Raw genomic sequence first — 139,297 nt, forward strand, 5'->3', positions numbered from 1 at the left:
CCAGAGAGCTGTGGGTTGCTGGAGAATGTTTAGACAGGGTGTGTGTGCCTCTTCAGCTGATAAGGGAGTGTGTGTGGGAGTGTTTGCATTTGTGTGTTGGATGTGTACTAACACTGTCTATTATCTGTTATCGCCACATTTTAATTGTCACTATCGGAAGGTGGCATATCGTTGTTAGCACTACACACATGGGAGCAGGTTTATGGGGGTTTATTTAAGGATTTAGAGTAGATATATTGTCGTTCTAAACAAAGTGTGATATTGCTGCAGCAGTGGGGAGAGACGCTGAGGTGGGACTGTCCTGTGTGGTGTCGATCCCCTCCTATCTAATAACTGGGCCTTCACTAGCTCTCTAATTACTGCTAGCAGGGCCTTTAGATGTGCCCTCGCAATTAGAGGAGAGCATGGTTACTGTCCAATTTACCCCCTTCCTCATCTCTGTCCCACAGTCCCCCCCCCCCCCCCACACACACACACACACACTTCCAGAGAGAAAAGGCCTTAGTCAGCTGCAGGCTTGCGTTATGAATTTCAAGCCGGCTAACCCTAACCCTCATATCCTGGGAAAGGAAGAAATTAGGAAGAGGGCCAAGATTGAAAACAGACATGGATGCATTTGCATGGTGTGCATGTGTGTGTGTGTGTGTATGTGTGTGTGTGTGTGTGAAAGAGAGACACAGAAAGACACGAGGGGGTACAGAGAGAGGGACAGAGATGTTGTGTTATTTTATGTGCGTCTAAGAGAGAAAGAGAGGGAATGAAAGAAGAAGGAAAAGGAGATATAAAGTGTGCGAAAAACAGATTTACTCAAGCTTTAAAAGCCTCCTATGTTTTTTTTTTTTTTTGTTTGTTTTTTTTTACGTCTTTCACACCTGATTTTTGGTAGAGTGATTATATAAGTGAGTTATTTTCCTGAGAAAGACACTTTCATGTTTGTGTCCAAAGCGGGCCGCCGTGAGCTCTGCCAAAACCTTTTCTCCCCCGGACCTCTCACTCGCTCTCTCCCTCACTCGCTCTCTCACTCTTTCTCTTTCCTTTTTTATTGTGCTTGTTGTTTTGTGGAGGGTTCGATGCGGTCCAGATTGCTGTTGCCAGTAGAGACTGTCTGAGCCGGTTCAGCTCAGCTACACCTCCTCTAGCTTGTCTAGCTGGCTCCATTCATAAACAAATCGCTCTGGCCCGGGACCCCTCCACTGCTACCTAAGAGCAACAAACACAACTTGATCTGTATTTTTTGAAGTTCTCTCCCCTCTGCCTCTTTCCCGGCTCGTTCCTTTGTTTTTTTCTTTTTTTGAAACTTCCCTCTCTTGCTTTTGCAACTCCCTCCCTCCTCCTCTCCCTCCTCACTCCTACTCTTCAGAGTTGCAGCAGAGCCGGACCACTGACACTCTCTTCTGTGTGAATCCGTCAGGACAGGAGTGTGTGTATGTGTGCGTGTGTATGTGTGTCTCCATTGGGAGCACTTTCACTTTTTTTTTTTAAACTTACAGAACTCTTTGGGAGCAGTGGGCAGGCTTTTTCAGAGTGTGTGTGTGTGTGAGAGAGAGAGAGAGAGAGAGAGAGAGAGAAAGAGAGAGAGGAGACCCCCATGGTGCTGTGATTTGACTAAACAAACAGCCGGGCTCGGAGCAGTTCCTCCTCCAGCGGACTCCCAGGACACCAGAGATTAACCTCCCAGCCCTCAGACCCCCGAACATCTGAGGGATCTATACATCTACACCAGCAGCCCTCCTGCAGAGAGAGCCGGCTGGAAAGCTCTCCTCTGATTTCAGAAGGAGACCGGCCAGCGAAAACTTATCAGACGAGAAGAGGGAAAGAGAGGGAAACACACACACAGACACACACTCATCCTGAGAGACGTGTCTGTGCTCCAGGATAACGCTGAAGGTAAGGGGCCTTTGCTTTCTCGCACTCTCTTTTTCTTTCACTTTCAAGGTTTTTCGTTTTTAGTCACAGCTGCCCGGCAGGTGCTGGCAGAAGTGAAGATGTACTGCACAAGGCAAGACGACGAAAATTCACTTAGTCTGCATGGGGAGCCTGCCGTGACTGATTCAATTTCATAGCTGTCTGTCTCAGGATGGATGCACCTCATCCCTACAGCGCTGGACTATTGGTCCATAGGTGTTGTTGATTTGAATTGATATGTTACTCAGATTTAAACATACTCACAAAAACACCCAAAGCTGAATGACAAATGGGTTTAACACAGATTTATGTCTGTTGCTGCCTTGTTTTTATTGTTGACATTGCTGCCAGTCAGCAGTGAGAATGCGTCTGCGTTTGTGGTATTTGTTGCCCACATACTTGAATGTGTACACATCAAGCATTACAATGTGAAAGGGTGTGAGCAACCTGTTCAAACATCAACATGGCGACGGCTTGAGTTGTCCTTTACAACGCACACAACATTGGACCGCCACACTGACAGGCATCTCTGTACACACACACACACACACACATCTTTTTGGAGTCTTTTCACAGCGCAACTCTAACAATGTTTATCTTCTCGCTAAGGAGAATACGTTTGACAAGGTGTCCCGGGGTCTGTCACTCACACACACACACACACACACACACACACACACACACACACACATAGAGCTTTATAACACAGGCTGTTTGTATGCTCTCCACTTTGTGCCTCACTGCTAAAGGGCTTGTTTGTACAGCCCTCTCCAGTCACCCTGAGTGAACCGTCGCTCCTCAGCACTGAACCATCCATCTCCTGCCTCCCTGGTGAATGACCCCAACAGAATCAATCTTCTCTGCATAGCTACATGGTGGACGCTCATACACAGGCCGCGGCTGCATAGCGTTATCAGACCCGGCATCAGTCACTGTCACCGGCAGCCTCTTTAGCCGTAGACGGATCTCTTTTTTAGTGATAACCACAGAGAGACACATACCAGCTCACGTAACCCGGAGTTATTGCTTCGCCTTGGGTCACCCTTTGTAAAACTCTCATAAACCCGTGAGCCGGTCTCGCCTGCGCGGTGCGGAGCAGACATAAACAACCGGCTGAATCATCCCGTCCCATTCATCACAAGAGAAGGTTTTAGTACCTGGAATGAGTTGCGTTATGACAATGCGAGCTATTTCATGACAGAGGCACATGTGGCATGCACGTCTTTTCACTCTAATCCGGCCATATGTTTTGCACCTGAAAGCCCTGTAGTTGACACAGGGCCTTGTGTGCTGCTGCTCTACTGTAGTGGTGCTGGGCATTAGGGTGGTTAGCTGCATGCAGAGATCATTCATTTACTGTATACAGATGACCTTTTTGATTTGAAAGCATTAGCATCTCCTGAACAGATGTCTTCTTGTAACGGAAACAATATTGGCATGTGTTTTGTCATTTGTCTCCTCCTCTTTGCCTGCAGTAAGTTGCCCCCTTTTGAAGTTTCTGATCTTCTGTGGCCATCTTGTTCGGAGATGGCTCTGTGGTTATTTTGGTCCGGGTCTGGCATTGTCTAGTAGCCTACTGTTGTTGCAAATGAGCCATTGGAAAATTGCATTCATATCATAGTTTTGCCGTCAGTGGGATAGCATCTCAACATTTCAAAGCACTGACTAGAAAAAACAGTATATGTTAGATATACTCTGACAAATTTATATGGTTGGGAGTTGCAAAACATAGAGATGTTCTAGTATTTTTCTGAGTGCTGGGGATTTTTCTCCTGTGCGTCAGGGTGCTGGTATGCACAGCAGCCCGGCTCTTTCCCCGGCCCCGACGCAGTCCTGCCCCGCCGGCTCCGTTCCCCCGGCCCAGACCTAATCCTTTGTCATCAGCTGTTTCCTGGCTGTCCTGGCTCTCTGCATGCCAGCCGCTCTGAGAAAATGTGCTTCACATTATGACCATGCAGAAAACATGCCGGGAGTCTGATTCGGCTCACATGTGCCACAGAGCGGCGATACGGCAACGCTCTCTGAGTTTTTAAACACATTGATCCCATTCTGTCCTCTTGTGATTTATCTTTTGAGAGCCAAACACACAGCTGTTGTCCAGTAACTATGTATTGAAGACTAGTATGGAGTTGTTTAGATCTGGATGGGCTACAGAGAGTTTAACAGCTGATTTTAAAGCACTCTTTGAATTCTTGTCATCAAATGGCCGACATAACATATATTGATGATGAGTGTATCTTCCATTTTATATTTTGAATATAGCAATCTCTGACTCATTTTCTGGTGGTTGTTTATCCAGTGATTCATAATTCATCACTCATACTTTCGCACTGAGCTGTAGCTTCTCTTGCTGGACCATCAGTCTTTTTACCCTCCTATAGGGCACCACTTCTTTATCGCTGTACTTAGACACTTATTCGAGCCGTATCGTAGCTTTTAAGTGGTGCTGAGATAGAGCATCTTGTATGGCTGCCCCTCCATCTGTCCTCTCTCCTCTCTCCTCCCCTCCTCCTCCCCTCGCTCCCTCCTTCCTTCACTCCCACCCACTCACACAGCGCTGACAGGCAGCTGCATCCCATCTTTGGAGAGTGGAGGAGAAATACGGCCACTCCTAGAGGACAACTCCTAGAGGAAGTTGGGGGGGAAAAAATAAGTTTTCTCTTTTATGATAACAAAGTTTAAGAGGGAAAACAGCATAAAACACGCAAAGAAAGGTGTCATTTTCAGTTGCACGCATGTAAGACAGAGACCTAAACAAGCTAATTTGAGTCTAGAATAATACCAGAAAGATATTATAATGTCCTGTCTGTGAATTAAATTCATTCAGGAAACAGTGTATTGATAGTAGGTGTTTTCTCATACTGCTTAAGGAAAAATCCAGATTTTCAGAAGGAAGTTTTGGTCTCCATCACATTCTTTTAACGCACTACTCTTTTCTCTGGGGTTTTCACTGTCCTGCGTCCAACTAAAACATGCCAGGACTGGTGATATAGTGGGACAGGACGACGAAGGAAAACACCCTGTTGCTTTTACAAGACGATAAGAATATTCCGCACAATGGAAAATGTGGGCTAATTCTAATTTCTTTCAGTCTGTCTTGCCTGAATTAGGCCCAAAGTTATGGGGCCATCTTCAAAGCTGATGGTAACATCTAACATAATGTTTCCTCTGATTTATGACAGTTAATAAGAAACCCACCTATATATTATGAGACGATGTGAGACCACTCTGAGATTTTCTTCTCCTCACCTCTACAAAGGTCAGAGTGAACATAATTCTGCACAGCAGCACACCAAAGCCCAAGAAATAGTGTAAATGATCACTTTTCTCTCTCACTCTTATCCTCCCCCCTCCCTTCCACACACTGTTGTGTTTTGGGAAGCCGCCATGGAAAACGAGTGGAATTTAAAGCCAGTCAGTCCTAATTGTATTCAGCTGTTTCTTTTTCTTTCTTTTTTTGGGGGGTGTGTGTATGTGTAGGTGGGGGGGTTACGCTATTTCTCACGGGGCAGGGTGGGGGGGGGCTGTTCCCTGAAGTGTTTGTGGGACGGTGTGCAGGAAGAAGGAGGGGAGTTGGGGTGTTGCTCTGTCCAGATGGGGAGGTCTTAGTTGAAAGCGGGGATGGGGTGCTGTCTAATCCTAGAGACTCTATATCTGTATAACAGTTTACCTGGGACTTCCACATGATTCTGCACTGCACTCTGCCTTTGCTTTTTAAGGCTTGTTTACTTTCACAGCATGCACGCTGTGTGGTGCGTAGAAAGGAAAACACATTACAGCCCAACTAGTAGCAACCCAAAGATTTACTGCTTGAGAAAAAGGGGGGAAATTTAACTCCAATGACATTAAAGTCACAGCTACTTTGGTATTAAAGGTCCTCTTTGATATCTTAATCCTTTTCCCCTCATTTAGGCTCCCAAATGAGTAGAAAATTAGATCATTAAACTGATATCAAACGTTAGCCACATCTGAGACTGTCACTCTACAACCGTCAGTTTTACCCAGAGGCCCCTTGCATCCTCTGCCCCCCCCCCCAACCCACCACCACAACCAGCATTTACAACTCTATTTGAAGGGGAGTAAACCAAAATCCACTGATTCCCGAACATGTGTTGCCTCAGCATGACTATAGAGGGACTTCGGTTGCTGAGGCGAGACCGCTCATAGTCACTCTCCTCATGCTGAAGCGAAACCAATGGGAGTTGTGTGACGGTAAAAAGACAAGGGGACTTTTTGTTAATGCATCAGAATCTGATGATGCAAACTTGAAATGGCTTTAGTGTGGGTTCAAGTTACAGAATAGGAGATCTTACCGTATACTGACAGTGAACAGCAGTGTTTGCAAGGCCCTGTGTGCCCACAGCAGTGTTCAGTGGTCTAATTGTGACTTCTAGTAGGAGGTCAATGTAAGTTATCAGAGGATGAGAGCCAACAAGACTTAAACTTGTTACTATAAGCTACTGGAGCTGTGATCTTTATAAAACAACAAGTCGTCTCTCCAGCCTCGACCTAAATCCTGTAAACAGTTACAGCACATTTGCCAAAAATACTACAACACTGTACTACAGACATGTTTCTGGAGTGGGAAAATATGTGGGATTTTTTTTGACCAGTGTTGTCAGACACTTTCTTCACAATAGCAGTGGAGGTCAAATGTGCCCATAGTATTACATGTGTCACAAGCTCAAATACATATTTCCACACCTTAGAGGAAGACGTCTAAAGCCTCACAAGCTAGAAGTGTAACTGTCCATTTCTTTCCTTTTACAATCTGGAAGATGGATCGTTATGAACCCAAAACAGACTCCATGAGCAGACCGCCACACTTAAGCATTTCCTGTTTATAATAGCTCAGACATGCAGACAGCATGTTGATGACATGTCTGCTATCTTAACTGAGATCACCTTTTACTCACAAGCCTGCAGTCTATCAATTATAATCACAGCTCTGGTACTGTATCCGTATTGGTGAAGTGCATCGTGGGTCTGCTGCCGAGGGACCAGAAGTTTTGTCTCGGGGAGGAGGGGGGGGGGGGGGTCGTCTGTCCAAGAGGAGTGATAAAGACGGTGGTTTATTTTAACAAAGACTCACTGGGTCATTTTTTTCCCACAGAGCATGCCAAAGTCCTGCAGCAGAGAGACACATTCTGAGACCCCAACTTCCGGCTAAAAAAGAGGGATCTGCAGAAAAACCCCCCCAAAAAAAACATGAACACTTATTCTGCGCTGCAGCTATTCTAGTGAGATGATTTGGAATATGTCCTAATAAAGTAAAGTGTCCAGTGTCAGCAGTTAATAATCTGCCTTTATCCTGGCTGTGGCTGTTTGTATTGGACAGAAGTGACCACCACATTGGAGATGTTTGTTTTGCGGATCACAACTTCCTGCACACATCAGTAGAGTAAACATTGTTGTCTCTGATCTGAGGCTGTGCTCGCGCTCCCTCTGCCGTCCCACTCTACGCTTTTATGTGGTGTGTGTCATAAATTGTATTCTTTATGTCTGCGTGCCCCCCAAGCTGTTTTGTCCACTGTCTGGTGTCGTGTGCAGTATATTCTTGCGGTGTGTACATGGTTTGTCATACTCATACTGTCATTGGTCTCACTCATGTGATCTTGCATGCTGTTTGTTTTTTTCCTATGTGTGGTTTTCTCTTTTTTTGCTCTTTCTTCTTTCCTCATCTGCTTTACACATTTCTAATTCTAAGTTTACATCTTTCCATTGCTGTGCAGTTCTGTATTTGTACCTCGCTCTCTCTTCACAGAAGTCTCTCTATGTGTGACTGGTCCTCTTCTCATTGCAGCGTCTGTCGTGTCTGGCTGGTGGTTGTGGTGGTCTGCTGCATCACTGATGGACCGCTGACTCACACCCACACAAGGCCAGCAAATTTCCCCATACAGGAAGTCAGAGCTCTCCAGCTGCACTTCAGGAGGGTTTTTGGATATCTTTCTTTCTTTTGTTATTTAGTGTGTTTTTTTTCTTCTTTTTCTCAAAGTGCAACCTTTCCCCCCTGGGACGCGCTCAGAAAGGCAAATGCTTGGCTGCAAATGTGGTTCGGAAAGTGGTTCCCACCTCATCATGGGCCGCTTCATCATTGCCAGATGTTTAAATGAAACATGCAGCTCCAGTATATATAGATAATCCCAGGAGTGGGATTACAGGCTGCTGAGGGAAGTGAGTTTATACACGCTGTAGCTGTGTCCCGGGGCTGTGCGTGGGCCGCGTGCGTCCTGCTGAGGCTGAGTGGAGCATTCTGCCTTGTTAGCTGGTGACACTTTGAGTGTGGTGGGGTTGTTTATGAGAAGCGGGAAGGGTCAATCAGCCACCAAATTCCCAGCATCTCTGGGAAAACTCATACGCCGGGATCACGGTTTATCCCTCGTGGTGATTATTGTGCCATTCCTAATGTAAACACTGGCTCTTCTTCGGACCTTCACGGTCAAGCTGGGAATGAGAACCTTTATGATTTACAACAAGCCTGAAAGCCCACTAATGTCATGCTCAGCAGTAAAACATAACAAAACGTCCATAATTGTGACATCTCAGTACAGAAAATTAGTCTTCAAAATACTGATTATTGTTGATTTTGGCATCCATTGGCCTTTTGTTGCCCCACAGCAACATAACTATGGATGATTGGTCCTGTGGTTAGTAGGGTGGATGTTACTGTACATTATCACATCATTATATTGCTTCACAGCACGTCTCTGTGGTTCAGACAGAGAATAGCTCTGTCCCTCAGGGATCAAACTGCTACCAAGTGTTTTTATTAAGTGGGCAGTACAGAGTTACTGACATGCTGCCAAACCTTCTTGGCAGATTCTCTGGGGGTTCATTGTTATCGAGTGTCCTGCCAGTGCTCTGACCCTCTTAACGCTTCATAAAATGGTCCGTTCCTTTCTTGCACAAAGACCTGACCAGGGCGTAGATTAGCAAATAAGAAGCTATGTTTTCAACAGCGTGTTCTTGAATTGTGAATTGTTAGTCTCCAGCAGTAGCGTCCACTCTCTTTTTGAAGTGGTCCAGTGGGTCCCTTTGGCCCTCTGATCCTAGACAGTCGATCCCATTTTGAGGGTCAGACTCCTTCTCAAAGGCCTCTGTTCAACGTCCCCCACTGCCCATTGGTCAACATAAAGCCTCATCATGTTGCAGTAGCCAAACATTATTTTTCCGTCCCTCCCCCCCTCTTCTCTGAGGTTTCAAAGCCTCAGAATAAGATTTGAACACACCTAGATTCTTGTTCAACATCGAAGGTTTCCTGTAGTTTGATCTCAGATGTAAATTCATATCCTGTACAGGGCAGTTAGTCCTAGCCTTGCTCTTTTACTTATTTTAATAAAAATAGCATCAGCAGCCAGCCACAATAAGATCATTTGGCCAAGTGCCACATGCCTTTGGCGTCAGAGTATTTGTCAGCTGTCATGCAAAGTCGTCGTCATTGACACCGAGGTTAGTAGCACTCATAAGACTTGATGTATGGCTTCCTCGGTCGATGGTCCCTCTGAGTGTGCTGTGGCCCTCGAGGGATGAGGTGACCCCCCCCACCCCCCCGACCCCGCCGCTCCCGCCGCCGTCACCAGCATGGTCCCAAGTGTATCAGTGATCCTGGGAAAGTTTCTGAGAAATACTGTGGGAACGTGAACTGTACACAGACACCAATGACGAACAAGGGGAAGAGGGGGAGGGTATGTTTGTGTGTGTATGTGTGTGTGTATGTGTGTGTGTGTGTGTGTGTGTGTGTGTGTGTGGAGGAGGTGGGTGAAGGAGGGAGGGTTGGGGTGTGGGGCAGAGTGTGCTTGTGCGTGCAATTGTTTGGCATTATGAATGTTTATGTGTATGTGTGTGTGTAGCAAGAGAAAAAGGACAATCCAATCAAAGTTGGATCAATCAAACCTCTAGTGTATCTCTTTCTCTCTCTCTCTCTCTCTCCCTCTCTTTCTCCCTCTCTCTCTCTCTCTCTCTCCCTCTCTCTCTCTGTCTCTCTCTCTCTCTCTCTCCCTCTCTCTCTCTCTCTCTCTCTCCTTCACCCCTTTTTATTAGAACCAGGAGGCGGGGGAGGAGGAAATGGACGAGTCATGTTTTTGGAGCAACTCAAGAGTTCTTCGTTTTGGGAGCGGAAGTGCCAAAGGCAGTTAATTTAGGGAGACAACGTGTATCTGGTTTGAGTAACTGGCTTGGGGTTAGTCATGGAACTTCTCCTTCTACCTCACTGCCGTTGCCACGCTGATAAGGCCATTCATCTTTTTTATATCTAGAAATACACTTACCCATTAATATTTGATAAGTTTATGCTCTTGGTATAAGTGGAGTTGACCATTTTATTAAAGATGACGTCATATGTGTTCAATCAATCAACTTTTAACGTCATGACATGGAACGTGTATGGAGAAATAGCTGGATAAAGTTCAAAACATGTTTTCAATCACAGTCTGCATACGATACTCCAAGCTCTTAAAATAGAAATTACACAATTGGAGTTGATCATCAAGTAAAAACATTTAAGGGGGCAAAACTGTCCTCAAGATGGATTTCGCAATTTTTCCACTGGCTCCCTCGAAAGATCCCTCCCTCTCTTCCTCCTCCACCCTCTTTCTTCCCAAGGCTCCCTCTTCCGCCCTCTCTCTCTTTCCCACCCTCTTGCATGCAGGCCTCTGATCTGTCCTTAACTGTTTCCAGACGCCTGTGTGCTGCACCCCCCTGCACAACAAACCACCCCTCCTCTGCTCATTCTGGATCTTTCCCGCTGCCCTTTAGCTTTATGTATACAGTGGAATTAGAAATATTTTGGAGCTCTCTTATTGGCTGACAGTGGTCAATGGGGGGAGATGAGCATTACTCACCTTTGACCCCAATAGCTGTTGACTTTATTCCCGAAAGTTGATATCACATTAGTGTAAAACATGACTTCCCATTGGTGTTACAAAGCCATAGCAACCTGTCAAAACTCCAAATATGTTCCCCTGTCACTGGCTTTGGTGAATGCCCTCATTTTCACTTTTGTTTACACCAAAACCAATTAATGGCTCAGCACGATGCTAGAATAGCTCGGGCGCAGCATTGTTGCCACTGAGCGTGTTGCAAAGCTGCACACAGTGACCCGTTTGTTAGTGGACAGAGCACTGGTGAAACAAGGACAAAAAGTGCCAGACATTGTTGCTCTGTCCGGGTGCAGCGAGGCATCAAATACCTCCAATGTGAACTGATTCTGCACCTAAGACTCTGTGAGCAGGCCAGAAACCATTACAGAAAGCAGCAAACCAAATACTTTCTTTTGTTAGTTTCTGTTCAGCATAGTTTTATGGCATTTTTCTATCATTGGGAGCAGATTGCACTGACATGAAATGTGATTTATTTTGGAAACTCCCACTTTGACCTGACCCATTGCGTCTTATAAGGGCAAGAGTCCATCCGTCATGATATGAAGCTTATCTCATATGGAAAGATATTAATGAGATGTTCAGAATCCTGAGGGTTCAGCACTCGCTCAGTTATCAATCAGCTATTTTATTTGTCTACAGCTTGTAAAGGGGGTCAATGCATTTACAAAGTAGATTTTTCTGATATATTTTATGCTTTCACTCACTTTCTTGACTTCCCATTACATTTTAATAGAAATAATAATACTTTGTGAAGACCTTTGCTTGCAAATAGTTTTAGTGTTAGTGGATAGAATTGTTTTTTTTAAATATTGACTGATGGATTACAGGGAGCAAAATATTTTCAAAATGGATATATGGGGTTTTGGGATAAAACTGGTCATATTACAGGATTGGAGAAGTCTAATCACAGTCTTGGATTCTTGGCCCGTAATTGAATTGCTATCCCTTCTGTCTGTTTGCAGATCAAAAGTGCCTTGAAGAAATCCACCATGAGAAGTGTGACAGCGTCCACGCTCCATCTGACAGTCATAGCCACAGGTGAGAAGTCAATCTCTGTCTCTCAACAAAAATGAAAATCCACATCTGTGACAGGATCACAGGTGGTTTTGCAGGGAAGCGAGGAGAGTGACGCCAAGCCTAGGTGAAGCGTTTCATGTTTAAATCATTTGCTGGAGCTGCAGTCATAAGAAACCAATAGATAGTGAAAGAGGTGACAGGTTATTTCAAAATGTTCTGCGTTCATTCAGTGGGCGTCTTATCGAAATTGAAAGTAATTATTTCACTGAGGTTTCAAAATACAGAATCTTAAAAAGACACAGAACTGCCCTTCAGGGTGATTCATTAGCTAACATGCCTGTGAGATAAACACAATACTTTGATGTGAACTGACCTCTGTCATTTTGAATACATCTGTCAATGGCAAGGCATCATTATCCTCCCCCTTACCCGCTCCAGGCAACTCATATCCCTCATCATTCGGAGATAGAACAGGATCTGGCTTGTATTGTTGCTTTAACCTTTGACCTCACGCTCCTGTCATTTTGACCTCCCAGTCTGACCTTTTCCTTGTTGTGTCAACTGCAGCTCTTCTGCATCTCTGCCCTGAGCTTTGTTGCGTGGAGATCACGCCCGGCGACGGAGAGCAGGTCCTGGCTACGGGCTCCTCCCTCACCCTGACCTGCTCCGGCTCGGGGGCTGTGAGCTGGGGCTTTAAGAGGGACGATGTGCCGTACTTCCAAGTGGAGCAGGTCCACAACGGAGACCCCTTCAGCGGTCAAAACGACCAAATTGTGACGGGCAGCGACACATCCAGTGTTTTGACGCTGAGGAGCGTGAGCTGGAAACACACAGGGGTTTATGAATGCAGTGACCCACACACTGGAGAAACTAAGGAGGTGGCTGTCTTTGTCCCAGGTCAGGCCTGATTTACCTTTAACTCAGTTTCCTATAGCTTGTTGCTGCCATACATCAAGTTCAAATAATTGGATTTAAATTTTAGCTAATCCATAATATAAACAATAAAACAAGCGGCGTCTCTGTCCTCAGACCCTGAAGTGTGGTTCATCGAGAGCTCCCATGGCATGGTAACTAAGACCAGTGAGGAAGGCACCATCCCCTGCGTGGTCACCAACCCCAGCATCAATGTCACCCTGTATGAGAAGGACAGCGACACGCCGCTCGGCGGACTCTATGTGCCCAGCGAGGGGTACAAGGCACTGCTGGAGGACAGGACCTATGTGTGTCGTGGGGAGCTGAACGGGGTTGTGAGAGAGTCCCAGTCCTTCTATGTCTTCAGCATTGTTGGTAGGTGCTTAGGTTGAAAGTGTTCACCCCAAAATGAAAATTCAGTCATGGTCTACTCACCCCCTTTTCAGTTGAAACTCCACTGAAGTTTGTAGGACCACCAAACACAGATCGAGCTAGCCCCGTAGTTCCATCTCAGCTTTCTCCCAAGCTATTGAAGTTAACAGAGTGATCTTTTTACAGCTCCAAAAAAAGCATAAAATGTGCATGAAATTTAACCAAACAGTTTGTGCAGCATAATAAAGTGTTTTGTAGCCAAATGATTGTACTGTGGGTCTAAAAATCCAATATTTTCCTCATTATCTCCTGTAATTTACTCCCTGAAAATAATTTGGTTGCATACACCCTACAGTGCTTTAGTGGAAGACTCTGCTTGCTACTGTAGGGTGCGCACACAACCAGAGCATTGTCAGTGAGGAAAATACAGGAGATAATGAGGTAAATATTGCAATCGCTTGGTTTCAAAACACTTGGATTATGCTGCACAAGAGAAATTGTTGGACATTTTATGCTTTTTTTGGTGCTGTAAAAAGATGATCAATCCAGTTTTGATTGAACAGATAATGACTGAATTTCCCTTTTGGGGTGAACTATAGTAGCAGCACCCCCTGCACAATTTAATGTTTGCTTAGCAGTGAGGGAGAATGCTACACTTTATCTGTTTTGGAGTTAGATCACTAACAATATCACCCCCCCTCACACACACACTCACTTCCCCCCCAACCCCACCCTCCTCACCCCCCTTCTCCTCCCCACACCTCTTCCTCCTCTCCTCCACACTCACTCTTCCCGTCCCAGCCCCAGAGGCCATCGACGCCTACATCAATGCGTCGAAGACGGTGCTAAAGCAGGGCGAACCGCTGACAGTCAACTGCACGATCCACGGAGTGGAGCTAGTGTTCTTCTCCTGGGACTATCCCAACAGAGAGGTGAGTAGGAGTGGAGCAGAACAAGCCCTTTTGTTTGACTTTCCCCTCCGCTGTCAGGCCTCATAGCCGAGCCCAAATTGCATCAAGATGTAGAGACACACCTCAATTTTATCCCCCCTGCCCGTGAAATTTTACTCAAGACACATGGTTTTGATATTGTAATAATCGTACGGAAAATTTGGAATTTTAAACTTGGATCCATTTTTGGATTAATATGAAGATGATCTCCAGAGCTGTGAGAATGTATTTGCATGTATAGAGGAGGATTTCAGCTTTATTGAGGAGCTTTCAGATTGGCTGGCAGCTTCATCCAATTTCATGGGTGAATCTCTGCTCGTTATCTGTCTTTCTCCCATCTTTCCCAACACTCCCCAGTGTGGTGTCTCATAGAGTAGAAATTTCCCCAAAAAAATCATCAATCAAACTCATCATTTCCCATAAGCTTTGTTGCGCAGAAGTTGCATCACTCTAATTTTAATCCTATTCCCCATTCACATTCAGCGACCCTTATCAACCCTCTCCTCCTTATCACCCCCCTCCTCCTTATCCTCCCCCTCTCTCCTCCCAGGACAGCGACGTTGAGCCGCTGACGGACGTCCTGTCTGCCATGAGTATGCGCTCCTGCCTCATCTTCCCTCGTGCCACGCTGGCCCACAGCGGCACCTATGTCTGCCATGTCCACGAGGGCGTCCAAGACCAGAGTGCCTCCGCCAACATCAACATCACTGTCCTCGGTTAGACTGACACACACACACACACAAAGTCAAAACAAACCGATGCTGGATAGATTATTATTGTGTTTTTTTTGACTGAGAGAGGACCACTTATTATATAAACCTTTGCAAGAAAAGGTGAGAGAGAGCGGCGCCTCTGCTAAGGGAAATGAAATTGTAATTGTATTTATTTCTGTTGAAAGTGACGTCACTAAGAATATAAACGTGTGTGTGTTTGGTGTGAAGCCGACCTTTGACATGGTATTGATGCCCTGAATGATACCTTCAAAAACAGAGCTTCAAGCCAAGGGGAAACTCTATCTTCAGATTTTTGTGAAATTGACGTAAGTTGAGTCACAGCAAACAAGAAATGTTTGTGTAACTGAGATTCATCACTTCAACCATTAACATAAGATAAACCACAGCTTCTAAGCAAATTGAGAGTCAGTAATACTAGGATTCATTGTACTATCTGAGCTTTTCTTCCTATTTCTGTCTCTTGACAGTCATTGAGTGTACGCGCATGGGTCTGTGAATGCTTATTCTATCTCCAGCGAGGTGTGGTATGTTTATGAAAGCCTCGAATAACTTAAACTGCCATGCTCCTTAGAGACAAGGTAGGGCAGCTTTCTGGACATCTCAGTGGAAAAGACAGATACTGTCTGGGACACACAAGTTCAACTGTGAATAGCAACAGTAGAGTAGTTTGATGTCAGATGAAGCAGCTTGAATACACCGATACCTAACCAGTAAGCAAGACTTAGTGTATGGATCAAAGGGAGAATTAAGTTAAGATTTTGTGGGAGACAGAATGAACTGTATATCAAATAGTACGGCATGTACATGATTTGGTTGATCATATGAACCTTCCTCCCTCAGAGCAAGGCTTCGTGGACCTGGGGCCGGTTCAGCAACGAAACGTTTCAGCGCAACTGCATCAGAACGTGGAGCTGAGAGTGGAGATCGAGGCCTACCCTCCCCCTCAGGTCCGCTGGAGCAAAGACAGTGCCACCATTAATGGAGACAAAACCCTCACCACCAGGCAGGAGCACGAGACCAGGTGGGTCATCAGACTGACCCAGGGTTCAAAATAACATGGTAGCTGTTTAGTGACACAGTTGAAAACCTTGCACACTTTGGTACTTTTAAGCATCAGAACAAATGTTTTGAAGCAATTAGGATGCGACTTAGGTTAGAGCGACAGCCCCCGGAGACATCTAGCTCCTGTCAGTCATCACCAGATAAGGACTTGGCAGAGAGAAACACAATACTCTCTGGAGGGCAAGACTCCATCATTCAACATCACACAGGAACCATAAACACAAGATATGTGTATGCATTCTCAAATGTCTTTCAGAAAAATGACAGAAAACAGTGTTGCAAATGCAAATGTTCGCAGGATTTTTATATGATGTTGCCTTTTTAAGTACATGTGTGTGTTTCTCTCTTAAATGCATACCTGCATCACCTTTTGTCCATATTTCTGCGGCCTCAGGTACATCAGTATTCTGACGCTGGTGAGGGTGAGGATGGAGCAGAAGGGCCTCTACACTGTCCTTGTCACCAATGGAGATGACACAAAGGAAGTGACCTTTGATCTGGAGGTCCAAGGTGAGAGATCGCTCTAATTAAATAATAAAAGCGTATAAGGTGTGTGTCATGAAGCAGAGTTGAAAATAAACTATTCATACGATGTTAGCCAGCAGTTTGCATGGGAAGAGTCAAGAGATAATCATGTAACAGATGATTGTTTTTACCCATGTCTGTAATGATTAATGACTGCTTCCCCCCCTTTGTGTAGTTCCCTCTCAGATTAAAGACCTGACTGACCACCACCTGCCTGGGAAGAGGCACTTGGTGACCTGTGTAGCTGAGGGGGTCCCATCCCCGACCGTACAGTGGTACAGCTGTGACAGCATGCTCAAGTGAGCCATATAGCACTTAGCCATTTATCACCGTCGCTGATCTGTCACACACTGAACACTAGGGGGCTGACCATACACACAAGTTTGTTTTACTTTGTAGTTCTGTGTCTGTCTTGATTCTGTCCACTCTGATGCACTGCTGCACATGTGGAACTCTGTATCTCTGCATCTATGTTATTTCACAGACAGGCTTGGATAGTGATTTTATAGGTAATCTACTATCAGGTCTAGTGGTTTGAAGTTTACCTTTTGGTTTTGTGTTCCGCTCCAGGTGTAGCAACCGGACGGCAGTTTGGCAGCCGCTGATGCCTGACACCGAGACGCTGAGCATCCAGACCAATGTCAGCTACAGTGAGAGTCGTAAGATCAGCCAGGTCCGCAGCCAGGTGACCTTCCACAAGCCCCAGCAGGTCACCGTTCGCTGCGAGACCAGCAATCAGGGAGGGCTCGACAGACGAGATGTCAAACTGGTGTCCAGCAGTAGGTGTCTCCAGAGGTCTTACATCAGAATTCTTGTTGCTGTCATGTGAAAACCTTGCAACTCCAGTTTTGTTGATTTTAATGTTTTAACATGATGCTTCTCTTTGGGCTGAGACAAATTCTACAAATTCACTTGGGCTTATGAAACCCTTTCAAAACCCTATTGGATAAACTCAAATATGCATGATGCTCAAGCTAAAAATAAGGCTGTGTTTTTTGGAGATATAAGGTTTTCACCTGACAGCAACAATATGTGTTTTCATTACAGAAAGAAATTCATGTATTTCTTCTTAAGCTATAAAAATCCATGTTTACTGTAGTATTTAATGCCCCTGTGCTGTATATATATTTTTGCTAACCATATCTTTGGAAATCATTGTCTTGACCCAGTACCCTACTCATGTTTATAATCTGCAGTTTTATGCCTGGTGAAAATACGTAGTATAACCAGGGTTAAATGTTCTGTTTGGATGTCACAACCAGTGGAGCAATACACAACCTGTGAATGTTATAGGGAATGGCAAATGCTCAGTTGGAAACATCCTGAGTAATGCTCTATTTCCTTTCCTCTGTTGCAGCTCTCTTCTCCCAGGTGGCAGTGTTGGCTGCTGTTCTCGCTCTAGTGGTCATCATTATCATCTCCATCATCATCCTCATTGCTGTATGGAGGAAGGTGAGACTGACAAACTCCAACATTAGCCTGTTCTTGATTTTTCAAATTGGAAATTGCAATGAATGGAATTACAAAAGAGCAGCCTAATATTGATGCATCAGTTTTTACTCAAGTGTCTGTTTTTCTGTGTGTTCCCAGAAGCCGCGGTATGAGATCAGGTGGAAGGTGATTGAGTCGGTGAGTCTGGACGGTCATGAGTACATCTATGTGGACCCCATCCACCTGCCCTACGACCTGGCCTGGGAAATGCCCCGGGACAACCTGGTGCTGGGTGAGGCATTTGGCAAAGAGGGGATGAATGATACTATAGTGATGGATGTGACTTAACAGGGTGATGCCACCCTTAGTGTACGCTTTTTACTCTTTACTTTATTCACACGATGATGATTTCTCAAATCAACTGACAAATAGATTACTTCTGTCATAAATGTAACTTGTAATATAAGTTAAAGCCTTACAGTAGTCAAGTCGAATTTATTTGTAGAGCACATTTAATAAAAGGATGGAACTCAAAGTGCTTTACAAACATGATTAAAAAATATCAAGGAGACATAAAAATGATGAAAGTATGAATATAAAATGGATGTACAAAGGGTTAGGGTCAGTACACTTATAATAATAATAATAATAATATAATAATGTACAGTTAAAAGAAGTTAAATCCAGAAGCTAAACACTCCAACCTCCACAGCTGTTTTGGTTCTCTCTGTAGGGTTGAAAGGCCACCACCAAATGATTTAAGACATTTGGCTCATATGGAACAAATATATCAGATAGGAACATAGGTGCCAGACCATTGGAGATTTACAAACCACTTTAATAATTTTAAAATCAATGGCTTTAAAACTGTTTTGCTCAGCCTTGTTAAAACCTGAGCTGTTGCATTTTGAGTAAGTTGCAGCCAACCAATAATTTAATTGTCAATATCAGACTCAATATTGCTCAGACTTGGGCGGTCAAAGAACTTAAGCTGCAGTCAATACCAGGTGATTTCAGTGCTGGGGGTGGTTTGGATTAACTCTGCATGGTTGATTCAAGAATGCTAAATAAGGTTTGTAAACTTGTCCTGTTCCCACCTTGTTTTTTAAAGCACTTTTTAGCTGTCTTTCTGATGATGTGTTGTTGAGAGTCAGCTGCTCCTTACAAACAGGAGGTTTCCCCAGGCCACCGAAGGCTGCCATGGTTAGGCCTCTGCAAAGAAAAGTAATCTGGAGTGATCTGTCATAAACAACTACAGGCCAAACTCTAATCTCCCCTTCCATGGGAAAAAGTACCAGAGGAATTTGTTTACAGTAATATTGTTTTAATTAAGAGAAATGTTCTTCCTCCTTATTTCAGTCTGCTGTGTGTTCCATTCAAAGTCTTTTCTATTGAACTCTGCTTTGTGTTCCAGGTCGCACTCTTGGATCAGGAGCGTTCGGCAGGGTGGTCGAGGCCACTGCGTACGGTCTCACTCACTCCCAGTCCAGCACAAAGGTGGCCGTGAAAATGCTGAAATGTAAGATGCAAAATGTAACAAAGCAGTAGAAAGACATGAGTGTACTCAGTGTGTACAATACAGAGAGCACAGTAGAGTCCCCTGCATAGCTGTCAAATATTGTGACACAAATGCCATATTCCTGTGAGCAAAGTGTGAGACCAGCACCCCGATGTGCTTTAGTTTGGTTGCCAGTCTGGCTCCAGTCTCAGCCAACTTGTCATTGTGCAGTTTGGCAAGGCAGCAATGTGTCCTGGTCTGGCTGCCATAGTGAACTTTATGCTTTGCTCTCCTCCTGTTCTATTACCTTCCTTGCACTGCCCCTCTTTCACACACATCTCTCTCTCTCTCTCTCTCTCTCTCTCTCTCTCTCTCCATCCAGCCACGGCCAGGAGGAGTGAGACTCAGGCTCTGATGTCAGAGTTGAAGATCATGAGTCACCTCGGTCCTCACCTCAACATTGTTAACTTGCTGGGAGCCTGCACCAAACAGGGTGAGCAGCACAGCCATTCATTTGGTCAATGGTTTATAGCAGTAACACACAACTGATTCATCACATGGAAAAAATAAAAGCAAAAAACACCCCAAAAACCAATTCAGAATGAATTTGATGATTACTTAATTTAATACTTTGTTTACTAATTAATAATAAATGAGATAGTAATGCATTATTTATGTTTTATAAACCATTTATTAACCATTCAATAACCATTGTAAACATCAGTTGCAAACTTAACATCATGTTTATTTATATTTCACAAATGATTTGTTAATCATTTACAAATATTTAACTAAGAATTTAAGTGTTTAAGATGGATAATAACAAATTACTAACAAATTGTTAATGAAGGCAATCAAGGCATTGTTACCTAACCATTAAATATTAATAAATGTAATTAATTAATTAAATAATGATTAATTAATCATTTACTAGTCATTATTATTAAGTGTTACCTATATGTTAACCCTAATTAATCCAACTTAATATATTATTTTTAAAAGTGTGTATTTGTGTTAAAGGGCAGTGTTATTAGTACATTTAAATTTGCTATAGGTGCTGTAGGTGAAATTAACTTTCAGTACTGGACAAGGTTTGATCCATGTTTGCTAAATCCCAAATCACTGATATGATATTTAGGCTGCTCATGTTTCTTCATAACTCCTGCTGCTCCACCAATCAGGCCCTCTGTACCTGGTGACGGAGTACTGTCGCTATGGCGACCTCGTGGACTATCTGCACAGGAACAAGCACACCTTCCTGCAATACTACGCTGAGAAGAATCAGGAGGACTCCGGCTGCCGCATCTCCGGAGGGAGCACTCCGCTCAGCCAGAGGAAAGGGTGAGCGAAACGGACATCCTGCACAAAATCACCATTCACAGCTGCACAAAGGACCGCTTGGTGTGTTTTTTTTTTTATTGAAATCTCTCTGCTGTCACATTTCTCTGTGCCGGAGAGATGGCCACAGACACCCTTTTTCACATAAGGTTTGATGTGGTCTGGGACCGTGAAGGAAGTATGGATTTGGGATGTTTCACTGAATCCCATTGTCTGAAACCCCGTTCCTCTCCACAGCTATGTGTCTTTCGGCAGCGAGTGTGATGGAGGCTACATGGACATGAGTAAAGACGAGCCCTTAGTCTACGTGCCCATGCAGGAGCAGATAGACTCCATCAAATATGCAGACATCCAGCCGTCTCCTTATGAGTCTCCCTACCAGCAGGACCTCTATCAGGAGCAAGGTTTGAGCTGTGTGTGTGTGTGTGTGTGTGTGTGTGTGTGAGAGAGAGAGAGAGAGTCTCTACAAGTATCTGTGCCTCTATCTGTGTGTTGATATAGCTGGGTGTGTATCCTGTAGACCATAATGAATTTTCCAGCTATGGCAATGAATATAGGGATGAAGATGTACACACTATAAGCAGAGGAAACACAGCTAAAGTACAATATACTGTAGGTCCGAACAGTGACTGTCTGTCTCTCAGTGAAAGCACATGAGGCCGGGACACGGACACAGGCCTTAAACTGGATGCACTGCTTTTAATCAGTGACTTTGAAATAGTATAATCCATAACAGGTCCAAATGTTTAAGCTCCATCAATCAGTGAATATAGTGCACTTTTTGTTTATCTGCCGGTACAGTGATCATAGGCAGGGAAGAGTGTATTTGTTACAGTATATGGGGCATGAGTTTCATTTCAGCCCATGCAGTCACAGGACACTGGGAGTTCCCCCAGCAAGTACGCTAAACGGCGGGGACGATTTCTTTATTCATAAATCCTCCCTTCACCTTCTCGTCTCTGTATTCTGTCGCCGTCTCACCTTGTCGTCGTCTGTTTAGGTGACAGCAGAGTGGACCTGGCCATGGTCATCAGCGACTCTCCCATCCTCACCAACGACGATCTTTTGGGCTTCAGCTACCAAGTGGCGAAGGGCATGGAGTTCCTCGCCTCCAAGAATGTAGGATATTAAAAAAAATTGTATTCTGTTAGTTGAATATAATGTATGTATATATATATATACTTTTATTATGGAGACACTCTGTACTCACATGCTGCCCCCTTCCATGTTACTGTAAAACCTCTTGATGCAGCGTACTACAGCGCCCTCTGATTTATTACTGGTGATACATTTCATACTCACCACCGTGTCCTGTATGAAAAAGTGGGATGATGTTCTTTGACAAAAAGAAGGGAAACACATTGTATTTTATTCATTTATAAGGCTCTGCTAGGGGAATTACCCCATTACCTCTCTTCTTTAATCACATTTAAATCCAGTATCTATGGAACCAAGTCTCAGGATTACCTAATCTTCGATATTCCATGTTTAAATACAGAGCTCGGCAAAGTATCGGTTTTCGATACTATGCACCTTACAAATGGAATGATTTGCAAAAGTCTTTGAAATTAGAATCCCTAGAAGTTCAAACTCTCAAACCAGGATTTTCTTAACGTTGACTGTAACTGTTTTCACTGATTTATCTTTGTTTGCTGATTGTTTGCTGTGTGTAAATGAACTTCTGTGTCTTTGTTTATATCTGTACTGTTGTTAGCAGGTCTCTCTTGAAAAACAGATCTTGATCTCAATGAGGCTTCCTACTTAAATAAAGGGGGAAAAAAATAAACTACACATTCTTTACTCTGCATTCTGTATAGTGTGAGTGAATCTGTTTACATGTATTTAAACATATTATTTCAATTCTGTCCACCCCAGTGTGTCCATCGCGACCTCGCTGCCAGGAACGTATTGATCTGTGAGGGCAAGCTGGTGAAGATCTGTGACTTCGGCCTGGCCAGAGACATCATGCACGACTCCAACTACATCTCCAAAGGCAGCGTGAGTTTCACTGCACTGCAAAAAGATAACTTTATTTATGGAAAGCAGTTCCAGCAAAAAAAATTAAATAAGACACTGCGAAATGGATCTGATGTGGCCACGTTGAAATGTGTCCTGTCCTATTTTCTCTGACACTGAATTTGTTTTCTCTCTCACTTAGACCTTTCTGCCCCTGAAGTGGATGGCACCAGAAAGTATCTTCCATAATCTGTACACCACCTTGAGTGATGTGTGGTCATTTGGCATCCTTCTTTGGGAGATTTTCACTCTGGGTCAGTCCACACACACACGCACACACACACACACATACACACACACACCCTCTCTCACACACACACACACACACACTCACAATATACAATATGCACAATGCTTATGTTGGAGCGTGACTGATTGCAGGAAGCTATGGAAGTCTTAATAAAAATATATACAAATATAGAGAACATTGCACTGGTTCAGTAGTCAAGCTCACGAGTCCTGAAGTCGTGCATCACTCTTCTTTTATGTAGTGCACATAATTACATATAGAGTCTTTCTCTATTCCATGCCTAAAATGACAGTAAATGAGTGTATTCAAGGCTACAGCAGCAAATTCCATGTCTGATTGTGAGTCCATGCCAGCTTTTTGAAGGCTCATATGAGGTCTAGATCTTATTAGCCACAGTCAAGGTTTGAAATCAGTTTTTCCTTGCTGATGGTTTTGTGAGCTGTTTCTTTTTTGTTTTTGTTTTCAAGCCCTCTTCTCAAGACTTTTGAAAATACCATGAAAACAAAGGAGACAGTTTGTTTCCCATTTAGTGCTAGCCTGTGCGGTGAACCTTCATAGTGGAAAACAAAATAATCCAAGTCACAATTCTGCCTCTGTAAGTCCTAACCAAAGCTTCTGGGAAGATTCTCTGTACTTCCTGGTGTGAATACGACCATCAATGGACTTTTCAGATCTATTTTCTTTTCAGATATGGGTCAGTCCCACCACTTGCTCACATAGCTGAAGGACAATTATGTTTAAAAAAAAAAAAAAAAATCAGTTGATGCTATTTATCTTGGTGAATAAGTGGAATTCATCAAACGTGACCAATGTCAAATGTCTTGTTGGTTTAGGAGAGAGACTGGTTATTCTTAGCTGACAAACCACTTTAAGAAATATTTAGGAGTAGGAGTATGCATGCTTTCAGATTCCCAGTCCAGTTTATCTTTTGATTTGATTTAAAAGATTTTAAATTGTTTCTGCAGGAGGAACCCCCTACCCCGACTTGCCCATGAATGAGCTCTTCTACAGCGCCTTGAAGAGAGGCTACCGCATGTCCAAACCTGCCCACGCCTCCGACGAAGTGTAAGTTTTTTAATTCACATGAAACGTTTCAGGCCAAAATGCAAAAATAAGAACTAAACCAGTAATTTTGTGTTGTGTATGTTGCAGTTATGACATCATGAGGAAGTGCTGGGACGAGAAGTTTGAGAAGAGACCGGAGTTCTCCTTTCTTGTCCACACTATGGGGAATATGCTGACAGACGGCTATAAAAAGGTACTTTATTTATACACACATCACCATGGCTGGCGGCCCGGTGCTAGATGTGTCAGTGTAGGCCTACTGTACCATCTGTGTCTGAGGCTACCCTAAAAATCTCCATCTCAACAAGTCATTTAGTCTATTGCTGAGTCCTAAAATGGTAATTTTCATAAAACAAGTGAAAAAATCTGCCAGTGGGGTTAGATAATTTCACTTGATTCCAATGCAAATCAACTTGTTTGAAGAATTTTGTAGAAGTGTCATTTTCTTGATAGCAGTGCAGTGATCTGCCTTATTAAGACTTGTTTCAAGATATTGACATTTCTAGAAAATTCCTGAAACAAGTGAAACTGCATTGGACACAAGTGGAGTCATCTCACCCCATTGGCAGAATTTTTCTCTTCTTATAAGAAAAATAAGATTTGAAGATTGAATATGAGACTAAAGGACGTTTTTGCAGTGTATAAGGTTCTATCTGACTTTGTCTTTATCAAAATGGAGTTATCCACATTTGAATGTTACTTTATGCATGTGGTGTCATCTTATAATTTCAAGCTCACAAAATAGTTATAAATAGGTTGCACATTGCCTAGAAAATCAATAATCTCTTCCCTCCTGACAACAGAGATACAGCCAGGTGAACGACAGCTTTCTGAAGAGTGACCACCCGGCGGTGGCCCGCACCAAGCCTAGACTGTCCTCGCCCTTCCCCATCGTCGGCCCGGCCTTCGCCCCACCCTCCCCCACCGCCTCCTCCACCCCCCCGGACCCCTACAACCCGAACCCGAGCCCCGGAGACTTCCGACAGGAGGCGGACACGGAGGAAGCTGTGACTTCGTACAACGAGTACATCATCCCCATCCCGGACCCCAAGCCCGAGGATGTTTTCACTGATACGGAAATGGCGTCGGAAAGCCCTGCAAGGTACATCATCCACGCTGGCTCACAAGACGCTGCGTGTGTGCCAAATGCTGGGGTTTGTAAGAGAGATCAGGCGTATTTGCTCAACAAAATTTTTTTCCGCCACACACCCACTCATCCAGATGTTGGACTGAGACAATAGCTGTATTATGTTACTGTGGAGGCTACATCAGCAGACATGAAGATTGTGTATACAGCACACTTTAACACAGCCAAGTCAAGCTGGCTTTAGCATCGCGGTTTTGGGTCTGAAAGGTCTTTGGGTGTTGCTTCAAACAGGATTCACAGTGCCACCTAGTGAGAGGAAACATGTGGCTTTCCAGGGTAATGCTGCTGATCCAGGAACACAGTGAGGGTCTCATACATCAGGCAGCATAATCATGAATGATGCAGGCACCCTTTACCAATAAAATGCCTTGCCAACCATACTAACCATGCATAAGTTTCTTCCAAATCAGAGTAGTGGTGCAACAGTTATGGCCTCCCACAGTTTGAAATATTGACCTTTAATTATAGTGCCTCCACCAGGCCAATCAGTGTCATTTTTGAAACAGCAGAACATAGTGACAAGACTCATCATCCCTCCAGGTTTCGTCAAAATTGGACCAGTTGTGTCTGATATGTATCTTGTTTGAGTTAAAAAAAAATTGAGCTTGGCCGATTTGGCCAATCGGTATAATTGTTTAAACACTGGAACACATTGCAAAGATGCATTTTCCCAGATCATGTTTGACAGGGCCAGTGATTTCATATCAGCATTACCACTCAGAGACATGTAATAAATACTTTCTGTGAGTCTCCAGTGACCAAATCCAGTGTTTTAAGTTGTGCTCTGCTCTGCTGCCCTCAGCTCTCTGGCTCTGGAGGAGGAGACGGACTCCATGTCCCAGGACACAGCTGACACCCTGCCAGAGGAAGACAGGCTGGAGGAGGCCAGCGAGAGAGACGCGCTGCTGGGCTCCTCCGGGACGCCCGAGGTAGAAGACAGTTTCCTGTAGCCTCATGTGGGAACCTTTGGGAACATAGATGCCTTTCCTTTCCCGGGAATGGCTCCATACGTACCTGAAGAGGGAATGTGACATGTGACTAAAATAGAGAATGTAGCAAACTTCACTGAGCAGGCGATCGTTATATCTTCATGAAGCACTCCTACGGTTTTGCCCTTCTTTGAGTTTTTGTATCAGAGTTAGTACCTCTGAACGTACAAAATGATTACAAATTATGAGCATGATGTTATTGCCCAGTTTGATATTGGAAGCTTGCCCTACTGTAAATACGGTACTCTGCTCACACTGCTCTAGAAATGAAACAGTCCTTTGGGTTTAGATGTCCAATACATCTTTGTTTTACATTTTAGCCAGGGATTTATAATTGTGCTGAGAGACCTAATGGGTTATTTTGTGTCTATCAGTGCTTTATTATGCACGTTTGACCGTATTACTTTTTTATCTCTCATTATTATTTCCCCCCCTCTTTTCTCTAGACAGATGTTAGTCTACAACCTTGCAATGTCAAACGGGCGATTGAATAAAGCTTTCAGTTTTATTTCTCCCTTTCCTAAACTGCAAGCCGTGGTATTGACCTTGGTGTGCTACTCCTTTGGGTGTTATTTTCAGGACATGCCAACGTAGACAGATTTTGAGTTTCTTTCGAGTTACGTATTATGCATAAGCAGTAGTTGCAGGTCAAATCAAGCAGTTCTCTTTCGTTCTATTCTTTTGTGAGAATAACATGAAATGTTTATGTCATGTGTGAATTTTGAATAGAATTTTGAATTTTGAATACATGTTTTATATAGAATAAATGACATAGTTCTGTACCAGTTTTTGCACTTTATTAGCTTTAGGAAAACATGCATTTTCACACTAAAGATATAAAGGTACGTTATGCAATATAATGATACAATTAAGAGTCATAAAGAACGTTTGTGGTTGCACAGTGAAGAGTAACACCAAGTTATTTCTTCTGTGGTGACAGTTATTGACTCTTTTTGCAGTAAAAATAATAATTTCAGCATATCACTGCCGTAGCACAAGATGGTACATGTAGATGTGCCTTTGCATTCATTGGGTATGACTGATTTTTCAGCTATCAGGTATTGTTGCTTGTTAATGGGAAATGAAGGGCTACTGTACTTATGAAACCTAGATAGCCATTTGTGTACATGTACATATGCTTTGTGTCGTCACTTTTTCCATAATATTCACTCACTGAGGTCCTACTTTCATTACTTTACACTACCATTTTAAGCAAAATGTTATGCTACCTTGTAGTATTTGTTTCACAATCTAAAATGCAGAACACAGACTGTATCACAAGCTATGGTACCAAAGCTTCTCTTAACGTTTACAAATGTATTTTTATATGTTGTATTTTATATGTTGCAAATGTGACAATAAACGTGTATTATCATCATATTATTGCAAACTTGTATCTTTTATTGCCTATATTCATGTGGACTATATTCTCTGTCTGCCTCTACTTTCCCACTGTCTAAATAACTAAAAAAATGGACCCAAAAAATAAATGTTTGGTAAAAAAAAACAACACAATTTTATAGATGGATTACTGTCCTGAAGGTCCAAACCTCTTACTGATTTCCAGCATAATCCATCTGTGAAACCATATATCCCACTACAACCTACTTTTCCCTCTCTCTCTCTCTCTACACGCTTCCATCTCTCCGTCCTCTTCTCTAATTCCTGGGGTCAGACTACTAAGAGCCCTTTCACTGGGAAGCGTGGAAGCTATGGCTCGGCAGCCAATGACGAGGTGATTAGTCTCACCTCCATGGCTGCTATAGGGGAAAATCGCCTCTTTCTGGGGCAAATTGGCACTGGCTCATTAGTTTGCTGAGCGTGATATCCCCACCCTCCTCCCCACGCGGTCCCCTCCACCCCACCCTCTACTTGTTGTCTCAAAGATTTCATGTCTTGCTGTGAGACTTCTGTGGCTGAGAGACTGTAAACAGCAGAAGGGAGAAGGACAGAGGGGAACAGAAAGGGAAGAAGGGACTTCGATGTCAGCGCTGGATGCTGGAAACATCCAACTCGGGGAGGTCGTCACACACCTCTAAACTCAAGATATCTGCAGGTTGGTGCATTTGATAGAACTGAATGATGCTTCCACAATGCCATCATTAAAAGGTATTTTGAGGTGTAGTCAATTAAATTATTAATATATTGACTGATTCTCCAAGGTATGAAAGTGTAAGACCTCCTCACAGTGTCTTAGAAGTCACTTTTTCCAGTTTGTGATGCTCACATGTTGTAACAAAACGCTTTTCAGCACAGATTAATCTCTACTGGGAAAAGCCGATCTGACCAGCCGGAGAAGGAAAAGAGAAGTAAACGAGGGGTGTGAGTGATAGCATAACTTCTGAGGCGTTCTTCTCATTTCTGTCTCCATAACCACAGATCATAAGAAGAGTGTTTCCAGCACACACAAACACACGCCGTCTACATTCGCAGTGCAGATTTGGAGTTGATCCAGGATGCAGTCCTACCTTGCTCTGCTGCTGGGGGTCCTGGCCTCTGCTGCTCAAGGTAAGGCCTGTCAAACATCCTCTACTGAAATGAGAGGATTTTGAAATATGTGTTGCCTTTTCACTGTGGTTTTGGACAGCTATTGTAGAGACCATCCCACTTTATCACAGCAGAAATCAAAGCAATAATCTGTAATAACAGTGTAAATGAAAGAGTAGCCCTCTGACAAATCAAAACATGAGGGATATTTTTTCATTCTCACATTGATTTGAAAGAGCGCATGATACAAGGACTGACAGTATTTGGGTTTAAAATGTGTTTAAATGTGTGAAGGGTTTGTTGGTCAATATTGCATTAAATGAGAAAAAGGTTTTCAAATTGTGAGATGAATTTTCAGTATATCCTACTCTCCAACAATTTTGCGTAATAACCCACAATTGAAATGCACAAAAATAACTTTATTTTAACCTAAATTGTTTTCTTTTCTTCATGATGCTCTACTGATATTCATTTTATCATGACACATTCCATGATATGAACTCATGGTATGCAGAGAGGGATGGAGCAGAAATGGTGCTGTTCTAAATCTGTGATTTTGTCTAATAAGCAGGACAACTGTCTGCGGCATCATGAGTTGTTTTTTGGGCTCGTTCTTGTGATTTTTTTGTGTGTCTGTTCTGTTACACCAGTTATATGGGTATCACCCGCATGGCATCAAATTGTGATTTCACGTCATTTGCATTGGAGAACATAAAGGCATCTATTATTTGATTTAATTATGGCTGAAAGAATTAGCTTTGCTTTCTGGTGCATTATGAGGCGCAATCCAAAATGGGGTCATTTTGAGATTTGATGAATAGTTCAGTTAGATGTTTGAAGAGTGACTTTAGGGAAATGTAAATGTTAACGTTTACTGTTTTGCTTAATCAGGATGTTCAGTAAGTAAAATGCTGATCGGCTTGAGACAAAGCTAGTTTCCAAGTCTCCAGGTCATTTTGTGTGCTGTGGTGGATAAAAAAAATGCTGAACATGGAATCTCAGTTCTGCTTCAAGATTCAAAACACACTTTCCAAGCTTCTCGACATTTTTCTAAGCACTGATATTAACAACACAACACAAGAAGATAAAAACACAAGCCTGTCTATTCACAGTCATAGATACAGTTTGTAGATACAAAGCTAAATGGGGGAACTTAAGGTTAAACACATAAGACACACTGAATCTCTCTACAGTGACAACAAGTTCCAAACAAATTAAAGTGGTCCTTCTCAAAGCAAACCGTACATCTAGTGAACTATCCAGCCTGATGTTCTACAAGCTTTCATGATCTATGCCTTTGAGTCGTTTGGAAATCTCAAAGGCAGCATTGTTCGTCATCCTCTTACACCATCGCCATGACTGTGCTTCATCAATCCCTGAGGGAGAAAATATCTTTATAGCAGTTACTCTCATAGTGTTACTCCTCATACAGCTGCCTTTTTGATGCCAGTTTTTCCTATAAAATGCCTACAAATTTAACTCTCTGTGTCATGCTTAATTCTCCAATGTGTATCTCCTCTCAGTTTTGGGTTGAAGAAGAAGAAGGCCTAAGTCAGAGCAAATACAGTAAGGGGTTTGGCGCTTTAGCTACAGTTTTTCCCATTCCCATCCCCAGTGCTGTGATTGTAAGATCAGAAAAAGCAGAAGTGAGAGGGATTGAGGGCTGCTATTCAGGTCCAAGTCTTCAATCTGTTTCCTGAGGCCATGAGATCACGTCCTACGAGTCCAAGATAACTCTGAATCCAGGAGTCGCCAAGATGGCTTTCAGTTCTCCTTAGTTATCATGAAATGACCATAAGAGAAAGAATGTCTCCATCTTTCCTCGGGAAAAGTAATTAACCAACCATTAACTGAATATTATGCCGCTTTTCCACCGCATGGTACCAGCTCAACTCGACTCGTTGTGGGGGGTGGGGCACATTGAGGGGGTACTATCTGCAGTGGAAAACCAAAGTGGTACTATCAAAAGCGAGTAGAGTCAAGTCGAGTCGAGGCGAGTTGAGGTACCATGCGGTGAAAAAGATATAGGGAGAACTCTTGGGAACTAAGTCATGTGATACATAGAAATTGACAACAGCTGACAAATCACTGCTGTTGGGTGAGAAACTTGTAACCTTGTAAATGGCAGCTTTTCAGGAACTAAGAAAAAGCCTTCTTTTTATCTTGACAGTTGAGCATTTTTGAGTTAATCCAAATGGCTTCATAAACCCAAGGGTTGTAGAAATTTCTTATCCTATACAGTACCATATGATCCTTCAACTGAAGTTAAAGTATGAAAATCCTCATGAATGGAGTTAAGAGTAGAGTAGAATAAAGTCCGAACTTAAATAAAATTTTCACGTGGCCCCAATCCTCTTCCATACGTTTTCACTCAACAGCGGCGAAATGCCATAATACTAGAGCAACAGCATAAAGTACTACAGCAGCAATATCCCCTAACTAAAAAAACAATCCGTTTTCTTTTATTTGTTCTCTTCACACCTTTCTGTCTTTCTTTACGCTCTTATGCCTGTTTGATGGTAGCGCATTTCTTAAAATTAATCACTCAATTCATTAATTCGTCCTTAGCGGAATGGAGGCGCCCTGTGATCAAGTTCAACTCGAAGGTGGTGGTGGGTCCCGAGGTGGTGGTCACCCCCGGCACCCCGCTGATTCTGAGGTGTGAGGGCGACGGGCCCGTCAACTGGCAGACGAGGCTAGCCAAACACAGACGCTACGTGTCCAAGACCAACGGGAACATCCGTACCTTAAAGGTGGAACGTCCCTCTGCGGAATTCACCGGCACATACAAGTGTTTGTACACTGCCGGGCCGCACCGAGTACGAGAACTGGCCTCCTCAGTACATGTGTATGTAAAAGGTGAGCTCGGATAAAGGAGTGTAGGTGTGTGCAGAATGTTAGGACAACCTTCCTCATGTTGAGTTTGCACAAGCCACGTCTTAGTCATCTCAAGGCTTAGAAATCCTTAGAAATCCTTCCTTAATCTGTCTTCCCCTTCATCTACATCAAGGAATGAAGATAAGGAATCATACCTTTCACCTGGATTCACCTTGCTAGTCTATTTTAGTGAAAGAGTAGTCCTAATATGTTCTACACCAGTGGTTCTCAACGTGGGGTCCGGGGACCACCAGGGGTCCTTGAGGGGGTTCCAGGGGGTCCCCAGCAAATTGATGAATTATTAAACTTTAAACACCATTATTTCATTTACAATTAGTGAACACAATTAGAGAATGAGAAGAATGACTGTTTTGATCATAGTTTCTCTGTTATCTCTCTACCTATATACAGATAATCATGGAATTCTGGACAAAATCATATCTAGCAATAAAAATATTCTCAGATTTGAGGCCGAGAAAAAAAATATCATCAAATGGGGGTCCGTGGCTCTAATGTGGACTAAATTAGGGGTCCTTGATGTGAAAAAGGTTGAGAATCACTGTTCTACACAGAGTATAACAGGAGTGATTGGATGCATCTCTTCAAATGGCTATATCTAACACCATATTAGATAACCATGTTCGTCTATTTCTTTAGCTTTTGGTTATCATATTTCCTATGAGTAAATCATGCTCTAACACATCCATCTCTCCATCCATTTCTTCACCAGATCCCAGCCGTGTGTTCTGGACCAGCAGCACGTCCCTGCGAGTGGTGAGGAAGGAGGGCGAGGACTACCTGCTGCCCTGCCTGCTGACTGACCCAGCAGCCACGGACCTGGGGCTTCGCATGGACAACGGCACCACCTTGCCCCCGGGGATGAACTTCACCGCTTACCCGCACAGGGGCGTTCTCATCCATAGCCTCCACCCCAGTTTCAATGCCGACTATGTCTGCACAGCCAGGGTCAATGGGGTGGAGCGGATCTCCAAGGCCTTTTCCATCAATGTCATTCAGAGTGAGAGCCACCTTGGATACTAAGCTGAAAATGTGCATATGTTTGTTTGGAGTTCTGTCAAAGGTGCATGGCTTAACACTCATGTATGATTCCCTGTTCCCTCTCCCTGGTCTAGGGCTGCGTTTCCCACCGTATGTCTTCTTGGAGAAAGACGAATATGTCCGTATTGTTGGGGAGGAACTCAAGATCCGCTGCACCACGCACAATCCCAACTTCAACTACAATGTCACCTGGAAATACACCACCAAAATGGTCAGTGCGAGAAATTCTGGGACTGCTTGTGATGATGGCAAAAACCAACATTTTAACCTTGGCTGTTGCTTTCTCTCTCCACCATCAGAAGTCAACGGTTGAGGAGGAGGTTCGGTCCAGCGGGGAAAACCGCCTAGACATAGAGAGCATCCTGACCGTCCCTGCTGTGGACCTCACGGACACGGGGAACATTTCCTGCATCGGCACAAACGAAGCAGGGGAAAACAGCTCAACTACATACCTGCTGGTTGTAGGTAAGCACAGCACCGGTCACACTCACTCACCAACACAAAGCCAGGATACGCCTAAACAAACTCAGACATCCCTTGAAACTTGAAATGAACTATAATTCTATGATTAAAAAGCTTGGAACATTTATTAACCATTCATAAATTATAATAAACTGATACGTCTCCTTATCTTTCTGAATAGACAAGCCCTACATTAGACTGCTGCCCCAGCTGTCCCCTAAGCTGGCCCACCAGGGTCTCTCTGTGGAGGTGAATGAGGGAGAGGATCTGGAGCTCACCGTGCTTGTGGAAGCGTACCCCCACATTACAGGCCATGGCTGGGACACGCCAACGTCGCCCAACACCTCCACACAGGAGCACAAGTTCATCAGATACAACAACAGGTGCAACAACTGGAGGATAGTACAGGCAAAAATGGTCTCAAGAGAAAGATACTGTATTGAAGTGGAGAAATTTGAGAGGACAAGCGTTTCAATGGCCTCTTTTACACCCTGTATATCATGCATGCTTATATCTTGTTGTTTGGAGGTGTCCGCAGTACAGTTAGAAAACTAACAAAAACAATCAAGTGTACTACAAGACGAGGAAGCTACACCGGATTTGAAATATGCTGGCACTGCATTCTGGTTCAATCTGACACAGAACACCAAGGTCAATAGATTCCCTCAGGTCATGAAACTACTGTTATAGGGAAGAGGGGTCTTCTCTTTTTAATTGAGTGGCGTACTTCGCGATGATGCATAGGAACTGTCTGAATTCAAACCGCAGGATTAGTCACCACAGCCTTTGTAGACATTCCTCTTTTTGTCTGGTTAAAGACCCTTTATGTTTTGTGTTTTTTTGCCCTGTAGATACCATGCTACTCTACTGCTAAAGAGAATGAATGCCCAGGAGCAAGGCCAGTACACCTTCCATGCCAGGAGCAACATGGCCAATGCATCCATCACATTCCAAGTCCAAATGTATCGTAAGTGACGTAGTAAACACAAATCACAACAGTATCTTGTTTTTTCTCGCTATTTGGATAAGTGGTTTCACTTCATTATCTCTTCATCGGCAGAGAGACCTGTTGCCGTGGTGAGATGGGAAAACATTACCACTCTCACTTGCACCTCATTTGGCTATCCTGCCCCCAGAATCATCTGGTACCAGTGTTTTGGAATACGACCCACGTAAGTATCCCTGCATAGGCTAGGCCTTAGAGACACAGTCATGTCATAAACTGTGTGTATTACATTATAAATTGTAATAATTTAGCTGACACTCTAATCCAGAGCAACAATGAGTGACAATGTAAGGTTCAGTGTCCTGCTCAAAGACAGGACACATGGCTGTTGATGGACACACTGGCTGCTGCAGGGATTGCACCTGTGATGTTTTGGTTACGGAACAGTTTCTCTAACCACTACACCACCATGCTATGAATGTGTCTCAATGGGGCAGGTGCAATGAGAACAAGACGGGGCAGGGCATGCAGATGCCCATCCCTCTGCAGGCTCCTACAGTGGAGGTCCAGAGGGAGGAGTACGGGGCGGTGGAGGTGGAGAGCGTTCTCACGGTGGGGCCGTCCAGCCGCAGGATGACGGTGGAGTGTGTGGCCTTCAACCTAGTCGGGGTCAGCAGCGACACTTTTGCCATGGAGGTTTCTGGTGAGCATTGGCTAATCTGATGATAAATTTATTTTCAGTAGGAGGTCACATACAGTTGCTCTATTTATTTGTTTATCTTGTTATAAAAATGTATGATGCTCACGAGCAGAACTAATCTATGGATTGTACAACTGTGTTTTTATGGATCAGTTGCTCCTTTGTTTTCAGATGAGCGAAAACACTGTAAATGCAAACAGCATAAAAAGACTACCTAGGGACATTAGAGAACATTAGATTGTAAGACATGCTCTGAAAGTAATTCATGTTTTACAGTCCATATGAGTCAGACTAAGTATCACTGGCCTAGGACCAACTATTTTTGTCTTTCTCTGATTGGTCAGATAAGCTCTTCACCTCCACCTTGACTGGAGCAGCAGGCATTCTGGCCATCCTCCTCGTGCTATTGGTCTTTCTGTTCTACAAATACAAGCAGGTAGGGCTACCTGCATACTTACTGTACAGTACAAGTGTAGTAGCATTTTAGACTCAGTTCTGAACTATTCCACAGATTCCCGTGGGAAATGAGTTAGTGTTTTTATGTTGTTTTGATTTTCTGTTATTTTCTCCTTCTTTCATTTTCAGAAACCAAGGTATGAAATCCGTTGGAAGATCATTGAGGCAAGAGATGGGAACAACTACACCTTCATTGACCCCACTCAGCTACCTTACAATGAGAAGTGGGAGTTCCCACGGGACAAGCTCAAGCTAGGTTTGTGGCACATTTTCTCAAATAGTCACTAAAATGCTCTCAGTGTAACATTTTGAATTACTTACCATTTCAGAGCATTAAAGAAAGCATGCACTGTGAAAATAGATTGTAGCTAATATAGCCGAACAGACTGGTTTTAATTTATATTGATGATAATTTCTCATATTTATGTGGCTGTCTCTCCAGGGAAGATCCTGGGTGCAGGAGCTTTCGGAAAGGTCGTGGAAGCCACAGCCTATGGTCTGGGAAAAGACGACAACGTGATGCGTGTGGCTGTGAAAATGTTAAAAGGTCAGCAGATGTAACTACCTCCTATATAAGAGAACTTAGTTTACATGAGAAAGTTGGAGTGACTGGCAAAACCAGGAATGTTCCAGTGAAAAAGCTGTCTGATTTAGGCATTTGAAAATGTTTTCAGGGTGTGTGTGTGTCCCTCACAAATATAAATCTCTTACTGGCAAGACAACTTTTTTTATATTCTGCTGCTTTTCTTTGGAACAAATAACCCAAAGCCATTAAAGAAATTGATGGAGTGGTTTGATTTAAAACTGTGGTAAAAAAGACGGTGCAGTAATAGCGTAGGGCAATCTCTTTTGGTCAATGTTTTGTGTCATGGTTGGAACCACACATTTAGTGTTATTGTCGGTTGTAAATTTCTTTTCTAGAATGTGTTGGGCTGTATGTATCGCCTTTTTTTTAAATTATAGATTCCATCCTATAATTCCATTAACCCCTTTCCATCAAGGCCCACAATGGACATAAGCTTACTAGCTTTATTGTGTTATCCTTCACAATTTCAGATTTTCCCATGCTCTGGTTTCTGTTAATTGTTTAATAAATCAAATCAAATCAAATCAGGCACCTAGTGAAATCATAACACATTTGGTTCACAAACTCAAATAGCAGGCAGGTTCTTGCTTACAGTCTGGGTTGTCTGTCACTGCAGCCAGTGCCCATTCAGATGAGAGGGAGGCTCTGATGTCTGAACTGAAGATCCTGAGCCACCTGGGACACCACAAGAACATCGTCAACCTGCTCGGAGCCTGCACTTATGGAGGCAAGGCAACATTCTGCTTAAACATTTATTTTTGCTGTGTATTATCTTGTCAAACATTTGTGTTTTCCTAATACTGTGTCCTAATACTGACTGTTCCTTCACCAGGACCAGTGCTGGTGATCACAGAGTACTGTAGCCATGGCGACCTGCTGAACTTCCTGCGCCAGAAGGCAGAGACGTTCCTCAACTTTGTCATGGACATTCCAGAGATCATGGAGGAGTCCGGCAATTACAAGAACATCTGCAATCAGAAGCAGTTCATTCGGAGGTACAGCGGGCAAAACTCATGGAGAGTCTAACCACAGCAACTCTGCAGTTTTGTGAAGAGCTTTTACTCACTGTTCTGTTTCTCTGTCTCTCTCTTTCTCTCCATCATCAACAGTGACAGTGGGATTTCTAGTGTATCCTCAGGCAGCAGCTACTTGGAGATGAGACCTAGCCAGCAGCCAATCAAATCATCTCCAGGTAAAATTCTTACTCAGTAAATAGGTGTGAAAGTCCCATGGTAACTTACCGGAATCCTTATTTCTTGCTACATCCAACCCTGTGTATTGCTAAATGAGTGTTGTGCCTGTCTGCCTTCATGCCTAGACTCTGTGTGTGAGGAGAGAGGTGATTGGCCGCTGGACATTGACGACCTGCTGAGGTTTTCCTATCAGGTGGCTGAGGGCCTTGACTTCTTGGCAGCCAAAAACGTGAGTGATTTTACCGATGAGAGGGTCTAAATGTACAAACATCTAAACATGGGAAGCACAGGTGTGTTAAATTGCTGTAGTGTCCATACCATAAGGCTATAAGACTATGCCCCAGAAGACAAACACACCACTGGGTTTCAGATAAAAGCAAGCAAAGTTGCATTAAAAAGGCAGATGGTTATGTAAAGCAATATATGACGGGATGGAGGGGCATTTCCTGTTACATTCCTCCTATTGACTTATCTTTATAGCTTCACATTGTTTTTGTTCATAACTCTTTGTGCTATTTTTAGACAGACTACATCTGATGGGCACATTGCCTTCTTTGTGTGTGAGAGTGAACAAGTGGAGACATGCTGTGTGTCTGTGCTCAGTGTATTCACAGAGACGTGGCAGCTAGGAACGTGCTTCTGACCGACAGCCGAGTGGCCAAGATCTGTGACTTTGGTCTGGCGCGTGACATCATGAACGACTCCAACTACGTGGTGAAGGGCAATGTAAGCAAGCGCTGATGACGATAATATGTCAAAATGTAGTATAATAAACTACACTGTTCTGAGAAGAAGCTCGTTGGAGTAGACTGGAGCCAACGCTGTGTGAACACTTGGTTAAAAAGACTTTTTGTCCACATGTGAAGGCACGTCTGCCGGTGAAGTGGATGGCTCCGGAGAGTATCTTTGACTGTGTGTACACCGTCCAGAGTGACGTCTGGTCCTACGGCATCCTCCTTTGGGAGATCTTCTCTCTAGGTCAGAAGTAGTCCATACAACCGCTAACATTTAAATCCTCACTTCCATTCCGAGTTCTCTGTTTAGACGTTGATGTTTCCATCATTTGCTTGTTAAAATGATCTTCTTTTCTACCAGGCAAGAGCCCTTACCCCAGCACGGCTGTGGACTCCAGGTTCTACAAGATGGTGAAGTGTGGCTACCAGATGTCCCGACCAGACTTTGCCCCTCCTGAGGTGTAAGTTCCAAGTCAAAGCCTGATTCATATTAAGATGGATCACTGTTGCTTATTTTCCATACATGCAAAGCCCTTATATAACTTTTAGCAAGATCCCTTTTTTCATAGCAACACTTAACATCTGAAATAACATCCAAACATGATGAAGTACTTTCATCATTTCTGATTTCTGTGATTTTGTGTTTTCCCTGAGCTTTAACACCCCGAAATTGAATACCCCACCACCAAAATGAGAAAATAAAGAGTGTTTTCCCCAGTATCTCCGAGGCCCCTTACATCTGTGTGTGCTGATTTGCCATGGCTGTCACACCACCCGGAATAACTGTGCTGTGGAAACGGAGGGGACTGAATCTGAGTCAGGGCCTAATCATCTGTTGTTCTGTTGTGCAGTAGTGAGTCAGGCCTCAGTTCTGCCTGTTAGCCACATGATCTCAAAGCTGCGGCCCATGTAACTGCTATTTCACGGCAGCCAGATAGGACTGGAGGGATAGACGTTCTTATGAAGGGGTCTCTTATTAAACTGCGTCACCACCTCCATAAGCCTCTCCTTATTTGTCAAATCTGGCTTAATACAGTCTCTCGTTTTTACAGGAGAAGTTTTGGGCAGTTTCATGTGAAGATCTACAGCATAGTCTCAATTGTACACATCCGAAACAGCAGTGAAATTTACATATTTATAAATGTTTTGGATTTCCTCAAAATGCATGATCTGTCTGCTATCCATACTCCAGACACTAAAGTATGATTCACTTTTGTTTCAGGTACATGATCATGAAGCTGTGCTGGAATCTGGAGCCTACGGAGCGCCCAACCTTCAGCAAGATCAGTCAGATGATAGAGAGACTACTAGGGGACCGTCCTGACCAGGAACAGGTGAGTGGAGTGGAGCAGGTTTTAGTTACAATGCTCAAGACCAAAACGATCTGGGTACTAACAAGGAACATGACATATGATGCTTGAGCCAAGATGTCTTGAGAAGCCCCATGGTTTTTCATTTAATTTCCCCCAAATAGACAATAATAAGATTCAGCTGTGCTGTCTTGAAAAAACATCTGTCCTTACAAAACCCATTATGCAACTGGATTTTATTTCTAGATAAATCCTATTTGAGTGTTGTTCCAAAGGAGTTATCCACAAGTGACACCAATGACTGGCAGCAAAAAAAATCATCTATATTAGACAAATATTGAAGGTTGAGCTTCAGGTAATGATGCTAGAAATGAAGTCATGTTAACTTAGATAGCTAGTAAGTATACAGATTGTTTACATCATCAGTCTGACATGAAGTTAGGAGATTATCCAGGACGCTGTCACTTGTCCAACCATAACATTAACCTGAAGCAGAGCCATTGTTCTCCTGGCAGGAGTTTCACCATCCTAATGCTCCCTCTCCACAGCTAATGTACCAGAATGTGCAGCAGCAGGTCACGGAGGGCGAAGCGTGTGACGAGCCCAAGTGCAGCGACGGCCCCTGTGACCAGTCTTGTGACTACGAGGAAGAGGAGCAGCCTCTGATGAAGACCAACAACTACCAGTTTTGTTGAGAGCCTAACGCTCCCTTAATCAATCGATAAAGTATCAAGAATCGTCAAGAATCCGGGATCAGCTCTGCTCCCTTGGTGAAGCGGCACAGCCTGTTCTACGCCTGGATAGTTGCTGAGAGTTGGAGTTGCCTTCAAAGCTATTTTTTGCTGCCTGGGTCTGTTTGCCAGACAGACAGGCAGCTGAAGCGGGCATGTGACTTGCTTCTTCGCAGACCATGACTAGAAATTGCCATGTCTAGCGTCGACCTCTGACATGAAAGGCAGAAACATGTCATCAAATGACGCGTGTATCCAAAGCTGTACCATAATATTTTATCCAAAGCTACTTATTCACTCCCCAACTGTTTATTATATGTTCTGTTGTGCATTTAGGGAATCTCTCCTGTGAATTTGATTAACCAGAAATAATCGGTTACTGTACATACGGAGGAGAATACATGTTTGTTTGTTCATTCTTCTGACAATGTTCTTATGTACTGTACACAATGTTTATTGTTGCTTTTTTTTTTAAATGGCATGTTTTTGTGGTATTTTCATTCACTTTTGTCAGCAGGTTCACTTCCGTACCAGATTTTTTTTCAATGCGTATGGAAGGAAAGGAAAGGAAGCAACCCAACAGTTAAAACCACTGGATTCAAGACACCGCATCTACGTGAGGTGTTCCTATTCTAATGTTGTACAGACAAAGTAACATATATTTTATACTCTGATGGACATCACCTTATTTAAAATCCCCTTATACATCTAAAGAGTGCACGCGCTTTTCCTTGGTTTAAACACGCTAAATCGACCATGGAAAAGGCTTTTTAGGCCCTACGTCTGAAAGAATGATCATATTGTTTTCCCTCTGTGCTTTAGTCATAGCTGTATTTCTTGTGACACTGCCATATCTGCCAGTTGATGGCAACATGTGATTGTTCCCCTCCAGTCCAATTAATTAGCAAACAGTGTTCAGTGTGATTTAGTAGCAGTACAACTGAACTGAGCAGGGAAGTGTGTCTGGATCTGTTATGGATCAGATGAACGATGTTTTATATTTGACAGTGTGAAAGACGATGTTGTTGCTTGGCACAGTTTACTATTTTTATTTCCTTTTGAGTTAGACTACTGAGTGGTTTGATGTAAGCTTCGTAGACGTCTATATGTAGCAGTCAGCCTACACTGCCAATGGTGATGAAGACTTCAGAATGACATGTAAGCCAAATGAGAAGTATAGACAATTTGTATGAGATCAGCCATTTAAAATGTGCTGACAGCTGAGTGAAATGTGAGATGTCTATGTAATAATGTATATATCTCATGATGTAAATCAAGAATTGTATCTTTATTTTCACTTAAATGTTTTAGAGTAGATGGATAGTAGTACATTAATATTTCATGTTTTGTGTGGATTCTGTGCAAATGAGCAAATCAATGCAAGATCTGCAAATCAAATCACTGGAAAATTGCAGAAGCTTTAATAAAGCTGTATTGTTGAAATTTTTGATTCCAGTGTAAAGTTACATACTGGAATATAATGTGATGTGACAAACATTTATAAGCTATATTTTTCATTATTGCATATTTGCAACTATGATGGCTGTAACTGGGAACAAACTGCTGCATTTAGGTTCTTCTCTCCTCAGTTCCCATTTTTTATTGGATAATGCCCAATCTGCATTTCCTCTGTTCCATTCCCTCAGACAGTCAACATTGCACAACTCTAAACCTTTTGGAGGGAAGTAGAAATCCCACCACTGAGACTACAGAAACTCAAAACACTCAAAACACTTTTCGTGCCACAGCTCACAATTTACCTTAGTCACATGGCGGCCATTTTGAACAGTCTGGGTTGGAAGCTCTACCTTGAAGATTGTCATATAAAATTAGTGTTACTTCAAACACCTTCATAGACCTAACAGTTATCAAATTAGCTAGCAATCTCAGAAACAACAACCACAATGACTGCTTGAATTTAGTGGGCAAGTTAGTTAGCTAGCTTACTAGTTAGTAAGCTACTAGCTACCTAGGCTAGACTCTGGTAGCTAGTGATAATAGACAATATATAACATGTAAACCTCTTTCCCTCTGGATTCTTCAGATCCATTTGTTTCTAATATGTTTTTCAGTGGGGAACCTGTGAAATGATAAATGTTTGCATGAGTTTCCACCCTGAGTGTTCAAAATGGCCGCTGTGTGAATAAGGTAAATTCTCCTTTAAACACCTCAAGTGCATGAAGCACACACGGTTATTTGCAATAAGCATAGTCAAGTCGCCTACAATGTATTCTCACAGGCTGGCTGCTGATTAGTTGATAGGATTAAGGACCACTGATTGGGTGTCTCCTTGTATGGAAGATATTGTAATCCAAAATAAAGCAAAAAGAACAAAGTCCATCACCACATTATGATGCAGTATGATGTACAGATATACATTTTATCATCACTTTACAAACAAAATCAGTCCAAAAGGCAACAAGTGGTAACTGAGAGGTAAGAGTGTAAAACGTAAAGCAGAAGTCTCTGATCATAAAAGGGCGTTAAATACACAGTTCACTTCATGGTTAGACATTTACATTATGGTTAGAAGTACCTGACCTATTAAAATCATGTGTACATTCCTTGAGTCACAGGAAACCATTTAAATTTAGCATTCAAGTTTACATCTCTTTCGCTTTCTCTCACACACACAATTAGCCTGACCACTTCCTCTTTTAACTCCTGGCACCCTGCTGGGCAATACAACAACATATGTATTAGGCTACATTCTTTCAGTCATTTGAAATCAGGACATTCAATTCTCGTTTTCTCGAGTTTTACTTTCTGTCACACTCAGAGTTAGCTTGGACAATTTAATCTAAATATGTCTGAAAAGCAGACTCAAATGTTTTCGAGGAAAAACACAAAATGATGCAGAGTTTTAGGTGGAGATGGCAAAAAACAAGATTGACCTTTAAAAAAAACCCTCTGCTACCTGAACTTTTCAGAGTGAACCCTACTGACCACTCTGTTAATATATCACTGCTTTCCTCTCATTACCTATTACCATAAGGCCCACTTCTGCAAAATTCAACACATTTTATCCATCACCTATCTATTTTATCATATCAGTAAAACCTGTCATGATTAAATGCCCAGTGGCACCTGCTAGGCTTCGAAAGATTAACTATTACACTGCACTCCAATAGCTCCTTATTCTTCTGCACCACCAGCTGCTTTTCCTCATCCAGTCTCTCTATTAGCCACACTCCTCTCTTTCCAAGCAGCCATCTTGACATACTGTCTGTCCTCCATCCAGCCATCCAGCCCCACTTCTTTATTCAGGGCACCACCACTTCATATACACTTTCCACTCCTCCCTGCTGTCCCTGTCCCTCCATCCCACTCCCATCGTCCTCCTCTCTCTCTGTGTTGATCTGAGCCACTCCCAGCCGGTAGAGGGCATCCCTGATCACCACCTCTCCCGGTTGGCAGGCCTTCAGCACCTGATTGATCTGCTGGCTCACGATGTCCCTGCTGGCCAGGAAATCCACCAGACGGTTGTACAGGTAGTAATACGCCGCATTGTTGAAAACCAAAGGTTGCCGCTGAGCTCGGCTCACCGAGGAACTGACCTCCGATTTCTCTGTGAAGTCGTTCTCGGCGCCGTCCGTCTGCGCCGCCTGTTCTGCCTCCTCCTCCCCCTCTTCCATCAGTTCAGCCACCAGGCCGCTGTAGGGCTCCAGCTCTCTGCAGAGGCCCATAGCGTGGTGCTCCAGAGCAGAAGGCTCCTGGGCCCGGGCCGTGCCAGCTGGGTGCACCAGCCAGCAAGAGGAGGATTTGGTGATGGGGTGGAGCTGCTGGTTCTCCCCCACCGAGGATAGGTCAGCGCTGTACGGCTGGTCCTGCAGCTCAGCGCACGACACAAACTGAAGAACGAAGGGGAGAGGCTGCATGAGACAAATGCTGGTAAAGACAGCAGCGACACCTATTGAATCTTTACCAAAGAAACAAATGGAATCCTGAGTCTTCCAATTTATCTTAACACAAAATAGATGTCTTCATTTCTTTTTTTCCCCCCAACATAATTAATTAGCACAAGTTTGAGTTCCCTAAGAGATTTATTATTTATTTGATTTAAATTCCCCACCTCTGGCTTGTCAAAGGGGTCGGAGAAGCAGCCTTGGTTCCTGCCCCACATCTGAGTTGCCAGTTCTGGGTACTGCGTGTCAGCACACAGCGCCACCTGGCGGGCAGAGTCGGTAACATAGACTGGGGGCCAGTAGCGAGAGGACACCAGCAGGTCAATGTGGTCTCGAGCCGTCTCGCCCCTCACCATGTACTTGGAGCCACACACCACCTGCATACAGGCAGGAGAAAGGAGTGGACAAGTAATGGTGAAAGCCCTTCCCAAAAGACTTACAGAGTGAGGGTTCAGAATTGAAATATAACAGAAACATCTGAAACATTTGAGTGTCAGATCTTTACAGTGCATATGTAACCCAAGCAGTCTGATGACTGGGTGACTGGTTAAAGAGGAGGAGTTTACCTTGTGGGGGCAGACCTTGGACAGCTTGCCAGCGGTGAGGTGTGGAGGGGGCTGGGGGGCGGTGGGGAGGCCGGTATGAACACGCGTGTACAGGGAGATCAGAGAAGTCAGCAACTCATTCTAACACAGAGGGAGAGAGGAAGGAAGCTTATATTTAGACAAACACCCAGATAGACACAAAGAAATCAGAGTAAGCAGACAGAAGAACATTAGCTGAGAGGGCAGCAAAGCAGCCTGCATCCAGTGTCTCTCTCTCTCTCTCTCTCTCACACACACACACACACACACTCACACACTCACACACACACACACACACACACACACACACACACACACACACACACACCTGAGTGGAGTCTGGTTCGGCGGTCTCCCCGCAGCAGTCCAGCAGGTTTCTCAGCTCCTCCTCACTGTGCTCTTCGATCCTGTCGAGTCTCAGCTGGCCCTCGTGGATCAGACGCACCAAGACTGATGGGTCTCCTGAAACAGACAAGCATTTTAGTTAATGGGGAAATACTATAAATACTAAATACTATATATATACTATACTATTTGTTTATGGTCCATTCCAATCAGAACAAAGTTAATATGAATAAATCTGTCTCTAGAAATCAATGAACAATGTCTACAGGCAATAAGTGGGAGACTAAATTAAGGCTTATGCAATATTAGTTGGAACTGTTACCCCTGTATAACATTTATATCATCCTACTGCTAGCGCTGTGGAGCTATGTGATTATATGACAGATTAGGAAGGGGAACAAACTCTTCTCTCTTGTTTCTGGCTTCGGGGAAAATACTGAATGTTCATTACTGAAACCCAAACTGAGCTCACTGGATTAACACATTTAAAAGCTGAAGTAGTAGTCCAGTAGTTTGACAAAGCGGGTACCTGAGGGCTGCTGCGCGTGCGAGAGGACCTTGTCCTTCTCTGTGTTGATGACAGTGGGGCTCCTCATCAGCGGGGGGATGAAGGGGGCGATGATGGAAGCATCTACCCGTGTGATGGGGATGTCCGAGGGGAAAGCCGCCTGCTCGATGGCCTCACTCTCCATGGTCAGCCAGAAGTCGTCCACGTGCACCTCGTCCGAGACGGAAAACTCAGGCCAAGTAAACTGTGGTGAGAAAAAAAAATGTGTAAGCATGTGGAGATTTCATAATAATATGGGGTAAAACGGCATGCAGGCACACAAACACATCTGACATGTTCCCAAGCTGAGGTGTAACGTGTGTCAGAGATCTGTATGACACCGTCACTGCTGGATAGCTCTCAGTCTGATGTCTCACTCTATTTATGGGTTTCATTTTCCCATTTCTTTCTGTAATGAGCATATCACTGTCTCTCACCTCCACATTCTTGAGCTCTAGCACGTTGTGTGTGTTGCGCTGGGCAATCTCCAGCTTGGGCGCGATGCCGCACACACCGCATATCATGTCGTTGTAATCTCGTACTGTCGTGCACTCAAAGGCCCAGTAGCCACTCAGCAGGAGCTCTTGAATTTGGGACGACTCCTCTGGACTCAGAGCGTGGACTGATGGACAGACGGAGAAAGGCAGCAGTGGATAAAAAGACAGAAAATATTAAAGACAGAAAGAAAGAAAATGGCATATGCAGAAAACTTCAACAACCATTCCAAAAGCCAGACAAAATCAGACTGAGACAGTAGCAGAATCCAGCCGAGTTGGGTGTTTACCGGGGTGATTGGGGACATGGTCCAGGATGGTCCTGACGGCCTGAGGAGGGTGATGGCCCAGTTTGATGTTGGCCCGGATCTTTAGGAACAGGTCAACACTCACCAGCAGTCTGTTCCCAATGTTGAACAAACCTGTGGGTAAAAATTCACACCAAGGGAAAAAGAATGAATAGCTATAGTTTCATGCACAGAGTAACCCGGCTATAAACCATAATGCAGTTAAGGTTACGCTGTTTACATGCACCTTGGGTTACCACGAATTAACAAATTAATTAACAACATGCTCCTGTCCACCTGCAGTGTCCTCACCTGCCCACAGATTAAGAGGTCCACCAGCAAAAAAGTATGTACTCTTAGACTAAGCAGTAGTAAGTTTCTTTGAAGACATGGGAAATAAATGATGATTCCAATAGCTAAGTACTGCTTGCCGACATGCTTTCTGTTGATGTCAAAATGCACCATAAAGCTGTGTGAGTCTGAGTTTGTGCAGAAGGCACAAACCAGACGTGAAAGGAGTATGAAGTTTCCATGACACAGTAGCCTATTTAATACTGGAGTAAGCCAGAAAATCCTAACCGGGTTTCTCATAATCAGAGTACGAGCTTGAATGAATTATGATGTTTACATGTGTCAACCCAAAACCAGGTTACTGGAGTAAATGAGTTTCCATGCATATCGGGTAAACATTTTATATTCTCCAAAAATTCTCATCAGAAAAAGACCCAAAAGCAAGGAAAGACTGCCAGGCTTGGAGAGATTGATAGAAAAGGTCGATAAAGAATATACAACATGTTGTGGGAGGTGTAGGGGAGGTGTAGTTTACCTGGGTGCAGGTCAGTGAAGCTGTGCAGGGCCAGACACTGAGAGTTAAGACACACCTTCAGCTGGAGAGAGGCTGTCTGGATCAGCGTCTCAGTAAGCAGCCAGCAGTCCTCCTGTCCTGCAACAGTACTAGAACAGACACACACACACACACACACACACACACACACATACACAACAGAGCAAACATTAGTGAAGCAGAGACCAACAGAACAACTCTGTATCAGAGTAATAAAAAACAGAGGCAGGGTATAAAATGAAGAAATAATAATCAGGAGAGGAGAAGCCAGGTAGCCAAACAAGCCTACTGTCAAGACTCAGAACAAACATCAGACTTTCTTCATAAACCACCACCTCTCCTCCTCCTCCAGTAGAACAAAATATCTCCCACTCCTCCTCTCCCATCTCATCCCATCTCCTCACCTCTGACCTCCTTTGAACAGAGGATAGTGACAGAGGCCACAGTGAGTAGCAGCCGACTCATAGAAGCGGGGCCACCCAGACTGGACCAGCGTCTCCGTCTCCACGGCGTCTACTTGGTCCTGTTCGCCTGGATGAACAAAGACTATCTGGGGAGTGTTGAGCTCCTGGATGAGGACCAGCGTTTCCTGGAGCTCCGTCTCGCTCTCGGGGATCTGCAGGACCCGCCGCAGCAGCTGCAGGGTGGACTGCCGCTGCAGGTCCTTCTGGGCAGGACTCAGGACCTGGTATGGATCCAACAGAGCACCAGACTGAGGGAGAAGAGAAGACATAATGAAGCCGGTGGTTGATCCAGATGAGATGGGGATGAAAGGAGAGATAAGATGAGAGATGAGGAGAGAGAGGAGCTATATTGATCCGCAAGGAGAAATTGGGTCATTGCAGCAGCAAAGAATAAAGGTATAGGTTGGTGAACAAGGAGTAAAAGGTACTAAAGGATTAGGCTGAAAAGGTAATAAGCGATATAAAATAGTACAGTAATATAAAAAAATGTGTCTTCATTAGCATCTCCATAAGTTTCTACTGGCTAAAAATAATTCTTGCTATGATGGCTACTGACAGATTTCGATGTGTCAAGCAAGATATCAACTAAAGAAATGGAGAACTAGATTCTCAGAATGTAACACTATTATTACTACTTCTACCAACAATAATAACAATAAAAACTATATTTATAGCACTTTTCAAACAGTGGCAAATCACAAGGGGTCAAGAGGTCAGAGATACAACTGGGAGCTATTTAAAAGTGATGAGCAAAATGTTAAGGAAGGCAGCCTTAACCTTGGCTCCTACAGCGTTCTTCCGGGACAGGTCCCAGCCACATTTAGGGCACTCAGCAGGTTTGTGTCTGTTCTTATACACGTAGTCGCAGGACGGGTTCTTACATCGGCCCCTGCCTCGCGCTGTAGACAGACCCAAGTCCTGAGACAAGAGAGAGACAATTACCCAAAGAACAAGAAACAAGAGACATCCAGAGACAAAACTACATCTGAAAGGACCATTGCGCTAAAATGAATCTGCCTGAGTGTCATATAATAGTTAGTAAAGCCCAAATGATGCAGGCTAAATTGTGCAGGTAATAGCAGTATACTGACAAAGCTGGAAATGGTGTTCTGTTTGAAAGGCATGACTGACAGGATATTCACTCCCTTATCAATCAGTGAAGCAATATGCTGGCTGCCATCTGCTGAGGCAGGGGAGTCCTGTGAAAAAACATACAGAGAGTGAGAAAAACAGACAGAGAGTAAATTTATAGCATTATTACTTTCTTTTGTGTGTGTGTGTGTGTATGTTTGTGTGTTAACCTGCTTGGCTGTGGTTGCTGGGACTGTTTGGCCGAGCTGTTTCAAAGTGCTGGGTTTGAGACCTGAGAAACTCTCACTAGGCACTGTGGTTCAGAAAACAACAACCACATCAAATGAGAGAAGAAACCTCAGAACGTACAAACACTCCTGCAAACATTTCACTTCCTCTCACATAATGAAGATACTCTGTGGTTACCTTGACATAACTTCCGCCATATCGCATCGACAATAAACAGTCAATGAACATGCAATGAACTCATACTACTGAACTGAAACCCTAAATTCACTTAAAGTTGCAAGGAAGACATCAAATAAAGTATAATTACAGGAAATCAAATGATATACAGTACCGATGGCTGATTTGTTGTTGACACTCAGAGATTTCCCTTTGTCAGGTGGGACAGTTATGAACTGGAGCAAGGTACGGCCTAGGAACAGGTATAAATCCATAAGACAACAGCTTATTTTTTCATTGCATCACACAACATTGGTTGTTTATGTGCTGTATGTTGTGTCTGACCTGTGCTGCAGTAGGCAGGGAGGATGGGTCTTACAGGTCTCTTCTGCACAGCGGCATTGCTTCTGTCTTGACCTTGGACTGTGGCGCCCTTAGCACTGCCTTTCAACACTCTACTGATTCACACAGAGGAAGTATTCATAAAGTAAGATATAAACCAATTTGTAGGTAAGGCATTGTTACAATAAATTCAAAAAATTACAATAAAATTCAATAGCTATAACAATACAGTAAGAGTCTATACAACCTTATTCCATCCAAATTTTCAGGTTTACAATAGGTCTGGGTCTCGCACTTTAATATATTTCAACATTTCAAATAGAAATATTGTTAATGAGGCCAAATGCAAATGACTGAAAATTATGTCAGTACCTATATTTACTGCCACTGGAATGTATAACAATTTTAAATAAAAAGGTGTCAAGTTATCATACACATAACAAACACAACTTATCCATCTATACTGTACATACACTGAAAGCCAATAACAAAGCTCTACAGCTGCTCACCTTGTTTGTGCCTGTGTCTTGGTGCTGCTGCCCTCTAGTGGCCCCCCTGGTAGAACTGCACGCTGTTTCCTGGAGCAGCGTTGAACTCGCCCTTCTTTCTTGCCTCCAGTGGCGTTTGTGTTACTGACAGTGGTCGTCTTCTCCTCAGCAGCAGACAAAGTGGGTTGACCGCTCTCATTAGAGTTGGTTTCTGCTTTCTGTGGAGTTTGTCTAGATGCAGCATCTTTCGCTTGGGTCTTCTTTGCCTAATATGGAAATATGGAAGACTTAAATAAACCAGAAGCCATAGCTAAAATGACCTGTACCACTGGACCCTAAATCACTGCAATCCCCCTCTATATTCATAATAGATGAAACAGCCCTAATTTTTCGGGTACATATATTGCTTGTCACTTACAGCAGGCACCCATTTGCCACCCAGGTGGCTCCCACATTCGGGGCAAGTCGGTGGTTTGTGACGGGTGACGTACACGAATGAACAGCCAGGAGTTGGGCACCTCCCCCGACCTCTCCTGGTGTAAGTCTTTACAGTCTGCAAAAAAAGAAAAAAGTTTAAACCCGTTGCTCTCAATGTCCACTCCAATGACCCACTCAAATTTATTCAACTGGGTGTTGATATTCTTGGAATTTTTCTGCGTATAGCTTTGAAATCTGCCTAAATCTACATTTTATAGTGAATGAACAATTGTGGGTCCTTACCATTTTATATGAAGGTTTGTCACTCTGTTCTATGCTGGTTCCTACAGAGACCATCATCATTGGGCCAACAGAGCTGGCACCTGACAAAGACTTAGGCTCCAGCAGGTTCTGTAGAGACAGAGAAATCACATCACAACATCATCCAGAACACTGTTTGTGAGTAAAATGGTCAGCTGCATTGGGTTTTTTTTTTCCCTCAAGAATATTTTTATTGAATTTTACACAAGTAAACAAAATATACATAGGAAGTTTGTAAAGTGCACAACAGATATGTCAAGTTTAAAGAGCACATCACAGTCGTCGACTGTGCAGAAAACATCCATGATAGAGAAGCACATCGTGCATTCTTGTCATAATCACCCCTAACCCCCCCTAGCCCCATCTCCAAGCCGCAATTCCATATATAAAAGGGTACTTTGTCCCTGGAGTAATACAGGAAGGTGCTGGAAGTCGGGTTTTATATTTAGAAAAGAAAGAAAGGAAAATAAATAAATAAATAAACAAGTAAATGAATAAAAGAAGGGGGGTTAAGAAACTGATAAACTTATACAGATTGTATTACTGACAGGAATCAGCAGAGAGACAAAAGACAAAAAGCGAGTGAGGGAATAGACCTTTAGGATTAGGATTAGGCCCTGGAGGATTTGAAAGTATTTCAGGAAAGGTCCCCACACCTTTTGGAACTTTTTGTTGGAGTTAAAAACTGAGTAGCGGATCTTTTCGAGATTTAGACAGGACATAACGTCCCTCAGCCACTGAGCGTGGGTGGGCGGGGCAGCATCCCTCCATCGTAGTAATACTGCACATCTGGCCAAAAGAGAGGTGAAGAGGGGCATATCTTATACCTGCTAGCTTGTCATAGATAACGGATATTAAACCTTTGCGTGACGGTGACTGGTTTGCAGATACCTGAAAAGATTGGTATTTGGTAGGTTGAACTTTTCAGAAAGTTGTTCAAATGATGCAAAACTGTAATCGATAAAGAGATCTTTAAAGCGCTCAATACCCATTCTGTGCCATTCTTGAAAAGCAGAATCAAGTAAAGAGGGTTGGAAGAGGTGATTGGATAGAATAGGACTTGAGAGAGAAAAACCATGAAAACCAAAGTGTTTTCTGAACTGAGTCCATACTCTCATGGTATGCCTGACAGCTGGATTATCAATTGATTTATTTGGGGGAAGAGGGAGTGAGGATCCAAGGAGAGCTGCATTGGTTTTTAACTAGTAATTTCATGCTCTAAAAATCCCTGAATGAATGAGTGAATGAATGAAGCACACTGCTACTTGGCAGATGGAAGTTTAGGTCTCACCTGGGTGGGTATGATGGCGACCACCTGTGTAGTTTCGCCTCGCATCTGCTGCACCATTGCCCCGCCCACGTCCCCTTCCTCAGATGCCATGCTAACGACACTATAACTACTACCAACAACTCTCGACTCGTTCCCTCTCAGCAGCGTCCCATCTGCTGCGAGGGCAGTGGAGCTCTGTGTGTCTGTGGGTGCCATCATACAGGCAGAGGCTTTGGGGTCAGAGGAGGGCAGGAGTCCTTGGAGGGCGGTGGGATGAGACACCGCGGCCGTTTCCTCGGCCAGGCCCTCGACGGCGACACACTGCTCGCTGAGCTCCACCTCGCTGCCCAGCCCCAGAGGCGGGAGCTGGGGCTCTTGGGGGAGGGAGAGGGAGGGCAGGCCTCCTTCCACTGGGGAGTCCAGAGACTCCACACACACCTCTGGCTGGGAGCCTCCTGCCCGGTGGTTCGAGGAGGAGCCTTTGGGCAGAAGGACGTAACTGGCCCTGGGGAGGATCTTGCGGAAGCCCGGCAGGTCCTGGGAGGGGCCGAGTGAGGGCTGAGGGAGGTACACAGATGGGAGAATTAATGCTGTAACCATAGGCTACGACTACGTTATGACTCACTGCACCGACACTGAGATTATGCTAGACACCAGTGAACAAGGCTGGTGCAGAGATAAAGTGAAACTGTGAGAATGGGTCTTCTTCACTCCGATACAGATAAACCAGATGCATGGGCTTGCTCACATGTTGAGGATGTAACTTACTGTTTCTATGCCCTCCTTCTCCAACTTGGCCTTCTCCAGGTAGTAGCCTTTCTCAGCTACACTGAGCCGTTTCCAGCTCTCACTGATGCGCTTGTTGATCTCTGACTGCGGCAGGTTTGGGATTTCCTGCTGCATCATCTGGTGGACATCAAAGTAGTACAGCAGGTAGGCAGACCTAAAGATAGAGGGATTCAGCGTCAGCGATCCTGATAAGAGAGACGGAAAAGAAGAAGTTTTGATTTGTGTGTTAAACTGTGTGACAGCAGTTTGGGCCGGATACATTACCTGGGCTTCTTGGGTTTCTCCACAGTGTCCTCCTGAGCTCTGTTCTTCCTCTTCTTGGGGGAGGTCACTTCCATCAGGGGCCAGCTCTCCACCTCCTCTGTCATTTTCACATTGTTATACACCTCCACCGTCTCCATGGTTTCCATGGTCTCCATGGCTGCAGATCTGGGGCCAGCTTGGGGAATAGTAAAATATTTGTTTTATAGTCATGTTTAGTGTGTGTTTGGATGTATTGCTCATGGTATATCTCTGATGATGAGGGGCAAATGGAGATGCTTTGAATAACAAAACCCATTGAAAGCAAGACAGTCCAACCAAGGGCTGCTGTTGACATATCAACTCTCTGCAGAATAGAGAGGAAGCAGCACGAATAATGACTTTATGCGATAACTAAATATAACGAAAATACACAAGCCATGAATGGGCACCACTGACAGACTAATGTCTAAGTGATAGCATGTCAAAAGTATTGGTCCTTCCTTGCTTTAAAATGTTGAGTTATTGGTGTGTGTTTATACTGACTGCACACTCGGTGAGTTATCCAATGAGGTGCCTTCTTATTGAAGCCTTACCTCTGCTGTCCCGGGGCTCTGCAAACTGCGCTGCACAACCCTCAAAAGATGCCGAAAATATCAAGCATTGTACCGACGACCAAAAATACGGGTATTTTTCTACGCTCCATATCAAATTAGGGATTTGTGGTTCATAAATGTCCAGTAATTACAATAGCTTGGTTTGTCCTCGCCTTGTAGAAAACATGGCGCTTTGTTGCTATGGTCTTCAACCAATCACGTCTCGGAATAAACAAGCACAGGCCAATCACAGAAGACGTTTTTGACACGTGAAAGTAATGCGTGCGCCCATACACCTCTGGAGGACATGTTTTGACAGATCTAGGCTCAGTTTTATCTCGATACATTTCTGACAAACTACTGACATGACTGACATTGTGGACGACTTGGGAACAATGTTTATAGTGCGACACAAAGTACAGTTCACACAATTAACCACAACTCTGTGTGTAATAAGCTCAGATGATTCAGCTAATCGATATATTTGAGTCGTGAGTAGTCTTGAAGATGTTTTCTCCATACACCCCACGCTCAAATTGTGTGTTTTCCTCAGCGCCGTCTTGCAGACATCCAGCGTTGTCATGGAATGAAATCAAACCGCAACTCTGGCAAACATAGCAGAAGATAGCAAAACAAATATGTCTCTTTAGATTATGCTTGTCTTTCAGACAGGTTGTTCAATACACCTGTCTCCAACCATATGTTCATTGTGTTGTTTTCTTAAATTGCAATACTATTCTGTAAGACGACGCTGAGGGCTGAAACACCCTTTGAGCAAATAACTGCCAGGCCAAAGTAATCGCGCTGAATACAAGTAGCAGTCTGTCCCAGGCTTATGAGTCAAGCGCAGATCATTCCATTGAGCAAAGATGGCGGATGACAAGGTGAGTAAGTTACTGTGCTCTGACTTTAAACTTATTAATTTCACGTGTCCTGTCAGATGACAATCCTTTCTAGGGCAGGAGGAGTTTCTCTTTTCCTGTCTGCAGCAGCTGGCTTTATGTTGAGATTACACGGGGAAGGTTAGATGCTGTACGAATTTCATCGCTCCTTGTGCTTGCTAAGCTTTTGCTATGTAGCTAGCGTTAGTGAGGACAGTTAGCAAACTTTGAGAAAACTAAGTAATGTAACTTGGTTGCTAGAGAAGCTCTTGTGGAGCGATTCTATACTCTATAGTCAACAAAAATCTATCGTGTATGGAGCAGCGTTAACTGTGTTATCCACAATAACATGTTAATTTAGTAAAAGTGTTATAACATTACTGTTACCTAATGCTCGTATGATCCCCCACTTACATTTTAGGATCCTCTGAAACAGTTGAAAGATCTGACCCAGCTCAAGAATCAGTTAGAAGAGATCCAGAGGCGAGTGGAGAACGAAGTTTCCGTAGGAATTCCTCAGGTAAGTTGCTCATGTTTCTTTGATCATTGAATAGATCCTTGAAGCTACTGTGATTTTCTCGTCTACCAAGTGAATGCACCAACCTTAGTTTGATTAGTTAACCTAATTGTATTTCCTGAACCCTCTTTCTGTGTTGGGGCCGTGCTAAAGATGTTTCTGTTAATGTTTCTGTTGTAGGGAGGCTCTGTGTTGGGATCTCCGTTCTTGAAGGGGTTTCTGGCCGGCTATGTGGTGGCCAAGCTCCGCTCCTCTGCCATCCTGGGAGTGCTGCTGGGAACAATCACTGGCATGTACGCAGCACAGAGCTATCAAGTTCCCAACATTGAAAGGACCGTGAAAGATTATTTGAACAACATGAAAAAAGGACCAAAGTAAATTGGACTGACTACTAGCCCACATCTTCTTCTGCCTGTGGTATAGGGGCACAACAGCAGGAAACAGTGTTGCAGCTGCTGGTTTGTCAGTGGCTCATGAACAGAGACGCCTTGAGGCTCTCCTGATATCCTATGGATATCATGATATAACTGGAATTTCACTGGGGACTCAAAGTTTTTTTTTTCATTTTTGTGCAAGTTTAGGGTGATGCTTCAGTTACAGACTGTTGTATTTCCTTTCCATTGATAAATGTTAGATGTACACACTCAATACCAGATTTTGTGCCTACAAGGTTTTAATTTTTCCCTCAGATTTTGACTGCTGTCTTAGTATTGTTGCCTGGAGCAGCTGTCTAAGCCGGTGTGACTTTGAATCAGGGATGTGTATAACAGCCAGTTATCCCTGCAAATGCTTCTTACACCCACATGATTCAGCTCAAAATACATGTTTACTGAAATAATTGTGTATCAGTATTTAATAATTGACATTTGGTTGGATTTATAGCTTTGTTTATTTTAAAAAAAAATGGCCTCATTGTGATTATTTATGACTTGATGTGAGGTTTTTTGCACTATTGGTATTATTCACAGATTTGTTTAGGAGTTATTTAAGTGTTTAGTTTGCAGTATTGAGAATGATCGTGATCCAGAATGTGGGGCCCAGTTCCCCAGCCAGGCGCAGGAGACAGTGGGTGAAGAGGCTCGAGTGGGGTGTCCTCCTGGGGCTGATGGTTCTCATCTATGGCTCCCACGCACCGCTCATCGCCCTCACCAAGGTCAATGGTCAAGTCCCCTTCAGCCCCTCTTCTTGTGTTGTCATGATTGAGTTAGTCAAACTCCTGATCTCCCTGGTGACCCTCCTCCTGGCCGGGGACGTGTCTGCCTTGCGCGCTGCTCCCTCGCCGGTCCTCGTGGCTCCCTATGCAGTCCCCGCCGTCCTCTACGCCCTCAACAACAACCTGGTAGTTCTCATGCAGGCCTACATGGACCCCAGCTCCTACCAAGTCCTCAGCAACCTGAAAATTGCCTCCACTGCCCTGCTCTACTCCTTCTGTCTGGGCAAGAGGCTTCGGTCCGCTCAGTGGTTATCGCTGGGGCTCCTCATGGGGGCCGGGGTGTGCCACAGCTACAGCAGCCTGGACCTGGGGGACCTGGAGAGGGCCGAAGCTGAGGCAAGTCCCCAGCTTCATGTCACAGCCTGGGGCCTTTTCCTGGTGCTGGTGTACTGCTTTATTTCAGGCCTGGCAGCTGTTTACACAGAGAGGGTGCTGAAGAGCCAGCAGCTGCCACTCAGCCTGCAGAACCTTTACCTATATGTGTTTGGAGTGGCCATCAATGGGGTCTCCTCTCTCTCCAGTGTCGCAAGTGAAAAGGGTTTCCTGCAGGGATACTCAGGGGCTGTGTGGGCCATTATAGCAGGGCAGGCAGCTAACGGACTCCTGATGTCTGTGGTGCTGAAGCACGGCAGTGGGATCACCAGGCTGTTTGTCATCTCCTGCTCCATGTTGGTCAACGCTCTGTTGTCCTGGGCCATCTTAGGGCTGCAGCTCACCCCTCTTTTCCTCCTCCCCGTTTCTATGATCGGTCTGGCAGCTTACTTGTATTACAAGTAGTGGAGTCTCCACTGAAACAATCATGAGGTCCATTTAACCAGAACAACCTTGTATTACTATATTTTTTTTTTTTATTGAAGTGGTGTTTGTGTGTTTTCTCCTGCCTCCTGTCTGTAATGTTTCTTTGAGTCTTTTCATCTCATTTCAAATGGTCAAGGTTGGTTCTTAGTTGAAAATGATCAGCCATGATCAGACAGTAGAAACTGCACTTTGACCTCCAGACTCCAACACACATTTATTTGTTTTGCAATCATTTACCATTAAATGTGTACTGTCCAGTCATCAGTTGCCTTGATTTTGCCAACTTGCATCAAATTTTAAATTGTAACTATTTACTATTTCTCTCACACTGTTACAGGTAAACTCAAATTTGAGGTGTCAGTAATGATTATTATATCTTTATGGTTACACATTTCTCAAGAGTGGTGCTATTGTCAGCTTGATGATATTTTCTGTATCACAGTCTCTGCCAAGTCAACTGTCAAAGATAAAATACAAGTGACACACAAAGTGTTATTCAGTCTGTCAATAACTAACCAATAAATACATTGTCAAAAAAGTGATTATTTTCTCATGATTTACAGTAAGCTCATCTACTAATTAAAAATATTGTTTCATTTTTTTCATTGTTGTTGGGATAACAGCTCAGCCTTGGGATCACCTCGCACAGCTAGAGAGTCCTTTAGCTCTCCCACTGCTATGGAGAAAATGAAAGAAAGTTATTACGTTGTAGATAAACCAATTTATGAAGGCCAATGGCAGTGGAAGTACACAGTTCACATCAAGGAATACCTTTCACATGTTACTTAAGAGGTAAAGGCAAAAACAGTTACAAGCATAGCCCAAATCTGATAGAGGTCAGAAATAAGTGATACACATGAGCTCACCCATGCGGAGTTGCTTGTTGTCGGCCTGCAGCTGCTGGTTCTGAGCAGACAGGTAGACGGCGTCCTGCACGGCCTCCAGCAGCAGAGCTCTGTATCTGCCCTCCGATGTCTTCCTCTGCTCCTCACTGACCTGACGAAACACTCTGAACACCTAGACAGGGAGGACACAGCAGCTGAACATGGGTCTTCATGTAAACACACACGACAATACGATGGTATAACCAAATTGTCTTTGTTTGCTGTCTTTGGCACTTTTTTGTTTTGCGCTTTTTTATACACTTCATGTAATCATCAGAGACTGTTTGGAAATTTTCCTTTTTCCTGACTGTGAATTCCATTTATCTTCCTGAAATACTGTATAGTATTGCTTAAAGTGGTAAACTGTAGGATCCTTGTTTTCTTTTTCTTTTCTTTTTTTCTTCATTTTAGTGAAGCAGTAATTGCTGTGATGTTTTAGCATTGCACTTCCCAGAGATCACAACACCAGTGATGTGATGTCTTCTTCCTTAGATTTCCTGTTGATGAACTTTGAGCTGTCTGTGCTAACCTAGCTCTTCTTCTGTTTATTCCAAACAAACTGCTGTTGCTGCTGGAAACATAAAGCGCTTCACTTCCTATGTGGCAGAGGATTTTCCCTGGGAAAGACGTACCCAAACACCGGGTGTTCAGAACAGCAAATGTAAAATGTTAAAGCTTTCATTACTTGAGTATGTGTTGAATCACTGTTGTATTATATCAATCGGCAACAGAGAGTAGCAAAATGGACATTTATTTATATGAAAATGTGGCAGATACTTTAAAATCAGTTTCCTCACATGGACCCAAGTAATTCCCACCTGGAGGCTCTCCTCCCTCAGACAATGCAGCTCCATCTGGTGTCTGCAGTATTGATCCTCCATGTCTCTCTCAGCCCGCTGGGCCTCAGTGCGCAGCGCCTCCATCTGCAGCACCAGGACCTGCCTCTCTTTGGCCAGCACCAGCAGCTCTCTCTGGGGACCCTCCGCCTAGCAGAAAAGTGGATGAAAACACACAGAAAATGCGAGGAAAACAACAGAATTAAGTTGCATATGCAGGAGTTCCACTCTTACACTAAAATAATTGGCTTGCATGAATTTAAACAGACTCAGCAACTTCAGCTAAGATAGATCAGAATCAGAATAATGTTAAACAATAGTGCATCTCATTATCCTACCGGTACCTGTTCCTGCTCCAGTTCTCTCTCCATCTTCTCTACCTCCTGCTGAATTAATCTCCCATGATCCTCCTTAAGTCGCCTCCTCTGCTCCTGTGCTTTGTTGAATTCCAACTGAGACTGATCATTAAATTGCCAAGATGGATGTCTTAGTATGGGAGGCCCATTTGTACACACACGAATGTGTTAATAGGGTATTAACACAGCATTGCAAACACGTTGCCACACTGGATGTACAGGTGTTAAGTATATCTAGAACAAAATGACAGGGTTCAGATGAAGTGCATTACTTGTTGTGAGAGGTCAGATTTCTCTGCAGCAGGCCCCTGCTTCACCATCTCCTCTCTGAGAGTCTCCCTCAGCTGCTGGATTCTGGCTACCCTCTCCTGGACCTTCTCCACATCCCCTTTACCCTCTGTGGATAGGACCAACACACACAATATAGGGGTAATGGTAGTCCCTATATCCACAAACTGACACATTTTTTTCTTCAATTATCACAGCATAGTACCTTTGATGTGTTCTTCCATTTCCTGTCTCAACTGGTCTTGTAAATATTTCATCTTGTCTGTGGTCTCTCTTTGGTCAATGCTGCGATCACCAGAAAGGTGCAGATTGCTGTTTGGAGACTGACATCCCTGCAAAATCAATGCAACACATGACACTCACTATGTCATTGCGTGCAAAGGGAACATAATTTGTTGTAATTTTGGTAAAATGAACTTTTAGCTAGAAACCTTTATTTTGTCTTTTATCTTCTCTGACTGTCCCCTCCTCTTTTCCCAGGACTGATCTTTCACAATCTGGTGGAGAGGTTACAAAATGCAGATCAGCTGTAAAATCAAGAGGTTCCTATGAAAGAGAAACCACAACTGTGTCATTTAGCCATAAAGCGCCATCCCATAAATCACCTGCAGATTTTGAGTCAGCTCTGCTAGCCTATAGGTGTTCTGCTCTCCTTGTTCCCCCTGTGACATCATCGTGGTTCTTAGATCCAGGATGTTATCTCGGATCTCTTGCTCGGTTGCCCTTGGACACCACCGACCAACGGTTGCCTTAGTTACCAAACCTCTGACCCTCTGGGCCAAAGCTAAGGCAGAGGGGGTCTCATCATCCAGGAGACCTGATGGGTTTGGGAGAGACGGTTAAATCAATTCAACCTCTGTGTTCATTGTGTGCTGAAAGGAATATAATGTAACCCGGTGGGAATCGCCTCAGAGGACCAACTGACCACTGACCTTGTGGTTGGACACAGTAGAGGAGGACTGTCCTACTGTTTCCCGTTAAAACGTCCTTTAGGAGGAAAGGGAGGAGCTTGTCGCTAGTCGTGGCTTCAAGTTGAATTTGGTCCAGAACCTTTACCAGTGGGCTGACTCTGGGAAGGATTGGGCAGTTACCATTGAATCCAACACATACTGTTAACAGCTGATGGATTCAAAAACGCTGCTATAACTAATTTAAAGGACTACTCTGACTTTTTGGGAGTTTGGTGCATTGGTCACTGTATCCAATATGACAAGAGGATTGGCATACAATATGTTTAGAATTCATTCACGACTAGCATTATCCTAAAAGTGAGAAAATGAGAACTTGCAACCATCCAGCTCTAAGGCTGGATGGTTGTTTAGGGGATTCATAAAAAAGACATAAAATTCTACAAAAAGAATGAAGTTAGCCAGACAGCTAAAATTTTTTACACTGTTGATTCCTATTGGATTTACTAATGATGAAGATTGACATTTTGTTTTTCGGAGGTTATTAATCTACAGGCCATAGAATAAAAAACAATTGGATTACTAAAAGGTTTATCGTCATACTTTGGATAATGCTAATCGCCTACAATTACTTAACATACTGTATGCTAAAGTGTTAACATGCGTACAGACAGACAGAACTATCTACCGGAGACACAGAGATGATTTTGGTACCAATCCTATGTTCAGATATTGGGTAAGATGACCAATGGGTGACCACAGTTGGTGTAGGACTTTAAGGCTTCGGAGGACATAGGATAATGTTTCTAGTTCCTTCAGCCCATGTAATAGATCGCTAACTGACCCTCTGAGGTCAGTCATGCTGGCCCCTCCTGCCAGGCTGAACAGCTGCAGTCTGCTGCGGCAGAACTCAGGCTCCACCTTCTCCGCATGGAGTCTCCACTCAACAGCCACCGAGAACAGGGAACTACATCTGAGGAACACACATATCGTGAACATGTAGAGAGATACATATTATTCATCCTCAAATTTCAAGAAAGGGAACATGAATGACACTGTGTACAACAGCCAGGAATCACAGTGACATATCTGCCAAGTGACAATCCAATCACTCATCCTACAGTTATACACTTAAGTCTATTGTGAGTAGCCAGTGTAATTAAGTCATTCAGAGTAATTGAGTTAATGGATTACATGGCCAGTTTGCTTGACCTGTGCTCTAAGTGACCTACCTGCTAGAAATAGTTCCTGGATTGGCTTTCAGTGTCTCCCTCCCTGTTTCATAAAGACCACAGGCCTCTTCTGCTGAGCACACACACACTTCACACAACCCTCCTACAAGACTGAGACAAGAATAAAGGTATTAAGCACTTGTTTGTTGTTGTTATTGCATCAATCTTGATACATGGCAGTGGAAGAAACTTCATCTGTATTCACCGTCCGAGGACTGGGTGAGACACAGGTTTTAGATCCTGTCTTTTGGGGTTCAGGAGATCCAGAGCACTGCCATCTGGGTGAAACTGACAACACACCAGAAGTTAGTTGGCACGATATTGTGTCTAAGATGATTTTTGATCAGGGGGTTATGCATGTAGAAGGACATACCTGAACGAAAGACACAGAGGTGAACAATTCTCCTTTCACTTCTGTTGATATACGACCAAACAAATTGGCCAAAACCTAAAATAGTCGTCATATGTCATCACTGAACAGTCAATGAAAGCTGCTAATTTTTGGGTGTAGTTTTGTTTTGGACTCCACCTGTTTGATGATGCCATGGTCTATCAGAGTGCCTGTCTGGTCTGACCTGGAGCTTCCACCAATCAGCAGTGCTCCATTATAACCACAGGATACAGACTCAGCGAGGGGATGGACGAGCTCAGGGTGGAATTTCTGCAGATTTATATTATATTAGGAAATTTCCAAACATCATAGTACTTAGCACTGATTGATGGTCAGAGGTTGTTTAATACCTGTATGTTGTCCACAGTTGCAACTTGATCAAATGAGAAAGACTTTGTTTCCTAATTGAAAAATACAAGGATCATTAGATCAGTAAAAGCAGTTAAAGCTTCCTGAGAGCAAACGACTGAATGCTGATCTGAGGCAATGAGTTCTGGTTAAATAGATAATGTTTTACCTCATCCTTTCCCGATGTGTAGTCCACACTATGTCTGTCTTCACTAACAACTATACAATTTTTACCCTCTGTGTCTGTAATTAAGACAAAGAAACATAGTGACGGTTGGAGGTGAAAATCCCCAGGGACAGCAATCCAATTTACACATTTTTGTCCTTATTTTACCTGAGATTTTAAATACAACTCCCACTCTTACAGCTCCTTCAGATATTATCTGCACAGACAGGGAAAACAGTCCGATACAGAAAATACAGTGACTTCGCATGGGACAGTCTGAAATTCCCTAAAGTCTCATTACTGTCATTAAACACTACTATAGTCTCTACGCTGCAAATGGTGACGAACAGCCGGTACTTACGGGTACGTCCATGTTCACAGAGGAAGAGATCTGTGGCCATGCATCCCATGCTTATGTCTACCATTGGCACCTGGATTTGATTACACTAGTCTGAATTATTAATGGGCCAGACTCTACTTTCACTGGTCTGAGTGATGGGGGTAAGGTTACCAAGATGGACAGAAAGTTCAAAACTGAGGTCATCCGTGAACAATGATCCTTTGTAAAAATGACAGGGGGATGTTTTGCTTTAACCATCTTCATCATGTCATTTTGGAATGTAATACAGGAAGGGATAAGACGAATAAAACATTACAAGCATGTATGAAATAATCAGATTTATTGTAATGTGGAACATTATGTTCAAATCCTGTTGATAGATGAAGATATTATGTCTCAAATGCATTTGAGACATTAGAAACTGGTTCATTTGTTAATAACGTTCCGTATTATTACAAACAAGGACATTGTCTCATGTAAACATCAAAGAACATAAATCAGGCATGACAATAAACCAATAGAGAATACCAAACAGAGAGGCGAACCAGGGCCTTGTGTCCCACTGGCAGGTTTCACACATCGTTCAAGAGGCAGAAAGTCATCTAGCTGAGTCCCCTGTCGGGCCGCTGGTGTGGCGCACACAAAGCCCTCGTCCTCCACAGACAAGGTGTCTGTGTCCTTCAGGAAGACGACGGTCTCTTTCAAGGCGCAGTCGCTCTGGTAGGGGTTCCTCCCCGCACAGAGAACCTGAAGCCGCTCCAGCGCACTCTGACCAACTCCTGGCTCAGTCCCATTCAACAACATGGTCAGCCGGTTACCGTCCACCTGCAGCACCTGGAGCTCAGACAGGTCCGCTAGGGAGGGGAGACTTATGAGGCGGTTGTTGGACAGATAGAGACGCTTTAGGCCCTGTGGTGGGCTGTGGAATGCCTCCAGAGCATTATAACTGAGATCCAGTACTTCCAGTGATGTAGGGAAGGCCGAGCCGACCTTGGTGATAAATTGAGCGTCCCGAGGGCGCTCACCCCCTGGAGGCAGAGGGGATAGTGGAGCGTGGAGAAATGGTTCCCGCTGACATGGAGTTGGGTGAGGGCAGGGCTGAGACTCGGCAGCGTGCACAGTGCCTGCAGGGAGGTGAGGTGGTTGTCTCTTAGAGTAAGAGACTTCAGGTCCTGCACTGAAATAGATGGAGAAGAACAGTGCGAGATGTTCTGCAGGCTGGTGTCAGAGAGGTGGTTCTCTGACAGATCCAGATGAGCCAGGTTCCCTACCATTCCAGCCCAGCGGCACTCAATCTCCGCCAGGCCTGAACAGATGACGGTTTTCAGGGGCCCAAACAACCAGTGGTGGAGAGCATGGAAGGAGGGCTGGAGGAGAGAAGAGTCTGACTTTATTCTCACCTTACTTAGTGTTCACTTCTCGTTCCCCCTCACATCTCCACTAAAGTCAAAACATGGACAAACAACACACTTTATTTAATTATTTTGCAGGGATCACTTTCCTGAAAGAATCTCAGTACTATGATCATCTCTGCATGTCATTATCAGCAGGGAGAGTTAGTGGGACAAACTGCCCTCCACCCTCTAAAACTCCCGGCCTCCAGGGATTTGAGTTACGCTGGCAGCCACACATCCTCCAGCTGGAGACACTCTCACACCAGCAGCTCCTCAGGCTGGGGCCAAGGACAGTGGAAATACCACTGAAGGAGTCAGCTGGGGGAGAAAGCAACACAGTTTTCCGTTGGACTCTGCCTATAATTTGATTGCTATTTTAGTTTTTAAAGATGTCACCTCAGTTGAAGTTTTGGATTGAGTGCTAGCTTGGCAGTTTTGCATCACTTGTGTCTTGTGTCTCTCCTTCAATCTTAGAACAAGGATTAAGTTTGGGAAACTGGGACAGATAAAGGTCTAACTGTGGGTTTTCATGAAATCATATCTGTCTGAGAATGCCTCGTTAAAATTATACTTCAGAATTGCTGTATTTTCCCAGACACAGACACAAAAGGCAGAATGTATTTATTAAAGTGATATTTATTAAAGTGATAGCTTTTACCTTCTATAGATTATTGTGCTGCTGGACATATAGTGAAAAAATGAATTAATCAGTGTAATGTTTTATTCTGTAAATTCATTACAATTCAATGTCACCAACCAACTTTAAACTAGAAAAAACAAAAAGAAAAGTGAAACCTCCCAATTAGGAATAAGTGAGCAATGTCACCATATCCAATCAGATGTAAGTTTATTTAGATTTCAGTGTTAACTTTTATAACTAATTTATCTTATTTAACATTCTCCAATTGTATGTCTATTTCAAGTCACAGGTATAACAATATAGTCATTGTTAGGGAAACAGCATACTTTACTCATCCTTCTCGACCAACACCTCTACGCAGAAATCACTTCGTCACACAGTCACACTCTTAAAGTATGCTTCAGAGACACGATTACACAGGTTTCACACTCATATGTCAGAATATCTAGACAGAGATTTTAAATGCCAATGAGAACACCCCCAAAATAAGTCTATTAATGAAGAAAAATGTAATAAAAATAGCAACATGTAACAGGCCTCTTAATATGATTTCATAAGGCTATGTGTAAAATAGCAATAGCAAAAATGTTACATTTGACAGATTACATGATAGAATGATTGATGAATCACAAACAGCATTACTGCGTAGAGGACTGCATGAGGACATCCTGCTCTTAAAATGTATAGTTTGACTTCTGATGCCTCTGGAAAGATCAGCTGATGAAGAGAGACACCACTTTGGTTCAATTCTCTGTCTTGTCTGGAAAAAGAAAAGGAAACACAAAGAATCAATGATGTGTATCCACCAACAAATACAAGCTCTGTTGATCTTTAAAAGCTGATCTGAGACGCTCACCCTCCTCGTTGCTGAAAGACTTCAGCTGCATCATCCTGGGTGCGGCCATCATGCGGCGAGGGGCTGAGGAAGACAAGGGACAGAAAATGAGGAAAAGGCGTCAACTGTTCTCGGCACACGCAAAGACACAGGTGCAGTTTTCATTCGGAGGGAGCGTGTCCTCTACCTCTCTGGCAGTCGGGCCTGCCGCGCATTTCAGTGCCCTGGATGGGGTTGCCGTTCTCGTCCACGCACCAGCAGTAGCCGGTGCTGTGCCAGCACTGCATGGGCTTGTAGTGGCCCTGCTCGTCACACTGCGGCGTGTAGTAACCGGGCCTCACGCCTGCAGGAGCCGCCTCCGTCTGGCACTTGGTCAGGATGACACTGGCTGATGAGGGATGGAGAGAGCAGAGGACGTTAGGACATTAAAGGCCCGTTTCGACGATGTTAATTACTGCTAAGCGTAGCGCAGGACTAACATGATTTTTTCTACGGAGATAAGAAGGAACTGAAGAACTGAAGTAGAAGGATCAAAAGAAGGAATTGAAACTAGTCTGACAGATGTGGTGAGGTGAAGAGAGAGGCTATGGTGGCAGTGTGAGGAAATGACACTGGCTGCTGCACTACGTGGTGTGTTATTTCCCTTTGTAAGATATCAGAACCTCCAATCTAATTGCTGCACTAATTATGAACTTGTGCACACAAAATAATGAAAATGAGGGTACAAATGACCCAAAACGAGGCAACAAAATGCATCTTGTGCACTGGAATTAAACAAGGCTACAAGGTCTATCTCGATTCAGTAAACTGTGACCTAAAAATCGAAATGATATTCTCCTGTGGCTACTGCCAAGCTCCATACTCTCTCTCTCCTTAGCTCTTATTTTATTTCTTTTCCAGCACTTCTCTCTTACATGAATATTGTCACGGTACTGTGGCCATGACCCTGGCACTCCTTACTGTAGGCTGCTGGAAAACTGATGGTAATCTAGGGAAATTAATCTTATTCTACTCTTGCACTCATTGTAAATTGCTGTGGATAAGAATGTCAGCTAACAAATGACTAAAATGTTAATGTAATGCTGGGGGAAAGGTAGATTGGCTGCAGTAACCTGTGGGTGTGGGGGGTGCAGGCGGCTTCTCCTGGGCCATCTGGAAGATCAGCCAGTGACGCATCCAGGACTCAAAGCCCTGAGGAATACACAGTGTTTAGATACAGAAGCTATACAACTGACAAGATGGTTTCTGTGTGCGTGTGTGTGTCTGTCTTCACCTTCCACTCACTGTCCTCCATCTGTTTCTGCAGGCTCTGCAGGTTGGCCAGGAAGGTCTCGTTGAACTGGGGCAGCTGGGAATTCTGGGCAGAACATAACCGTCGCTTAATGACGACAACTCACATCCACAGAGCTGATACTGATGCTTATGGATGGCAATGTGGTGGTGATACACAGGATACTGAGTGCAACATACCTGCAAGAGGTCCTTCACCTGTTTCTCCACATTCACAATAGCAGTGTCCTGCAGCTTCTGGTGGGACGGGAGAGAGGAGTCAAACATTCCAAATAATAAACAACACTGATCGGTATTCAGTGTTTTCCCGTGTTTGTTTTCATTCACATATTACTGAATTCTCACATCCGAGGAGGTGATATATTATGAATCATCCAAGACAACATTTTGAGTCTCTTTTTTTTTCATGTGAGCTTGTTGTTGAGCTTGCACCTAGACACAGTTTAATGCCAGGTGTCAAGGAGGCAGGTGGAGACCTACTGTCAGGGGCTTCTTCTTGGCCGTCTTTGGGTCTTCATCGGAGGTGAAGTCCATCAGCAGGGGCAGGCTGTTCATGGGCATGTGCATCTGCATTGGAGCCGCTGCAGGGAACAAGGGGAAACTAATGAACCAGTCTGGGGATTTTACACCAGAGTACAAGATGGTGGTAGCTGCTCTAAGAACGGCAACCCTGTTTATTATCATAAACTGAAAGTGTTAAAAAACATTGTCGCAAGCTGAAATAGAATAAAAACTTTGTGGAAAAAAAACTTAAAATAGAAGTAAAATGATCTTCTCTACTTGTAAAACAAAGATAACTGTTTTTACTGAACACTAATTGAAAAATTCATGTTAATACATTTTAAAAAGAATTCATGATTTATTGTTTAGTACCAAAAACACTAAAACTAGAACTGAAACTGAGAAAAAACCCCACCTAAAACTACTGAACCCACACTAAAAACTATCTAAACTGAAATTGAAATAAAAGCTGAGGACCACAGAAATATAAAAACTAATGAGAAATCCAAAACTATAACACTGCTGGCAACATATCATTAAACCAGTGTTCCACCTTCTGGTGCTTTCTCTTTTCACATTCTTCCTCAAAGCGAACTCTCACTTCCCTCTCCGCCTCCCAAGTCCTAGCCTCCTCTTCCTCCTGTCTGATGAAGATCACTATGGGCGGACGATGCATTTCTGAAGATGCGCGCCTTCTCACACCTCTATATAAAGTCAGATAAACTAGACTATCCTTCCCACCGGCACTGCCCAGCCTCCCAAAAAGAGAAGATGAGTTTATTTTCACTTCTTCCACATTTCTCTCCCCCTCCCCCTCACCCTGGGCTCTGCGGGTCAGCTGCTTGCGCATGTTCTCCGAGTTCCTCTGCAGCGAGTGGATCTCCTGCTTCTGGTTGAAGACCAGGTAGGCGGTGAAGACCTGGCTGGCCAGCAGCAGGCAGGCCAGGGTCGTCAGCCCTGCCACCTTGAACGCACGGCTGTTGGAGGACCTAGTCAGACAAAATATGTATGTGACTTGAAGAGGATGAAACAGTGGGGGAGAGAGGGGCAACCATGAGGCACAAGCAAGTTCATAGAAAGTCGAAGTGGGAACAGTAGTGTACTAACTTTCACAGTATCTAGGTTTGGGGGAGTCCCTGTTTGTGGCATTTCCAAAGCATGTGTGGGTGTTTTGATTTGCCTTTTGGACAGTCCAGAACACAAAGAAATGTCCCTTATGTAAACCTAGAATCATGGGATTATCCAAAATATGTATTTCAAAAGAAAAAGCAAAACAATACTGTAACTCTGTGTTTAACTAGGTCCAAAATAATCCAAAATATCCCAAATAATTTAATTAAACCCTAATATGTAATATGCCCAATGTTTTTGTCTGCTGGCTACTATGAGCCAATAGCATGAGAGCATCACGAGTTACTAGGCAGACGCCTTCTGCTAATGCAAAGGGAAGTGTCAGTATTTCTGAGTACTAGTTACTAAACATGTATGTAAGGTACAGTTTATTTAAACAAGTGTAAAAAGGCACAATGCAATAATGACATTCAGTTATTAATGAACTGTTCGGCCTCATAAAAACTTTACTCTATATTGTCTATAGGTGCTACCTAATGAGTCATCGGTTTAAAAAAAAAAAGTTTCACCTGCTGTGTTGCATGTTAGTTAAAAGTTTTTTGTTTTTTTTAAGCAGTTTTAACGAGACTTTTACAGTTTTACAGAACATTTTTAGTTCTATATTTAAATTAAATTTCACACTTTTGTTAAGCTATATATGCAAAGGGCCGTGATTTACTGGCAAAGATTAAACGAAGGAATGATGTTGTATCTAGTCTCATGTGTGGCAGCAGGCTGCTCGAGTCTCACCCTCTGGGTCTTCCAGGGAGAATCAGGGCCTCCTCACTGCCCGCCCGGTTGCCCGTGGCCAGAGGAGCATCTTCTGGAGAGTGGTCCATTAGTCTTGCACGTTCCTCTCACCTTCTTCAACACAGATAACTGGACAGTGTCCGCACGGAGAAGCCAAGAAATAGCCGGTAAATAAGGAAGGACTGTGGACACAGACAGGTTCCTGAGAAATATGAAGTGAAAGGTGCTGAGCAGTGGAAAGCCCCAGATCTTAAGGTGCTGTGGGATGGGTCACTTTGTAGCAGCTCTGCGCTGCTATTGGTCAACCGGCGCCAGCATCACTTGTTGGTAGAGGCAGACAACTGTGAAATGATGAAATGAGATTTATGCATCTTCAAATGTCTATAAACTTGGAAATGTAAGCCTTAATAATGAAAATAATAAATACTTTTACTACTTTTTGTAATACATTTAGTACTACTACTGCTACTACTGATAAAATGCACTTTTCTCACAGTTACTCCAAGTTACATAGTGCTGTAAAATAAAAGGCTGTTCTAACTAAGAGAAAACATGCTGCTGCTCCTTCAAATCTCAGTTAATAAGGGGATTCAGGAAAAGTTAGAAATTATATTGGACTGGGCAAAAATGAACTAGGCCTACTACAGAGTGGAGAAGGAGCTTAAACTCTAAACTTTAACATGTAGTCCAGAATACAAAGGATGATTAAAAAAAAAAACAGAAGACAAGACAAGACCTTTCTTAAGGCTGCCTGCTGTTCAGCTTTCCTAGAACTGCAGAGAATTCCTTTCCTCTGCTGTGAATGTTGGGTATTTTCCCCGTAAGGAAGTGAGGACTCCAAAACCAGAAAAACAGGAGCGACAACTAGATGTTCCTTTAGTTCAAAGATAGGTGCAACATGACAAGCATCAATAAATTGCAAAAAGAAACTAGGCAATATTCTATTTACTGGCTTATATGCTGCATAAGGGTTTGTAAGAGGTTCAGGCTGTATTATATTTCATATCGAACGAGTACTGCATTACACAATGAAACCAAAAGACAAATGAAAACTCTCATCCAGCCTTCAGCCAATTTCTAGCCAGATGGCAGAAAGCAGCCACCTATTTGAGTTCTCAGTCCTTTAGAAATCCCCTTTGTGTGTTTTTGGACAAAACTGGCTTACCTGCATCTCCCTCTGATGTGAGTGTGACCCTAAATAACAAAATAGACTCTAGATGAATGAGAAAAGAAAGCAAAAAAAAAAGTCCAACTACTGAAAAATACAGTGGTGTTTTATTTGCAAATTAAAAAGCACCGACAATATTAGTTACACTGTAAAAATTATTGACAACAATTACAAATCTTTATCATACAGTCCAGGAGATTAGTACCATCGTTGCTGTTATGTGTTATCACTTAATACTTTATATGGAGAGATCCAGTACCTCTGTACAATAGTTGGCAGTGAGAGGATGTGAGAGGGAACAATCTTATCGACATACCTCCATACAATGAAATAATCCGAACGGCAACAACGCACTCCCCCCCCTCCCCCTCCCCACAGCACTGACACTTCACACTGTGAGAAGGGGCTGATGGAGAGTGTAAACCCAAACACATTCATAATAATTTAGGTCTACCAAGGGTTGCGTATTATGTACATTACAAAGTCAGGAAATAAAAGGACCAACATGTGCATCGTTATTACGTCAGAACATTGTACAAAACTATTGCAATAAGAGCAGCTTTTGTTATCTATGCTTGACATCTAGTTGCAGTGGTAATACCTTGACCGGCAACCAAACGCCCGTATGGTCTACAAGTCATACTGTTGGTCTGCCTGGCATCTTTACACGTTTTTCCCAGAGACAACATTTTTATCCCCCCAAACTTAAAAGATCATCTGCTAAATGAAATGAAACAGAGGACAAAATCTACAGTTTTGACATAAAAACCCAATGTTGATACTGCGGTACTAGATGGATGATCTTGCTCTGTACACTCTACTTGAACCTCTTGAACCAGAGTGCTTATTTAACATAGCTAGCTTATGGTCATCTTCACAGATTGTAGTAGGATGCATTTCGTGAGTGTGCTTTCCGATAACCGGTATGCTGTGAACTGGTGTTCACTCGCGTGCCTTAAATAATTGTGCTTTCAACATTTATCCGACCGTTCCTGCTTTAGCCAGTTCCATGGTCCTGGAAATGACTAAAGGGAAAGAATAAAACAACAGTTTGACAAACCAGCCTACTGTACATCTGGGTCCTATGACGAAACTGAAACTAACATGTTTTGTTTTGTGGTACATTCTACAATAATGCGTTACCAACAGCATCATAGAAAAAGTTAAAACAAATAAAATCTGAGTAAAAAAAAAAAAAAATCTATCTTTAAAAAAAAAAGAAAAAAAAAAAGAAAAGAACCCTCAAATGTCCATGTAATAATATTTTGATGAAGATTCTGTCCTGGCACTTGTAAATGCGATAACTAGATTCTACCAAGGCCTATCAAATAAGGCTACAACATGTAGCCTGAGTCAATACTCCAGATGTCCCATTCTGCTCCCACACAAATCCTTTAATTACCAAAGGCATCTGCAACTAATGCCTTTCTGTCAATCAAGCTCTCATCTATCTCCTTACATTTTACACTGCCTGTTCTAATGTGCTCCATACAACACAACTCATGGCTGGAGACACAGATGGTTGTGTGTTCAAGTGTATTCCGCTCCTTTCCTCGGAGCTGGCACTGTGACGACCGGTCAAGGTTCAGACTTCTTTCCTTCCTTAGATTTCAAGATGAAGCTTTGAGTTCATATGAGGAAGAGGCGGCCTGATTAAGGAGAGCAGGGATATGATTACTGAACACTTAACCTCTGCCCTGTGCGTCACTGTGCCTTCCCCTCTGCTTGAAAACACGGTGGAGGCCGTCATGTGGCCACGTCCACGTTTCTGTTTATTCCTTTGTGAGGATGGAGGCATCTCGCAGGACAAGGGAGAGCGGGGAGTGCACTTAGAAGCAACTATGCTCCCTTCCCCCACCAGTTATTATGCTCTCTTCTCCCTTACCACCCACTTGTGCCCCATCCATCTTGTGAAGATCACAACAAGTTTTGAGTTCTGGGTGGGCAACCCATGTTCAAATCTCCATTTTGATAGATTTCAGTCTCTTTCAAAACCGTTTGGGATCTTCGACTTCTTGGGCTGCTCCCGTCATACACGGCCAAATTCCCCCGGGGGCGGGGGGCTGAGCTGTGGTTCAGTCTGTGGAGCTGTGGTCTCCCACTGGGTGCTGCTACCTGGTGTGGACCAACTCCTCTCGGAGCCAGCTGGGCAGCGGCTGGCCCATCCTGTACAGCAGCTTGGACAGCTCAATGTTGTGATCCCGATAGTACTCCCTGAGGAACGCCTGGGACTGATGGAGGGAGAGACAGAAAGGTACAATGAAATCACATTTAAAAACCTTAAAAAAAAACCCAAAATACAGAAAATGCTACAACATATAGGTGAAATAATAACAGATGGTACAATGTATATGTTAAAGTGATAAGCTTATGAATCATCGTACCTCAGGGTCCATGTCAGGGTATCTGCGTCCTTTACTCTTCCCCAAACACTTGGTCTTCCCTCCCTCCAGCAGCTGACACCAGAAGCCTTTCTTAGGGTCGAACCTGTACATAAGAGTAAGATTACAGAACTCAGTATTCAAATTTACTGTTCCCACTTAATGCCTCCCTACAGCTACCCCACAAACGATTCTAAATTTGTCAAGCAAGCAAACAAATGACTGCTTTATATGACAAAGTAGGAGCAGCAATTAATTCCCGCTACATCTCTGCCTTATTTTACCTGCTGCACACCTGAAAACTTAATTTGTTTGGAATTGTCTGGTGCAGAACATCAAACATCTCTTTTTAAGATCGACTGTTTTCAGAGAAGCTTAGAAATTTGAGGTTGTTGGATGAGTAACCAGAGCAAACTGTGTACTGATGCGTCCTGAGAAATCTGAAGTTATAAATTAATGTGCAAATTAATCTGTAAACTTGGCAGCTGAAAGGGAGGATTATGTTGTGATGATGTGAGGTGAAAGCGGACACTCACGCCAGGATCTTGTGGTAGTTGACAGCGTTGGCCAGGCCCAGGAATTTCTGGATTTTATCCATGACTGAGGCTGGCTCAGTCTTCAGCATCTGGCCGTCCAAGACCAGCAACTGGGGAAGAGGCACAGACAGGCTCATATATCAGAACAGGACGGTCTTGTCATGTAGTCCCGTATGTGCTAATAAACTGAAAATACACCCGCACCCACAGTACCTGGCTGGAGTGGTAGTGGTTGAGCCAGCGCTCCATGTGGATGGCGTACCAGCCCGGCACCAGACAGCGGTTCTGCAGGACCCGTAGTTTGACCGGAGAGTCGTGGCCTGCTGTGATGACATCATGGAAGGAGTATTTCAACGCCACCGGGTCATCATGGGCTCTTTGGTGCTGTGGGCAGACAGAGAGGTGCAGCGTGAGAGAGGTATATCTGTGCATTTACCGTATGTATCATTACACCTCTGCATTGTATACAATATCTATCTACAGTGAAGAAGAATCTAAAATAAGCTAATTATAGTACAATGACTTTGCAAAGGTTTCCAGACAAAGATAAACAGAACAGTGAACAATAGTGTAAGATCTTAGACTTTGATATTTAACATACGCTATGATTATGAGTTATTTATTGATTGAGGGTTGCTTGACAGACCTGGTACCAAGAGTACGCTCTGTCAGCTGGGTTGATCAGGATGGTGATGATCTTGGCTTTGGGCAGGAGAGCTGCGGCCCTCTGAGCAGCCACCTCAGAGTCAAAGTAGTTGGCACTCTTCTCAAAGTAGTAGTCTGAACTGGTGTTGGAGGGCAGGGGGAAGTAGTCCATGTACCTGGCAGAGAACAAATACAAAACACATACAAAGTGTTATAAGCAGCTGATGCTGATGTGGTCCAGTTGCAATAAATTCCCTGTAAGCCAGGTGTTTCTTACCAGTCGATGCCTCTGTGGTAGTTGTGCCCATTGAAGAACTGGATCTCTTCAAAGGTCTCCTTGCTGGGGTAGTTACTGGTCAGGTCGGGGTGCATGCCAAGAAACAGGTAGAGTGCTGTCGTCCCTGGGAGATCAGACATTGGTGTAGATAAGAGAGACAGGGCAAAGAGAGAGAAAGAAGCAAGAGGTATAAAAGAGTACATATCATTAGTAAATACTGTAAAGCTTTACACAGATGCAAAAGCATTAACAAAACACAGCTGACTCCAGTATCAAGCCAAATTCATCCCTCCTGGTCAGGTTCATTGGTCAACCAATGGCTGTCTGATTGGTCATCTCATATTCCTGTTCTGATCAGTAATCAAAACATGAAATTCATACCACTTAAAACATGACACTTCTTCTTCCCACCAAGCTAGAAGTGTCTGATTTAATTTACAACTATGTCCTGTAGAGGGTGTTGAAGTACTGCGTCTCACCAGTCTTCTGAGGCCCGATGACAAGCAGCTTGGGGAAGCGGTCACATGTTTTCTCTTTGGACCAGATGTCCTTGTGCCTTTTGTCCTCACAGGGATCCTGTACCCGCAAAAAGACAAACAATCATTTGCTTTATTTCGGCATTCTTTAAAAAAAAAAAAAATAGATAAAAGCTAAACCAAACAGGTTTGAATCTGGGGCTGGAAATACTGCATGAAATTGCTAACAATCGCAATGCTCTTACGTAGAAGAGTCAAATTTAAAAAGGGCAAGAGGAAGCAGGTTAACCGTTGTTTTCACTCCCATGTTCTACAGTTAACAAAGGGGATGCATTTAATAAATTATGTTAATAAGGGCAATGACGTCTCCTCTTAATCTACCCTCAAACCGCCAATTATAATTTATTACCAGTCAAACACACACTGTCCAGGTTTGTGCATAAGGATTGCTAAGGATTCAAGCAATGGCTGAGAAATATATATCGTATTTCAAGGTATACTGATATGACAAGAGTTATGCAAGAGTATGTTTCTTATAATACCATTATTAATGATATTTTATTTAATTGCCGCATTATTATCAAGCTTCTATGATGGAAATTAGATGTGAATAGGCTATACCATTTTGAATGAGGGCTGCATGATTAAAATGTTGCTAGAAAAAAATGCATCAAAATGATGTCTAACAATGCCAAACCTGGCTATACTGCTACAAGTAATAAAACAAAATTGATATGATATTTTGACCATATCACCCTGACTCAAGTATCTCCTTCCACTCACCTGCCAGAGGGGATCTCTCTCGGAGGGGAAGAGGCTGAAGTACTTCTGGGCCAGCTGGATAGGCGGCAGGGTCTGCAGCTTCAGGTTGGTCCATGTCTGGACGAACTTCACCAGACTCTTAAAGGTGTACAGCCCCAGGCGATCATTCCCATAGTTGGACAAGTGGGTCATGAAGATGCTAATCTGTGGACAGGGAGGTAGAGGGAGAGTAAGAAAGAGAAAGGTAGGTATAATGAATGCGGTTTGAATTTCAATTTACACCAGAGCTTAAGTAAGTTTCTAAGTATGCAAGACGTAGGCTGTGCTGCGTTCATGCATTTGACTCACAGGGTTTAGAAGAACAGTGAGGAACAGTTCTCCTCCATTGATGAGCTTGTCCAACTCGTTAGGACTCACTGGGTAGTCTTTATAGAAGATAGTGTGTGTGAACAGACCACATGTCTGCCTGGGCAGCACCTGCAATACAAACACATAGAAGTTACCAAACCAAAAACACAAAAGGCAGGCACTCAAACAAACGCACACACATCAGAGCTCTGCTGAGTGCAGAGCCGTCAATACTCCAGGCGATTGCCCCAGACATTGTTTGCTTTCAATAACATTCATATTATGCAGCTCATCTAGCCAAAGCAAACCTATTATCCACTCTGAGTCTATATGGAAATTCATGGAAATGCGTTTACAGTTTGGAGTGTCTGGGGAACTGAATATCAATCATCAGTAAGCAGTGGAGACTGTCCATTCAGAGTGCTCTATCTCAAGGACGAGAATAGAGCGCTGAGACCACACAGCCCGAGTGAATGCCGACACTACAAAGGAACCGGACTGAGGCCGCACTGTTTCCCATCAGCTCTGAAGGTCATTTTTTTCAATTCTTTGAACTTCTTGACTGTAATCTATTCAGCTTTAATTTTGCCCTGGTATGCTAAAGCTTTGTATTTACTAGTACCGGCAAGCGGCGTCAAGCAGAATAAGGCAGTTTTGGGGTGTTGACATTTCAGTGATTGGTTGTGTGCAAACATTTGCTGTGCCGCTTCCAGAGGTGTCAGTCATCGTTGTGGTGCTGAAGCCGACTGAAAGAGGCGTCTAACGGCAAGAACTGTTGACTTGACTACATTATCATCTCCCACTCTGTAGAAGAAACCTCGCTGGCCAATAGGATTAATGAGACGATTGCCTTCCTCGATGCCAGTGTTGCCGCGGCAATATAAATACAACCAAGATGCTGTTCAACGTCTCAGGGGAAAAGACGTGAGAGGAGAAGAGGCAGAGATCACAGCAGAGGGAACGTGATGGGCAGAGGCACCACGGTGAGAAAACGCTGGGCATTAAGAGAGGATGTGGAGAGATTAAACACAAAAGAACGGGAGGGAGGTGGAGATGGAGAGATGGTAAATGAACGATGGGTAGCGCAGCTGCAGATAGAAGAGAACACTCACAGAGATTCATAGCTGGAGAATAAACAAACTACAAAGGGCAACGGACACTGAAAAGCCGAGTGGAGGGAAAGAGATGAGACCAGAGGCAAAGAGATAATGAGGCCTTATGTGTGCGAGTTAGTGTGTGATCTTACGCTGATGCCGCTGTGGATGAAGCCTCGTCGGAAGCGGGCGGGCTTCAGGTGGGGGTATTCCTCTGTGCTGGTCACCTTGATGCCCCACACCTTCTTCCATGCATCGTACAGCTGCATGTGGACAGGGTAGACCCCCGAGTGGTGGGGCGCCACCGCATAGCCCATGTTAGTGGGGATGCCATGCTCCTGGAGGGTGGGAAGAGTGAGAGGGAGGGGTTGGGAGACGGGAAGAAAGGAGGCAGAAGATTCATCAAGACCATGCCTTAACACCATGCCTATGACTGCCTGCTATTTGAACAGGGAAGGGGGAATAAGTTGCAATACTAGCACTAGATCACAATGCAAGCCCAAAGCTGAGATCTGCCCTTTGCCCCTGTGACTCACCATGGCAAATTTCTTGTTGAGCAGCATCTGCTCAGCCAGCACGGACTGGTTGTGGAATAGATGGGGCTGCATGTGGCTCCACATGTGAGGGAACCACCAGAACTCCTTCACATAGGACAGCAGCAGGTCATCTCCCAGGTCCTCCTCATCAGAGCCTAGATGCACGAGAGGGAGAGAGAGGTAAACAGAAACATCGGGGTGATTGGTGAGAGGAGGAGGGGATAAAGAAAGGATGGGGACAGCAACAGAGGAGAGAAGGCAGAGAGAGTTTCAGCAGTGGCAAAGGTGGAATGGGGTCAGTGAGGGGAGATGGAAGAAATGAGGAGAGGCAGAAAAACAGTCACTGGAAGAAAAAAGGTCAAATACAAGAGTGAGGCATGAGGGAAAAGAGCAGTAGAAGAAATGAGATTGCGGCACGAGGGAGAAGAAGAGGAACAGACCAGGAGAAGAGTTTGTTGAGTTTTATCACATTCTCTCCAGAGGCCACAACATCTTACCAGCATGAAAGAATTTCCCTGAGAAGCCCAGGTTGAAGGTGAAGTTGGGCACATGGGTTCGCAGCTCCCTCTGGGTCTCCAGCAGGGCCTGCAACATCGGGGTGGAGGGAAGGGCAGTGAGTCAATACATGATGCACTCATACTGGTGTATTAACATCTCAGCAGCGCGTGCATATGTACACATATACACACACGACACACAGAGAATTTTATCCGGCAAGTTGCTTTTAGTACACATCCAGCATCCACCCCCGGTTGCCTCACTCCTCTCCTTCATTCTGTTTGATATTTTCCTCTCCTCTGATTTGGGTGTTTGTTTCATTTGATCTCCACACTGGATGAGAATCCAGGCGCACACACACACACACACACACACTCTCTCTCTCACTCTCAAATTTCTCCGTTTCCCTGTCAGGGTGTGATTCATTCCTAATGTGCTGCCAGTGAGAAAGCCTTGATGCCTTTTCCCCAAGTTTTTCTCCACCCCGCCCGCCTGCACATGTGAGGGGTCTGTTCCACTCTGAGGGGACGCAAGCAAGGAGCTCTCCGATATTCTTTGTGTGTCTCTGGGCCCCTGAAATATTCATGGCTGTGGAGCTTCTGTGACAGTGTGAGCGCTGGGGCCTGTCAGCTTTGAGCGGCCTACTGGGACGAACACATTCAGAGGCGGAATTGGAGGGAGAGGAAGGGGTTTCTATATGACTAGCAGAGGACAGCGCAGCAGTGTGTGTGGGGGGCAACTTCTGTATTCCTGCACAGGAATGCATTTTGAAGCCTAGCAGTGGTTGAGGAATACACAGGAGGGCTTGGTTTCTATTCGAATGAATCATTTTCTTTCACTCACAAACAGATGCAAGTATGCTCACAAACACACACACATAAGTATGCAGATCTAGGCTCGGATACAAACTGACCTTTACGTCCGGCACCTTCATGCGGGTGCCCTCTTTGCCCACGAAGATGTCATCTATATCCACTAGGACGTGGCGCTCCAGGGACAACGAGAGCCTCTTCCCCGTCAGAAAGGCCACGGCGTCCACAAACACCAGCTTGTGCAGCCAGAAGACCAGGTTGTTGCCAAACAGGACCCTCTGGATGCCGTCGTGGAGCCCCAGGTCCTGCACCACCGACGGGAGCAGGGCGGCGTTTTGCCCCATCGACGCCACGCTCTCGGCGGACTGCGTCTTGGCCAGCAGCACAGGCTCGTAGGTGGAGTGGTTGGACTGGAAGACGGTCCAATCGTCCCCGGGGAGCGGGCCTGGCAAGGGCTGCCCCGAGCGAGTGATGAAAAGGAGGGGGGACTTGGGGTTGACAGAGCAGTCCTTCAGACCCAAGTTGGAGTGGAGGAAGAGGGGGAAGCCTTTCAGCTGCGCACTTAGCAGGCTGTTCTCATTGGCCTGATTGACAGAGAGAGAGACAGAGGGAGAAAATAAAAATCACAAGGGAGATTCATTGAACATTGGACTGATGAAGACAGAAGTGTATTGGATATAATTCCCCAATTTCTCCGATCATGTGTTAAATAAGGAATGTCAGGCCTACTCAAACGTGAAGGAATGAGGCAGCTTCTACCTGCTATGCTCAATCTGCTATGCTTCGGAGTTTTCAGTCAAAATGAGTAGCCTCCCGCTGTGTCCTCTACGGAGATTCAAAGACTGAGGATTCAGTGATTATTCATATCTGAATTTCCCCTCCCAAAATTGTCACTCTCCAATTCTCTCACATCTCTACTGCCATAGATACACAAGTCCTCCCTTCCCTTGCACTTCTGCCGAAGCCTTCCTCAATATTTCACCACCGCGGCTGTGTGGGTGTATGAGAAAAAACAGCATTATTAAGTTCTCACACTCGTGCTCTGTGGTGTCCGCACGATGGCTTCTGATTTAAAATCTTTGTCCACTGTGATTAGCAAACACATTGGTGCAGATAGCAGACGACTGCTGTGTGTCCATGTCATTGAGATGCACTCCCTCTCTCCTCTCCCTCATCCCCCAAAAGACAGCAAATCCCACAGGTCGTCCTAACCTTCACCTACACCACTGCAACACACCTCCATGCCTCCACATCTCTTTCTATATTCTTTCTGTGGCTCGGAGATGGTGATTAAAACCATAAGACCTGAAAACTGGCCTTCGGCAAACAGGCTCAGCTAGGGATTACTGGGAGAGAGGGAGAGAAAGAGAGAGAGGGAGAGAGTCTAAGGAATGAACAGCTAGAGGAAGAGCTAATACCAAAGAAAAAGTGAAAGAGAAAAGGAGATACTGGGGCAAAAAGGGGAAGAGGCCAGATTGCAAAAGAAAGAAAAATAAGAGAGAAAGACAGAACATGAGGGAAAGAGTGCAGTGGGACCGAGTGATATTGAACCAGGCAGGTCTTTCCAACCCTGTGAATCCTATCTCCTTAGAGACGATGGAGCCAGATGGACAAGGCAGAAGGTGTGAGTGAGAGGAGGGGGGGGGGGAGAGTGTTGTGTTGTCCTAACCTTGAAGAAGCCGATGATGCCTACTCCGTATTCCACACAGTATTTGTCCAGCAGCTCTCGGTTCCACGCGTCCAAGTTGACGTACTTCAGAATGTTCTCGTAAATCACCAGCGTGAAACGTCCTCTCTCTTTGTCCGTTAATGTGGGCATGTCCCCTTTGCCGGGAGAGATCTCAGTCCGGTACCGGAACCGACCGGATTCCAAGATGGCCACGATCTCCTGGCCCAGCTGAGAATACTGGCTCTCCACAAACACCAGAACCACGGGGTCTGTCCTGGCCCCTCCCGGATCCACCCCGGGCCCGCCCGACACGCTCCGCAAAGGGAGCAGCCGGGACGGAGTCACCCGGGGGTCATCGGAGTCGGCGGATGCGCCCTCGGCCCCGGAGACGCCCCCTCCCGAGGGCTCCAGCTCCCGCTTGGCGCCATAGAGGAAGTAGGCGGAGACGAAGACGCTGACGGCGCAGAAGAGGAAGAGCAGGAGGAGGGAGGTCTGCAGGGGGAGGAGACGGACCAGCCGACGGACGCGTGTCACGCATCCCAGCATCGTCTCACGCCGCACCGCCCCACCGGCCCAGCAACACGCCCTGGGAACAGTCTCTCTTGGTTTTGGGAAGAAAAAGGCGAGCAGGAATAATTCACAACAAAGTCAGTCTTGTTATTGAGCTAAACGCACAGCGGGTCAAGGTAGCAGCAGCAGCAGCAGCTACTGGAGAAAGAAATGAGACGGTCTCACGTTGGCTCTCCCTCATATTGTAGCACTGCTTATGTCACCATGGCAGAGAAGTAGGGGGCCTTGGACCACTGGTACACCCTTATGCCTCAGAGGGAGGGGTGACAGGCCAAGTCACTGGTGGAGAAAGGTGTTGGACGACCCCATCACCTGGCCATCATGTGAACCTGCCAACCACGTCCCAGCTAGGTTCTGCTCCACTCTGTTGATTGGAGGATGATCTCTAGGGGAAAGTGAGGTCACACAGGTCATCTCAGCAGCACCATTTCCCCCCGGACAGAATCTGCTGACCTGGAAAGACAGTAGAAAAAAAAAAACACACATGGAAAATGAATGAATAAAATGTAAACAAAGAGAAAAAAACAGTATTGACTCCTATAGAAAAAGCCACAATGACACATGTTTTTATTGTGTGGGGTATAGTGGTGTGTGGGAGATGTGTGTGTATTACTGGTGCCAACACTTCAAAAGTTCATTTGTTCATTCGAAAGTAGTCCTTGCATTCACCTACACACACTGTCAGAGCTGCCAATTCCTCCCCACACACACACACACACACACACACACACACACACACACACACACACCTAACCCCCATGTACACAAACACACACACACACACACACACACACACACACACACACACACTCACGCAGCCTCCACGCAATCAATAGGCAGAATGTGAGTGACAACAAAGCCCTGAGGCGAGCCAATTCCCCGATTCAGTCCAGCAGGACGGCACGACTGCATGTAAAGTGAAGCCATCACCAGGGGGGACACTCGCCTTCTATTTCCCTCAAATCCTCAGAGTATCAAGACCAAAATTGAGTACAGGAGAAAGAAGAAAAACAAGCTGACAGAGAGGAAGTGATCCAAGAGCAGAGGAGTGGATGATGGCAACAGACAGACCCGGCAACAATAGGATCCTTACACTGGGACCTATCACACTGAATGCACATTTCCATACATCCTGCAGACGTAAAACAATTGTAGTATAGCAAACCCTTAGTCAATCTCCAATTGGCTCTTAGCAGACCTTCTGACAAAGACACCACAGTTGGCAAAGGTGCTGAATATCTGATTACATCAAGTGGGAAAAGTACAAGATGTGGTATGAGAATGGTGCGAGCTAGTCACTCAGAAAAACATCATTTCTCCATTTAGAGCCTTGGCAGAGAAATCAGGCAGAGCAGCACTACCTTTGCATGGAAATGCTCTGTCCATTATGAGGGAGAGCAGTTGAGGTGCAGGTTTATAAAACCCTAGATACCACATTAGAGAAGAGTCACAGCCCTCTCAACCCAAAGACATTCAATAATGACCGCTAGATCCATCAAGACTCATCAAATACACATAAAATGGATTTGATAATGCTACTGAAGGGTTTATTAGTAAGACCATAAATGAAGGTTTAATTAAAGTGGTGAATAAAAGAGTTAAAAAATACAACAGTGACCACACCAAGCTTGATATTGTGCGTCCCATGGGTGGCTATCAGCCATCTGACACATATTACATTTAATGAGTTATTGATTTTTGACAGCCAAGGCCTGATAGGAGAAAAGCCTCACATCATTCCATGCATTATTTCTAACAGTATTCCATAGAGAAAATCCTCATATCATTCAATATATCATTTGATATACGCACAGCATTACATGGTGGAAAACCCTGGCCATATAGTTTCCTTTTAATGTAATCAAGGTCAACATTCTGGTGGAGTAGCTCTCCCTCTAGCCTTCCAGCTCGGGTTAAAAACGATGCCCAAATCTTCCTGTGAGCGCAGCAGAAGAAATCACACTTCTGTTTCTCTGAGCCGCGTCCAAGTTTCCTCTTCACAGGGAGGCAGATTCTAATGTAAAGAGCGGGCGTGAAAAAGCAGTGGGCGTTCAGAGAATGTATCGCAGCGAAGCAGACAAAAACCCACAGCCCTGGCCGCTTGAAGATCCCCCATACCTTGTTTGTTCACTTCTGAAGGAGCCAGGGTCCGTGCCACAGCATATCAAAGCACGATTAGCCACAGGAAGAGACAACAAAATGAGAGTGAAACGGAGCAGAGGGGAGGGATGGCTTTCTCAGAGAGGCAACTTTTAACACGACACAGAAGCCTCTTAGGCGTCAGGTTTGTGTCGCTGCTTCGGGGGAACAACTCGAGGGACCTGCAGCGATGAGGTTTCTCAACACCAAATCCTCTCTCAAAGAAGAAAAGTTATTTCAAAGTAATTTTCTGTTGATGATTAATCAGAATAAAGACCTGTGTTATCTTCAGCCAGGTCTGCGGGGAGACAAAGGCTCTGCCATGACTCTAATGACACTGTTGACAGGGCTTGGGAGCAGATTAAACGGTGAGGCAACACAAACAGAGTTGGGGCACGCGCAATCTCAGGTCTTGCCCAACTCTCAGCAGCGATGACCGCCCCCCCCAATGTTGACCTTCAGACTGTGTTACAAAGAGCTACAATCAAGCTACAATCAAAGGAGGGAGCAGAGAGGGAAAGGGAAAGGGGGAGAAAAGGAGCAATACACAAAAGAAAGTGCAGCCCACAAAGAAGAGCTCAAGGCCTTGAGTTTGAGGCTACAGTAGTGAGATCAGGCAAGCCAGACAGAGAGTACATTACATTAGACTATAATGGAGATGAGAGTATGTACTACAGAATTGTATTAGCGCTGAATAGAACAATGGCTAATGGATCTCAAATCTCTGCACGCCGTTCTCGCCAAACATGCCCTCTACTCCCCTCCCCCCCCCCATGCATACCTTCGAGGAAGCCAAGATATAACTGCCAACGCCCCCTTCCCCCTTTCTCCAAAATAATAAAATAATGCAAAAGTGCGGAGCAGGAAGAAGAAAGGGGACATGAATATTTCATGTTTAGAGGAAGCTGATGGGAGGTATAGCCAGCAGACATATCAGTAAGGTAAAGAGCAGCCAAAAGGTGCACACCAGAGTCTTGCAGTCTGCCAAAGAGAGTCAGTGTCTTTACTCATGCATAAGGGAGAGGCAGATGGAGACTAATGCGTATTTGATAGCCAACCTTTTCATTCTCAGTGATGGAAAGAGCTCAGACTGAATATGAGCTCTGTAATTGCACACGTGGACTGGAAAGCCTTCCTAAACGGAGGTGGCAGACACAGACGACCGAGAAGAAGAAAATAAGCAGCAAAGGGAGAAAAGAGTATGAGCGGGAAAGGCAGAAAAAAGAGGAAGAGGAAAGAACAAGATCAAGTACCAAAGCACGTGAGTAAAATAGGGAAAAAAAAGACACAGATTGGTGGGAGAAATGAGCAAGAAAATCATCCCTAAGGCGACAATCAATCTCAAGTCTTTGAAAACATCAATTAACATATTTCCTTCATTATTTAATAGCAGCTGAATGATGGTGACAGAATGAAGTGGCGGTATAAACAATGGCAGGTGACGGCGGAGAGGACAGAGTAATGTTTTTCATCAGGGTGGGTGGTCACTCAAACCTGCTCTCTCTACATCATGGGAAGCAGGCCAGAACCACACGGCTAGATTAATGAGCGAAGATGAGGAAGGAAGAGGGAGAGGGAGAGAGAGAGGGGGAGAAAGAGAGAGAGATAGAGAGAGAGAGAGAGAGACGCAGGCTGCTCTGCTGCCCTCTCAACTAATGTTCTTCTGTCTGCTTACTCTGATTTCTTTGTGTCTATCTGGGTGTTTGTCTAAATATAAGCTTCCCTCCTCTCTCCCTCTGTGTTAGAATGAGTTGCTGAGAGAGAAACCTGGACCTCAGCTGTAACAACTCTCTGGATAAACAACACTAAGGTTGGCCATATGCAGCCTCACACGTCCTTTCCCCCTCTTTTCTCTCACTGCCTCCCTCCCTCTCTCGCCGTCTCCCTCCGACAAAGCTGTTGGATTTCTCTCTGTGTTTAAAGTGTGAATAAGACTAAGTGTTCCAGGGATTTGTGAGGGGAGTCACTACATTAACACTAACAACCAGGGCCGGACTAGCCAGAGGTGATCCCTTCTGCAAATAAACTTTTAAGGAGGTGGGCCTCCCAACCCCGCAGGACCCAACAGAGCCTCTTCTCCCCAGCTACCCCTCTCCCCCATCCATCCCCTCAGTGCTGACTGACAGACATAAATGATGACCCTCTGTGTTCAATCTCCAAGTGCCTTGGCAACCACACATTCTCCATGGAAACGCCAATGTTACGTTGTGTTCAGAGGCCACTGCCTGGAAACTGTGGAGTAGGAAGGGTATGGAGGGTGGCGGTCAATAGGACAGGCCTCAAAAGGCTACTGTTGTCGTTACTGTTAGCCCTTTGTCTTACAGTGCATTGATGTGCATGTACCAAAGTGACTGGATCACAGGAGAGACTGTCTGACCCGAGACGCTCATTAGAAGATCCACAAACCAAACTGTCTCAGTACAAAGCACATCCGTTCTGCTTGTATTTATTCCTGACAACAACAGTTATTATGCCTAATTTGTGTCAATTTGCAGGCCTCAATCAGAGTGGACAAAATGAGTTTGGTGTGTCCGTCTGAATTGGCCAGGGCAGGGGTCAAGGTGAGATGGGTCAGGTCGAGGCCAATGTAATCCCTAATCCGTAATCCTGTTAATCTCAACACTGCAAACAGTACTAAATGTTCTTATGCCAGCTCTGTTACTATGCGGGGTGACTTGAAGGGATTAACAAGACAAGACACAATAGAGATGAGGATGAAAGCCAAACGTTATGTTGGAGAAAAGGTGAAAATATTACAAACGTGTCATTTCTCCTAGTTTGTTTGGAGATGGTTTCTTAACCCACTGATGTGTCACTCCCTTGGATTCCTTCACCTAAATACAGAAGGAACAAACTCTGCAGTTTGAGAGCTGTTGTGACCACTGAAGACTACACAACCATTGTGTTATAATTCCCTATCATGCAATGAACAGTGAGAAGCAAAGCTAAAGCAAATTTCTCCATTTGCATTCATCCTCCTACCCCTTTTTTTTCTTGCTGGAGATTAAACTTCAAAAGAAATATGAAAATTCCAGCTTTTTGAAGCACATCTAAAGAGGAACAAACAAGCGCATGAGAGGAGCAAGGACTCGCCTTCTTAGACAGGTTACGTTTAAAAGCCACAGACGCAGGTTTTTCCTTAAGCCTGCCTTGGCATTCATCAATATAGAATCAATCAATCTGAAATTCAAATTCCATTTCATGCATCCATTGTGGCTGGTACGATTAAAGGCTTAGGCCGTGAAATAGCGCGGAACGCGGCGCTGCTCCCTCTCTCCAGCTTCCTCCTCTCACCCTACAGCCAATCTGAATGCACAGGCAGGCAGCTTCATTTTAGCCGCACTGCAAACATTTACGCCGACACTTCCTCTCTCTCAGTCTCATCAATTCATTTCATGCCTCTGTGTGAAGGACAGACGACTCGGGGAGGAAATGTAGTTTTGCCTTCTAATTCTCTAGAAAGTGACTTTCAGACCATTTCCCCCCGCCAAACCATGCGGCTGAATTATCACATCATTTTTCAGCACCTCAATTTACTGTCCCCAAGACTGAGGCAATTTCACAGAGGAAAAATGCCTTCCCTCAATTCGCCCATGCCCCTCCAATTTTATATCAGGGCCGCACTTGAAGACCCCGATCCCAGCGCTGTCGTAATTGAAATGATTGCAATGTTATTCGTTGAAGCGGTAATGGGACAGAGAGACAAAGACTCATCTTCAAGTCCAGAAAAGAGAGTGCAATCTTTTCCTAAGAGCAATTATTAACAGAATGGGAAGACAGCAATGTGTTCAATGAAAATTACTCAGAGAGAATTGGTCCATTTCTGTACCTGCATATTCAGTGCTAGATAGAGCTAGATTCCACCCTCAGACTTCCATTAGAAGGATCATGTCAGATCCCATCAACACAGATATCATCCTCCATGAGGATAAACTGAATAGGCACAGGCATAATGGCATGATTACACATTCATATTATGTGGGGGGCGATTAGGACCAAGATGAATAAAAACACGGAGGATAGAGGATAAAATATACATGGCTCTCTCCGCCTTTCTTTCTCTCAGATAGGCTCCCACACCTCCAGTCTTCTTCAGATCTAGGATCTCCAGCAGGAACTGTGGGGACAGCGGGATCTGAGAGCGGCAGAAGTGTGAAATGGATTACCTCACAGTAGGAGAAGCAGTGCGGATGAGCCGCGTGCGCCATGGGAAAACCGTGGCGGGATGGAGGCGAGGTACGGAGAGTCATTAGGGAACGTTGGAGCCGAGATGTGAAATGGAGACTTTCCTCAATGGGATTACCCCCCTGGGCAGCAGAGAGGAGAGAGAGGAACCAGCACCTTCATCAATGGCCTCCATCACCTACGCACGGCACTTAAAAGCACCCCACACACACACACACACACACACACACACACACACACACACACACACACACACACACCTCCTTCTGGTGATAACCACCAGCAGCTTGCTACTACAGTATGTCTATTTATAGACACTTAGTGCTCCATTTACAGACATGGGGACACAGGTTCTGTGCAATAAAGGACCAGTAGATGAGTAAATGGAATAGATTATTTGTATACTACCGACCTATATTAGCAGTAGGGGGAGTAAAGGGCTGAACTGGCCAGAGTGGCACAGAGAAAAGATAAATGGTGGATTACGGAAAATACTGGAGCACATGTGTTGCTAAAGCTGCAGCCCCATTAGAAGGGACAGCCAAGCCATTATCACTCACAAATGACAACAGATCCAGTGTGGAGCGAAGGTGTCATGTCTAGATTAATTGCAATCTGATGAATCTGATTACATGGCAGATAGATTAATCAGATACACAACAATCAGAGAATGGACTGATTAAGCCAATGAGAAGGGGAAATAAATGACCCCTCTTTGGAGGCTTTCCATATGGTTCTCTCTCAGTTTAATCTTTGAGTGACAGCACAGACTATTAGCCAGCAGCCGCAGGAGGGCGGATCCTATGGTGTGTGCTGTGAAAAATACATAATAATATTCTTTTTTTGTGGATGGTTCGACGTCATGCATATGGCCTGCAGTGCTGGAATAACGGCATTGACATGTTTATGTGTGGAAATTAAAGGAAGGACCTCGGGCAATGAATAACACCCCTCCCGCACTTTCACCATCACACACACACACACACGCCCCCACTGCCGAAATTACATACATGCAGACACACCTCCGAGAAAGGGTAGTTGACTCTATTGGATTTCTGAGGGAAGAAATAGGCTTGTAGTCCCTCGGACAGCCAATGGAAGGCAAAGGGAGGTGGTGGCGGGGGGTGGGGGGGGTGGTCATTTATCATTTTTGTCAGTCCTGGTAGAAAAGGGGGATAAGGGGGGGCTTTCATATAAATTGAGTGTAGGTGGAATCAATGTGGTGTTGTTGGTGAGGGCAGGGAGGGGAGAGAGACCCAGATCAATGCTGGTGGGAGTGACTGTTTGTTCCCATTGTTTATCTACTGTCATCTCAGGACGCCACTGAAGGACAAGGGAGCACGGCGGGCAGCACAATGTCTCCACTGGGACAGAAATGCTCCGTAATGGGTCTCTCCTTATACAGACAATAGACATCACTCAGAAGTGAAAGTCATACCGCATATGGGTAAGAGTCATATGTATGTGTGTGTGTGTGTGTGTGTGTGTGAAGGGGTAGGGGGGTGGGGGGGCAACAGGAGATAACAGTCGTTTTCAGTTGTGGTTTCACGCTGCAGGGTCGGCCGATCAAATGAACCGCCTGTTCAACTGAGAAAACCTGGAGCTCCACAGAACCTCTGACCGAAGCACGACAGTTTTATTACGGCCTTTATGCCTGCAGCAGAACAGCAATAACAGATTTGCTGACCTGAATTGAACCGAAGATACTATCAAAACGACAACAATGCTCTTGATGACCTCAAATGAATAAAAACAATGGCTGTAATAATCATAATGAAATCCCCAGGCATGCTGTAACACGGGCTGCGGCACTCACATAAACAATATGGCTGTCCAATCTACTCAATCAATCTGGGACAGGCGGAGGGTAAACAGCAGACCAGATGATGTATCTCAGACTGCAATAGGCAGAAGTACAATACCTGCTCATGAAATGATGATGAGCTGGATTTAAGAGGCCGCCCAGTGAAGTTCAGGTACCAGAGTATTATCGCCCCCCTCGGGAGCCTCGCCTCTCCCCTCCTCTTTCCCTTTCTCCCTCCCTCTTCCATCTCCCCTTCTTTCATGTCCAGATAAGAAACGGCCCGCACTGATCTGACTGTGATTCGCGCAGCAGAAATGCGTTCCCATGGGAATATCACGGCAAGGCAGAATAGCTGACACAAGAGGAGATGAGATTCTGTTGTGCTGCCCATATTTTTGCCTGCGAGATCAAACAGATAGGATTTTTCCTCCTGCATGAAAATGCATTCAAAATCATCAGCCTGCTTTCAAAGCATAATCAACAACAACAGATAAATGGATGGATGGAAGTGGTAATTTGTCTAGAGGGCCGTATATGTTTTGCATAAACAAACAGAGCACACTTGACACGCGCCCTCATCATGTTAATTTTATTCACTAAACTCCTGAAAATCCCAACTGTGAGAAAAATACCCCATCCTCGTGATTGGCCTATTACAATGACACTAATTACACTCCCAAATCTAGCTCTAGTCATGAATCCTATTATAGATCCTATGGTTTTTGAAGTCCCAGTCCCAGTGCCTTCCCTCCCGTACACCTAGCCTTGGTCGCGGTCTAAAAATCAGCTGGCCTAATTTCTCTCCACCACAACAGTCGGGCTCCCAGGCTGCTCTGCGCTCCCCACTTTTCCGATGTGGCGGGCCAACTGCATTGCGATCTGCGGCCCCATGCGCTACAGCGTCCCCCTGTCTCGCGGCTGGCCTCCGCTCCAACTCCATCCCCGGCCAAAGCCTTGTTCCTTGATCTCCCCAGCCCCCAGGATTGCCACCCCATCCCCCCCCCCCCCCCCCTCGCCTCCAGTCTCCCCGTGTTCCCCGACTAAAACACAGCTCCGCCACGGCTCACCGTTATCCCTTCCTCGGCTCTAGTGTAAACCCTGCCACCGTCCCGGACTCTTCCCATTGCAAAACCCTCTGGCTCCGGCGCTCTGCCTGTTCCCCGGCCAACTTCCTTTCCCTTCCCCTCCGCTCATCCTGGACCAGCAGGTGAGGCATGCGTGGGTGTCACGGAGTTGACAGGTCTATCTGGGCTCTGTCTACTACGCTGGCTCTCCCCATTTCCCCTCTTCACTGCTCTCGCTACAGCTGCTGTGTATCCTACTGTGACACCACACACACACACACACACACTCACACACACACACAGGGAGATTGGTTTACAGAAGGGGGCTGCTGGAGCCAGGGCACAGGGACAAGCCTCCACAGTGATGCATGCATGGTGTAACTGGAACACAACATTTTTGAAATTTGAACAACTTTTCAAATTATTTTTTCAGAGAGAGAGACAGAGAGAGAGGCAGAGAGAGAGAGAGAGAGGGAGAGAGAGCAAGAGCGAGAGAGAGATGTGCATGTGTTTTTATGTGGGAAGGCAGCTATGCTTTTTCCCTGTCAGTTCAAGGAAAGCCTGTCACAGTTATGGATTAAATGCCACTGTGCAGCACCGTATACACACACACAGCTTGACAGTTTAATGGTGCGTATATGTGTTTGCATGTATATGTGTGTCCATGTGTGCACGTTTATGTGTGACTGAGTGTACGCGCGTGGATGGTAGGCTATGGGTAGAAAACCCCAATGCAAAAAGCAGGCTGTCAAGCAGTGTGCTAGCCATGTAAAATGTGTCTTCCTGCTACCCATCCATAACGTGCCAGCAGCTGCCAAAGTCCGCGCGGTTCAGGCACACACCGTCACCATAAACCCTATGTAACACATTTCTCATTTGATACGCCTCTCAGCCATTTTCTCTCTTGGGCATGCACACATGAATGTACACACACACACACACACAGCCGCCACTCCATTCACGGACACAACACACAGATACACACTCCCACACACAGATTGGCGCCGTGTTTTTCCTCCCGCTGGCTGGAACAGGTGTGGAGACGGAAGGGGGGGGGGGAGGTTTGGAAGTAGAAAGCTGATCTAGCAATGAAGGCCCACTCCCTCACCCTGGCCAATACAATCCCCCACCCCCCCTCACACACCCATCTCCGTCTCCTGAAGGGGAAACTTCCAATCAGTCCACAAGATCAATACACCCTACCCTCAGGATATGAGGCTCTAAAGCTAACTAGTAGCACTTAAGGAGAGGGGAGTCTGTATTGATTACAAAGGGTTAATGAGACCCAGTGTGCTGGCTACGCTTTTGTGAGATTGGAAGCGTGTGACTCAATCGGCTAATTGATACAAATTGATAACACACATGTACGGCTTGGCCGACTTTCACGATTTAATATGATAACTAATTCTACAGTCCGTGGCCATTGGGTTTTTGTACCTAACACAAATATATACACAAATGAAAAAAAAGTAGGCTGAATGCAGAAATGATAATAGCTCCTGGGCCATCAGAGGAAAGTGTGCTGCGCTGTGCCACAATGAATCAGTGCAGAGTGAACTAGATGACCAGAAAGAAAACAAACTGGTAAATCTTTTATCTGCACCGCAAGTAAAAAATACTGGGGTGCAGTAGGCGAAGGTTCAGAATGCCATGACACATCTTTGCTCCGAAATCAATTATTCAGCATCGCCTTTTCCAAGCTTTCAATAATACATCAACACTAGGATAACAAAGGCTAGGGACGCACATTGGGTTCCTGCTTACAAAGGCCATAACAATGAAACCGGATGGGGGAACTTTAGCCTTTAGGTAGAAGTTGGAGGAAGAAGGAAGCAGAGAGGCCTCCAGGCTAGTTTCCCCTGCTGTCGAGCTGTCATTTATGATGTGTCCGCTTCACTCGCCGTGTGATCAGAGATCAAAGGGTTAACTGAAACTCTGGCCTATGGCCCTGTGGTTACATTATTCAACAGCTTGTTACAACAGCCCGCTCCCTGATCTCACATACAGGGAGACTCTGGGGAGGGGGACACCAGGGAGGAACAGCCGGATTAAGAGAAAGGGATGAGAGAGAGAGAAAGAAAGATAGAAGTGAAGGAGGGGTGAACCTGAGGGACGTGAGAGTAGGGTGAGGCGTGGAAAAAAAAAAAAAAAGAGGGACTGAATGGGATGAAAAGGGGCATTGAGAAAAGGGAGGGATGAGAAAGTGGTGAAAGACGGTGAGAGAGAGCACAGGTGAAAGGGATGAAGGAGGAGAGACAGACAGAAGAGGAGATCTGTCCAAATAACACATGTCTCTGAATAGTTTTTCTTTCCCCCTACTGCCTCTGGAATAGCACACACAAACCGAAAAAAACAAAAACAAAACAACATCCATCAGATGAGAGCTGAACTGACAGAGACCATGTTTTGGGAGCGCCCTGTTTATAGTCCCAGACTCACGCCGCTGCTCAGTGAGCTGGCTCCTTTGTTCATTAATTGATTGGCCTCCCCTACCGGGCCTCAGTAACTAGGTTACACAGATCCATGAAAAGAAGAGGACTCGCCCCCCCCCCCCCCGGCGAAAAGCGGAGGATAGATAGACGACTCCGGGGCAGGAATCCGGGTGTTAATATAACTAATGGAGTGAGGACGACAGTAACTTTATTGAAATCACCCTCATCTAATTAGAGCGAGCAGCTGATGAGAGTAAAGAGGGATAGGAAGGAAGGTTGGATGCCATTATGCAAGGGTGATGTCACCGTTGTATCAACTGGATGGGTGAGGCTGTGGAGAGGTGAAGTGATGGCTGTGTGTGTGTGTGTGTGTGTGTGAGAGTGAGTGAGACAGACAGACAGAGAGAGAGAGACAGAAAGAGAGAGACAGAGACAGCTTGATGTTCATTATCTAACTGTCACAGACAAAGCTCTCTCACAGTCACACTGACAGGGAAACTTGCGCTGTATTGTCACTTTGCTCAATGTCACCTCTTCCCCTTCCCTCAACAAGGGAAGAGAGAGGCTTCACTAATAAAATAGCACCGGGGTAGGGGGAAGTGCAGGGGAGGTGTTGTGAGATCATCATGACATCATGCCCAGGGCAATGAGAAATCCACTCTGATTATAGCGCTACGCCTTTCGCTGATTACATTCAGTAGTGGTACCATGCCACTTGATGAGACCAAGAGGATGTAACCTCTCTGACACCAGAAAATGGTAGCAAGCTAGAAACATGATGTACTGACTTCATTGAGACGTGAGGGCAATAAAGGCAACTGCTTTACTTATTACCAGAAGTTTAACCTTTCCATCTTTATTCTCTGCACCAGGGTCAGACATTATCGGGGGCTCAGGGGGAAAAAACATGCACTTTAACGTTTATAAAATGCTCATGAAATTAAAAATGAGGGGTCAAAAAATTCCCCCGACAATTGCGAGTACTCATTTTTGCATTTCACCATGTTCATTTTATTTCGTTGAGTCGTCATACATTCATGCATGAATGCGACTACTGTCCCCCGTGAGCAATTTGTGGGAGCCTATGACCGGGCGATTCTTTCCAGTGCATGTGGGCAAAAAAACATTGTTTTGATGAGTTTTTAGATCAGTTTTTCATCAGAAAACAAGCAAGAATGCAGCCTGAAGTTGTAGAAAATGTTGGCACCAAAACAGCCAGCGGTAGAAGAAAATGCTGATCCCACACAATCTACTGTAGCAACAAAAAAACATAAAACAACCAATATTGTAAAAAATTAGAAATAACCGCCTCGCGGTTGTATGCCTCCACCAATAAACTTTGTTTTATCATTGCAAGGACAGTCTTTATTTATTGGACATATATAATTAATGTGATTATTAGGTCAACTTAAAGGATTTTGGTGTCACAGTGACCTTGACCTTTGACCACCAAAATCTAATCAGTTCATCCTTGAGTCCAAGTGGACGTTTGTGTCAAATTTGAAGAAATTCCCTTATGGCGTTCCTGAGATATCACGTTCACGAGAATGGGACGGACGGACGGACAACCCGAAAACATAATGCCTCCGGCCACGGCTGTCGCCGGCGCGGAGGCATAAAAACATAACAATCGAGGGGTAGAAGATGGACTGTTAGGGGACAGAGAGTTGGGGAAAATGGCACCATCCTCTTCTATAAGGCCTGCCATGAATGCGAAAGAAGCTAAAACAAATAATGGTGGCACTGATTGAGTGCTTATTTGCCCATATTCAATGATTAATTCATAGTTACATAAAATTGGCCCCGAAAATGACAAAAATGCCCCTAAAAATCAGCATTAACAGGGCAAATAAGGCCTTTTGAAAGAAAAAAAAAAAGTGAATTTCTTCCCCTGCTCTGCACCCCCCTGGTTACAGAGAGACAGAGACATGCCGTGCCTTCTCCTGCTTGACTAGCTGTGTCTGCCCAGAGCAGAACAGCTGAACCAACGGAGGGTCTGCATCTGCCCCGCATACCACAGAGGACATAAGTTTCCACCATATATCCCTCAGGTGACAGGACCTAGCTCTCCCCCCCCCTAACCGAGACGGACGCAGGGAGACAGGGCGGTGGGCAATGTGGCGAGAATTGACACCGGCAGTCTGCAGGATGTGGGGATTGTGTGAGCTAATAGCTGTCAATACGGTGAATGAGTGGTGTGTGCGTGTGTCATTGACAATAGGTCAGAATTCAAATCGAAATCAAACGAGGCCTCAGGCGGTTTTTAAAAAAGCCTATCGGGGTATGACTCTGCAGAATTTTTTGCTGGCATAGTACTTCCCGACCCAAGTGGGGTGTGACAGCTCAAAAAGTAATCTTAATATATTATAATTTGATCTCCACACCTCCAAGCACCGGAGTCATAAAACATTATGAGCTGCAGCGAGGCTTGAGGCCCGGCCCGGCGCTGCGCAGCAGTTGACCACTCCTCCCAACGGATGACTTCCAGGTCACACAAGGACAGCGTGGCGGAGCCGAGGGTTAACGTTACTGTCAGTGGTGGCCGGAGGGGGAGAGACGAGGACCCAGAAATGAAGAGAAAGAGAGAAGGATAGGAGGAGAGAAAGAAAAAGAAGAGAGAGAGAGATCCAAGGCATTTCACTTGTACTCCACAGGACTCCAAATTACCTACTCTGCAAATTGCAAGGAAAGAGCAGTCCACCTCCTCCTGACAGCCCTCTAATGGTGTTGTCTTTGAAACCTTTATCACTAATTCATTACCTCTGATTTTCCAGCAGTAAGGGTTGAAGCTTTGTCTTCTGTCTAATTGAGAGCCGGTGGCTTCGGGCCCTAATCAATCAAACTTACCAACAGCTTTGGTCGGGAGAGGATGAAGTCAAAAACAGCATTATTGTAGCAATAGGCCATTTACTGTGTGTGCACCTTTCAAATTGATTTGACTCCAAACTCTCTTGGATAGTGATTTTGTGAGGTGGGTAAAATGTCAGGCTACAATGAATGTTGAGATTTCCCCATGTTGTCCATCGTTAGAAAATGTCTGCTGTCGTTAAACTGCACAACATTCAAAGAATATGCCTACATATCCTCAAAAGCCCTCTTTGCATCTCACTTCACCCTCACCGCTCTCCTCACACATGGAGGCGCACACAAGTCTAATTAGCTGTGCCATATCCCTTGATGACTCCACCATTTCCTGTCACACTGGGAAGATTAACCACCACAACACTAATATCAGCCTCCCTATCAACACAATTAGGTGAAGAGTGAAATGTGTGGCGTGTCGTCACATCTCCTCGGCTTCATTAGGGCACACAGGAGACGACTCGACGACAGACAGGCCGTCGCGGCTGCAGTTTGGGGAGGCACAGAGCAGGTGTTCTCAGCCACGCAGACTGTTGCCATGGGATGTGGTAAGAACTGGTGTCCTAGATACTACAATATGGCCAGGTTTATTGTTGGAGATAGAGGTTATAAAAAGAGCTCAAAGGCCATTTCAAATTAATGATAGCCTATTGTAGTCTTCACTGCCTGCGTATCTGTTAATGAGCCCAAACTGTGAGTGTCAGGGTGCTCATTTACTCACAGCTCCTCCTGGGCTTAAAACAGGGTTGACACTCGGGATGGGACAATATGCTTATTCTCACAATACGATTCAATACACGATATGGGGTTCACAATTCAATACAACCACATTACAATGTGCAGAGTTATGTTTATTTCTGTGCCACAAATCTTTCTAGCGATGGCATTGGCTTGCTAGAATGTAAACAATTTAAAAATGTCATTACAAAGAGCAAATTTGGATGGAGAGTTTGTGAAATTGTTATAGGCAAGCCGCCTCATTTGTGATTACTACAGCAGAATAAAACGGAGCTAATATCACAATTAATTTTTTCGCCCCACGATACGTATTGTCAGATTTTTGTATTACGATATATTGAATTTTGATATATCGTCCCATCCCAAGTTGACACTGGACATTCTCGGTGCTAAGAACCTAAGCCACTTTACATTTTACACCCCCCGAATCTTGTGGAGAAAGATTGTTAAGAGGCTACGGAGGGGTTTCCATTTACTACTTTTTTTAAGGCTTGAATGCTGCTAGTTATGTGGATTTCATCTGAACATGGAGGGCGGAACAAAACTAAATGCACACAGCAACCTTTAAGAGCCACCTGAACCCATTCAAAACCCTCATGACAGGAGAAGACACGATTGAAAGTTCAGTCAGGGGCCTTATGCATGTAATAACCTACATAGCATACAAATTATTTAGCATGACCTTTTTGGGGTATTTGAATATTTCACATTAGGATTAGACCGATATTGGCCTTTCAATAAAAAGTTACTGGCCAGTCAATGTTGCCCACCACTAATACGATGGAGGTGAGGATATGATTTTACCCAACCAGCTTTAGTGGTGACAGTCTGTAAAACTTTCAGGGAAGCCTGCCTCATCCTGCCTTATGGAGCTGCCAACCCACCGAAAAAGATTTTCATTAGTTTGGGTTTCAGTGGACAGTTTTAAGGTGAATATCAACTCCAAGAATGCCAAGTCGGTTGCAGCTTGTGTCCTTGAGGAGAAAGTTCTTCCTGAGTTGTCTTGCAGAGAACGATCTTCTCAAGGAAGTGAGCACAGAGAAGCGTCCCTACAGTCTGAGATGGACTGTGTGCTTGACGTCCCGCGTGCAATCAATTAAGACACACAGCTGTCCATTTTCCCATCTGTTTCAAAATGCTCTGTACTGTAGACTACAGCGCTGCCTGGACGTGATGCGTTGTTCTCACAATGAATCTTAGGGTTTCCCCATTCATTCTCGTCGGCCAAGTCATTAAATACATCCTTGGCTGGCAAGTAAACTCCTGGGACCTTTAGCCATCCTTGAAATTCTTTTGTTTTGGAATCATGCTTTGGCTGTTAGATATTATGTCCAACATGCTATGGAACAACACACAAGAACATAAACTGAGAAAGATCCATAGTGTCCCCTGATCTAAATGCTGTTTCAGAGGCTTTTCCAGCCAGCCAAGAAAAACATTTGGGGATAAACACGGAATCTTTTTAATTTTGTGGAATTTGTTACACCTAATACTGCCGCAAAAAAACATCTGCTATCAGGAGCTTCAATGCAACAAGAGGTGCTTAGGTGCCTAATGTCCCACTACAGTCACCATGATATATTAAACATAACCGAAAACTGAAAATATTTCTATGTCAACATACTTGTCTTCACATAACATAATATGGATGGTATAAGTATGTACTCTATCTATGCACTAAGGAGTTACAGTAGTTTCAGTTGTTCCTCATTAACATACAAATTTATGCAGCAAGGTGCGCCAGAATCTAATCAGATCATCTACTCTATAGGAGGAACCTGTGGTGTGAAACTGCGGTGCGGTGTAGTTTCTATCAGGTATTGTTCTTGAGTTATTGTGTTCACAAGAATGTGTCTACACAGACACAGACAGAGAGACAGACAGACAGACGCCACCAGACGCGGGACATAAAAATATCGGTATCGGCCTTTAAGATATTCGTCTATCCTTATATCACATTTTCATGTTGGCCTTCAGACCGCCTAAAGGTTTACAGGCAGGGAAAACTGTATTCACTGCATGAAGAAAATACACACGGACAGGAAGACAGAGATATCCTTATGATCGGAAATGCTGTCAACTGACATTAGAACACAGAGCGCATATTTACAGTTTTGTGGAAACATCTGTGGGCTCATAGAGGACTGTCAGGCAGGGAAGGTAAACAACGTGCTTACTACCCTCTCACACCCCCATGCTAACCAAGCCTGTCAATCACATGAATCAGGCTGGTGGCTGGGATTCAGAATGGGATGAAAGAAGGCTGCGCAACGGATGGCACAACAGCCCAGCAGGCAGCTGCACCACATGAGCACAAAATATGGCTCTTTATGGCAAAAGATAGAGAGGAGAGAGTTTATGTCTCAAAAAGAAAAACAAACAAACAAATAAAAATGCTTAGCTAATTGAGATGCTTTTCTAAAAGAGCTGCAGTGGATCATTTGGTGATAGCTTGAGCAGCCAGTTCAAAAATATGCAACAGAACAAAAAGAGATGACGAAAAAAAATCTGCCTCTGAACTGAGGCACACAGAACAGAGCCGAGAAGAAAGGCGCAAAAGGGAAAACAAGAGAGCTAGAACAGAAGAAATCTAACAAAAGACAACAGAACATAGTCAGAACAGAGTGGAGCTGAGCACAACACACCAGAACAGGCTGTAATTGTGTTGTGCGGGACTGACCCCAGCGCATCCCAGCAGGCATTGCATGATGAATGGGCCTGGCGATGACTACAACCCACATCCCTCCTCCTCCTTCTCACATGCTCTTTTCTCTCCCTCTCTTCTCCGCCACCACTATTAGCCCTCCCTCTGTCCCTCCCTTCTCTCCCCTCCATTGCCACTCTCCCTCCTTCCCCAAACCGCACTCTATTCAGCTGCTGCCATCCCACAAGATTAATTTGCATTCAGTGCACTTAGGCCTCGTATTGTGCTCTGACACAATGACATATTACAGTGCACAGCACACCTATTAAACATATAGTCTAGCTTGAGGGACGATGCTTTTTTTGCAAGATCGTTATGATAGAATACAAATGTGAAGAGCAAGACACGCTCAACAAGGGGAGGCATTAGGATACAACTTGATCGGTAAGAGCGCAGAAAGGCTCTGACACACGAGTCACAGAAGAGTCATTATAGGAACAGTTAGATAACCTCGATTAATGATTCACTAGACCCAAACTAATAAACTGGGTCAGATTGTGGTAGCAGCGGTAGCAAGAGCAGAGAGACCTTCAGATTAGGCGGTGGGAGTATAGGAGCAGCGGCAGTGAGAGAGAGAGAGGGAGAGGTGGCGGGGAGAGAGCAAGAAAACCAGGGAGAACGGGACAAAATGAAAGAGCGAGAAAAAAGTGAGAGAGGTGTTGGTGTTGTTCCAGTATAGACCCTGAGGAAAGAGACAGTAATGCATGAGAAATGGGCTCTTTCCTCCAGCCTTCCTTACTCCCATTCTCCTTCTCCTGTTCCATCGTGTCCACGTCCAAGGGGAGCAAAGAGGGAGACCAAATTTAATTTGCCACACCGTCTCTTGCCATCACCCCCAGTGCCTGGGGGCAAATGAAATGGATTCTGGAATTTAAAAAGATGACTTAAATAAAGAAATAAAACAGGGCACACAGGAGAGGGTGTCGGAGACAATAGCACAGAGGGTGGCAGAGAAATGAGAGCAGGGTTTGTGGGGCTCGGGGGGGTGAGAGAGAGACGGAGAGGAAGATGGGAGAGCTTTATGTAGGCCAGATATCAACTGTATGGTTATAATATACCAGGTCTGAACCCTGGCCATCTGGAGAGGCCACAGGTTTAGGCCACAATCAAAGATCAGCATGGTGATAGCGGCTACTGCTGACGGTACGACAGCAGTAGCCAGGCACCTCCAACATGGAGGTGCCTGGGAGGTTAACGACCCATTACCTCACCCTGCTGCACTCCCTAGGGAGGTACCGTTCTTAGCATGGGGCCGTGGGGTGTGTATGTGTGTGTGCGTGTCTTTCTCAGACCCCAAAGCACACCTTGGGGCTGTTACTCAACACCGGAGTGACATCACCACGGAGACGAAGCCTGTGTGGGGGAGACGGGTGGGAGACTTGGAGACGAGGGCGTGGAGGATGGAGACTGTGGAGAGTCTGTGGACTACATGGGAGTCACATTACTCCCCTCCAGCTCTTCTCTTCCTGTCACATAAGCACTTTGAGGACTCAACAGCAAAGCCGGAGCCTTGACAACTTCAAACGACTGCTTTGCTGGGGTAGATCAGAGGCAAAGAGGGGATGGAGGGGAAAATAAAGAAAGCGAGAGGAATGAATCTAAAAAAGCACCAGGCTTGCTCGATGTGTAGCTCTGACATTGTGTTGCGGGATGTCTTGAATTTCATTATCAGAATCTTGCCTCAAGTTCCTTCACACTGCTCAGTCCCACAGTAGAAAAAAAACATGGGCCTCCACCCGGTCCACTGAGAGCCAATGAGCTCTGGTCCAGCTGCAGGAGAGACTTGGGGGCCATTAAGAAGAGAAAACAAACATAGACCTCTGGCCAGGCACACACAGCCCAGCCCAGACACCTGTGTCCCATTCACCAAAGATATCTGGCCACTTAACACTTCATAGAGGGGGTAGGGTGTTGTTTGTGTTTGCAGGCTTGAACACCCCACTATGTTTCCTTTAGTTTAGCCCCTACACCCAAGCAGCCTCGGAGCCCCTCTCTAAAGAGCAAATGCTTGCGGCTCTAGCCCAACCCGCCGAGTGCAGCCAGCCATGGCACCACCTGACCGTCACAACTGACCCCATTCTAAGCTGAACCCCTGAATAAAAGTCCCTAAAACCTCTCAAAACAAAGCTCATTCATCCTGCTGTCATCTGCCGTCTCCAGCCTTCCTCCCGTCTAGGTGCCCCAGCTGCGTCTGCACTGACCTCCGGGTTGCCAACACCTGTCCTGCACAGACAGGAACAAGCACACACACACACACACACACGCACATATGCACACCTCTCTACCACACAGGATGGTTGAGAGACACAGACAGCAGGCTGGGCAGACATGGCACTGCCACGGATCAGTAGAGGGGCACACTTGGAGCTGCCAGCAGCAAAGCTCGGGTCGGCACCATTACAATTCTTTCCACCTCAGCAATTCAAAATGGAGAAGAGGTATGCATGGGCTGTGGTCAATTTGCTATGGTAGATTCTCAATGCCTCGATGCAATTTACTGAATTGAAATGGAGTTGACCCCCAACCCTGGCAATGTGTTCATAGTTTCCACCCAAAGATTAAGCTAGATAGCGGGGCTGAGCTGTTTCGATACAGCGGGGGCCCTTTGCATGCCGCAATGCCTTGTTTGCAGCGAGGCCAAATGCACTCACAGATGGGAGCCGACTGGACACCAGATGACTTGCTATGGTGTGGTGGCGCGGCCTGCTTTGGGGCTGAGAGACAGGGGAGAGAGGGGAAAGAGAAGAGAACAGGGCCATCGGGCACCAGATGCCCTGTTCCAGTTTACTCAGTCCTGCTGTCCTGGTGGGACGCCACGACGCTCTGGCCTGGCCTGGCCTCGAACATCAGGAGGGTGAACAGAGAGATTCTGCCACAGATGCTCCTGTTTTTGTGTTATACTGTGGCCCTGGGTAACAACTCTCTCTATCATCATAGACTAAAACAGGAAAGCTGAAACCTCCAAGTGACCTTGCGTAGGTGTATATTCCTCAGTTAGCTCAACAGATCTATGACAGGGCTGTAAACACATACTCTAGTTGGTAAACACTGAACACTGTCTTCCTGACTGCATCAGGGCACAGCTGCGATATGTTTAACCTTCAGGAAGAACAGCAATGAATGGAAAGTCAGACAAAAAAGCCCAGACAGCTACAATTATTTCTGCTACAATGGAGATTTTTAGAGGTGCTTCTTATCTTTGGCTATCGATTAATATTGGTCAATGCTGATATGATATTAATAGTCTACAGTATGCCTGTTTTAAAATCTTTTACACAAATATATTGGTGTGCATAACTTAGGAAGACGTTTCTAGGCCAGATATGCCGTTTGCACATGAAAATGACTAAATTGGATTTTTGTTAACAATCATTGTTTTCTCACATTTCAAAATACATCAGTTTGAATAAAACACTAAAATAAAACTGAAATCCTCAACACCGCCCTCAAATAAATACTTACATTGATATCTGCAAAACTAAAAACTTTATTCTGCACTCGGCATGTTTTTCCCCAAGCGAAGCAGCAGATTAAATTTATAGGAAATTTAAGGTTTGACTCCTGATGAACAACATGCTCATATTTTTATTTTGACAAACTATGCATCTGGAACAGGGGTATCTGAATTGTCCAATAACATCAAGTCTGATCACCCATCTAATTTCTCAGTACATGGCTTCTGACACCCTATTTACTACAACATGGAAGGAGGATATGCACGTTCCATGACAGGGAAAACATGGTAAACCGAGGCTTCTCGAGAGCCAATTACTTGTAGGTGTGCATGACTGTGGGCTGCACATGGAGGCCAGTCCTAGGTGAGAGTATGTGTGTGGTATCAGTGTTGCAGCCAGGGCCAGCCAAGGCTACCAGACAACTGAGTAAACAGACAGCCCCCCTCTCCACCTGTCTGCCCTCCATGCTCACATCGGGGAGAGCTTTCAGCGCCGGCAGTCCTTACGATACGAGGCTAACACCTAACGACCCCAAATCCACTCGTGTGATTCATAACAGTTACACAAATTGACACATAACATTCACACATACACTGTCATCAACCTTCACTGTGGGTTTCCTGTTTGGATAGACAGTAATAGTACGAAGTCCTGACCCCGATACAGTATAGTGTGTCAGGATTGTAGGTTCCCTGATGCAAATGCCTTGTACATCTCAATGCAACACAAAGGCAGAGCAGCACACACACACACACACACACACACACACACACACACACACATACATCTCAGAGTCAGAAAGTGAAGCCTCCCGAATGGCTAAATGGATGAAGGAGAAAAAAAAAATCTAATCATATCTGGTGACTGATAGCACTTATGATGAGGACAGGGTTAGAATATCCAGCAGTGGAGTGGTGCGTTCCCATTACTGCATCTCCCCTTCTCTGAAAATGGCTTCATTAACAGGCCAGCGCCGAGAGCTCCCATGCCGAGCGTATGAACGCGCCGTGCCCCGAGGGTCCACCGGAATGGCTGAGGTGAAGTCCATTAACACCCGGCAGCTTGTTTTTTGACCACTAAATAAAACAGGGTATTTCTCTACATCCACAGTATAAACAGCCCTCAGCTGAGGAGCTAAGGAACACAAAATGGGGTTTAAATACAAACTCCAAGAAAGAAAAAAGATTAAGCCCATAAACTATACTGTTGATACTGTACAGATGCATCATTTCAGGTCATGATCTAGACCCATGTGAATTCACAACACTCCTTATGAAAAGCAATTTCACACGGTTCTCGGAAACACATGGGCTTAGAAGACAGCGTTGTGCCATAACATGCCTAGAAAGTAGGGAAGCAGGCTCTGATGACGTTTTGGTGATTCATCAAAGAGTCATCCAAGTGGCGATTTATATTCAACGTTAACTGCCACTATGGGCCTAAAATAGAGCACAACAGAAGTATAATATACCCAAGACAATTGAAGCTTACTCGACTGTTGCTCTCATTATAAATTGTTCTGGATTAGAGTGTCAGATAAAATGTGTATGTTGGTGTCTAAACAGAGAGGGGGGGTAAGCAGGAGAGCTATAAAAGCCAGGCGGTCTCTTGCTGTGGGTAAAACCATATCTCATATAACCTGTACTGCTCATCTGGCATACTTCCCAATCCCTCAGGCAACCAGAGCTGGCTACCTCTGAGCCTATGACATTGCTCTCACTTTCCCAGCACTTATGCTCCAATCATGTGTCATCTGATGAAACGCTACACCCTAGTCACCATTATTCGTCTGGATACAGGAGCCTCTGGAATGTATCGGATTCCTGCCTCAGGGGGTAAGCACCTTGGAAACATAGTCCTACCTCCACCGCCGCGCCTCTCCCTCCCCCTCCCGCTTTTCCTCCCTGCTCTCTCCGGCTAACTTTCCGCTAAGCAAAATTCCACGAGAGGCCTACTTGAATCACATCGCTTGATCGCCCCTGTGACATGTGCTCGCATTTTTGATGTCCGTCTGACAATAGAAGGACATGCAAGGGACGGTTTAGAGTTTCAAGGCTCCGACTTCACGCAGCCTCTTTCATGCCAACACCAAACAAGGTTGAAAAAGTACTCCGGCACAATTTCGTCCACTGACAAGGTGCGTGGATTGGGCAGATAACAATGGGAAAGAGGAAATTCAAGCAACACTTGCAGTACCGAGCACAAAGATGTATTATATTGGCTTTACTAATAAATCTTTGTTCTCAGTACTGCAACACCAAACAAGGTCCAAGCCCGAGGGTAAACACCACAATGAACCATCCCCTTTCCCCTTTCCGCCGATGAGGGCACACACTTTCTAGCCGTGCTTGAGCATAAGCACTGGAGCACAACCCGAAATTCAAATTACAAGCACTGTGGTGCTCTAAAAGATAATTTACTTGTCCATTTTGTCCTCTCCAGTGCAACAATGGTACAGCTCCTCTCAGCTCATCTCCCTTCTCCAGAGAGCAACAGTTATGCCGAGCAGTATCCAGGCCCACAGTATTGAGTGTCTCTGAGTCACTGGCCTGCGTAATTCAGTCTAGGGAATTATGACAGTGGAAAATCATTTCCCTGGGCTGGGGATAGGAGGCCATGGCTAATCGTTCAGTAATCTGATCTGCCTGCATACTGTAGCATTCAGCCGCGCCGCTAGCTCAGCCAGCCAGTCACACATGTGGACACCCCCAGTGACTGCCAACTATCTGATGGAGGCTAGCACTATTCAAAACAACTCTCCAGGTTTTCCCGAGGATTACAGATGCTATCGGATCATTTGCTAATACTCGGTTATGCTGTGCTGTTTGAAAATGTATTTACTCTGCTCCCGCTCTCGCAGTCCAATATCACTCACGATATCATGGCCTAAGCCAAAAATGCTACAGCTACATTCCAGGCAGAATGGGGCACTTACAACAGAAACGACTTCCTCTCAAATACAGACTTTACAGGCTAAAATAGTGCAAAACCTCTTGCATTCTGGCATATTAAACCGAAAGCTAGGCTTAATGAAGAACATTTGAATTTGTTTGTCCAATAGTGGGCTATTTTGGACACAGTTTCCATTATAGATTCCAGTATCTAGTGTAGCCAGTGGTGTTGTACTAGTGTATGAATAAGAACCATAGGGAGCAGTATTGTCGCACAAAGCCGTGCTTATACCCAGCAGAGAGGGTTGGGGGGCTGGTGTTTTGGAAAGATGCCTGGCTTCAGCCCCACTCTAAAGAGAGGTCTGCCCCCCACACACTGAGTGTGGCTCCAAGGGGCACTGACATGGAAAAATACAAGAGCTGGCATGTTGTTGGGCACTGCAGTTCCCATCAGCCTACAGTTACCTTGCATAACATTACATGCAACGGGATACCTACTGCTGCACGATCAGATTCTCATCAAAATGCCTTGTAATGTATGTAGGGATGGTGTAATGGCAGCAATAAAAAAAACAACAACTCAAGTTATAACGACTGACAGCAAACAACAATATCTTACTGTTCCCCATACAGACCTAAATCTAAAATGATGAATCGTCTGTGATCATGTCTCCTACTGATAAACGGCCAAACACTGATCGGTGACACAAGCTGTCATACACTGTCAGGCCTATATTATCAACCTCAAAGTATATGTCGCGGTGATGTAACCTAGTCACGGCATTCCAGAGGCATATCTAAGTGAAGAAATGCTGATATATGATCAAATGGTGGCGGCAGCAGCAGCAGCAGCCTTCATCAACTCAAAGCACTAGATCACAGCATGTTTGGCAGCCAGTGGGAGCAGTCAGATGGAGGGTTAGAACAACCAGACAAACAGTTGGCACAGATAAATACAACGCAAGGCAAGATTCAACTCTCCGCAAATTTGATAGAGAAAAACAACAGCAATCACACTCTTCTTTATATCTAATCTGCAAATGGAATATGCCCTGCTTTTTTTCCCCAAATGCACAGGACAACATTTGATGAACAACACATGGTTTGGGGACAACAAAAATGTGAAGCAATGGTCAAATAACTTTCTCATGATACATAAAACAAGGAGCACAGCGCTCTTTAGTTACAAGAATGTTTTCTGCAGCTGAGGCTAAAATGCAGGGAAAGTCCTTACCACTTTGCCAAACACGATCTGAGTGTGAGTCATTCGATTTTACTAATCTCTTACTCACATATGTGCACGCATGCACGCGCACACACCCCAAGGCAATAGATTTCGGGCAGGTCTGGACTGCCCCTTTTCCTACCGAGGGGAGTCAAATGTTTATAGTATTTAATAGATGCAGCTATCTTGGTGGAGAAGGACATTTGCTCCATATTACACCACAAACAGCAACAGACAGACTGATACAGTGAAGACATGGACCACATTAAAAAGGCACTGCATCATTGGTGCATTATGCAACAGCCACCAAGACACGCATAAACAACAAATTAAAACAATTAAAGCTGAATGCATGCATTGTGATTTCTTTTGAAGTCTGTGCACCCAAACTGCCCTACTTTCTCGAAACCTAATTTGGGGAACGGTACGCCACAGTCAGCGTTACAAATCTTTTTCAACAATGGAGTTTTTATGGTTGAGAGCAGCTGGTTTTAAAATATTACTGAGGAGGACTATTATACAATTTGTATTTTGTAATAACTAGTCTACCGCTGATTTCTACACGTAGACACATAATGGTTTGATGTGTCACTATCAAAACACAGTCAGTGCCTGTCTATTGTGCTAATAATTAACCCAAGTTTCCCCAAATCATTTGGACTCATTGAGTACAACAATCGTTGAATTCCCCTAGTGATCATTTTCCACCACTGTCATGTGAGACGTTATTAGATTAGGCTACAGACAGTCGTATTGGCCTTTAATGATAGTTTGCACACAGAATCTCTCGGCCTTTCCTGTCCTTCATTGTAAGGGACAGATAACTTCACGAATGGTAACTTCGACCATAACGGTTGTTGGTAAATTGCTACAATGTTGCCAAATTGTTAAAGCTAACTTGGCACGAGCATTCGATAAAGCCCTATACATCGCAGCTGTTACAAAGTTACAAAAACAAGTTACTTGGCTCTCGCTCGTACTGGGCTGCATTACGGGATTTGGCTAGATAAAGGAATTCCGACATTAAATCACAGACCAGCACGGACGGACACAACGTTATCCAGAGCCACAACTTCGACAGGAGCCGCTTCAACAATAGATTCGCCTGCTGCCACGGGCGAGCAGAAAGCTGCACGGAGACTCAACTATATCCCGGGGCTTGTGTTTCCAGCCAGGGGAGAGTGAGGCCGAAAACTGGCCGCATTCGCCGTCTGCGCCAGACAGCGTTCACTAGCCCGGCCTGGGAGACCGAGCGGGGCTCTCGGTCGTCTAGATAGCAACGTGCGCAAAACACCACGATGTTACTTGCATCGATGCACTCACCTTTTCCGAGTCTAGGTGAAATTGGGACAACGGAGGCCGGCTGAATTGAAAGCGGGATTCAAGCACGCTGGGCGCATGTCGTCGTCTTGCTTTTCCATCGGCCCCGATGTGGAAGCGGCACAGCGGACTCGTCTGGGAGAAATCTGAGAATGTCCCTCTCTTTCTGCTGTGCTCCGGCAGTAGCCCATAACTGTCGATAGGAGGCACCAGCGCAACGTTTTTTGTCTCTGATAATATGCGCATAAATTAATGCTATAACAACAACTCAAAAATCACTCGAACATTCCTATGATAGCCCTATAGGGATTTATCTGTATATGTGCTCTTCAATAGGCCTACTGAGTTTAGAACTGGTCTTCAGTATTTTGTGGTATTTTTAATCTCCTATACTACTATAAAATTACAATAATATTTCTATAAAGACTTAGTTTTGCTGTGATATTTGTAAACCATTGCTCTGAAATGTATTACAGGATTACTGTAGCTCTTTTGTAATTAGGGACAAGAGCTCAGGTAGCCTACAGATAATAGTCGTGATTATCTACTAAGACAAGATTTGGTGTTTATTTGTGTAATAAGCTTTGCATCAGGAGAGATGAGTAGGCTACAAAACAATAGTGGGCCTTCAAGTTCAAATTACATTTCCTAATGAAGAATCACTTAAATATTCCTATAATATTTCTATAGGGACTTATAGTAGTATGTCTTTGGTAGCCTACTTAATAGTGAGTTATATTTTTTATCGCCTATATTATCATAATCCTATAATATTTATCTAGGGACATATAGTTTTGTTCTGATATTTGTATAGCAGGCCTATCCTCCTGCTATACAATTATTACTATAATACTATACTTTTACTCCAGTTTTTTTCGTTTTTTTTCCATTGCTTGTGGTTCATCCTGGAACCACAAAGAAACTGATAGCATATATTCCAAAAACATTGAGTGGGCAGCAACGTCTGGACTTTACCAATCACAGTTTCAGGGTGGAATGGGTTGAATGCTACAAAGAAATATTAATAAAACACTTACATGATAATAAATACATGCTGAGTTTTTAAGAGGCATCACTGTCCCGCTGTCTCTCACAGTCCATCACTAGGAACAGATGTCACCAACTCACCACTGTTAGAATAAAAAACTTCCGAAATAGGTTCAAAAATGTGGAGCAGCTGTCAGGAGAGGGGAAGTGCACCTACACCTCCTCTGACCTTGTGACACATGAGGTTGGTGATTTTGATTATGGGAGGGCTAAACCCAAGACAAAGCCGTCCTTCAAAACAGCTTTGGCTGTCTCATCCAGATCACATGACAGGGGAGACAGGGTCACACGACTCATTAAAGACAGAGGAGTCAACGCCCAGAGAGTTTACTTTGGTGTCCCACTGAACACAAAGCAGACAGACAGTCTGTGTGTCCTACAAACAGGGGGGGGGGGGGGGATAAGGGGTGGAGGCCTATAGAGTCTTCAACTGACCTTTCTCTTCTCATTGCACTATAGCCACAGCAGCAAAATGATCAATAAGCAATGTCACCTGATGAGCACAGTGCAAAATATAATTACCTTGAAGTAATCTTAATTAGACTCTTGACTCAATCGAAGTCCCCTCCAGAATGACAATACAAACATATTTAGGTCTTCCTGTTTGACCTCCTCAATGGCAGCTAGACTAGAATAAAAATGACAGCTCTTTAGGTTTGTATCTAACCCCTATTGACTCATACAGTCTCTTCCCAGACCTTAAATAAACATTAGGGGCTTACACCTCCATTAGTGCTGATCCGTAATCTCAAACATCCGTCACCCCACTAATTGGAGTTTTTCACAGCAAAGACATCCTGACCTGAGCGGGAACAGGTGGATAGCTAAACTCTAAATGGACTAGGCCCACAGAATTGGCTTACATGAGCTCTCTCTCTCTCTCTCTCTCTCTCTCTCTCTCTCTCTCTCACACACACACACACACACACACACACACATCTCTCTCTCTCTCTCTCTCTCTCTCACACACACACACACACACACACACACACACACACACACACACACACACACACACGCAGACAGGACAAACACCATTTATTTTCTCCCTTTCCCTCTATTTGCTCTGATGCTTCATTCTTTTCCAAGGTATATTACACAAACATAGCCAGGCAAAGCAATAAATACCACAATGCTGCAGTTGCTACAGTCACTTCATAATACAGCATAGGCTATTTGTCAGCCAGTACGTTATTTTACCTGTAATTTTCATAATTAGGCCAAGTGTTTCACAAAATTGATAATTTCTTGAAATAGGGCGACACCCCAAGGTGAAACGTGGCTGGTTCGCGCGTTGCATTGTGGGTTGACAACTCTTGGTTGACGCTGTTGTTTGGCCGGCACTCTGCAAAATGGCGACGTCCCTAGGAGCTAACACCTACAATAGACAGAACTGGGAAGACGCGGTACGTTTTAATGAACATCAAAGTTATTACATAGTGTCAGTGAGGTACGACCAAAACCTGGCGATTTTCAATTACATGCCACAAAATCAATATTGTTAGTAAATATGGTTCAGCAATCAGCTGATCGATTTGCTTTGTACCTAGCTAACGTGATGTTAGCTAGCGGAAGCGTGGTTGCTATCTCTACAATGTCTTTGTAAATTACCGTTAACTAGCTACAAACACTAACGTATCTAACATTCAAGCTTATTTTGGTCTCAATGGAACTGGGTCAGAATATATTTGCTTAGGTTTCCAACAAACTATCCTAGCTAACTGTTAACCAAACCATTTATTGTTTGATCCAAGCTAACGTTAGCACTAGCTAACTAACGTTATTAAAACTAGATTGACATTAATTAACAGCTTGTGATTTGTGAAAGCTGCCAGTTACTCACATCGTCTTGCGACAAGTTGGTAGTATTAGTTTGTACGACGTTTACTATGGAAAAAATCATATAAAAGCTAACTAAGGTTTGGTTAGCACAATCAAACCTTACACACGAATAGCAAACGAATAAGCCCGCTTGCCAGACAGGTCACACCTTAAATATAGCTTTTAATTTCTTCTGTTGAAGTGCCTGAGGGTCATTTTCTGCGCTGTAAACAGCTCCCAGCTCTGCACACAGTCAATTGTTTATTACCTCAGCTGTGGTTGCTGCAAACACGTCAAAGCGCAGGGGACTGACAAACTAATCCAATAATTCATAATTTTAGCTGAAATTAAGGCGTCTGGTGTGTTTGCCATGTGGTTTTTTATTCTGTATAATATACCTGAGCAGCAAGCAACTGCGTTTTCGAGCCACTTTAGAGGGCTATGGCTCCACTAGTCTACCATAAAAGGCCATGAATCAAGTTATTCTCTTGAGCCATGAGACAAGAGGGTCTTTGGTCAATGTTGGTTTTATAGATACACTTGAGTGTAAACTTTGCAACCCTAGACAGGCTATGCAGTCTAAGTTTGTGCTGTAAGAGCTGCTTATATTTAGTTTTCTTGCTGTCTGATGAGGTAGGTGGAATGGAAGAAGGCAAGGTCTCTTTCAGCAACTAGCACTTGGACTGAAACTGCATCTTCCAACAGATGGCAAAATTGGAGCTAGTAAGCCTCATAGCACTCCCTGTATTCACACTTGTAATTTGGCCAGGGTGCCAACAATAAAATGTGAAACGGAGAATGTAGGCTAGGAGCGTGGCTTCAGAAAAGTCACAGCACAGGTTGAGGAATTGATATGGTGTTTTTTTTTTTTTTTACAAAATGAGTTTTTTCCCTTTCCTCTCAGGACTTCCCAATTCTGTGTCAGACATGTTTGGGAGAAAACCCTTACATCCGTATGGTGAGTGAGCATTAACTACACTTTAATTCTTATCTAAATTCAGCACAAATTATACTTTTGATAAGACACAAGTGGATGTGTGGGTTTAAATTTGTTCATGCTTTCTGTCACAGACCAAGGAGAAATATGGGAAAGAATGCAAGGTATATTTTTCTCTAATACTTAATGCACCACATATCATAACTTAGCTTGAACACACTAAGGCATGTGACAGAAGTAAGGATATTGATCTGTAATTCTGTGGTTCTTGTCCCATAAGATTTGTGCCCGGCCCTTCACCGTGTTCCGCTGGTGTCCAGGGACACGCATGCGTTTCAAGAAGACAGAAGTCTGTCAGACCTGCAGTAAGATGAAGAATGTCTGTCAGACATGCCTGCTTGACCTGGAGTATGGTGAGTCTTTCTGACCGTTACATCACTCTCTCTTCTCCATCTGTCTCTACATGGTTTCTGGCCTACTGTAACAGATAGATGAGTTGAACCCCTTGTCACCCTTGTGTTTGACAGGTTTGCCTATCCAGGTCCGAGACACCGGACTGGCTATCAAAGATGATGTTCCGAAGTCAGATGTAAACAAAGAGTACTACACACAGAACATGGAGAGAGAGGTATGTTTGCAGGTTATGTTAACACATAACTGCAGCTTCTTTTGTTTCTCATACAACCACAACAGAGAAGACTAATTGATATTCCCAGCTCTCATTGATTCCTCATGCCAACTTGCACCCCTGTGTCCTCAGATAGCCAATTCTGATGGGACACGGCCGGTGGGCCTGCTGGGTAAGGCCCCTAGCTCTAGTGACATGTTGCTGAAACTGGCCCGAACCACGCCATACTACAAGAGGAACCGGCCACACATCTGCTCCTTCTGGGTGAAGGGAGAGTGTAAGAGAGGCGAGGAGTGCCCCTACAGGTGAGTGGCACGTCACATAAGAGCCGACAGTTGCAGTGTCTCAGGGGTCAAACTTGGTGGTGCTGTGGTGCCAGTAATGTACATACCGTTTGGACATAGTGGCTGGTGGATATTGATCTTTTTTGTTTTCATTTGTCTGTCTCTTTTACATTTCCCTCCCCAGTAACCACTACCATAGACAGAACTAAAACCTGTTCTATTTTCTTATTGTTCGATTTTACAGTAAATTCCCCTGATGTTACAATTTTTGTATTATGAACATAATTTTCTCATTCTGGTTCCCTTTTTCACACAGGCACGAGAAGCCCACAGACCCAGACGACCCCCTAGCTGACCAGAACATAAAGGACCGTTACTACGGTATCAACGACCCAGTAGCTGACAAGCTGCTGAAGCGGGCCTCAACCATGCCCCGTCTGGACCCACCGGATGACAAGTCCATCACCACCCTCTACATAGGGGGTCTGGGAGATACCGTCACAGATGCAGATCTCAAGTAGGGATTTCTATTTTATCATGAGGAGTTCTTTTACAACTTGCTTTAGCCATTTAGATTAGCTTTTACTCTATTTTGTAGCAGTCATAGTTTTTCATTCTCATAAAAGGAATATTGTTCAAGGTGTTGGGACTTGGACTCTAAAGTTTTGGGGCCCTTGGTATGTATCTGTATTGTTGTAGGAATCATTTCTACCAGTTTGGGGAGATTCGCACCATTACCATAGTGCAGAGGCAGCAGTGTGCCTTCATCCAGTTTGCCACACGACCGGCAGCAGAAATGGCCGCTGAGAAGTCCTTCAACAAGCTCATCATCAACGGACGGAGGCTCACCGTCAAGTGGGGCAGGTGAGTGACTGATCTAGTCTGTTAAGGCCGAGCGTCAGGGTGTCGGCTTCTGACGTGAGTTTTGAAAGCCTTTTACTCCCTGCTGTATCCTCAGTGCCATGTGTCTAATTTATTGATGTCATTCATTTGTGACTCTAATATGCTGTATCTGTCTAGGTCTCAGGCAGCCAGAGGGAAGGAGGCCATCAAGGATGGGGTCAGTGAGATGGGCACCAGACTTGACCCTGTGCCTGGACTGCCTGGAGGTGAGTCTGCCAACCCAGGTGGAGTTGGGACTGTGTGTATGTTGGAGTTAGCCATGTGACATTGGTTTAATCTCTTGTTAAAGTAGTACTTGATGTTGACATGCTATCTTTCTCTCTCAATATCATTAAATGTTGGGAATGACATCACAATAGACAACCAAAGATGGACATCGATTTCAACCCCATTGGTAGAATGTTTCAAAAGTTTTTGAAAAGAGAAATGGTCAATTGTGATTGACTATTCTAAGGTTGGAAAGTAATGAAATTAGAATAATTATTTTACTTTGTACACCTTAATACATAATGTCTAACTCTGTTCCATTTGTGCTATAGCTCTACCTCCACCACCAGCTCTAGATGAAGAGGCTCCTACAAACTACTTCAACCTGGACCCTAGTACTTCTCCTGCTGTCATGAACATTGCTCTGCCCCCACCCCCCGGCATCAACCCACCCCCTCCAGGTAGAATCTTAATCTTGGTTTCATAGATGCAGCTTTCTAATGAAATGTTTGAATTACTGACTGATTAAATGTAATTTCTGTTGACATACAGTTTAATGCTGGGAAGTACATTGTGGAAACTAAAATAGTGATATGCTATTATGCAGTTATGCAGCCCTACTGTGAAAAAGTAATGTTTATCACGTAGTTAGTCATGTAGTCTCACCTACTGTGAGAATAAGAAGCAACTAGATGCTACAATAATCTCTCCCTGTTCTTCTGCTCCTTCAGGCTTTGGCCCTCCGATGTTCCACCCCATGGGTCCCATGGCCCCTCCTATGCCTCCTCCCATGAGCATGAGACCTCCAGGTCACATCCACTACCCCTCCCAGGACCCACAGCGCATGGGTGCCCACGCTGCACACGGCTCACGCCATGGCGATTAGCAGCTAGAGTGAAATTGTACTGTGATTAGGCGTCATTCCTGTGCTTTGCTTCCCCATGTCAAACCTAGTGAGGAGGTTTCACTTATGTTACTGTGGGTAGGACTAGAATCTACAGATTACTTCTGGTAGAAATACACTGCATAGAAAAGACAGCTATCTTTGACAAGATCATGTCTGATTTGTTATGCTACATGCAGTGCTCTGAATGGACTGAACAAGCACCAGCTGTGTGTCTGGAAAGACCACTACCAGGATCTTACAAGATGACTTCCTAACTACTCAGTTCACTCACTCAAGTACTAGAACAGCTTCTTGGCAGTGGAACTTAAAATGGTAAACAACTTAAATATCAAACATTAGCATACTGCCCAATGTGACCAGGTATTCACCTTGCATCCCTATGGTTTTAAAGGGATCCTGTGGTTGGTGCCATTGTATATTCTGTATGGCAGTGTATACTCTGTATGGCAGTGTATACTCAAGATAAAACTTCTACTTGTCACATCATGCAAAGAATCCAACTGAGATGATCTCTGAGGAGCATTTTTTTAGACATGTTAATTTTCAGTTACATTGACTTTTTTATTTGATATAATCTTAATATTCCACAACATGATGACTTAGTTTATTGTAAGGTTTTCTTTAAATGTTGTATTAATTTGTGTCATTAAAACTGCCATCTTGTCATTCTTCATCTCAGAGTGCATATTATTCATAAATATTCATATGTTTACTATTGTGTAAGAACACAGTCTAGTTAGGGAGAGCCACAGTGTGAGGATGGCTAAGCGAGATGAAGGGAGAAAAAGGAGGGATGTTGCGGCAGTGAGAGAGTGATGATAAGGCAGCGGGAGAAGGAGGCATAAGACTGATCATCTGTCCGAAGAAGCGGCCTGGGGTGGCCTTGTCCCGGACACAGCATTGGTAATTAACTGTTGATTGATTCAGATGTCCTCAGTTGGCCTCCGCTGGGTTTCCAGTAGCAAACCATTATATCATGGACAAGTCTTTTTTTTCCCTACAGCACCCGTTGACTAACAGAGGCAGCGTCTTTGGAGGAGGGGAGGAGCAAGCATAGGTCAGTGCCTCAGTCTTTAGCCTGTGGCCTTCCAAAGATCACGGGAGGTTGAGGGTCATAGGTCAGCTGTAGGCCTTCTTCACAGTTCATTAGATTCAGGGCAGTAGCCAATACCCCATCCCTTGGGTGCTCTGTTGAAGTTGGGCCGTCGAGACATGCGGTTCAGGTTGATGCTTGGCAGATTCTGGGGTTCCACTGCCTCAAAGGTGATCACCTGGGTCACCCTCTTGCTGGCCATGGGACCCCCAAATGGCATGGCAGATCTGAGAGAGAAAGAGAAGAGACCTTACTTTTACTCAGTTTTACTTAGATCTGACTGTTGGGGTATAGCTGAAGTGGGGAGGCATATGCCTTGTGTTTAAAGTTGCTTGTGGAACATTACCCTGCGTATCATATATCTCACACTCCTTCCTTTTAGACGATAGCTTTTAGATGATACACGATATCCAATGCAATGCAAAGTCTAGTAATCACTAACTTATTTCAAGCTCCTGTTAATAGCAGAAACCCACCGGGGATTCAGGATGACTCAAACTGGGTGTGGGCTAAGAGGTTAGAGCGCGTGGTGAACGCAACCTCGTCTATTTGGCATGTGTGGTCTGGTCTGCCTGACCATCAGTTGAGCTCAGACTTAATTAAGGCTTCATAATTTCATAATGATAATCTTCAGCGGGTAAATTGATCCATCCATGGGGGGTACAGTTACTGACTAGCTGGTACAGACAGAGTGATTGACAGTAACCTAATTAAGTTATGTCCGAGTCTCTCTTTCACTGACGCACACGCTCTCTCTGTTTCTCCGCCTGCCCAAGTTTAACCTTTGTTCTGCACAGCGCCTCATTGGTATGATGCAATCCCTTGTGTGCCATGGGAAAAGTGATTCTCCTTCGTGCGCAATCTGTCTTGTGGGGGTTGAAAGGCACGCAGGCCCCCAGTAGATCATCTTTCTAGAGCTGGGGTTAAAATAGCCATCGCACAGCCATAGTCCAAGGAGGTGCAAGCCAGAGACGGGATTAATTTTCAAACACCGTGAAAACATGGATTGGAGCCGAGGGAACTTAATTTAAGAGATGATTGTGATAGATGACATGGTTTGGTCATCTGAGGGTCTATTTGAAGATGGATGGTCTTACAGCCTGTGCTTATAAGTGATCAGGCGGTGATAACTGGTGGAGATATCAGTTCTCTTTAACCATCGATGGACCGTTGACATCTGTAGATGCTGTTATATTCCCTTATATTCCCTTCTTGTGGTAGTTTCCGTGATCCTGCAGCCTCATCTGAACTATTTGGATGAACTGAGTAGTGAAGGATGAAGGCCGGGTTTTACCTGTTGAAGCACCTGTAGTTGGCAGGCTGTAGTCTTTCTGGGGGCTGGGGCAGCTGGGCACTGAGGGAGGTGAAGAGCTCTTCATTGTCTGCCAGAGCTTCCCTCCAGGGGGAACAGTAGGATTTGGGGATCACTGTTGCATTGAACCTCTCATGAGGAATCTGCTTCAGAGGGCCAGAATACCCTGGCAGAAAAAAAGTCACGTTTTAAATTCAATTTAAGGATTACATGGTCTTCTATGGGTTGAGAAAATTTCACAACCCTTGGGTTTTTGAAACCCTTTAAAAACTCATTGGATAACCTCAAAAATGTGATACCATCAAGCTAAAAACAAGGCAACGCCTTTCATAACTGAGCCTAACAAAGCACACACAGGACTAATTTGCATATACTTGTTTTCATGTCAGTCTTGGCAGCAATAGCAGCTACAGTAATTAGATCTCAGTGTGAATCCAATATAATAAACATAGCTTAGCTCACTGTCAATCAGACTCAACAGAGTCTACTGTCGGGACAGGCAGGTAAAAGCATTCAACAAAGGTAGATAATTGTGTTCTACATACTTCCAGACAAGTTACACAATTTTAGAAAATCCTCCTGGGACTGCTAATCACAAAGTCAGTTTATTTGACAGTACATAAGGTCAATACCAGCAGATGAAAATGAGATACAATGACCAAGCATTGCCCAAGCATTGGCCTTGTCCAGGCATTGGCATTGCCCAAGCAGTGGTTTTGCGGTGAACTATTGCGGTGCTTTGTGGCAGCCTGTGACAATCCTTCCCTCACTGAATTATCATTTACCTGGAGCGAGGACGTCGGGACTGCCCTTCTTTGCTACAGTCTTCTGTAGGTTGATGACCAGGCTATGCTTACCCGGGATAGAGAAAGCCTGATTCTCCTTTCCTCTCTGTGGCTGTGAGATGGTCTGAGGGGGGGGGGTGGCCTCTGGATGCACCTGGGGAAGGGACAGAGTTAGACTGAATTTGCTCAGCAATAAGCACAACAGTTTATTAACAGCTCTTCTTGTGGGTTTCATTGTGTGGTAATGGATAGTGCTGTCTGGTGACACTTGGTCAGTGTTTATCTGTGGTTCGTTCATCAAGGTGGGAAGTATTTGCAACTCTGCGATGCAACAACACATTTTGTAGATACAATTAGTAAGATGTTCCACTTTCTACTGCTTGTTGTACTCCAAAGAAACAGCACAGCAGAAAATGAGAAGTGACACTCCAGATTTCATTTGGCCATCAATCACAGCAGTCTCATAAATCCAGCACCCTAACAAGCCGTTAATATGCATTGCCTACATATCAGGCAGACAGGTTAATGATTTTCAGGGTGTAGGCTGCAGCTAGTTCAGTGGATATGCAGAGTCGGTATGTGCTGTGTGTGCTTGCCTGTCTGTTTGTTCCTTACGTTGTTGTTGTTGTAAGTGCTGTTGGCGGCATTCTCCAGGGTGAACTTCTCCACCCTCCTCTGCCTCTCCTGGAACATGCGAGAGCCCCGGTTAGATGGAAGGTTAAGCTCCTCCATCATCACGTCCTTTGGAACGCTGATCTTCTTCCCCAGGTTGAAACCCTCTGGCACATAAATGGAGGTACCTTGATAAGCGGTTACACTGAATATCCCTACTCAAAATGGCAATGTCAAAGTAGAGAAATCTATTTGCCTCTGAGTTTACACGACTACACTGATATGGACTGACAGTTTGTTGTTGGAGTTCAGATTCTCTTGCTGTGTGGCCTCAGATGACTCCATGCACTATGCACAGAGAGAATGATATATCGTGACATTCAGTTATAGATAGAAAGACAATGACAGCAACAAGTTTCAAATGTTTGGAAACATATGGAAGACAGACTATTAAAGACCTGTTTTGGCAGCGTATCACGTCTCTCTAATCTGTTTTTATGTATTCAGAGATGATCGAGATTTCTTGTTACTGTCAACTGGGGACAACTGATATAATAAAGCCCACCCTTAAGCATCATCACTTAGATGGAATCCGCACAGCCTTGAGTCAGGGTCTCTGTGTCTCTGCTCGTGTTGTGGCCTGAAATAGCCTCGGAGATGATGTAGAGCGGTGTGTAATGTTTGTTGTGGTCCAGGGTTGCATGGGTAACTGGCCGTATAAATAGGATCTTTGGATGAAAGAGCTCATGTAAGAACGGATGGCCTTCTTTCTCGCAGATGATAAGGGTTAGGAGAAGTCCGAGCATATGCCAGCCTTTAGGAGCTGCCTTTGATGAGCCTGTGTAAAATTCACTGGTGGGAGTCACATTTTGCTGAGTTGAGGGGACCTTGTTTCAAAGACTAGCTGGCAGACAGCAGTGGAAAACAAACAGAGCAACTGGGTTTGTCCCTAGTGGAATGTTTGGAGAAATTCAGCAACATTGGCACTCTGGGGATTTGGGTGTCATGCACTCCCATGTGTCCTCAGGCAGCGGTCTAGCACACTTTGATGTTTGGCTCAATTACATCTGACAGCCCCGGCTGTGATGACAAGCTATGCCAGTTTGAATATCAGTGTAAATACACACATGGGGGAACCAAGTTGTTGACGTAATATCGTATATTAGTTTACTTCCAAACATTTTGTACCCTGTGCGTCCGTTCTGTGCCCCTAATGTGGGACCAAAAAAATCAATGCAGTTTATCCGATCCAAATAGAGTCGACTTACCTCCCCTGACCTCCTTGCACAGAGCCTTAGCTTGCAGCATCCTCTGCTTGGCCAGGTCATCCACCCCTGACTGCATCATCATCATCATCTTCCTCTGATGGACACAGTCATTTTTTATATGAATTATTATGGGGATTAGTTAAAATTCTTGATTATTGTACAACACTACTGCCATCTAATACATGATTTATTTCAGCAAATCAGTTTCACCTATACACATGCTTTAACAAACAGTATGACCTATTGACTCAAATAAGCTTTGCAAATATAATAAAAAAAACGTTGTCAGCTTCCTAATGCATTTTAAACTTTTATATTTAGCTATCACATACTGCCAATCCTGGTATTAAGAGCTCCGTTATTTTCACAGAGTGTGACAAAATGACACCAGTCCATCCCTGTGTTTTGGCTTTATGGGACAGATCAAACCTTTTGTTTATACTTTGATTAAAGGAATAGTTCACCCAAAAATGAAAATTCTGTCGTCATCTACTCACCCTCATGCCAGTTGAAACACAGGTGAAGTTTGTCATATAACACACAGGGAGATTGCCAGCACAACAGTTCTTCAGAGTTCCAAAAAGACCTACAGTATATTTACACCATAATTTAGTGCAAATCTTAACTACAGCTGATTGATTTGCAACAAATAATGGTGTATAGGTCTTTCTCTTCACAGTGTGATTGTTTGGCTGTTTTTGTTTTGGAACTCTAAAGAACAGGTCCCCATTGACTTCAGTTGTTTTGGAGAAGGCTGCTACGGAGTTGAGCTGGCAACCTCCCTGTGTGTTATATGGACTAACAAATTTTACCTGTGATTCATTTGGCATGAGGGTGAGTAGACAGACATGACAGAATTTTCATGTTTGGGTGAACTATTCCTTTAAGTCTCTCACATTAAAATGCTTTGTTGGCATCATTTTTATTCACAACTAGAAAACCAAAAGTGCCATGCCACAGCAAAACCAGAATTAAACCTAATAACTATCCATATAAGGCCCACTGGCTTCCACACCAACAGTCTCATTTTACCATAGCAAGTACCACAGAGTAAAGTACCACAAGTACCACTGCACCTAAATAGCCCATGCTTCTCCACACTGTACTCCTTACCTGTATCCCCTGGTTTTCTAGATGACGGGTGGCAGAGCTGGTATGAAAGGCTGTGTGGTTTATCCTGTACTGGAGCTGGGATGCTTTCCTGCTCTGACTCTGACGCTCCTCGGCAGAGAGGGAACAGTCTGTATAATACTCATCCCAGGATGCCTCGGGCACTTACCTCACTGGATTATTTTAGCAGGGGTAAGAGGGTGAGGATGGACGGAGGGAGCGTCTGGGGGGGTATAAAGGGGGATTAAGGGGGAAGGGGCAAGTATAAAGATTTACATCCCTGCCCTCCAGGGTCTGTGATAATAAAAATCTGATCCCTGCTCCGAGTGTGTGTGTGTGTGTGTACGCGTGCGCGCGCGTGTGTGTGTGTGTGCACATAATAACAGCTGCTGACTCTGTCCAGACAGTGACACCGAGCCCTCAGAGAGGCCAAACATCCAGCCTCTCTACTGCAAACACACACACACACACACACACACACACACACACACACACACACACACACACACACATCTATACAGACATACACATGCACACACACACAGTGTCAGGGTTCCCGCTTGTGTTTCTCACAGACAGTGGCTGTCAAAGTGATGAGGTCACTGCGATCAAGAGGTCGTGGTTCTGCTTCCAGTCGAGGGTCAAAGGTCAAAGTCTGTGGCAAATTGCTATGCCATTTTTGACTGTGTGAGATCTGACTTGATACCCATTCTGTTAGACTGCTGCGTGTTACTTTCAGCTATTCAGTAGTCCCGAAACACTGTACAATGCATTCCTATGTGTTGTCATTGTGTTGTCAGTCATCAGCCTCCTCACCAACCGCTGAGAAACTTCAGATGTGAATTCTACATGAACCCACAACTGGTTGTGTTACACCAGGGGTGATTGCCCTTTACTTTCGTATTGGTTGCCCTTTTTGAACCGAAGTTAGACCTGGTCCAGAATTTTTTTTTTTCACAAATTGATTCATTGAGCTCAGCAGGAGCCTAGAGGAAAAAGACATTTTCTTTATCCCTGTTGAGATTGGATATCGATTTCTCACCTGCCCTGCTCCAAAACACCACACTCTGCTGGTGGGAAGCCTCCCGGCCTCCGGCAGAAAATATGGAGTCGTCCTGACTCACAGAAAAGCATCTGCAGAGACACAATGGAAGTTCAATAGTTGCTGCACAGTAAGTGTATATTTAAGTGTGTTTGGGTTTTGAAAAAAGAAAGTAAAGTGCAAGTGAAAGTCTATTGCATTATGAACAGAAGTCAGAGTAAGTTAGTAGTTTCTTTTTAATAGAGTCAACTCCCTTCTAGCTCTTGTGCGGCTCTATAAGAATATACAGCACATTCTAACACTGAGAACCTGCAGTGAATATTAATAGAACTGCAATGGAACTGTGTAGTGTCCAATTGATCTTTCCAAACCCATAGCTTTGAACAATTCAGTATAAACAAATGAGTTATAATGACCAGTATCTATCTATTATGTGAAAACTACAACTTGGTGACTTTAACAACCATTGCCTTGAACCAGACAATAAAGCCCCTGGCTGGAGTCATCTGTGTTTGAGAGGTGGCCTCCGCAGTGTGTTCATGTCACATGGAGAGAGGTGCAGGACCACCAGGCAGTGACAGCTGACAGTGGGACAATAGAGGCCCGTTCAGACTCAAGGGTTTGTGGAATGAGTGCACCTTTAAAACTGATTGCCCTGTCAGCCTGCAGATGAAGCCTTGTTTGGCTGGCTAGTTAGAGGGAACAACACTCCACAGGTAGCGTACAGGGCAGGAGGAAAGTAAAAGCAACACTGCGCTATGCAGAACATTATTGTAGCTTCACGCGGAGAGCTAAATGAAAATCAGCTTGCAGCACTGACATCATTCTGAACGCTTCTGGTTTCTGTGGTTTATCTACTTGCAGGTACCTTTGGGAGGACTTGTTGGAAGTGAATCAGTCGGGGGAATTGTCTCGACAGTGCTCAGTCTGAGCCTCCAACCAGAGAGACATTATGTACGGGCTGCTGTGTGAGAGCCTTCACGACTTCATCAAGGAGTCCTACGGAGATGACGTGTGGAAGCTAGTCAGAGAGAGAGCCGATGTCAGACTGCACTCTTTTGTCACCCATCAGGTATAGTGTCACTGCTCCTGTAGTAAACGGGGGCATATTTTCACTATACACCAATATGTCTTACTGGAATGTTAGTATGCACTTTGAGAATATGTATGCATGGAATAGTAAAAACATAATTTGTGAGGGTCTATGGGTGTGTATGCATGGAGGGAGGGGAGGGTTGGGCATGTCAACCTGTCTGTCAGCCTATTTATCTGTCAGTCTGCCTGCTTGTGTCTGAAGCTCCATGGTTCCAAAGTGAAAAATGTGTGTGTGCATTTGCGTGTGTGTGTGTGTGTGCGTGTGCAGGTGTACAGTGAGAGTGTGATTCCCCGCATTGCAAAGGCAGCCAGTGGAGTGACAGGTACGCCCTACAATGAGCTGATGAACTCCTGGGGTGTCTACTTCCTGGGCTTCGTGGGGAAGTACGGCTATGACAGGATCCTCAAGGTGAGAAAAGCACCCAGACTCCAAACTGTCAAAACTGCACTGTGGTAGATATGTGAGAAAATTATTAAATACACAGTGACCTCGGTGTCCTCCATGCTGCGAGTTTGCTAGTAAAATGTGATTTCTTTTTACATGTAATTGCATTTGCTTTTCCTATTGTTGTTTGTTGACATTTGCAAACACAATCCATTGATCCGGTCTAAAGCGATTACTGTGAGCGTTATTGTTCTGAATAGTGGGCTTTGCTCTTTACGTCTCTGTGCTCCTCAGACAAAGACTGCTGAAATATTTAACTCAAGTAGAAGTGCTGTGGTTAAATGTTATTATAGTCAGTCTAGAAAATAAGAGCAACTCACAAAAAAGTACACATGCACTTAGTAACCTTCAAGCAAAAACATCATTATGATTTTGTGCATCTTCCAAAATTGGCCCTCTAAAATGGACTACCTGTTTGGAATGGTCCATGCAAACATTGTAGTGTTGTACATTATCAACATTACAATGTCTTTCTAGCTCATAAAACTATAGTATCTGTTATGGAAGATAATGTCAAGAGCAACTGTTTTATTGCACTTAACACTAACTTTAAAGAATACTAAAGTAGCACTATTTTAAAGAGCTACTCAAGCATACTTAGAGTCATAACCTATTATTTTCCACCTCTGCCTCCAGGTGTTGGGTCGTCATGTGCGTGACTTTGTCAACGGGCTAGACAACCTGCATGAGTACCTTCGCTTCAGCTACCCCAAGGTCCAGCCCCCAACCTTCTTCTGCCAGGAGGAGTCGGCCACTGGAGTCACCCTCCACTACAGGTCTGGAAGAGGGGAGGGGGGGGGAGGGGTGTGTGGTTTTAATATCAGACTAACAGAAAAGTAGAAGAAAAGCTGCGACATCTATCACCTTGGAGACGTTACTAGATGTGTTCCTCTGTGCCCTGCAGGAGTAAGCGTAAGGGATACCTGCACTATGCCATGGGTCAGCTGAGGCAGATGGGGAAGCAGTTCTACGACACAGACATCCATGTGGAGGTGCTGTCTGAGCAGCTGGTGGGAGACTACTCCCATGTCACCATGCGGTACGGTGGCGGCGACACACACACACACACACAGGCATGATGAGATTTCATATTAATAAAATAAAATGAGAGGAAAATGTTGTTTCCTCTCACTTGCCATGACAATTTAATTGGCTCCAGAAAATAATAACATGCTTTTAAATTTTATCTACACAGGCTGAACTTTGACAACTCAGCCTACCGGTACATCATGAAGGAAGATGAGGAAGAGCAGGAGATCCTGCCCATCACCTCAGACTTCTTCTTTGAGGTCTTCCCTTTCAACATTGTCTTCAGACAGGTAATGGTTGTGCATGACATTCCCAAACTCACCAAAGGCAGTTAATGAATAAAGTATTTTTTTTTTTTCACAGAGTGATTCTTTGTTTGATTCTCTAGGACATGGTGGTGCACAACGTAGGTTCAGGCCTGGCTACAGTCTTCCCTGACCTGGATGGGAAGAAGATCAATGATGCCTTCCTATTGGCTCGCCCCCTAGTGGAGTTCACCTGGAACATGGTGAGACTTTTCATTTAAATGCCTCTATTCCGTATATAGGAATAATATTACTGGATATTACCAGCCTTCCTGAAACTACATCTCATTCTACATAAAGAACAATGATATCTGAATAGACCAGCAGCACCGATGGGTGCTGAGAATAGCCCCAGCTCATGTGCTGGCGCATACAGTGTGTGACCGTGTGAATCCCTACGCAGATTATCTCCCACCCCAACAACCTGTTTGAGATCATGTCCAAGGAGCCTGTGAAAAGAGAGAGGAACCTCCACAACCGAGTCCAGAGTAAGAGTGGGAGCTGTTTAAACACTCACAGGGGTGTGTGTCTGGTGGACCAGGAGTCACTGGGTTGGGTCAAATCCATTTCACTCCAGTCAGTTCCAAAACAAAAAAAAATAAAAAAATAAAAAAATAAAAAAGTAGGTTCCTCAACTTGTATGAAAGATTGAGCATCAACATTTAACTTTGAGAATATTAGCTAAATTGAAAAAATTTAGTTTTGGATTTCTTGTAGTTATTTGACTTGAATTGACTGATTTCTCGACTCAACTTGAATTGACTGAACTGAATGGAAGTGATCCCAGCACTGCTAGTCATGGGGGTGATTAATATGAATGTTAGTGCTTCTGATATTTTACCCTCTTTACCACAGATTCTGACTACGAGAATGCCAACCGCTCTGCTGACGTAGATGTGGAACTCATGGCTTTCCAGTCCATCATTGGAGACGATTACAAAGGTCATTGAAAAACACATAGACCTATACCAAGACCTGAGTACAGAGACACTAAACTAGTCAGACTAACACTGACAAAATGAAAACTACTAAAGACACGTAAAAACTACTAAAGAAACTCACTTATGGAATCTGTTAAAACTACTAAACACATTAGGATGACATTGAAACCACAAGGGAAATAATCATCTACTGTACAATGTTAAAATCCTACCTGTTTTAGGTACAATAACAGTAGATATAGATAGATTGATATAGATAGGTAGATATAAATACTTTATATGTTTTTTCTTGGTATTTGATGACTGTGCCCCTCTTTCAGATGGTAATAGTGCTAATGCTATGGAGAGCTGGGGCGATGGCAGCCGCTGTCTGAAACTAAAGGGACAGATGAGATACATGCCGGAGTGGGAGTCCATCATCTTCCTCGGAACCCCTGTGTAAGGCCCACACACACACACACACACACATATGAACACACACTTTTTTATTAAAACCGAATACTGCAGTTTAAAAGTAAAACATTCTGAAAAGCAGCCAGAGCTAAACTGAATTACAAGCCTGGAAATAGAAGTCTGGGCAGTGAATCAAATCAGGGGCCCATTCTAACGGCACTTACCATGCATGAAATGAGCTGCTAATTAGCTTGTAATCAGACAGTGCAGCTCTTGTAAGCCTAATGGGAGCCTATTTGCAACTGAGAGTGTTTTCAGCAGAGTACATTACAAAAACATCTCTCTCCGCTTCCAAAACAGTTTGTTTCGCAAATAAATGCCCTTATGTCTGTATTGACACAACTGCTGAAATGTTAAATGTCGTATCTCACTACTTGCATTGTTCATATACTGTGGTAAAATCGAAGAATTGTTTATTTCTTAAGTACTGTCTTCTGTCTTTTCATGGGTCTGTCTTTGACACATGAACAAAAATTTGAATGCTTTCTCTCTCCTCTGTCTCTGTGTGTATGTGTGTGTGTGTGTGTGTGTGTGTGTGTGTGTGCAGGATGGAGAGTCTGAGTGCCATGTTTAAGACAGGCTTGTACATCAATGACCTGAGTATGCACGACTCCAGCAGAGACCTGGTGCTGGCAGGCACGCAGCAGTCAGAGGAGCTGAAGAGAGCTCTCATACAGGTACGCGTGTGTGCAGCTGCATGTCATCTGCATGTAGATCAGCTCACTTGTCACTCTGCATTACACAAAGTTCCCCCGAAGCACATAACACCTACAGCTTGTGGACTTTAGGTGAAGGAAATTCTAGACACACAAACCACCTCTTCTTCTATCTATTATTGTGAGTGCAGGAGCAGAAGAAGTCCAGTAAGCTGGAGGAGAGCATGAAGATGTTGGACTATGAGATGAAGAAGACTGATGACCTTCTGTACAGGATGATTCCCAAGCCGGTGGCTAAGAGGCTGCGCAAAGGAGAGCCTGCTGTGAATACCTGCGAGGTCAGGACTGGAGACTGGAGTATGAGAGAGTGTGTGTGGCCGTTTATGTCACTGTACAGGAATCAAAACTAGAGCAACAACCCGCGTACCGTCTATCTCGGGCAAAAAGCCTCAATGAATCCTTCTGTGTGCTACTTTTGATTCTTGCATGTTGAATTCCTCAACCCCCGTTCCCAAGGAAACCCTCTGAATTCTTACTACTACCATAGGTGCAGTATCAAAGTATTTTTGCTCCTGCTCTATATGACAGAGTCTAGTGATAGTGACATCCTGATGGTGAATAACTGTATAGACACTACAGTGCAAACCTGTCTCCCTTAGGGCTGTTAATGTGTAGTAAATCAGTCTACCTGCTCATCATCTCCCTTATCTCCCTGCCCCCCCCTATCCAGGTCTTCCCCGATGTGACCATTCTCTTCAGCGACGTGGTGGGATTCACACGCATTTGCAGCCACATCACTCCCATGCAGGTGGTGTCCATGCTCAACACCATGTACACTCTCTTTGACACGCTCAGCGAGAAGCACCGCGTCTTCAAGGTTTGTATGGATGCTTTTCCCTCTGTGTAAAATACATTTTCCATAAGTGCTGCAGAGTAAGTGCTGTGGTCCCTGTCCTTTTCCAGGTTGAGACCATTGGAGATGCCTACATGGTGGTGGCTGGGGCTCCGGAGAAGACCAAGTACCACGCCCATAACATCTGTGACATGGCGCTGGACATGGTGCGCTCCATCGACCACCTCAAAGACCCCTCCAACGGCAACAACATACAGATTCGTGTTGGTGAGTAGGGAGAGGCATGTGTTATGTACATGATGTGGGTGTTTGACTGATTGGACCGACCTTTGGCCTGGCTGCAGGGATCCACTCTGGGATGGTGGTCGCAGGTGTGGTGGGTCATAAGATGCCGCGGTACGGTCTCCATGGTGACACGGTCCACACTGCATCGGCCATGGAGAGCAACGGCAAGGTACGGAGAGAGAGAATGATGACAACTAAGAGTGAGAAATAAAACAAGACAGACGAGCGAAGGAGAAGCTAAATCAATATGACTGAAGTGACTGAAGTGATGCATCAGTTTTCTGACTGTGATTTTGCTGTGATCGATCACTCTCTGTCCCAATCAGGAGATGCACATCCAGCTCAGCAGCGCCACCTATGAGCACCTGAAAGGAAGTCACTTTATTTTCGAAAGGAGGGGCACCATCACCATCAAGGTCAGGGGTCAACAAATAGCTGTCACATCATTAGCACAGTTGCTATAGCAACGACTAATTAATCATCATATGCTGTAGGCATTTGGGGGTCTGGAACAGATGTTAGCGGCACACCATGCATGACCTACCTGAGACCCAACGCTGCTACGGCTGTAATTGATGGTGTTATTTTCAGTTAGAGTAACATTTGTGTTTGCCAACTGAAACATTCTTTCAGCAATCAGATGTTATTTGTTCTCCCTAGATAAAAATTGGAATAACAAAAAAATAACACAGAGAAAGCCAACTTTTTGATATAAACATTTCTGAATCTTTAAAAGACTGCAACCGTGTTTTGGCTCCGGGGAGCCAGCACACTTAGTATTCAGGGCTGGTAATTGCATTTTGTTGGTTGATTTGCCGTCTACATTATGAATGGGTCTGACTTTGAGTCTGTAGATTCAATGATAATGCCTGCGACTCCTAAAGGTCTCTGCGGCAGCTGATTACAGGTGCTAATCTTAAGAGAGCAGGAGTGACTCACCTTTTCATCAAGGGGTTTTTGACTGTCGAAGCCCTGCCAGCTGCCATTTTATTCTCCTCCATACTAGAAATTGTGCCTGTGAGCATGTGTTCGGGTATATGCGAGTGTGCATATGTGAATGTGTTATGTAGATGTATCAGGGCTATCATATTTCAAAATCCCTCTTTTGATTTTCTCTGTGCATTCCACTCTCCTTTTTTCCTCACTGCAATTCTCCACCTCTGTCTATTAGGGGAATGTGGAGATCGAGACGTACTGGCTGAAGGGGAAGAGGGACAAGGATGGGAATGCCCAGGCAGCGTGTCCCCAGTTTGAGACCCAGACCATCAGCAAAGCCATCAGCAAGGCCACCATCTTGGCCCCCGAGACCACGGGGGATGAGGAGGGACTGGTAAGGCTGCAGCCAAGACCTCTTTGGGTACTTCAAAACTGCTTCAAACACCATCAACCTGTGCAATGTCAAGTATTAGTGAAGTAGTAAACAGGTATCAGGTAATGTCAATCAATCATGTGATTAATGAGATAATCCCTGAGAAGAAACTCAACCATTAAAGGAATCATTTTAGTGCATATATGTGCTTTCCTGGCTCCCCCACATTCTCCATCTCAACCAATCATCCTCTTTGATTTCCCTCACGCTGCCTCTGTCCTGCCCCCAGGTTTTCCCACTGGTAGCGGGGGAGGACGAGGACGACGTCAAGTCTATTCGCTCCCATCGTATCAAGATGGAGATCTCAGGCCATTCTCTGGAGGAGTCGATGGAGGAGTGCCGGGTGGAGGAGATGTCTGTTCACAAGGTGAGAAGGAGGGAGCCTCTGCAGAGATGTAAGGTTGACAAAACTAGTGGCAAAATTGGCGGATTATGTTCCCTTAAAGTTCAAACACCTCATCTAATTACACAGATTTAATTACACCCCCCATTTCTTGTCTTCATCCCATCACTATCCTTTTTCTAGTCCCCTCTTTGCTTCCCTTCCTGTGTTATTTTTAGCTGCCAGTGTTGTGCGCCTGCTATTTTTTATTAATGTGGATGCTTCATTAAAAAACACGACAAGTAAAATGAGCTGCTCCTTCCCCAGTCCCACTACAAGGATGCTCTGCAGGACGGCCTGCAGGACCCCCACCTGGAGCTGGACTCTCCGGAGTTTGACGGCAGGGACTCCATCATGGAGTCGCCCGACGGCTCCAGTGACTCGCGCTGTTCTGAGAAGAGCGCCATGTGCTCCGTGTCATGAACCATTAGACAGTAGTGACACCCAACCCAGACACTATCTGACGCTACAGCCAAATGATTCATATCACTGTTTCTAAAGCTCTTTTCCTATTACTCGCTCAAAGCACTGAACGCTTGGCCAAATACTAGGAACTTTTGCTGTTATTGTGCCTTTTGGTTATCTCAGCATGACTTTTGATGCTAGAGGTGGTCAGGCTATAATGCCATGATAATGCCTAATCATGCGTTATTTGTGACTGGACAAGCCTGACATGCTTGAAGGTTCACTTAAGTCTGAGAGTCTAAAATTCAGCACCATCCAATGACTATATAAATCCACACCCAACAGAGTTAATGTAGCACTTTTTATGCCATATCAGCTCTGAGTGAACAAACAGCTTTCCAATCAACTCAAAATAATTGTCACTGAAAAGTCAACAGCAGAAAATGTGCTGTATTAACCCAATCTTGTACCAACTGTGAGATACCTTTTAGTACCAAAAAGTGTCCACTGCCATGCGGTTCAGCTGGACACAAGCTCACCACCTCCATTACTACAGCGTCTCAAAACAACGACCTTTCTAGATTGTAATTACCTGCGTTTATTCCGCTGCGCCTTGTAGATTTGAAATCTTGCTTTGCCTGGTGGGGAAATCACTGTAAATCCCTCCTCTCTCCCTCTTCCTCTCAAATCCTCTCCCTCTCCCACCTCTCTCCCTCTTCCTGCGTGGCTGACTCCATTGTTCTACATCAGTCTTGTCAAATACCCAGCCACTGCACAATGTAAGCGCTTGTCAGCTCAGTGAGGAAATAAAGCAAGATGACAGCTGAGCCAGAGTGGACCAGTTTGTTATTGTTTCTCTTGTCACTCAGGAAAGCATTGACATTTACAGACACATATACATTTACACATATTTCTTTCATGGACCACATTTGTATTTGTATGTCATTATTTGACCATGGATAAGGATATGCATGTTTTAAGTGGGTGTGTGTCTGTGTGCATGTGGCATGCATACATGTGTGTCTCTGTGTTTCGAGCTTTCTTAACTAAACTCAAATAAACTCAACAACAAACCTTGTAAACAAACCTTTTATTTCCATGTATTTTAGTTTCAAAATACATGAAAAATGTATTTCTGGTGATTGTCTACTGTTCTAAAAATGAGTGGAATGAAATGATGTCCCTGCTAATCCATTAATGCATTAATGCTAATGCATTAATCAATTTGAGAATAAAACAAATGTCTCAAATGTCATGTTTTGGTTTTAGGAGACTGGGATTACCCTTTGCCTTTGGCTACAGTTGCACAGATCTATATTTTATCCATAGTCCAGTGCACCAATGATGGTGTATTCATAACACAGATACAGTGACGGGACACCTTACAGTCAAAAATCAGTTATTCTGGTCCAATGTCCCAGTCAGACCACGTTCCCCACTGACTGGCCATCAGAAGAACTGCGCCTAAAGGTGGCGTCCTCGCGTTCTAGGCTGCACCCATGGGCCATGCGCGAGTCTTTTGGGGACGGATCGATGGAGCAACGGAAACAGAAGGCGTAGAAGAAGGCCACGAGCAGCAGGAAGCAGACCACGCAGAAGATGATGACGATCAGCACCGTGTGCACTTGCATATGCTCCTCTTCCCATGGGAGGAGGGTGGTGGTGGTCAGGAGGCCCGAGGTCGCCCTAGGGGTGACACTGGGGTCGGGAGTCACTGCGGGTGACTGTGGGTTCATGGAGGCCAGGGAAGGGACGTCTGGCATGACGGCAAGATTTATGCCCTCTTCCAGTGACTTGTTGGGTTCTTTGTCAGCTCAATTGCAGCCTTAAGGGAGGAAGACATCATTAGTAATTTGGAACAGTGAATTAATGAATTAAGTGAATTAATAGGATATTAGATTAATATTAACATACTCAACTAATTCAAGTGGAGTTGTTAAAAACAAGATATTCAGATACACAAATCAGCCTGCTGATAACAACACATGAAAAACGACAGTGTTAAACATACTGACTTGTGCCATGCTGTTATTATAACAATGATAATCATAATATTATAATAAGTTATTATAATAAGCCGGTGGGCAGTGCTAAGCCTCAGTTACGAAGAAGTCCTGCCATCGTTCAGTTTGCTACATCACCTCCATCTCTTTAAACGCAGCAGCAGCTTAACTTCCCTCCGAGCAGACAACCAAACACAGACATTTTCTTTGTTCTTACCAGCAATGTCTTTGTGCAAAGGTGTCCAGCCTCTTTGTGCCGGACTCAGGGTTTCTTTTGATGAGTAGAGCCGAGCAGAGGGAAATAAAAGAAGAAGAGGACAAGAGAGGGAGGGCTGGACTAAAGGAGAGAGGTGGCTGGAGGACCACGAATAACAGGCAGGGTTGCCATGGTAACCCTTACTGAGGGGCCACAAGCATGAGAGTGACATCATTTCACACAGGAGGGAAGGAAAACCTTTGAGGCTCACACACCAGCAAATAATCAGCGACACCTTGAAATTTGGTATTTTCCCATTTGGAGATTTGAATGAGTTTATAATACAAGCACTGCTGATGCTATCCGTGCCTCCATGTAGCCCATGAGAGAGAGTGGGGATGATTTGCTGATTATAGCAGACATGCTGTCTATAATATAGACAGCGGACATGCTTCTGAAGCTATAGGTGACTGTGCAGGAATGAAAAAAATATGTGCCGGATCAATCCCGAGCTTCGGAACAGCAAACAGAGCAGCTGAAATCAATGTGTGTCAAATCACTCATTGGTAAAGAGAAGAGCCTCCTTGTTGGCGATGAGATTAAGGCTGTCAGGCTCTCTAACACTGCCACCTGTTGGTAAAACAAGGAGCAGTTAACACCACTTTGGAAAATGTAAACTCGTCTCGCTCATGTCTGGACTCTTTCAAACGGCTATAATGATCTTTGGGTACAGGTTGTAATTGGGCTCACACCGCCTGCTGTGCTCCCTCAACAGGAGCTAGAGCCTGGGTAAAGGAAAATGTTTTAGGATTCTCTCCATATTTTAGTTGCTATGGAAATTATTCAATTTTTCCATATATTTAAATTCAATCGCTATAGTAACACTTTGCATACAAAGCAGAAAGCTGCCCCCCCCCCCCCCCCCCCAACCACTTATAAACAGCAGACGACAACAAAACACAAAGGTATTCATTAGCAGAATTTCATGTAGAGGAGGACACAGACAACAGCCTGCCAGTGGTTGTGATTTTAGAGTGCTTTCAGATGGTTAATTACAGCTCCAGACAATATAAACAAAAGATCCATTAAATCCAACTGCAGCTGAGCAGAGCCAAAATGGCTGAGTGGAGGGACTACATCAAGGTCGCTCTCAGGGACAAATATGTGGAGGATGCAGCCATTGTTCTCTGTAACAACAGGGCTGTCCAGGCCTGCGAGCCTGGGGACGGGGCGTGGGGGGGGTTGTTTCTAGCAGCTATCGCCCCAAGAGAGCTGGAACATTTAGTGGGTGAGGACCGAGGAAGTCTCCTGAAAACGAGGATCATGGCTGGACATTCACTTTGTGGAGAATGAATGCTGCCCAGACCAACAAGGTGCTGGTATCTCTGCTGGGAAAACAAGGCGGGGCAGTACACTACCAGTCAAAAGTGTGGACACACCTGATTGAATGTACTATGTCTTTCATTATCTTAAAGCCATTTTGATCTAAAGGTTTATGCTTAAATGCTTGAAATTAGTTTTTTAGACAAATATAAATAGTGAAGTTGATGCCTATGTATGAAATTCTTTCCAAAGCCTTTGCCTTTCCATCAAGGCAAAGGATGGCTACTTTAAAGAATCTAAAATATAAGATACTTTTGATTTAACACTTTTTTGGTCACTGCATAATTCCATTTGTGCTATTTAATTGTTTTGATGTCTTTATGATTACTCTAAAATGTGGAAAATAGTAAAAATAAAGAAAAATGCCTGTGTCCAAACTTGACTGGCAGTGGTTGACAAATGGATCCTGACGAGCTCCATCAAAGGTACATATTGTTGCAAGAGAGAGACTGCATTTATATCATTCCCAGTATTCACATATGAAGTAAACATTTGGAGAAAAAGTCGCCCACCACTAATTAGTCAGCCTCTCGGCATGTAATTTCCTGCTCTGTTTATTCTGCTGTGCCTTGTAGATTTGATATCTTGTTCAGCCCTGTGAGCGCATCATTGTAAATTCCCCCCTCTCTGCCGCTCCTTCTTCCTTTCAATTAGTCTCTCACTCTCCCACTGTACAATGTAAGCACTTGTCAGTTCAGTGTGAAAATAAAGCAAGATGACAGCTGAGCAGGAGCGGATCAGTTTGTTATTGTTTCTCTTGTCACTCAGCAAAGCGTTGACATTTACAGTCACATTTACATGTACGCACGTTGGTTTTTTGCATATTTTTTCATTGACCATTTTTGTTTTACCATTATTAGACCATTAATATGCATGTATTTATCATCTGTGTGTGTGTGTGTGTGTGTCTGTGTGTGTGTGTATTTGGAACTTTCTTAACTAACCCAAACCTCTCAGACTTTCCCTCAACTTCCAGCAGAATTTGGTCACTGAAACTGTTGATGGTTTGATTGTGTTTGAAAACAAGAAGGCAACATAGCAGAAATGGCTAATGATTTTAATGTCAAAAATCTCAAAACACATAAAACACAACACACACATACTTTACACTCGCACTGGACTGGTGTCTATATCACTGCCTAACCCCAACAGCTTCACGTGGCTACACACTCAGCTCGGTTCTCTCGTTGTGTAAGATAAGAAAGAAAGCAAACAGATTCTCCAGAAGATGAGCTTTGGGACAGGGAGAAAAAATTACATCCATTTTGATGATAAAACGGTTATCAATAAGTGCCTCATTCACTTACAGTAGCTACAGAATTTCATTAAGGTGGCTATATTTGCAAATGCCCATAAAAATAAAACAAACTGTGAAAACAACGAGGATAACAACAGATCATTGGAGTCTGCGAGTGGGAGTGGGATCTTCTCTCATCGAAGCTTCATAGTTGTTTTGACGAGGTGAAATGTTTCCTCAATTCCTCACAGAAACATTAAAAAGCATCGCAAGGAAAATGACGGTCACACAGATTCTCTGTTTCACTGCGGTCGATGTCGTTACGGATGCTGGTTCATTTCTTCTTATTTACAATGTTGTTGCAAATCCAGTTCATGCCGTCCTGTTGGGCAGGTGAAAATAAAACTGTCAAAATCAGATAGATAGGCATTTTGGAGATGGGAAATAGTTCAAAATATCAAACAGGACAAGTCAAAGCAGTAAATAAATAAGACTGATGTTAAGTACCATACAGTTTAGTTACTATATTGCTGTTGAGAGGCTGGATACATTTCTAATACAGTGAATTGGTGCTGTATCTGAGGAGATATGAATGAATGTAATTTGGGACCGGGTCGGACCTGAACTCCCTCCCCAGACACAGCGGAGCACGCCTGGATCTGCCACTCGCGGTCGCGGTACGTATGCAGGTTCAGTCCCTCCGCTATCTCACTGGCCGGTGATGCTGTGGCCAGATCCTGCTTATTGGCAAAGATGAGCACCGGAACACCCTTAAGGTTCTCCTCATCAATCAGCTCGGACAGCTCCTGCACACGCGCACACACACACACACACACACACACACACACACACACACACAAAGTTTGGTTTAGTTATTAATTTTTTTTCTAAAGGAAAAAAAGCAATCTGAACATGACATTTACATATTTTAACTCTGTTAGGGGTTAAAATTTTCATTTTAAGGTAGTTTACTGTGATTATTGTCAGCGCCCATTTGCATGCAGGGATTCAAACTGTACATCAATCTTACCAGTCCTGTCTCCTCAAAACGCTTCTTGTCTGCACTGTCTATAACATAGATCTGAAAGAGCAAACACATAAGAATGGAATCATACTCTTATTTATTGATTTATTATTTATTGAAATAGGGGGAATTCACTGAAGAAAGTGTTTTGTTCCAGACCAACACTGATCAGTATTTACTGCTCTTATTGTGTGTGTGTGTACATTTCTAAAGGTGTCACTGACTCTTGGGCTTAAGATTCTCAGTGGGAATTAAAAATAGAAATTCAGTTTGCACATTTGTTGAAAATTCCACAACACTGATGTTTCAATAACAAGTGCCTTCATCAAGATACAATTCATTTGCACATGAAATGATATGGTGTCCTGATGCGTGACCTTGTATTGCACTGTATCAAATTAATGATTACATACTGTCAGCTCATGTTTGTGTGGTATATGCTGTGATAATTTGTTATGTGTTTGGCTGTGCTTTTATGTTATGTGTTTTCATTGCTTTTCTCAAGTGTTCTATTTTCAATGAGAACTCTCTCTGCAAACCATATTTCCCCCAGGAATTAACTATGTATTTGAGGTAAAGTGTGTGTGTGGTTTTATAAGGGGCCATTTCCAATTGAATTGAAAGGGATACACATTTTCTCACTCACCAATAGGTCTGTGTTTTCCAGGTACTTTTTCCAGAAGGGCCTGATCTTCCTCTGTCCTCCGATGTCCCATACATTTAGTTTCATGCCGTGAGAGGCCACGCTCTTTATGTTAAAGCCCTAAAGTTAGATACAAAGCTAGGGTTACTGCATATCAGTGCTGTTATCACACCTTTTCAAGAAAACAATGCCAAAATTAGATCTTGACTTTGAACAAAATGTGAGCCACAGAAACACAGAGATGTGCTGTGATGGTTAAATACAGCTCAATGTTTGACGACTCTATATTCTGCCCTTCTTTTCTGTCAGCAGGATGTACTTTAGGTGTTTATAAGGAACAGGACTATCCTGGTCAGTTGGTCAGTGTGTTAAGACTCAACCTTTTTTCATAATGCAGCTCTTTCTGGTTCAGCCGGGCGAGGTTGTGTAACAACATTATCCTGAAGGCCAGCTGAGGAGCAAATCTGAGGATAAGGCTGGAAGGATCAACCGCGGTGTATGTGTTTATGTGTCAAGTCTGATTTAGCTTTGCGGTGACTATTGCCTTCTCTCACTGCACTGCATCCTCTCTCCCTGGGATCTGATGAGCCGTCACACTTACCCAGGACCTGGCAGTATGTCTGCTGTATGTCAAGGGTATTAGATAATCATATTAGAGGTTAGATAATTCTCCAAGAAAATGTGTTGTGAGAGCATGCAAGTCTGAGCTATGGTTTATCTCCACCCAATAAAAGGTTATTTAACATCTAACAGGATGATCTAACATCCTCACATCAGTATCTTTCTTACTGCTGAGACTTAAAGCAGGTGTTCTGCAGGGGCAATCATTTCATTTAACTACACGCCAGGAAAGGAAAGGTCATCTGAATCTCATTTCTTTGAACAGGAGCGTGCAAAGTCCACCTGGTCTCACAAGCTTAGATAAAATCCCTCTGCCTTTTTATAATGACTGGCTTATGGCACAGTATATAGCAAATACAATGTAGCATTTGTAGAGTTTCACTCCAATAACAGAAATCCACCATTTGAAAATGCGGCACCTATTCTAACAAAATGATTGATAGCAGAAAATTAAAGCAAATTGTGTCAGTCTTTAAAGGACAGGTGGTAACTTGAGTTGTTAATTGACAGTAACACTTCCAGACTGCATCCTGTATATTTTAGAGATACTTCATATGAACATCAGGTAATGATACAAGAGCATTTTGGAATAGAACTCCAATAGAACTTCATGGTGGGATAAATTAAGTAAAATGAAGGACACAAAAGAGATATGCATGCTTTAGACATTACTTTCCTTGAGGTTATGGTGTGTAGTTTTGTGTGTGTGTGTGTGTGTGTGTGTGTGTGTGCGTGTGAGAGGGAGAGGTTGGGTGTGTTGTACCTGCGTGGGTGTGATGGTGTTGACGTCCTCGGAGGCGAGGCTCTTCAGCAGGGTGGTTTTGCCGGCGTTGTCCAGGCCCAGGAGCACTATCCTCAGCTCCTGCTCCGTGGATCCCTTCAGTTTCTGAATGACTGAGAGTAAGCCCTGCATGGGGGGGAGGGGGGAGGACGACTTGATACAGTGCCATCCAGACCATAAACCCACATTCCCAGCATGCTTCCTCATCTGTGGTTGGCCAATATACAGGATGCCTACCCTTTCTTTTATGTATAGAAAAGCTAATTTAACATGCTAGCAGTGATGGGTAGATTAATGGGGATATACTCATCTTGTGTTGAAGTGATTGATCATTTGCCATTAGAAACATGAGTGGTCAAAGGTGAGAAATTACAGTTTTATAGTATTTCTGTTTAGAGTTTTGGCAATGCAATAAAAAAGCATATAGGTTGTTACAAAAAGACTATAATGGTGATCAGCATCAAATCAAACTACGGGCTCATCTGATTTTGATGTCATGTTCTCAGAGACAATATATTATTTTGCAATAAATAACAAGCCCCTATTTTCCTTTTCATGTTACTATGACATGCTACTATGTTATAACCTGGCACAGCCAAAATCAGACAGTGTACAAACAAACTCTCCAGCTGAAAACGTTATTGAGAATCACACTGACCTCCTTCTGATTTGAGGTCAACTTTGTCACTGTTGAGAACACACACTTTTGCGCCATCTTGCTCCACCCACCCAACCCCCCACTCCCACCTTCTATCTGTAACAACTAATCTGTTGCTTCATTTAGAGAAGCACTACAGTTTATTACAGCCCCATTCATATAATGGCGTGCTAATTAATGTGATTAGTGTGAAGCAAGGTTGCACAAACGCACACAGTACAAGTCAGACACGCTGATGACAAAAGGACCACCGCTACTTAACATATACAAATATTTGATTCTAGATAACAGATGCTTCACTGTTTGTCTGATTACAGCTTCCCTTTAGATGTATAGGTACACATAAAAGTAAAAATGTCATTGCTTTGTTCAACACAAGCCAAGGAATTTAGATAATCCAACCATCACAGCTGAGAGGTGCCTCTAGATACAGCAACATTGTTAAACACTTGATGGTATACAGGTTTGGCGTAATAGCAACCTATGAGCTCTCTGGATCAAACAAATAGGTTAACATTTGGTTCCATAAGGCCTCTAGTCCTGATCAGGTCACCTACCTTTTGAGCTTCTCCCATGGTGGCGTGTGTCCTGTGGCTTGGCTGGAGGGGCTGCAGCTACATTCTCCAGTGAAGCTCGCAGGTGCGTTAGTTATCCAGGGGACAGAGAGGTACCAGAGGTGCCTCCTTCTCTTCCTCTCCAATAAACTTGTAGGTGGGTAAGTGTGTATGTGTGTATGGGACAGTAATGTCTACCTGGGCGTCAATTGCCGCTCACCGCCGTGGAGTTAGCAAGTAGGAAGAGGGGGAGGGTGGATGGGCCCGGGATTAGGAGGCCAGAATTAGCCCTGGTCATCCATGCAAAGGCCACCCCACCCCCCCTGCTCCTCCCCCTGCCCATCCCTCCAACTCCACTTTGCAGTGGAGCTTTACCTGGATTATCCCTTAGCCACCTGCTATGGAGGAAACCAAAGAAACAGCCCTTCCTGACACAGTCACACACACAGATCATGAGGGGAAAAAAACACGGTTCAGACATTTTAACATATGGTGGAGGGGCAGAAAAACAAAGACATTCAGGGCTACCCTATGTATAGAGAACAGCTTAATGCATAAACTTCAAAGGATTATATCGCGTTGTTGAAGCAGGGAACTCATTTCTGTGTTCATAAATCAACTCTCAAATCCCACATCCCTCCCTCTGTTGGCTGGAGGGGAGTGGATGGCATATCATCCCATATATCCGTTACATGCCAGCTACTGTAAAGCTGC

General features: G+C 44.4%; 12 protein-coding genes across 15 annotated transcripts in view; 6 read left to right on the forward strand and 6 right to left on the reverse strand.

The window, feature by feature from the left end:
- Positions 1 to 1,408: 1,408 nt before the first annotated feature.
- pdgfrb (platelet-derived growth factor receptor, beta polypeptide) lies at positions 1,409 to 27,451 on the forward strand. Its single transcript, XM_071517358.1, has 23 exons — positions 1,409 to 1,887; positions 11,747 to 11,822; positions 12,369 to 12,698; positions 12,831 to 13,088; positions 13,887 to 14,017; positions 14,586 to 14,751; positions 15,610 to 15,790; positions 16,226 to 16,341; positions 16,532 to 16,655; positions 16,927 to 17,135; positions 17,714 to 17,808; positions 17,947 to 18,079; positions 19,202 to 19,306; positions 19,668 to 19,778; positions 20,467 to 20,626; positions 20,861 to 21,027; positions 21,624 to 21,742; positions 22,499 to 22,621; positions 22,782 to 22,893; positions 23,855 to 23,954; positions 24,042 to 24,147; positions 24,758 to 25,056; positions 25,904 to 27,451. The coding sequence occupies exons 2-23, from the start codon at positions 11,774 to 11,776 to the stop codon at positions 26,049 to 26,051; spliced, it is 3,342 nt and encodes a 1,113-aa protein (XP_071373459.1). The 5' UTR covers positions 1,409 to 1,887; positions 11,747 to 11,773; the 3' UTR covers positions 26,052 to 27,451.
- Positions 27,452 to 28,016: 565 nt separating this feature from the next.
- Positions 28,017 to 39,599, forward strand: LOC139642497 (macrophage colony-stimulating factor 1 receptor 1-like). Its single transcript, XM_071517359.1, has 22 exons — positions 28,017 to 28,146; positions 28,470 to 28,598; positions 31,146 to 31,436; positions 32,185 to 32,472; positions 32,588 to 32,724; positions 32,813 to 32,978; positions 33,157 to 33,358; positions 33,827 to 33,942; positions 34,036 to 34,147; positions 34,419 to 34,624; positions 34,966 to 35,057; positions 35,207 to 35,333; positions 35,520 to 35,624; positions 36,280 to 36,390; positions 36,496 to 36,658; positions 36,773 to 36,855; positions 36,982 to 37,085; positions 37,460 to 37,582; positions 37,723 to 37,834; positions 37,952 to 38,051; positions 38,813 to 38,924; positions 39,449 to 39,599. Exons 2-22 carry the CDS (start codon positions 28,547 to 28,549, stop codon positions 39,593 to 39,595), a joined length of 2,949 nt encoding a protein of 982 aa, XP_071373460.1. The 5' UTR covers positions 28,017 to 28,146; positions 28,470 to 28,546; the 3' UTR covers positions 39,596 to 39,599.
- A 3,277-nt stretch (positions 39,600 to 42,876) lies between these two features.
- On the reverse strand, positions 42,877 to 53,167 carry hmgxb3 (HMG box domain containing 3). Its single transcript, XM_071517356.1, has 21 exons — positions 53,041 to 53,167; positions 52,469 to 52,643; positions 52,184 to 52,358; positions 51,437 to 51,973; positions 50,128 to 50,235; positions 49,826 to 49,960; positions 49,429 to 49,673; positions 48,923 to 49,035; positions 48,753 to 48,830; positions 48,403 to 48,485; positions 48,193 to 48,300; positions 47,879 to 48,019; positions 47,042 to 47,349; positions 46,620 to 46,747; positions 45,797 to 45,928; positions 45,450 to 45,634; positions 44,995 to 45,217; positions 44,449 to 44,579; positions 44,103 to 44,222; positions 43,704 to 43,913; positions 42,877 to 43,482 (listed from the first exon to the last, which is right to left on the reverse strand). Exons 2-21 carry the CDS (start codon positions 52,621 to 52,623, stop codon positions 42,895 to 42,897), a joined length of 3,903 nt encoding a protein of 1,300 aa, XP_071373457.1. The 5' UTR covers positions 52,624 to 52,643; positions 53,041 to 53,167; the 3' UTR covers positions 42,877 to 42,894.
- Positions 53,168 to 53,790: 623 nt separating this feature from the next.
- Positions 53,791 to 54,825, forward strand: LOC139642492 (SLC35A4 upstream open reading frame protein-like). The gene is made up of 3 exons (XM_071517350.1): positions 53,791 to 53,924; positions 54,343 to 54,441; positions 54,619 to 54,825. The coding sequence occupies exons 1-3, from the start codon at positions 53,910 to 53,912 to the stop codon at positions 54,814 to 54,816; spliced, it is 312 nt and encodes a 103-aa protein (XP_071373451.1). The 5' UTR covers positions 53,791 to 53,909; the 3' UTR covers positions 54,817 to 54,825.
- Positions 54,826 to 55,436: 611 nt separating this feature from the next.
- On the forward strand, positions 55,437 to 56,961 carry LOC139642491 (probable UDP-sugar transporter protein SLC35A4). The gene has a single exon (XM_071517349.1). It carries the CDS (start codon positions 55,451 to 55,453, stop codon positions 56,426 to 56,428), a length of 978 nt encoding a protein of 325 aa, XP_071373450.1. The 5' UTR covers positions 55,437 to 55,450; the 3' UTR covers positions 56,429 to 56,961.
- Positions 56,962 to 64,293: 7,332 nt separating this feature from the next.
- On the reverse strand, positions 64,294 to 68,953 carry cd74a (CD74 molecule, major histocompatibility complex, class II invariant chain a). Its single transcript, XM_071517324.1, has 9 exons — positions 68,719 to 68,953; positions 67,678 to 67,847; positions 66,838 to 66,938; positions 66,538 to 66,594; positions 66,341 to 66,424; positions 66,180 to 66,258; positions 65,255 to 65,455; positions 65,089 to 65,151; positions 64,294 to 64,992 (listed from the first exon to the last, which is right to left on the reverse strand). The coding sequence occupies exons 1-9, from the start codon at positions 68,805 to 68,807 to the stop codon at positions 64,976 to 64,978; spliced, it is 861 nt and encodes a 286-aa protein (XP_071373425.1). The 5' UTR covers positions 68,808 to 68,953; the 3' UTR covers positions 64,294 to 64,975.
- Positions 68,954 to 69,978: 1,025 nt separating this feature from the next.
- ndst1a (N-deacetylase/N-sulfotransferase (heparan glucosaminyl) 1a) lies at positions 69,979 to 107,408 on the reverse strand. The gene is made up of 15 exons (XM_071517300.1): positions 107,313 to 107,408; positions 79,921 to 80,943; positions 78,353 to 78,835; positions 77,439 to 77,526; positions 76,942 to 77,096; positions 76,558 to 76,743; positions 75,312 to 75,440; positions 74,985 to 75,167; positions 74,205 to 74,301; positions 73,726 to 73,849; positions 73,450 to 73,624; positions 73,017 to 73,187; positions 72,804 to 72,913; positions 72,271 to 72,373; positions 69,979 to 72,117 (listed from the first exon to the last, which is right to left on the reverse strand). Exons 2-15 carry the CDS (start codon positions 80,464 to 80,466, stop codon positions 71,998 to 72,000), a joined length of 2,670 nt encoding a protein of 889 aa, XP_071373401.1. The 5' UTR covers positions 80,467 to 80,943; positions 107,313 to 107,408; the 3' UTR covers positions 69,979 to 71,997.
- A 2,289-nt stretch (positions 107,409 to 109,697) lies between these two features.
- Positions 109,698 to 114,716, forward strand: rbm22 (RNA binding motif protein 22). Of its 2 annotated transcripts, none has more exons than XM_071517312.1 (11): positions 109,698 to 109,762; positions 111,082 to 111,135; positions 111,249 to 111,278; positions 111,395 to 111,527; positions 111,642 to 111,746; positions 111,879 to 112,047; positions 112,343 to 112,543; positions 112,726 to 112,890; positions 113,047 to 113,135; positions 113,469 to 113,597; positions 113,868 to 114,716. In XM_071517312.1, the coding sequence occupies exons 1-11, from the start codon at positions 109,709 to 109,711 to the stop codon at positions 114,020 to 114,022; spliced, it is 1,284 nt and encodes a 427-aa protein (XP_071373413.1). In that variant the 5' UTR covers positions 109,698 to 109,708; the 3' UTR covers positions 114,023 to 114,716. The 2 variants fall into 2 exon arrangements, with proteins under 2 accessions (XP_071373413.1, XP_071373412.1); XM_071517311.1 differs by having other exon boundaries at positions 111,642 to 111,742; positions 111,875 to 112,047.
- A 136-nt stretch (positions 114,717 to 114,852) lies between these two features.
- On the reverse strand, positions 114,853 to 120,350 carry LOC139642474 (myozenin-2-like). 2 transcript variants are annotated; one of them, XM_071517314.1, is made up of 6 exons: positions 120,227 to 120,350; positions 119,114 to 119,207; positions 117,849 to 118,012; positions 117,306 to 117,387; positions 116,431 to 116,614; positions 114,853 to 115,363 (listed from the first exon to the last, which is right to left on the reverse strand). In XM_071517314.1, the coding sequence occupies exons 2-6, from the start codon at positions 119,199 to 119,201 to the stop codon at positions 115,180 to 115,182; spliced, it is 702 nt and encodes a 233-aa protein (XP_071373415.1). In that variant the 5' UTR covers positions 119,202 to 119,207; positions 120,227 to 120,350; the 3' UTR covers positions 114,853 to 115,179. The 2 variants fall into 2 exon arrangements, with proteins under 2 accessions (XP_071373415.1, XP_071373414.1); XM_071517313.1 differs by having other exon boundaries at positions 117,234 to 117,387.
- Positions 120,351 to 122,217: 1,867 nt separating this feature from the next.
- Positions 122,218 to 129,501, forward strand: LOC139642463 (soluble guanylate cyclase 88E-like). The gene is made up of 18 exons (XM_071517298.1): positions 122,218 to 122,337; positions 122,629 to 122,769; positions 123,442 to 123,581; positions 123,710 to 123,844; positions 124,001 to 124,124; positions 124,223 to 124,342; positions 124,543 to 124,627; positions 124,995 to 125,081; positions 125,401 to 125,518; positions 126,081 to 126,210; positions 126,381 to 126,527; positions 126,920 to 127,066; positions 127,153 to 127,309; positions 127,387 to 127,496; positions 127,654 to 127,743; positions 128,499 to 128,657; positions 128,926 to 129,063; positions 129,346 to 129,501. The coding sequence occupies exons 1-18, from the start codon at positions 122,218 to 122,220 to the stop codon at positions 129,499 to 129,501; spliced, it is 2,304 nt and encodes a 767-aa protein (XP_071373399.1).
- A 4,616-nt stretch (positions 129,502 to 134,117) lies between these two features.
- On the reverse strand, positions 134,118 to 138,877 carry arl3l1 (ADP ribosylation factor like GTPase 3, like 1). 2 transcript variants are annotated; one of them, XM_071517330.1, is made up of 6 exons: positions 138,587 to 138,877; positions 137,354 to 137,497; positions 135,973 to 136,089; positions 135,333 to 135,383; positions 134,923 to 135,108; positions 134,118 to 134,684 (listed from the first exon to the last, which is right to left on the reverse strand). In XM_071517330.1, exons 1-6 carry the CDS (start codon positions 138,602 to 138,604, stop codon positions 134,637 to 134,639), a joined length of 564 nt encoding a protein of 187 aa, XP_071373431.1. In that variant the 5' UTR covers positions 138,605 to 138,877; the 3' UTR covers positions 134,118 to 134,636. The 2 variants fall into 2 exon arrangements, with proteins under 2 accessions (XP_071373431.1, XP_071373430.1); XM_071517329.1 differs by lacking the exon at positions 138,587 to 138,877 and having other exon boundaries at positions 137,354 to 137,744.
- A 151-nt stretch (positions 138,878 to 139,028) lies between these two features.
- LOC139642508 (uncharacterized) overlaps positions 139,029 to 139,297 on the reverse strand; it is a 2,904-nt gene continuing 2,635 nt past the window's right edge. The window contains exon 7 of the mRNA XM_071517374.1: positions 139,029 to 139,297. This exon is cut by the window's right edge and continues 437 nt beyond it. The gene's annotated coding sequence lies outside the window, so the exon portion shown is untranslated.

This window comes from Centroberyx affinis, unplaced genomic scaffold, assembly GCF_046629955.1.
Source record: "Centroberyx affinis isolate AG114_WGS23_722 - 3 ecotype Tasmania unplaced genomic scaffold, CSIRO-AGI_Caff_v1 ptg000485l_1, whole genome shotgun sequence".
In the NCBI taxonomy this organism is placed as follows: Eukaryota; Metazoa; Chordata; class Actinopteri; order Beryciformes; family Berycidae; genus Centroberyx; species Centroberyx affinis.

What these genes read in the sequence shown, in the direction of transcription:
- arl3l1 (XM_071517329.1), bottom strand. Translation starts at nt 137,578, where the DNA reads ATGAGGAAGCATGCTGGGAATGTGGGTTTATGGTCTGGATGGCACTGT. An exon ending in ACACCATCACACCCACGCAG is followed by an intron (nt 136,090 to 137,353) that starts GTACAACACACC and finishes ATCTAACTTTAG; the next exon opens with GGCTTTAACATAAAGAGCGT. An exon ending in TGTCTGGGGAGGGAGTTCAG is followed by an intron (nt 134,685 to 134,922) that starts GTCCGACCCGGT and finishes CCTGCCCAACAG; the next exon opens with GACGGCATGAACTGGATTTG.
- LOC139642463 (XM_071517298.1), top strand. Translation starts at nt 122,218, where the DNA reads ATGTACGGGCTGCTGTGTGAGAGCCTTCACGACTTCATCAAGGAGTCC. An exon ending in CAACATACAGATTCGTGTTG is followed by an intron (nt 127,310 to 127,386) that starts GTGAGTAGGGAG and finishes GCCTGGCTGCAG; the next exon opens with GGATCCACTCTGGGATGGTG. An exon ending in GGGGCACCATCACCATCAAG is followed by an intron (nt 127,744 to 128,498) that starts GTCAGGGGTCAA and finishes TCTGTCTATTAG; the next exon opens with GGGAATGTGGAGATCGAGAC.
- ndst1a (XM_071517300.1), bottom strand. Translation starts at nt 80,466, where the DNA reads ATGCTGGGATGCGTGACACGCGTCCGTCGGCTGGTCCGTCTCCTCCCC. An exon ending in CATCGGGCCTCAGAAGACTG is followed by an intron (nt 73,850 to 74,204) that starts GTGAGACGCAGT and finishes CTGATCTCCCAG; the next exon opens with GGACGACAGCACTCTACCTG. An exon ending in AACTACCACAAGATCCTGGC is followed by an intron (nt 72,374 to 72,803) that starts GTGAGTGTCCGC and finishes TCTTATGTACAG; the next exon opens with GTTCGACCCTAAGAAAGGCT.
- LOC139642491 (XM_071517349.1), top strand. Translation starts at nt 55,451, where the DNA reads ATGATCGTGATCCAGAATGTGGGGCCCAGTTCCCCAGCCAGGCGCAGG.
- pdgfrb (XM_071517358.1), top strand. Translation starts at nt 11,774, where the DNA reads ATGAGAAGTGTGACAGCGTCCACGCTCCATCTGACAGTCATAGCCACA. An exon ending in GGTGGCTGTCTTTGTCCCAG is followed by an intron (nt 12,699 to 12,830) that starts GTCAGGCCTGAT and finishes CTCTGTCCTCAG; the next exon opens with ACCCTGAAGTGTGGTTCATC. An exon ending in AGTTCCTCGCCTCCAAGAAT is followed by an intron (nt 21,743 to 22,498) that starts GTAGGATATTAA and finishes TGTCCACCCCAG; the next exon opens with TGTGTCCATCGCGACCTCGC.
- hmgxb3 (XM_071517356.1), bottom strand. Translation starts at nt 52,623, where the DNA reads ATGGAGACCATGGAAACCATGGAGACGGTGGAGGTGTATAACAATGTG. An exon ending in CAGCAACCACAGCCAAGCAG is followed by an intron (nt 48,301 to 48,402) that starts GTTAACACACAA and finishes GTTTTTTCACAG; the next exon opens with GACTCCCCTGCCTCAGCAGA. An exon ending in GCACGCGCAGCAGCCCTCAG is followed by an intron (nt 44,580 to 44,994) that starts GTACCCGCTTTG and finishes CTGTTTCAGGAG; the next exon opens with ACCCATCAGTCTTGGTGCGT.
- cd74a (XM_071517324.1), bottom strand. Translation starts at nt 68,807, where the DNA reads ATGGACCACTCTCCAGAAGATGCTCCTCTGGCCACGGGCAACCGGGCG. An exon ending in CTCCCTGGAAGACCCAGAGG is followed by an intron (nt 67,848 to 68,718) that starts GTGAGACTCGAG and finishes TTGTCTGACTAG; the next exon opens with GTCCTCCAACAGCCGTGCGT. An exon ending in TGGAGGACAGTGAGTGGAAG is followed by an intron (nt 66,259 to 66,340) that starts GTGAAGACAGAC and finishes TGTATTCCTCAG; the next exon opens with GGCTTTGAGTCCTGGATGCG.
- LOC139642474 (XM_071517313.1), bottom strand. Translation starts at nt 119,201, where the DNA reads ATGATGATGATGATGCAGTCAGGGGTGGATGACCTGGCCAAGCAGAGG. An exon ending in GCACTTACAACAACAACAAC is followed by an intron (nt 117,388 to 117,848) that starts GTAAGGAACAAA and finishes TCCCTTCCCCAG; the next exon opens with GTGCATCCAGAGGCCACCCC. An exon ending in AACTACAGGTGCTTCAACAG is followed by an intron (nt 115,364 to 116,430) that starts GTAAAACCCGGC and finishes TTTCTCTCTCAG; the next exon opens with ATCTGCCATGCCATTTGGGG.
- rbm22 (XM_071517312.1), top strand. Translation starts at nt 109,709, where the DNA reads ATGGCGACGTCCCTAGGAGCTAACACCTACAATAGACAGAACTGGGAA. An exon ending in GGCGAGGAGTGCCCCTACAG is followed by an intron (nt 112,048 to 112,342) that starts GTGAGTGGCACG and finishes TTTTTCACACAG; the next exon opens with GCACGAGAAGCCCACAGACC. An exon ending in TGTGCCTGGACTGCCTGGAG is followed by an intron (nt 113,136 to 113,468) that starts GTGAGTCTGCCA and finishes TTTGTGCTATAG; the next exon opens with CTCTACCTCCACCACCAGCT.
- LOC139642492 (XM_071517350.1), top strand. An exon ending in TTTCCGTAGGAATTCCTCAG is followed by an intron (nt 54,442 to 54,618) that starts GTAAGTTGCTCA and finishes TTTCTGTTGTAG; the next exon opens with GGAGGCTCTGTGTTGGGATC.
- LOC139642497 (XM_071517359.1), top strand. Translation starts at nt 28,547, where the DNA reads ATGCAGTCCTACCTTGCTCTGCTGCTGGGGGTCCTGGCCTCTGCTGCT. An exon ending in GCCAATCAAATCATCTCCAG is followed by an intron (nt 36,856 to 36,981) that starts GTAAAATTCTTA and finishes CTTCATGCCTAG; the next exon opens with ACTCTGTGTGTGAGGAGAGA. An exon ending in ACTACGTGGTGAAGGGCAAT is followed by an intron (nt 37,583 to 37,722) that starts GTAAGCAAGCGC and finishes CCACATGTGAAG; the next exon opens with GCACGTCTGCCGGTGAAGTG.